At 40.4% G+C, this 144,179-nt stretch overlaps 4 protein-coding genes across 6 annotated transcripts in view; 3 read left to right on the forward strand and 1 right to left on the reverse strand.

Moving 5' to 3' along the window:
• Nucleotides 1–723: 723 nt before the first annotated feature.
• On the forward strand, nucleotides 724–18,891 carry gtf2b (general transcription factor IIB). The gene is made up of 7 exons (XM_012820260.2): nucleotides 724–811; nucleotides 10,239–10,345; nucleotides 10,456–10,589; nucleotides 11,565–11,711; nucleotides 15,126–15,255; nucleotides 16,915–17,196; nucleotides 18,227–18,891. The coding sequence occupies exons 1-7, from the start codon at nucleotides 795–797 to the stop codon at nucleotides 18,358–18,360; spliced, it is 951 nt and encodes a 316-aa protein (XP_012675714.1). The 5' UTR covers nucleotides 724–794; the 3' UTR covers nucleotides 18,361–18,891.
• Nucleotides 18,892–34,373: 15,482 nt separating this feature from the next.
• Nucleotides 34,374–78,185, reverse strand: hfm1 (helicase for meiosis 1). The gene is made up of 28 exons (XM_042703084.1): nucleotides 78,176–78,185; nucleotides 77,637–77,678; nucleotides 77,411–77,481; nucleotides 77,172–77,304; nucleotides 73,127–73,278; nucleotides 71,913–71,990; nucleotides 71,167–71,322; nucleotides 70,878–71,078; nucleotides 66,832–66,920; nucleotides 66,665–66,708; nucleotides 65,963–66,064; nucleotides 65,178–65,323; nucleotides 64,817–64,911; nucleotides 64,583–64,716; nucleotides 64,425–64,472; nucleotides 58,747–58,827; nucleotides 58,570–58,661; nucleotides 55,297–55,403; nucleotides 55,169–55,216; nucleotides 54,764–54,861; nucleotides 52,875–53,009; nucleotides 52,689–52,774; nucleotides 51,575–51,658; nucleotides 51,180–51,337; nucleotides 50,958–51,061; nucleotides 45,721–45,909; nucleotides 37,968–38,045; nucleotides 34,374–34,414 (listed from the first exon to the last, which is right to left on the reverse strand). The coding sequence occupies exons 1-28, from the start codon at nucleotides 78,183–78,185 to the stop codon at nucleotides 34,374–34,376; spliced, it is 2,802 nt and encodes a 933-aa protein (XP_042559018.1).
• Nucleotides 78,186–110,126: 31,941 nt separating this feature from the next.
• Nucleotides 110,127–125,552, forward strand: znf644a (zinc finger protein 644a). Of its 3 annotated transcripts, none has more exons than XM_031559985.2 (7): nucleotides 110,127–110,308; nucleotides 117,821–117,920; nucleotides 117,966–120,609; nucleotides 123,465–123,962; nucleotides 124,083–124,208; nucleotides 124,333–124,435; nucleotides 124,725–125,552. In XM_031559985.2, exons 2-7 carry the CDS (start codon nucleotides 117,840–117,842, stop codon nucleotides 124,915–124,917), a joined length of 3,645 nt encoding a protein of 1,214 aa, XP_031415845.1. In that variant the 5' UTR covers nucleotides 110,127–110,308; nucleotides 117,821–117,839; the 3' UTR covers nucleotides 124,918–125,552. The 3 variants fall into 3 exon arrangements, with proteins under 3 accessions (XP_031415845.1, XP_031415846.1, XP_012675723.2); XM_031559986.2 differs by having other exon boundaries at nucleotides 118,011–120,609; XM_012820269.3 differs by having other exon boundaries at nucleotides 117,821–120,609.
• Nucleotides 125,553–128,323: 2,771 nt separating this feature from the next.
• Nucleotides 128,324–144,179, forward strand: part of fam110b (family with sequence similarity 110 member B) — a 32,979-nt gene continuing 17,123 nt past the window's right edge. The window contains exon 1 of the mRNA XM_042703004.1: nucleotides 128,324–128,766. The gene's annotated coding sequence lies outside the window, so the exon portion shown is untranslated. The remainder of the gene's footprint in view (nucleotides 128,767–144,179) is intronic.

Raw genomic sequence — 144,179 nt, forward strand, 5'->3', positions numbered from 1 at the left:
GACATAAATGTGTATTTTAATGAATATAATCGAATGCAGGGTCTCTCAAGCAGTTATTTAATTGCCATGGGTGTTATCGATTTTCCAAAACCCCATTTATTTCTTTTTAAACCTGGAACGTGCAAAAAGGCTAATATGCGGCAGATGGGTCCCCCCCTTATGTGCCGTGGTTCTGCTTAAGGTTCCTTCCTGATTAACAGGGAGTTTTTCCTTGCCCCTGTTGCCATTGTGCTTGCACAAATATTTTGATACCTCTTGTAAATATTTCGTAATTGTCTGGATTTACATGTTGAGCATCTGATGCTCCAGGGGTCCTGCCTGTTTTGCAGGCTCTGTAAAGCGCCTTGAGACAATTTTATTGTTTTGGGGCTTTATAAATATAATTTTATTGAATTAATCCGCTGCATACAAAATGACGACGGTCACTCCCACACTCTACAGTGTTTGACTGGATTGGTACATGACGGCTCCATATATTAAGAATCTTTAATATTTCTATTAACAAATTATTAACTAATATTTCTATTACAAAATGTAACCATATATTATCATCAATTTCATGTCCTAAAATGTTATATTTCTGAAATATTTGCCATTCGAGTGTTTAATCAGTGGTGTGTTTTATTTATTATTCTCAGTTTCTTTCTTGAAAACGTTGTTTTTCACGGGACTTTTATTTAGAAACTTTTAGCCATATTTGCTAGCCTCATTCTATATCCGGTTTGTACTCACCATTGAGTTAACACTATAGTGTATATCTATGTTAACACTGCTCAAGGGGTGACTGAAGCAGTATGGCGTCGACGAGCCGGTATGTATCAACAGCTAGCGAATTTATGGTTTGAGCGATAAGAAGGGTAGGCCGTATCTTAAAATGTGCTGTCCAATGACATTAACGTGTTGAACACATTGAAGAAAGGACGTATTTAGGCTTTGCGTTCTATTTTTCCGACCTCCCAACGTTACTAGCGATAGTTAGCTAATGTTAGCTGAGAAGCATCGTGGCGTTCTTGGAACAAAGCTATGACAACCTGTTATCTAACGTTAGCTATGCTTGCTAGATGAATAAGTTAACTACGTTGTATATCACTACTTCGTTGCTACTTATTAACCACTGATACATACTGACAATCCCACGATTACGAACTGCAGCACTAACAGTTCGGTGCGTGTCGTTCCGTAACCTTTCATTGTTGTTCGTAGTCAAGTTTAGTACTCGGTTGCTAGCTGGCTAACAACAACAGTTACAAAAAACAGCATTACATGATTTTTACATTATATAGGGCTGAAAATGTCGGTCTCTGCCCAGGTCTCGTTCCGAAATTTCCTTGGGTTTCAAACGGCCACACTGTCACTTTTGCAATGTCGCCACCTTTGTTTGTAATAGACAACTAGTCTGGGCCAGTTGGTAGGACGGTCTACTGTGACAATGCTGATACTACATGTTATACAAGCGCTATCTAAATTGGACAAGTTGAAGGGGGATACAGACCGTTGTTGCCTCAAAATTAGGGCAAGTCATTAGCCCTGTTTGATGCTGCTGTTAAACTCGGCCAGGGGACAATATCGTTGCGGTGTCGTCCCTCCTCACTCTATTTTCGAACTAATATTGCCTGTTTCTATTGTATTCTATTGTGGCTGTTATGCCAATCTTGGATATTTAAGCAGTTTGTTTCGGTGGGATGCTGGCTCGGATTAGAAACCCTAGAAAGCCTAGTTGATAACCGGCCAGACAGTGGCGTGTTGGCCAGTTTATGCTGATCGGGAATCAGCTATGATTCAGTTAAGTTTGGTCAGACACATGCGCACATGTGTGTGTGTGTGAAATAAAACAAAGTTACCTTGTCAGCTCATGCAGATTGTTTCAAAAGTCTCAACAATAAACCTTGACATTTCTTTGTTTGATTTTTTTTATTCAATATACATGTGAAGAATAAAAAACTTGATTCAAGGCAATTGGTGATTGGATAACTCTGAAACAATGATCATCATACTGGAAGTGTGCTGGACTGGACATCTGAAACAAATGTAGATTCTCTCCATCAGTATAAGGTTAGATATCTGTATGTTTGTAGTGTTTATTATTGTTCCTTGCGTTAACAGAAGCAACACTATTTAAGTACTCCTTAAGTACTTAAGTTGTATCACATATGTGAAATTTGAATAGCATATTCTCCATGTGTTGGGACTGGACATTGTTTGATAGAACACTTAGAGAAAGGGAAACTCGCTTTTATGTTTTTTATAAACCTGCTCCATATTTCCCCATCTTTACATAGGACAAAAACAGCTGAATTGATCGGTCCAGTGTTGAGTTTTGCCACTGACATCCTAATCATTTGATCATTTCTGGGCATGGTCAGTAGGGGTGGAATGGGCAAAAATGTGACGATTCGACAGTATTGCGATATTTGGCCCACGATTCAATATTATTGCGATTCTTAACATATTGCGATTTGATTCTGCGATATATTGCGATTCATGTCCCCCATATTATTCAAAGGCATTACAAAAAATTAGGAAAATAAGACTGCTCAACTCACTTCAAATGTCACATTTAATTCTGTGAACAACATTATCTTCTACACATAACAACATTATCTTCTACTGCAAAAACTTGTCCTTGAACATTCAGGACAGAGGACCTTAGTAATTATTCTCTGAATAGGAGACCTCTCGCATGAATGCTGAGCTCCCAGCACATAAGTTAAAATTATTTAAATACAATAGAGTTACATAAAGCAGACTTAATAGAGTAACATAAACCTGAGAATAATCATATAAATGAGAGTAACTTAGAGCTTCAATCAAATTGAGAAAAATAAACAAAGATGTGTACTGCTAGAGTCCAGTCCAGTTGGCTGCAAGGTCATCAACCAAAATGTAAAATTCATTTGGGAATATTGGCATTTTTGTTCAGAAAAAGGAGTTGGTCAGTCCCCCCAGGATTTCGTGGACCTTTTTTGTGATAGTTGCGGCCTAAAATGACTGATTTCGCGGGGGCTTTTCCAACAAGTTGCGGTGAAAGTTGCAGTGTTTTTTAGGTGTTTGTTGCGATGAAATTGCGGGAGCAAGTGAAAGTTGCGATAAAAGTTGCGAATTTCTCTCTTTGTAATTATAATTCAGTTATTTGTTGAAAAATAAAGAATTAAAAAAGAAACATTCTTTAAAAAAAAAAAAACATTGAGAAATGGTCCTCTAAATAACCTTACCAACATGCCAAACTAAAGATTACCAGGACTACAAAAATGTAGCATAACAGGCTGTTCTGCCCTCTGCTTATTTAGGTCAGAAAATGTATATTGCTTGAATTGTTGTTATGGAAACGAACACAGTATAGTATAGGACTTTTACTTTGACATCATTCATTTGTTCGTCTCGTGGGAATGGCAACAGCTGTTAGACAGTTATCTAGAAACATAGCTAGTTATGCTATGTTATGCTAAACACGTAGGGGGAACAGTGCATAGGATTTACTTATCCACAACGAAGTGCACCTGTTGGTATTACAAAAGGACCACAAGTAAGACTGAATAAAATTTTATGAATCTCAGCCTTCACATACAACGAAAAAAAAAAAAAAAACAGCCTATGTCACTGTGAGCTGTTTCGTCACCTGACGTCCGGCCTGCGTTTCTGCCGTTCTCATTCTATGCTTATCAATCTGTTTTGCTATCCTTGTTGATTTATTTTATCTGTACAGGTGTTTAAATTAATATATGAAATTGAACAACATAAAGTCGTCCAATTTCAAGTAATCCATTCTTCTACACTAGCTGCTACCATATCTTCAATCCAAAAGTAATGTTAAATCTCCATAGCAACAGCTCTCGAGGGTTTGGGAAATAATCGGATGTATTGCTTCCTTCATTATTCACTGCAAAATAAATAATGTTCATTACATTTCATAGATCTATTACCAGACTCTATGTAAAAAGGGCTACACCTTGCGGAAAATCATAAAAAGCCAGATCTATTTCTGAATCTTCAGTGCGGACATGGGCTGCGTTCAATTTCCATGTCTGGTGTAGCCATTGTCATTGTTTACAACGGATTAGAACTCTGCTAGTGTCTGCACCGTGTCCACAGGGCAGAATTTCCGCCCTTGGAGTAGCGGAAGGGAGTAAGTTGTGGGAGACGACAATGATTTGTCAAATTTGCGGGAAAGTTGCGGTGATGTGTTAAAATTGCAACGTCGCGCTGAATTCGCGGGGAATCGTTGAATTTGCGTAAATTGGTGCGATCGCAATCGCAACTTCCTGGAGGGTCTGGTTGGTCAACATGCTCAGATGTTAGAGTGCTCCTCTGGGCCGTTACTATATCTCCTGCAGTGGAGAACACCCTTTCAGCAGACACACTAGTGCCGTCAATGCTCAGGTATCTTTTAGCGAGTTTGGCTAGGTAAGGACACATTGTGCTGCATATCAGAAATGGCCAACAGAAAAGCGAATTATTCTGAGACGGCTCCTGTTACCATGGAAACAAGATACTAAAGCTAGCTTCGTTTATTGTTTCCATGGTAACAGGAGCCGTCTCAGAATAATTTGCTTTTCTGTTGGCCATTTCTAATATGCAGCACACGAAGGTACGAGAACGGAGGGCAAAGAAAACGGTGCATGGTCTTGGTCATGCATATTTCAAATTGTGTATACGTACAAACATTTGTATATTTGAGTATATTTCACTGCTATAAAAATATAGAAAGCAGGTGTTTTATGGTTGTTTACATTTGTCTTCTCTGTCACTATTGTGACAAGGAGGTTGGATTTTATAATGAATCCCCTTTGCAAGAGGTGAGATTCATGAGAAGATAATGATCAGAGGAGGATATCAAATCCAGCCATGGGGGGAGGGGGGGTGCATCTGATAAAATACAACAATTTAATAATGATAACAAATGACACACAAAATTGCTGATCTTAAATTAACATTTATTTAACACTGTTATTGTCTGCATTGTCTCTTTTTTCTTAAGTAGATCTGCGCTCTACTTATTATTTTAAATAAAAAAAAATGTCCACAAAAACTAAACTCTGTATAATAAAAAACAAGGTCCGTATTTGGGTTAAAAATAAAACAACTATGTGCAAATGTTTATTGTCTTCCAATTGGTAGACCAAGTCCTCAGATGAAAAAAAATATATATATATATACAATCTCTATTCATGAAGTTTATATTACACAGAAAAATATTACATTTATATCAAAACTGTCCATATTTGTGTGTTTTAATGTTTTTTTTTTTTTTTTTTTTTTCTAAATATGGAAACCGGCATTTTTGTCTGCCACATCACTTCCACCAAGCTGATCTTGCCGTTCCTCAATTTCTGTTCAGTAATAAAACGTTTGCAAACAGCAGAAATCACCAAACCTTCATCCAATCATCCTACTGCCAATGGGTGATGGCAATGCTGCTTTTAGACTGGCCTCTAACCTGAAAACTGCCTGGCTTGGTAGTACCTGCCAGGGGTATGGTGTTTCTGCCTATGCAAATTAGGACATAACCGTTGTCGGTGTCGGCCGCCAATTACCCGCATCGTCGGGTGCTTGCTCCGTAGGTTGCGAAAGTCACGAAGTGACCGTCATTTCCACAAGTGAGTTAACGTGAACATTAGCTTTATTGAATTCAATATTCAAGAATCCCCCTAATATAATGGTTGGGGAAACACTGGCATAGATCTCTCCAATCACGTTTGTAAATTGTCGATACACCATTTTGCAACAGTCCGTGGTTCAGCTCTTTGCACACCACCCAATAACACAACTTGTGATTAGACGAGAGAAACATTTCTGCCAGTGATCTCAAAAACCAAAACCGTAAAGAGCTGTTTGTACAGTTGTTCAAATAAGTACATAAAACTATCGCTTTTATTGCTGCAGGACAGTTTTTAAAGTAAGTCGCTACATACATCCTTTACAGAAATATTTTTAAAAGTAATGAGTGCTTCTGCAATTGTAGGCAACCCCAGATGGTTTTAAACACTGCCAAGTTAGCTTTGTGTATTACAGCACAGACAAACACATATGTGCCGAGGGAGAGAGACAAGCACAAGTGCAGAACCATTTATGTTAGCTAGAAGCCCATAACATTCGTTCCCAGTAAAGCTGATAACGTTTACGCTACCTTTCGGACTGCTGTTATTGTAAGCCCACTTGTCGAATCGCTATCTCTAGCTTATTAGCAAATGCAACCGTTTGTAGCTACCGTTGGGTTTCTTATAACTATCTAATCAGTCGCTTACAATAGCAGATTGTTGACTTGAGGTGAGAGGAGAGGTTCATCTGTCCTGTCTTCATTCTCCGTCTCAGCTGACAGCAGGTGCTTCTGGCTTTTGCCACTTGGGAATAGTTCTGCTAGCTGACTATTAATGTTGCTCTACTGCTGGCAAACTTTGCACTGGCATGCGCATGGATATGAGCGCCGTCTATGAAGAAAATATGTTTATGTTATGTAACAAGGCAAACCACATGCTCACCAACAATACAAGGTTTATGTTTTGGTTTTTTTAAATTATTGTTTTTTTTGGATAATCGGCCGATGGGAGCGCAGGCCACTCAAAATGCCAGATATCGACCACTAGTAGAAACCTTAATACTTGGGAAGTCCGCCTTGGAAGACTTTTTTTTTTTAGCTAGTCTGACATGCCTTGATATTTTTGTATATTTCACCTAACTAAAAACATTGATGAAGAAGTGGCATATAAGATTATATTCTAGAACAATAACAACATGATAGTAACTGGAATGTAGTAATATTGGTTATTTAAAGTGACATTATGCAACAATTTGACACTTTTTGGGGTATGGTTTTATAGGCAACTAGTTTTGGTACCATCCTCAAATTCATTTTGACAGCATATGGTCATGTGAAGGACAGATAAACACCTGGGTCTTTCCCCACTAGCCATCCAGGATATGCCCTATGTAGTTCTGTGTTCTGGGCTGGAACACCTTGCCAAAATGGAAGAAAAGCTTTCATAGCAAGACATTACCGGCTATACTGCCGCGGGTTGCCAGGTTGAGGGCACTGAACCCACACAAATGAGCACAAGACATTAAACGTTGACAATGGCAAACAACGATGAGTCCTACACTATAAGTAGATCAGCTAATGTATAGGTTCCTATTGTTTTCAAATTATAAACCAGCTCATATGAATTAAAATTCTCTGTCAGTGTTGGCTAGATGCATGGCTGGCTATGTAGCCAAAGCTAAGCCTGTTACCCTGCATAACAAGCCCACAAGCCCTAGTGGTCCAAGAGGCAGAGGATCTAGAGGAAGAGCGACAGAGCGACAGCAGGTCCTGCATACCTGTCAAGTTAACATGACTGAAATCTGTGAGGTCAGTAATCGAATTGAATTGTTACATGTGCGAGGCATTTCGTAAACAGGTCTGATTCGCCTCAAGATAAGAAGTTGTTCAGTAATGCTGAATATTGAAACATGGTTGACTATTGTAGCCTAATACTACACAGACAGAGTGAGCCGCACAGTGCAGTCCGTAATGTGCTGAGATCCCTGAAATTCAGTTTATGAGATGTTGAAAACCATGTTAAATGTATGAGTCTCACGGATACATTTCGACTTGACTGATATGGTCCTGGTCCAAGACGCAGAGTGCAACGAGGAAGATCGAGAGGAGGAGCGACAGAGAGAGAGAGAGGAGGTAGTGTCTAATGCTGGCAACATTTGATCAAATTCTGTGGTTGTCACACAATTGAATAAAGCCTTCTAAAACATGGTTTCTAGTCAATAAGATAGATAACTAGCTAGGGATAGGCATGAGTAACCTTACTCTTTGGACGTCAGTATCCCTTCAACGTATAGAGTAATTGTGTTTGTAAACGGAGTCAATTTAAAGTCAAACTTGCTATATTTCTGTGACACTGGTTGTTGCCTGCGGTAGTGATCCCCCTTGGAGCGAGTTCTTCAGGGGTTGCCACTACCGAACGACTTCATGACAACTGAGCAAAGATTGGCTGCAAGATGGCATCACTTGACCTTTTTTTCTGGTCTATCTTTTTTCTTGTCATTTTTGGACGGAATTCTTTCATCTTTTTGATGAAAATATCTCCCTCCTCGTCTGCCATTTTCTTAATCCTGAAACTATGCAGTCCTCCAGTCTAGTCCAACTACATTATGATAATTATGGAAAAATGGGCTTTTATAGGACCATATATGCAAACAACAAACAATCACACAGATCATCTTTGACTCATCAGGGGGGTATTCGTCGTAGCTCGCTAAGCGGTTTAGCGAGCTAATTTACAGGCTAAGATAAAAAAACGCCCCTCTTTTTGGTTCGTGGAAGCAACTTTTGATAAATCACCATAGTTACATATCGATTAGCACTAACCTGCTCCAGGGCAGGCTAACTTAAGTGTAGCTGGATAAGCTTGCCACACCCCCGGAAAAAGGAGGGATCCCATTGACCAAGGACTGATATTAGAGTTAGATTAGCGGAGGGAGAGAGTTCTTTGCGATCGCCAAGATCCATTATTCTTGTATGAGCGCTACCGATTCAGCCGACAAGGAATCATTAATTTACAAGACCTTCTCGAGTCATTTATTGCAAACACCACAGTCGAACATTGACTGTCTTGGGGGCTTTTTTGCGAGTGGTACATTTTTGTAGTGTCAGTGATGCGGAGAACAAAGCACTCATAATTATATGAGTGTTATTAGTACACCATAGCATATCATTATTGTAGAAAATGATTAAGGTGGACTCATGATAAGAATAGAGAGAAATACAGACAATTTATTTTCACTGCTTCAATTTATTGCATTTGTTATTAATACATTTAGTCATTTAACAGACGCTTTTATTCAAAGCGACTTCCAAGGAAATGTAAAACTACATCGAGGAAGTAGGTGAGGGGAATTGAACTAGCAACCATGCAGATTCAAACCGGTAGAGGAAACCTCTGTACCAAAGCCAGTGGACACTTGCCGTCAGGTATTCATACATAGATATCACCCTATAAACATCCCAACACACCTTGCTCTCACAGCGGTGGTGGTGTTGAATTTTGCCATGATTATGGTCTTGTATTCTTCATAAGCGTTCATGTTCATCTCCTACTCGCCAGCGGAGAAAAAAAGAGCCCTTTTCTTTGAGTTTAGAACCATTATACCGTTAGAAAATCATGGTTTTGGTGATCGACCTTTCCTGCCTTTTGAAGTAGGACGTGCACGCGCAAATGCCATGATAACTTTAGCCTGGTTGAAATTAACCACATGATTAGGATGCGGATCAGCCGTTAACGAACCGATATTTGCTGTTCTCAATCAGCTCGCTAATCTTAACGGGCTAAAAGGCCAATTGATTAACTTAGCTTCAATCCATACGACGAACGTACCCCAGTTCATTCCACAACACAATATAATTGTTTATTATATGGCAACGACAATACCAGCGTTCTGATTGGCTAATGCATAGTCATGCCAGCCACGTATTGCCCTCCTCACCGGTCGATACAGATCCGTATTGCCCTCTGATGACATTTTTACTATCCAGATGAAAATGAAAACATCAACAGCCATGAGGAAATTCAGAAGAAGCGAAAATGTGTTATTGAAAGTGATGATGAAGACTAGAAACTATAGTTTGAATCACTTCTGTTGTTACTTTACTGTAAATTAAAGCCATTTTAGCTGAGCCGTGTTGTCCATTTTCTATTGATCATTGTAACTTGAAGTTAGCAAGTAATTGGTTGCTACGCAACACCACATTCTGTCGTGAGAAGATTTGAGAGCTGAACAAAACAACATGTTTTCTATTAACAACTACCATTTTGTTTCATTTACAAAATGAAAGGAGCGAAAAATGCCATATAATAAACAACTTACTAACCTCGACCGTTCGGTCGTGCCGGGAAATATCAAACTTCGGCTTTGGCTCTCGGTTAGTAAGTAGTTAACATTGACTGGAACAAATGACATCTCTCATAGTGATGCTTCCCTAGCACTCTAGAACATTCCCTGGCACTCTAGAACATTCCCTGGCACTCTAGAGGGTTCATTGTTTGAGCAACTTTAGTGGGTACAATTGATTTGACCAATTTCACTCATTACATGTTTTTCATGAAGGCAATACTAGCAAGCAAACTTTGCCTTCACAGTCTTGTATCAAATTAAGTTTTTACCATCCCCTTTGTTTACAGGGCCGTGTGTGTGTGTGAAATTTATGAATCTTACTGTGGTTGTTTATTTGTGTCTTAACCTTATTTCTATAGTGGAGATTCCCTACCCAAGGTGACATGCCCAAACCACCCTGATGCCCTCCTGGTGGAGGATTACAGAGCTGGGGATATGATATGCCCCGAGTGTGGCCTAGTAGTTGGTATGTTCTGAATGTGGCTTCATTCATAGTACAATTCATAGTGCATGAAGGTTCAAATGTGGTGGGAGATGTGATGTATTGACCAGCTGCCTGTTAATCTTCATTTGTAGGTGATCGAGTGATTGACGTTGGTTCTGAGTGGAGGACGTTTACCAATGAGAAAGCTACTAAGGACCCCTCCCGAGTGGGAGATGCCCAGAACCCGCTTCTGAATGGGGGAGACCTTACTACAATGATAAGCAAGGTGAAGGGAATGTGTGGAGAATATTGTGATGGTCATGTTTTCGACTCTGGCTTGTTGTTGAGGATTGTATTTCTCCCTAATCAGATCATTTCAGGGGGGGGGGGGGTTCCAAGTTCGTGGTTTAGTGACAAACATGAGTAAGTTAAGTCCGAACAAGTCGTAAACCTCCCAAAAGAGGTAGGAGAATGCTAGGAGAATGAAGCCATAGGGCTCTTCTATTATAAGGTTTACCCTTTTACGCTTAACTCTCTAACTTATCCAGGTTAGTCACTAAACCACGAACTTGGAACACCCCACAGGAGTGAACAAATCCAAACTTCAGTCCAAACTCCTGCTGAACCACTCGAGTTATGTGAACCCATGAATGTGTCAAGCACAAGTCTCTGTGTAGCATGTTCAATGTGAGAAGTACTGGAGAGTAGACCAAGTTATCACGCTCCAAAACAAGGGGCACATATCAACTAAAGTAGTTCCCTGGGTTTTCAGGTGGCTGTCCGGGAATGGGGGGTGGGTGGACTGCTTTTCCGCGTTCTTAAATCCTGTTCTTAGCTAGGAACGAACACTTTCGTGAATGCCAGAATTGTCCTGGGAAGTTCATAAGTGGAGTAAGAAGAAATTTCTTCTTGACTTTTTCTTAACTGTGTTCGACAATGAGGTTCCATTGACGTTTGATGTTGACGTTTTTAGTGAAGAGATCAGGGAAGTGATTTCAGGGAGGTCAATACGTGTGAAGGATTATGGGAAGTTAGAGGTAGTCATAGTGCATTGTGAAAGGACTACAGGTTCATGGAGGGGAAAAGACAGTCATTCGAAAGGGTCATAATCATCTTGTAAATGTGATTACAAGCTAATATTTGGCCTACTCAGACTAGCGATGCCTCTGTTTGAAACACTAGGTTCCTGTGTATGTCTGTGTATTGTACAACATAGCTTTCCCTTTTACATTGACTGACAAAGCCGTTTATCAATGTGTAGGGAACTGGTGCTGCAAGCTTTGATGAGTTCGGCAACTCAAAGTACCAGAACAGGAGGACCATGAGCAGCTCGGATCGAGCCATGCTCAACGCTTTCAAAGAGATCTCTACTATGGCTGACAGGATCAACCTCCCCAGAAACATTATTGTAAGTGCTTTTACTATTCTTTGATATATGACCGTTAACCAGTGTGTGTTAAAGAACAGTTTTCAACCCATACCCAGGTCATTTGAACTGCACTTGCTGCCCAGCATTCCAGAGCCTCTTCACTGTTGAGACTAAGACTGATGTGTTATGGCTACTATATAATAAAGCTGTGAGCTTAGGGCCTGTGAGGCAGCTGTTTTGCAAACTAGAGATTCTAGTGTTTTGTGTCACACACTTTGGCCTTCTGTTTATCTTTCTGTCCTGTTCTGGGAAGGAGGTGGTGTACACAGATATCAGTTTCTTGACAATTTCTTGCATGGAATAGCCCTCATTTCTGAGAAAGCAATGGAGGGATGTGTTTCTGAAGAAAGCTTTCTGTCTGACCATAATCAGAAACACACGTAGTGAGGCTCCAGATATTTAGATAACCCAAAGAAAGCCAGCTTTAGGAAATTGAACAACAGTTTTTAGTTGCACAAACATGATTGCAAAAGGGTTTTCTAATGATGAATTAACCTTTTTAACATGGTAACTTGTGATAAAATGGACCTTTTACACCTAGGTAGATTGAAAAACCTGTTTCCATCTGTAGTAGTCAATTATGTCAACAATGTCTACACTACATTTCTGATACATTTTATGTTGATAGAAAAATGTGGAACTCTCTTTACTACTCTTTACTGGCTATATCTTATGTTGGCCCGTCAGCGACATGCAAGTGGCCATAGTGGGTGTCATCCATGGCTGCAATCTTAAAAGCCCTATTGCACACAGCATCAGCTAATGCATCTGACAAATGGCTTTGTTTTCTTACAGATATGGTTTAAGTTATGGTTTTAGCATAACTTTGCTTCGTTTGATCACATTTCCTAAAGTGACAGTTGGCTTGCTCATCAAAATGGCCACCAAAGGTCAGTCAAATTTCAGCAGTCAGTATTTGCCGTTGTAAAGGGCCAAACTTCACAGGCTCATTTTTAATGGCACATAGAAGCTATGTACCAAATATGAAACAACTCGTCCACAAGGGGCGCTGAAATAAGCTCATATCTCAGGAACTGAAGTCCTTTTTACTCTGATTGCTTGAAAGCACCCATTCCTGTCAATTTCCACTGCCAAATGTTCCCACCATTTGAAAGTAATGAAAGAAAATGTGAGACATTTTATACATCATGCATAGACAGTTCTGACAGTTATTTTAGAAATGTGGGTGCGTACGTTTAACCATAATTGGAAGAACAAACTGTAATTCAACTATACTATATATAACCTATATAACATTGTAACTTTATAAAACCCTCGGTCAAATGCAAAGTTATAAGGTACAGGTTTTTTTTTTTTTACTTAAAATCTTGCTAGCTTGCGAATTTATCAGTGCTTTAATTGTTGATGTAGTCGGATGTTACCGAACTTCGTTTTAAACAAACTGTGTGATTGGTTAATCAGGAATTAAGTAAGCGTTCTTCATTAAATACCATTCAGTGAAGTATCTGATGTTTTTCATCACACTGCACACTGCCAATGTTTGCTTTGTCACGTTATGTCAATGGAAATTGGGATGGACTTTTACATGCTTCTGAAAGAATATGCTGCTGTTGTGCGAAATTCCCTGATAAACAAGTTCAGGCCTCTGCGATTTCAAGTTGGCTCGTTCAGAGTAAGAGACTTGTGGAAGACGGCTGTCTTCTATTACATTACAGAAATGTACAGTTCCTATCATGTAGAATCAACATATTAACAATGACATAGGGCTGAGGGGAGGGGGTGTCAGGAGGTCAAAGGGGAGGTCTATCTCTGACCAAGGGCTATAGCCAGGTAGGGCCATATAGATGCCTTTGGCTTCAACCATCTTGTCTTGGCTGTAGACAAACACCAACAATCAGGATCTAATACCTCTAGCTCCAAGACACACAAAAGCCAGGAGCCGTGTCTGATGGCTCCCAACATAGACAAAATGGTCTGATGTATAAAATTCACCTAAATCTAACCCTTCTGATGGCAAATTGATAAATGCGATCAATTTAGATTAATTAATCACAAAGCATCTAATGAATTTGATTTTTTTTATGTAAAGTATTACATATTTAATTGTTAAACAGTAAAAAACACATTTTCTGTTCACATCACATGATCTTGTGAATAAGCCTGGTAAATAGTTTTTCACTTAGAATAAAACTTGAAAAAGAGCTTGCCGTGCAAAGAAGATGGACAGGAGTATTCAGACCTTGTTTGGATATACTGGAGCTTACCAACGCACAGTGCATCCAGCGGTTTAAGACTTGACTGTCAAGCTTTTGTCAGCCACTTTTATCAGCCATCATCAAAATAATAGTTCCGTCTGTCTTTGCATCGGAGTCATTCCAGACGGTAGATGCTGGGATGCACACATCATCAATGACAAGGGGTTTGACTATTTGTCTATTATTAAGCGCTCAATAGTAATCTACACCTGATCTAAAACTGGGAAGTACCTTTTCAAAATCATCATCTCAACACCTACAAAATGTCTTTATAAATAGGCCTTGCACATGTTTTTGGTTAATTTACTTGATTGTTGGATTTATGTGATGCATAGAAACAAATGCTTTCATTTGAGGCTAATCGGAATATAGTTCTCCCCTTCCACGGATTTGGATAAGATTCACAGGGTCAGTGTTCCAAAATAGACAAGGATGTGACCCATTTTTCTGTTATTAAAAAGAAGTGAAGTGTTGTGGCTGTGATGAGAGCACTTAGGGGAGAAAAGGGCCCATAATGCGATAGACATATTTGCACTTCTACTCAGTTCAAGTAGACAAAACTTGTGTTAGATCCTCCAAATTGCTCAAAATAAAGGAAATATTCTAAATCCTGAATGGAAGTTTGTTTTCTGGTTTGCTGTGGACTTTCTGGTATGTGTCCTTACTTCTCCCTAAAACAAAGTAATGGCCATATGATTAATGTGTGAATAGAACACTAATGAAGGGCTGGCTGTTTCTGCTATCCTACCAGTGTTGGGACTTTGACCTCTACATTTCTCTTATTTAGGGTACTTTTGAAGTGATTATTTGTTACTAGATTTACTGGGAGGAAAAGGGCTTTAGGTTCCAGATAAATGCTTTTGGTACAAATGGTGCAGAGATTGAACTCAAGATTCCAGTTGGCAAACTTGACCAACTAGACTGATCTGTAGTCATGATTGTGTAAGTATTAGACGGCCCCAAAGCCTTGCCCAGTGAGGAGACCAGCTAAAGCTGACAGTGAGGACACCAGCTAAAGCTGACTGTGTGGCCCCAAAGCCGTACCCAGTGAGGACACCAGCTAAAGCTGACAGTGTGCTTGGACAAGTCAATGATTGTGGATACTGGCAAATGACCATGAACTGTGGAAGGTAGTACTATAAATGAAGGCTAATGAAATATTTTCATCATCTATTAGGACCGGACAAATAATTTGTTCAAGCAAGTTTACGAACAGAAGAGTTTGAAAGGCCGGAGCAATGATGCTATTGCCTCAGCCTGTCTCTACATCGCCTGCAGACAAGAAGGAGTGCCCAGGACCTTCAAAGGTTACTATCAATACACTTGAAATATACTGCATTAGTAATGGTTACATTTGGTGTGTCTCACCTGGTCACAACCACTGCAGTGTTTCCCCTTTTGTATTATTATTATTGTTGTTGATGTTGTTAAAATTGTCATTAATATTACATTTACATGTATTGATTGAAATAGTAAATGGGCTAATTCTTAAGTGAGATTTAAAAACATCTTCTGTACTAGAGCCTGATGGATATAGGTTTTTTTAAGGCCAATACTGTTGAAAATAAATAATAAATATAGGCCCCCCCCCCAAATATCTGACCATCTAAGTGCTGACCAATACCCCCCCCCCCCATTCTGACTAGAAAGTAATTTGCGGCCCACTGATGTGCCTGCATGCATGTGCGTGTTTGTAACCGCTGCTGCCACGCCCCCTCCCCCTGCACAGATATTCTGCCTATAACACTTAAATATGCGAAATTATCAGGGTACATCGCTAGCCGCCGCCACGCCCCCTCCTCCTGCATAGATATTCTGCCTATATGACGATATTTTCACGATATTCAAGAGTAATCTGGACATGTGTTTAAATATCAAAGCGAATTTATAAAAGTAAAAAAATTCAATGGTGAACTGATCAACATAGGCTCATGTCGCGGACCCCCTGTTGAAAACCCCTGTTATAGTGCGTGCAAAGTGAAGCACTATATTGTTACCCCTAGACGACAGCTTATTATTAGTGTGATTTTATTATTATTATTATGGTGTGTGGAACGCACTATCATTATACCTATAACCGAATGAAGTCTGTACGTGAAGTGGATCAAGCTGCATTAAGTGCAAACTTGGCTGAGAAGATCTATTCAAGTTTTGGATTGGATCTTCCTATGTATAACTAAATTAGCTTGGGTTGCCATCTTAACAGTTGGTCTTTTAGTTAAATTGAGGACTGTAATGTCCGCTATATAAAATACCTGTCAATTAATTCTGCCATTTAAATAATTTAGGGTTATTTAAGTTTCCTTAGCGAGCTAGTTTGCTAGCATAGCAACTAGGCAACCATAGCAGCCAGGCAGCACTGCTGCAAAGCCTAAAGTCATAACACCACTTCAATAATAAGACTTTGGAAAGTCTTCGGTTTGATCACAACCATTTGCTGATGTTAAATAACGCCAGGGGCTTTTTATTTGCCCCATAGGTTAGGTCTATAGTATTAAACTATAACATCTTTAGCTTGTTGGCATTAGGTCAACGCTACATTTCGTCATAATACGGTGTGTGAAATTTCAGCGGTGGCGGTGCTGCATACAGGGGAAACACTGCACTGCATATAGGGGAAACACTGCACTTCCTATAGGGGAAACACTGCACTGCCTATAGGGGAAACACTGCATACAGGGGAAACACTGCCTATAGGGGAAACACTGCCTATAGGGGAAACACTGCCTATAGGGGAAACACTGCATACAGGGGAAACACTGCACTGCCTGTATGTTGTTTAGCCCTTAATCTGTAGTATTTCTAGGGTTAGCCCTTATTCTGTAGTATTTGTTTTCGGAAATTCTGACATGACCTTGGTAGATTAATTGTTCAATGTTGTAATACTACAGAATGTAACTACACATAACATTGCAAATTTGTGAATTGAGAATGAATGTTAATTTTAACAGTTTGAATCTCTGCAGAAATATGTGCCGTGTCAAGAATCTCTAAGAAGGAGATTGGGCGCTGTTTCAAGCTTATTCTAAAGGCTTTGGAGACCAGTGTCGACCTCATCACCACAGGGGACTTCATGTCTCGCTTCTGTTCCAACCTCGGCCTTCCCAAGCAAGTGCAAATGGCTGCCACATACATCGCCCGGAAGGCGGTTGAGTTGGACCTGGTGCCGGGCCGGAGCCCCATCTCAGTGGCCGCGGCCGCCATCTATATGGCCTCTCAGGCCTCCGCAGAGAAGAAGACTCAAAAAGGTACAAAAAAAGAATCATTATACTATAAGACTAGAATTAGCTTTGCCTTCAAAATAAGCAAACCAGCTCAAAGAATACTGACTGGACTTTCATTCATTTTAATTGATGGAGGAACAGTGTTCAGGCATAGTTCATATTGTGAAATATACAGTGCATATGCATATTAGAAATGTCTTTGTTTTGGACATGAAATAAAGAGAAATATGTTCATATTTGTTTGAGAATCACAAGTTGTCACAAGTACAAACTCTGCCCTTATTTGCACTGCCATGTCTTTCATGATCACTAGACTTTGGAATGAGTAGGTGCTTTTCCACTGCAGGAGCTCACTGGCCGTTTTAGGGGGCCGGCACCTTTGTGTGGTTTTCCATAGATAGTAGACGCTTATTGGTGAAAACACAACATGAGTGGAAGACAAGTGCCATTTTGTCACATCATTTACCAGAGGTTACGTGGTGAATATAGCAAAATAAATGATAGCTAAGCTTGCATAGTTTAGGTTGCTAACCTGGTTGAGGATAGTCACAGAATTACATTTCTTAATTGCTGTCATAAATGTTTTATTCTTTGTGTATCCATCTTTCAGGTGTGGTAGTGCATTATAAAAGTCCAGTGGTGGATTGGAATTCATTGTAGTCAATGGACTGTAAATATAAGATTAGCCCCTCCAAAATCCAGTATTAGCAACTTTATGTAACTGTCGGCTTCTCTGGTTTATCGGTCTAATAGTGGTGCTGCCTGGAAAAATATATCATGATTTTGTTGTGGTCTAAATTGATGTTGTGATCAAAGGTGAAATATGACGTTATGTAGGTCCATAGGTCCATAGTTCCTGTAGCGCAATGAAACGTCCGTGCCACCTGGTAAATGCCTCAAGTCCTGCGGTAGAAACGCATCTTTTCTGAGACATGCTCTGCTCTGCTCAAAATATTGATCTAGATGATCTAAACTACTGTTTGCTGAGTTTATCAGATCAATATTGCTGGTCATACTCTAACTATATAACACTTGTGTTTTGTTTTTTAAACAGAGATTGGTGATATCGCAGGTGTGGCTGACGTCACTATTCGCCAGTCCTACCGGCTCATCTATCCAAAAGCAGCGGAGCTTTTCCCACCAGATTTCAAATTTGATACTCCTGTGGACAAGCTGCCTCAGCTTTAAAAAAAAAAAAAAAAAAATACATTCTAAAAAATATTATCCATGGATTTTTGGAGTATTTTTTATAACATTACATTTCTAAAAGTAAATAAGTTCTAGGAAAGTATCAGTCTTATGGGCAACCTGTTGCAGGGGGACAGAAATGTATAGGACACACATTCCAAAGTTATAACCCAGAATTGAATACTGTACTTCAAGATCATTAACAGCAATTTGTGTGTCTGTGTGTGTGTATATATACTGTATATATGTTTAAGTGAACTGAATTTGTTAGTTGCGCGTAGGCAGGTTTCATACTGTATACTTTTTTGTTTTCTAGGAGTGGACAAGGTGTATGTTGGCTTATTTTCCTTATGTGATAAAATAATAATTATTATTCTTTTTTTTTTTTTAAGTTTCAGTTTGTACTACAAAGACAAAGAATGCACACTTGTCCTTAGTGGTGAGTGACTAATGAACACTCCTATTTGTGTGTGTTCACCTGATTGAAATCATTAAGCTACTGCTTCTTATTAAAGATATAAAAAAAACTGACCTTGACTTGTACCAACAGACTTGTTGCTATCATGATCATTACCCATTCACTGTGATATGTAAGCATCAGGTCTTGGACCTCTCTGTTGTGATGGGCTTGTTGGTTCTGGGATGAGCCCTGTAGGCCTAGCACAGCACAAATGTGTCAAGCACCAGGTTTGTGTGTCAGTGTAAACTGGGTTATTCTGAACCAGAACAATGGGCCATCAGCACCTGGCATTCGTCATGGTGAGTTGCAAGTAAAATGACTACGGCGGTTCAATCTTTGTGACGACCAAACCGGTATGTGAGATTTTAGTGGACCCAAAGTCCTTATATTATACATGCAGACAATCCCTTGAAGCCTGCACTCGAGGCCTGAATATTGTCTAATATTTGAAGATAATACAAGCCTAAACCCCCCCCCCCAACATTTCTTGTCCAATATAGGCAATTTGATGACATGTAAATGAGTGAATCTAATGCGGTCTGTCCCTGTTCAGTCTTACTAATGGTCAGGTGTGGCTACACTGATTTCATACATGTCTCTCAAGCCCAGTTTATGGTTGTCCGTTTACAGACACGGAGAGCCCTCCGTCGTGGCAAATCCTCTCCGTGGCCTGACGTGCACCCCCCGGTTTTGTAACTATCTGTCTCCGTATGTATGCCAACATTAGATAGCTGGCTCAGATGTATTTTTCAGTTACAATAACAGGGTTTTTTACATTGCAGTGTCTATTTCCCGGTCTATTTCTTAAAAAATCTAAGCAAAAAAAAAAATCAAACAAACAACTTTTATGTACAATTATGACCATCTACGGAGTTTGGTCCGCCGCAATCTTTTTTTTTTTTTTTGCTTTGCAACAACCACAACCATCGGAGAACCATAAATGAAAACAAGTCCGTCGAGGCAACTGCGTGACCAATGAGTAATTGAGTCGTAGAAGTATATTTCGGCCTTCAGTCTTACTAATGGCGAGGTGTGGATAAGCTGTTTGCCTGTTTTAGTTCCATGTCAGTCAGTCTTTGACATTTGTACCAGTGAAGGAGTGTACACCCAAACCTCATTCCCAGCCTTGGTTTAACGGCCATACACAGATAAGACAAATATGGAGAATGAGTTTTTACATTATCCTATATATATAATGTTTTTAGTCTCTTTAATCTCTAGTAAATTGATTAACTTTGACTGGTGCAATTCGTGTTTTTAAATGTGCTATAGCAGTAAATGACTCGACTTGATCAGCATCAATGGACCCCCTGTAAGTCTTCTTGATCCAGGAGAGCACTTTACAACAGGGTTGAGAAGCCATCACTGCCACGGATGCAAGGAGGCAAACCAAACCAAACCTTGACCTTGGATGACTGTGGTGTACACCTTGACCTTGGCAAGGGTCTCATCCACCGCATCTCTTATGTGTGAGGAAGGTTGCCCCGGTCGAAGCCTGTGAAGGTGATCCTGAGGAACGGTGCCTTAGGTGCCCAAGGCAGGCTGGCAGTGAATGGAGAGTTGGCACAGAGACGAGACGGCCATGGCAGGCTGGCAGTGAATGGAGAGTTGGCACAGAGACGAAACGGCAGCCAGGGTTCAGTCAAAGGTACCTCTTGTGGGAGAGTGGTGTCTTTGCCGTGTGGGGGGTTAACAGAATACATGTAACAGTGTAGGTATGTATTTAGAACCCAAAATATGAGTAGGCCTAACTGTTCAGGTACAGCTACGGTTTTAATTTGTGCTAATCAGAACACATTGACCACCCTGAGGGCAGGGGCGTAACTATAGGAGGTGCAGCAGGTGCGGCTGCACCTGGGCCCGTGGGGTGTCGGGGCCCGTAGCCGGGCCCAAAAACATACATACGTTTCTCGAAGGGCCCCACCAGCATTCCTTTATATCCTCGCCTCTCAGATATACTTGTGCTCAATGACAAACTGTATTATACAGCTGATTTTGTCTAATGCTATATATCCTATTGAAAAGGCAAACTTATCTCCGTCATGGTTTTTATAATTTTTTTGGGGTAAATAATTGCAATTTATAACAATCCTACGCTTATCCTACATACCTACATAAACTATCAAAAAACTTAAATGAAATGAATAAGTTCTTACTTTCTTTGGTATTTTTGTGATTAGCAATGATGATTGCTGGGTAATATGTATGTTGTTGTCCAATGTCAAGTCTCTATTTGATCATGTGATACAATACGTTATAGTCGAAGGTCACGACAACCTAGTTCATTGAGCAAAGCACAACTGTACTCGTAACAATGCCTTTTAAGCATAAGAGTGGAAGTAGAAAAAGGCAAGAGAGGCCCGTCATAATATCTTGCACCTGGGCCCGTCGTAACTATGTTACGCCACTGCCTGAGGGATTACTTTTGAAATCGCAATGTGTAGGCTAGTCGCTCTGAAATTCAAATATTCGCACAAGCCAGCGTTTCTCAAACCGACGGCAGTCCGCCATGGAATACAGAACTGGTAAAACAATTGGATTGTACATACCTCAAATTAAGTATTGTTAGTAGTACTATTTTCCATTGCAGAATGTTCAATATGGATTTCTGAAATGTAATATAGATTTCTGAAATGTAACATAGATATCTTTCTCTCCTAGTCTAGTCTATCTTCGGTATGGGACGCTGCTGTAGTCTCTCCACCCGATCTACCTGTAGAAACCCTCAGACCACATGCACCCATCACCACCGTACTGCCGTACACTTACTCTACCCCATACCCTATGCTAGCATTTATATGCAATATATATTATTGCCACCACCGACATGTTTTTCTGTTCCTACTCTCCTTACCCCTGTAACAGTAACCCTATGAGCACAGTGTTTACCCACTAAGCTGTTTTTTTTATGTATCATATACCACCTGATGTCTGTATATATATTATGTACATCTACCAAATGCCTGCTGTTTACAACACTTGTTGTTTCCCTCCCCCATCCCCCCCTTGTTATCTCCTCTCGGCCGACCTCAAGCAGATGCCTTATGTGCCGTGGTTCTGCTTAAGGTTCCTTCCTGACTAACAAGGAGTTTTTCCTTGCCCCTGCTGCCATTGTGCTTGCACTAAGGGGGTCCAGGCTCTGGGCTCTGTAAAGCGCCTTGAGACAATTTTATTGTTCTGGCACTATATAAATTGAATTGAATTGAATTGAATTAAGCCCAGTACACATGAATGACAAAAGTGACGTAATTTGTCCTAGGAACATTTGTCCCAGCGGTGCGGGGGGTAATCTCTACGGGTCTGGCCCCAGGTTAGCTGGTATCTGGTGCCTCTCTTGCAGGAATGTGTTTCCTGAAAACGCTGTCCTTAAATGATCCACAGGCTGTCATTTCGAACGCTCTCTTTATGGTTACCGCGGTGATTGCTTAATGCTTTTAGGGAACAGGTTTGTTGCTTCCTTAACACCTGTGATATGAGAGCTGCCACTCATAGTTGGTGTCATCTTAACTATCCGTTTTATCAAAAACTCTGTGGTGGCCTGGTGCTTATCTTGTGGACATGGGTCCTGGTGCTTATCTTGTGGACATGGGTCCTGATTTCTGAGGTTGACGGATCAAGTCCCCTGAGAACGAATGCAGTGTCTGGAGCTGTGCTTTGATGTGCGCACACCAAGTATATGTGGCTATGTAAACTGACACTTCATTATGACCTGATAAGTCAGGATATATGTCTGAAAGCTGTTTAATTACAAATAAAAATGCTTTAGGAATATTTCTAAATATTACAGCTTTCTGCTTTGGACTGGACTTTTTTGTACCACTTCTCCCTACATGTTGTGTTCATTGTCCCTGCATGTACCGTTCTAAACTCCATCACATATCTCTATGGTCTCATTCTAGACTTCCATGACACAACTCCATGGTCTCTTGTCCAGGGTTGTCATGGGGACATGAACCATGAGCCTTCAGCAGTTCTGCCTCTGGACGACCGGCTCCCCCTATAGATGCAGTCTTAAGCTCTTTTGCCACGCAGAGGAGGAGCCTGAGCACTGAAATGTGTGCTAAGTAGAGTAGATCAGAGACCCTGGTCCTGTTGTAAGGCTCACATGACGATATATGAAGTAGGATGTGTGTGTGTGTGTGTGTTAGAGGATGGATACCCGACCCGAGCCTGTCGGGACCCGACGGGTCGGGCCGGTTTCGGACAAATATTTAGAAATTATATTATTAAACTGTCATCTGGAGAGTTTAAAACGATACTAAACGAAGGGAAATCTACTGTATGGAGATATTTCTGCTTAGTAGTCGATGCAGATTCTAATTAGGCTGTTGGATATGTCCAATGTAAGAAGTGTGAATTAAATATGATTGATGCAATCCTCTTTCTCCACAACAACATGGATTAAACCTCTATGGTTGGACTATGTAGATAGTTTTATAACGAACGTCGGCGTGCAAGAAAAAAAAAAGATCTTCAATGGTAAGACTTGTCTCTTGTGCCTCTTTTGGTGTAGCATATAATGTCAGTTTTATTAAGGCATAGCGTGTGTAATGTGTAGGCTATTTCATTCCGTTTGTTAACCTTTCCTGCTGTCTGTCTCTGACCGTAGTTGGAGATTGCAGGGGAGACTTAGTAAAATGCTCCAGGGCCGAAGTATTACATGTTTTTAACTTTGGGGTTAATTCCCTTTCCTTTCCGTCTGCTGCTGGTTAGTAAATAGTATTCTTTCTGAGGATTTATTCTTCACACACTGGTTGACACTGTTACAACACATACATTTTTGGCTCCTGTCGGTACATCCAAACAATTTATAAGCATCACCGTTCTCTCTCTCTCTCTTAAAGGGGCTGCACCATTTTACAACACGTTCTTGCCATGTGAATCATTTAATTTAAATATGCTTATTGGCCTTCTTGTGCACGCTTGTGTGTTTAACAGCGCTTGTTTGTGTGAACGAGCATTTATCTGTTGATGCCGAAGTTTAATAAAGCCAGGCTATTCATAAAAAACGCACGGAAATGTGGCATTAGTATGAACAGTTGAGAAATTGATTCCGTCGGGCTCGGTTCGGGTTCAGGAAAAAAATATTTTAATGGCTTTAGGACTCTGTCGGACGCGGGTCGGGCTCGGACAGAAAAATTCGGCCCGATCCATGCTCTAGTGTGTGTGTGTGTGTGATCTAAAACCCTCCCCCGACCTCAGCCTATGAGGTCTGCTACTGGGATGATCACAGTTAGGTGTTAAAAAGGAATAATCTGTTCACTCTCCATTGCTCATGACACCATAATAGTCTACAAATAGGTGAAGAGCCTTGGCAGACCTCCCAGGATTTTGCGATGTTGCAAGAATATAATATAAGAAATAGCCCATGCTCATTCACACTATATCACACAGTTAAGATGTATGTTTTCAGTGCAATTATAAATATCTATGCAGGCTTATGGTAGTTTCACCCTCCAAACGTATAGAACATACCGTGGAGTCAAATTTACATCGTATCAAACACTTATATTTGATTCACATTCGGTACTTTTCAAAAGCAACAACTCATTTTTTTTTTATCATAGGCTGAAATCCACATGCAAAAAGAGAAACAATCATCATCATTTCATCCTTACATAGTTAATGGACTACGTTATTCAGTCATTATCAGACAACTAATGCTTAATCTCTGTGGTGATATCTATGTTGTATTATCTATTTCTCTCTGTTACTTTTTTCTTGAAGAAACCTAAACAACTCAGGAGGGTTCACAGTAAAAGTAATCAAAATGGCATGAAACAACCATTTAAGTGTTCGTCTTAAAAGAGTCCATCAAATATACCAAGAAAATCTTCTGATTCTGTGCAGTCATCTTCACCCAGGAGGCTGAAATTTTAAAGTAAAACTGTTTTAAAGTCAGTGGTTTTTGTTTCCTTGATTCCCCAAGAAATGTTAAACTGTAAATATTTGAGTTTCTTAAAAAGCATTTACCTGAGGTCCATGCTACCTTTTTCAGTCATCTTCTTTGTAAAGAAATTATCTGGTCCAGAGCAGATATTGTTTGCCAGATTCTGTCAGAAAAGTCATATTTTATTGATGGTCTACTACTAATATTAGGTTGACATGTGTTCTTCATTATATGGTACATTTCACACAGAATAACATACTCTCTTTCTCAGTGGCAGCTGGTGCTTTTAAACTAAAAATAAGCTGAGCATACACTAAAATGAAGCCTAGCTAGTTTGAGTTAGCTCGCTACCACTGCATTCTCATCATGTCAACTACGCAGCCAGCTAGTCACTAAACACTACCCCACCTAACAGTTAACCTGCAAAACAAATGTAGCTTATATTACCAAATTCAGAACTCTGCATTAAAAATGTTATCAAAGGTTTTTTAAGCTGCACAGTAAATGATGAGAAAACACACACAATTGACTATCACATGCATATCACGTACGTATTACGGTTAACTAAACTGTCTTACTACCTCTAGACACTTTTGAACGGCTATTCTGAAGCAGCGGAGGCAATCATTTAATGTAGAACAGAAACACTGACCACTCCCTACCAAACTGTTCAGTCTAGAAAAGACCACTACAGTAGTCCAGTCTACTGGTAATAAAATCATGAATGAGCTTCTTAGCATCTTATTGAGTTAAAAACAGGTGCACTCTGTCAGTATCTCTTAGGTGGAGGAAAGCTGTTTTAGTCACCCCACGTATGTGGGAATTGAAGCTTAGGAAGTAATAGGAAGTCTTCGTTCAACTTTAGAACCTTTTTGCTCATGCATTGAGTGACTGTGGCCAATCAGGGAGTCAGGGAGCACAAAGCAATAGTGTCATTCGGCTCGAATATATAATTGTGTATGATCAGCATAGCTATGAAAGTTAACATGATGTTCTATATTTGTGTGACGAACAACGAAAAGTGGACACCAGGACTGCCAAATGGGGAAAAGGAGGGGATTGGAGATTGTTGGCCGGTGCAACTTCCAGAAGTTCCAAAATGCATTGTTGTGGTTGCTGTGAGACCAGACATGGTTTTGTATTCTGAGTGTGAGCGCATTGTTTATTTTATTGAGTTAACAATTCCCTTTGAAGATGCGATTGAGGAAGCGTTTGATAGGAAGAAGCTAAAGTATGTGGAACTGCTAGCAGAAAACCTGTGGAGAAACCTGTGTTTAGCTTTGTAGATAAACACTGTTGGATGTGAGCAAGTGTAAGCCACTGTTGGATTTCGGTTTTCGGGGATGGTCACTCAAAGGAGCTTTAAAGGAGTTGTCTGAGTTTGAGGTTGAGGCGTTGTACCGTGGGCAAGCTGACAAACAGTGTGGAGGGAGGGCCCCATGGTGGAGATGTTCTGGGGCTTTCTCTCAGGCAATCTGCCCCAGTGGTGTGAGTTCCACCCCCGGATGAGATGGTGACTGTGCTGGTGTTTCGGGAGCGTTTAGGCAGGAGGCTTCAGTGTTTCGGGAGCGTTTAGGCGGGAGGCTTCAGTGTTTCGGGAGCGTTTAGGCGGGAGGCTTCAGTGTTTCGGGAGCGTTTAGGCGGGAGGCTTCAGTGTTTTGGGAGCGTTTAGGCGGGAGGCTTCAGTGTTTTTGGGAGCGTTTAGGCGGGAGGCTTCAGTGTTTTGGGGTGCTACATGGAGTCTAAACATATTTCATCCAGTGAAGGTTTTCAATCCGGCTCATTTTTATCCAGTATAAATCTTGCATTTATCTTTGAGTGTATATATGCCACATGTTTGCCAATATGTTTTCTACTGACTGATGTACGGTATATACAACAGAAGTGAGTACACCCCTATCACTTATGTCAAAAATTGATAATTGCATTATTTCTAAGTGCACAAGTATTTCCTTGAAGCCCTCAAAGTAGAAACTGCAAAAAAAAGTCTATTTGTATATCTGAATCATGCCTCCACATGGAGAAGAATTGCCAGAGGAATTAAAAAATATGATTGAGGCTTCACAAAGATGGAGAAGGATCCAGAAAGATCAGTGTCCAACTAAGAAAGTCAACTTTCAGTTGCAGTAGTAATCAGGAGGTATGGCTAAAACCATAGTACCACTAATCCCAACCGCAGTGGCCGTCCTCCTCCAATGACGCCTCAGACAGTGCGCTACTTACTAGCTACTACCAACTAACTGAACAAACAGACAGGTACAGTAAGTGCAATGCTGTGCAATACTATCTATCTATCTATCTATCTATCTATCTATCTATCTATCTAGGTAGGAGTTAGGACATGGGGCAGCATGAGTGCAAAGGGACATGACATGTATTTATATATGGCACCATGAAAGCCTGTGTACCAAAACACTGGCTGACAAGAGGCTTGGCAGAAGAGGAATATTCCAACATGATAATGATCCAAGCACACTGCCAAAATCACGTAAGGGTGAAAACTATGACCTGGCCAAGGTCTGGATGCTGTCTGATTTGAATCCAATTGAACACCTTTGGGGTATTTAAAGAGAAAGGTAGAGCAACACAACCTCTCCAGCAATATCAGACAAAAATGGTCTCCGAAGAATGGCAGAACATCTCTCATATGTTGGACATATGAAGAATTGAAAAAATAAGATTTGAATCTCAGTAATAAAAGTTGTATTGACTAAGAGCAAATACCCTGCTGTTCAACTTACAGTAATTGCATTACCTCTAAGATAATAAAATGTTGAATCGTTTGACATTTAAGTGACGTTGCATAGGGATGTTCCTACTAATACTGTATACATGTATGAATCCACCCGCTTGCTTCTGATTCTCTCTTCTCCTCCTCCCTTCCCTTCAGCCCTGTTCTTTTTCTCTCTGCCCGCAGTCTGGAGCTTAATTTGCATGCGAGCGGTAAACGTGAGGTAAGCGGTAAACGTGAGGTAAGCGGTAAACGTGGGGTAAGCGGTGTTAGATTTCATCGAAATCGATAGTTATCATAGATATTTACAAATGGTCAACCTACGGAGACATCAAAGCTGTCTCTTAATCCCTGGGTGTCTTAAAGCCAGACCCATTAGGTCTGGTTCCTGCCATTTGTCTGAAACCAGCCAGAGCCATCAAGCTTGCCTCCTGACCTTTTGTATGAAGCCAGCTAGTTGATTGCTGAGCCATGTGTGGGACAGACATATTTATTAAATTAGGGTGAGAGTCCTAACCAGATTAATTAGCAGTCATCCCTTCAGTTCTGATACCTACCCCCAGACATACCTTTCCCCTCCCATATCTAATGTTATTGTTTACATGTTAATTGTATTGTATAAGAGACGTGAGCCTCTGCAATTACTTTGAAAGATTCCTCTCGTGTACCGTGGTATGCGAGTTGGATTGTTCAGTTTGCGCTGGAATAAAACCTATTTCTTGCTGAACACTTTCCCGAGTTCCTGACTATCTGCAAAACCTAACCTTGGACCAAAGACGAAACGACGAGCTTCTTCAGCGGTAAGCCTGAGGTAAGAGGTAAGCGTGAGGTAAGCGTGAGGTAAGAGGTAAGCGTGAGGTAAGCGGTAAACGTGAGGTAAGCGTGAGGTAAGCGTGAGGTAAGCGTGAGGTAAGCGGTAAGCGTGAGGTAAGCGTGAGGTAAGAGGTAAGCGTGAGGTAAGCGGTAAACGTGAGGTAAGCGTGAGGTAAGCGTGAGGTAAACGTGAGGTAAGCGGTAAGCGTGAGGTAAGCGGTAGGTAAGCGTGAGGTAAACGTGAGGTAAGCGTGAGGTAAGCGGTAGGTAAACGTGAGGTAAGCGGTAGGTAAGCGGTAGGTAAACGTGAGGTAAGCGGTAGGTAAGCGGTAGGTAAGCGTGAGGTAAGCGGTAAACGTGGGGTAAGCGGTCCTCAGCAAACATCACATAGCTGACACCTTTAACTGCAGTTTTGATGTCTGGGCTATATGTCACAGACATGACAGAAATATGAATATTTTAGCAACTGCATGTTATGAATGGGGAAAGTGGAGGCTACATGTATAGTAACTCAATGTAGGCTATAATTACTTTATGTTGATAAGCTAACAGAACATTAGGTGAAGGGCAGTAGTTTTCCATTGCATTCTCTCTCTCTTTCGCCCCCGTTCTGAACCAGGGTAATAAAAGTCACGTGACTGATGTCTGGCTCCAGTTGGTCAACTTTCTGGTCAACTTTCTGGATGATACCATACTGATTGTGTATTGACAGCCATTATCAAAGGCAAGATAGGGCTGGCAGTAGCAGCGCTGCAGCAGAAACGTCTGCAGTATGAATACACACACGCAACACAGCTGCAGCAGCTACGCAATGCGGCAGTCATGCACACGCAACGCAGAAAGTGCATCAGGCCTAAGTGCTATAAGGGGTCCACTCTGTGTCACTCTGTTCATCAGGTCTAAGTGCTATAAGGGGTTCACTCTGTGCATCAGGTCTAAGTGCTATAAGGGGTCCACTCTGTGTCACTCTGTGCATCAGGTCTAAGTGCTATAAGGGGTTCACTCTGTGTCACTCTGTTCATCAGGTCTAAGTGCTATAAGGGGTTCACTCTGTGGACACCTTGAGATAATTGCTATTGGTGCTATATCCAATAAATAAAATTGAATTGACCTAAATTCTACACAATGCCAGAGCCAGGAAGCAGGCGAGTAGGATATAGTGGGGGACCCACCATACCCTGCTCTCTACCTCTTCAGAAAACCTCCATCAGAGTGCCAGTTCTACCGCATCATAAGAAATCAGCTATTCTTCATACAAATTTAGAAACCAAAAAAAGTTACTCACCGATGGCCATGTTTTGAATGTAGCAGCACTAGGGATGGAACAGAAATAAATGCACACATTCATCTTTGGGCACACAGTTGAGCACACTGCTGTACAGCATGTGGAATCATACATTTGACATTTCATATAACTTGGCTTACCATGGGGGAGCATTGGAGTCTCCTTGGGGCATTTCTTTTGCAGGACACACTGATGTTTGAGGACCTAGAAAACAAACCATGCTTACTATAGTTTTCCATTTTCACATTCATTCTTATTTTGATAATATGTTTGTATTCAATCTGAATTTCTGTAAATTTTTAGTTAATTTCACCAGTGGTTTCATTAGTTTCAGTTTAGTTTTTATTTCTATTTTGTTTTTGTTTATTATAGTTTCAGATTTAGTTTGAGTCATTTTAGTTGAGGACAAAACTTAATCAAGGATTAGTGCAGTGTGTAATCTTATCATTGAAGATAACAACATTTCAAGACTTAATTTACCGAAACATATGTAATACATTTGTTTCAGACTGAAAGCCTGTTAAAGATGCAGTCCCGTGATTTGGTTTTGGGGAGGGTTGTTGATATTTATGCTCAACAGTCAATCAAATCAAATCGCCTTCAGTGCTCCTCCTTTACACTTTATTACCTGCACTGTACATCTCCACAAGCGTGTCACCTCTGTATTGGACTCCTAGTTTATTATTAGTTTATTACTCATGAAAAGGCTTTAGCTTACATACATGGTTATTGGTCACCAAATGTACATTTACAAACAAAAGGCATTACATTCTGCTCCCCAAGCAGACTGGTATTTTTATAACTCCATGGTACTAATCACAAGGTGAACGCTAACAATTCCCATAGGAGAAAAACACCTCCAAAACAAGATAGACGCACCTCGATGCTTCACTGTATGAATTACAAGATAGACGCACCTCGATGCTTGACTGTATGAATTACAAGAGACGCACCTCGATGCTTGACTGTATGAATTACAAGATAGACGCACCTCTATGCTTGACTGTATGAATTACAAGATAGACGCACCTCTATGCTTGACTGTATGAATTACAAGATAGACGCACCTCTATGCTTGACTGTATGAATTACAAGATAGACGCACCTCTATGCTTGACTGTATGAATTACAAGATAGACGCACCTCTATGCTTGACTGTATGAATTACAAGATAGACGCACCTCGATGCTTCACTGTATGAATTACAAGATAACTAGTGAAATGACCACTATGCGTCTTCAAGAGGCATGAGGTGTATGAAGACTTACTGCTGTACAATAAGTGGTCCACACGGAAATTACTCCAGTCCTCCACTCCCAAGGCAAAATTTACAGAAAGAGGGTCTGAGGAATGGTGACTTCTGTTGTCAATAGATTTGGAAATGGCACTTTCAGAAGGATTGCTTGTCTCCCAAAGGCTGCTCAAAGCACTGTGGTCTTCTTGTTGTGTACAATCTGAAACATCTAAAAAAAAACACAACAATTCGAGAAATAGGTATTGGCATATATACACTGTAACTACACATAACTCATCACAACAAAACACATTACATTCCCAATATTAATAAAACTGGGCTACAGACAGCGCATGTTGTACTGTGAAGGAGTGCCTTTACGGATCCCGGGTACACCATGTGACGTGTGTTGCGACGGTCGCCAGCCAGTTGGGCACTGCTGTGTATCCTGCCACCCTTGCTATCCTAACTCAAATCTGCATGCACCACGTCAGCCAACCATAACTAAACATAACTCATCCAAACTAAACAAATACAATTCCCATACACCTGGTCAGGCAGCCTCTCTCCCTCTCCTTCTATATCAGTGGTCACCAAACTTTTTGGGCCAAAGATCACAACCTCTGCCTTGGTGACAGGCAAGATCTACCTGTTGAGGCGTTGAGAGAAAAAGGCTGTCCGGACTCCAGACTGTACTTACAACTTAACTTTTTATTTAGCCTAATTTAATGAAATTAAACACTTTGGTCCAGCTTTCAAATTGATGTGACCAAGAACACACTAAATCACTTAATTTCAGTGCAACATAAAAAGGAAAATATTTGTTAACCGCACACAATATGAACAAGAAAAAATACATTTGCAATGAGCAGGCTGGATATGAACTGCTTTATTTATCAACACTGACAATCTTTGTTTTCAGATCATTTGACAGTTGTTTTGAGGCCCCCATGTTGCCACTCTTCAGAGGAGAATCAAGGAGAAGCACATCTTGCAATTGGCTACCTTAGATAGTTTTTCTAATGATTGAATGCACCTTTCTATGGAATTGAAGGCTTAACAAGCTAATCAGACTAATTATGTGTTGCAATTATTCAGTATTGAGTACTTACAGGTATTCAAATCATGAAAATGATTAGTGCCTAAATATTTGCACAGCCTATTTTTCACATTTGATTTCATTTCACACAATTAAATACTGCTACACTAAATATCTTTGTCTGGAAAACACCCCAGTACTCAAGTGTTAACTAGAAAATGAATAATATACCACTGTGATCTTTGTTATCATGCAGCCTCAGAGGGGTGCCAAAACTTTTAATACGACAGTATGCGTGCATATTAATATTTCGAAAACCAACGCGGTAATTGGAATGAAGTGGGAGTGGCCGATAACTAACATAAGCGCAAACGTACTCATGTAACGTGTCACCTTTAAGATTAATATTAATATTTAGAAACACGTTGCAGTGTTAAACGAGTCGTAGAAGTTAAAATAGACAAATATCTGTCTGGAAAAACGTTCGTTTGGGTAAGCTAATACATAAAGTTAATCTATAAATAGACTTAGGATATCGTTTTTTTTTAACAAACTGGCCGATAACCAACATAACAACGACATCCAAGAGAGCTCGAGCGAGTTGAGCCTAGTTGCGAGCTGTCAGAATGTTGGAAATCTCTCTACATTGGGCAGACATTCTGCATCTTTACACAATCCGACTGAACATGTTGAACTCTTCCGACAGTACCCGACAATGACCAACCAACACCAACTGCTGGCGCACGCTGACCCAACTGTTGGTGTTTGTTGGCGTTTGTTGGAGAATGTTGCCGTTTGTCGGGGCAGTGTGCAAGCTGCTTTAGAAGGGGCATTTAGTGGGAAGGGCTACATTTGTGAGAAAGTCGTTGGTGATTACGTTCACAATAACTCTACGGACATCCTCGGATTTAAATAGCTGGCGTTCATGAATCAGGCGGAGATCTTTTCTGACGTTGGTCTTCCGAAGTCCGTAAGAAAACATTTCAGAAGACACTTCAGAAAATGTTAAAATTATATCTTTTTTTTTTTGTATTTAAAAAATATATAATTTTGGAGATCGACAGGGAAGGTCTTAATTAATAATTAAATCACAATTAGTTTGAATTACAGATAAGCAGAGTTCAAAATCAATCTAAGCAAAATATTAGAATTAGAACTAGAATATATTAGATTTAAAATATATAAATGAGGAATTCAAACACAGGTCCACACAGGCCTCGCATTTACACACACAGTGAAACTACCATAAGATTTTTTTTTACAATGCATTTTAAAAGCCACAAATTCCAAGAAATCACACATACCTTGGTGGAGTTCAAGATGAGAGAGATTTTTTGCTGAAAGGAAACCCTCTGAATAGTCAACAGTCTGGGATCTAATTTCAGGACATCCATATTTCTGGTCAAATCTTGGAAATAAACAATCAATTGCAAATTGATTAATTGGCTAAAACCCTACACTTCAGTATTAAGTCCCATTTACGACTAGCTGCCATTTCTAGGCATATGGTTAGCTGTACTAATTAAAAAAATTCAACAGTGGAAATCTACGACCTTTACTTTATATCAGTGCGTGACCAATCACAACCATAGCCACCAGGAGGTCATTTTACCTTGCGGCAGCAAGCAAAGGGAACTGTTGTTCTCTCTCCGTTTCAGTCCTGTGGTGCATTCTCATCTTAGACCAGTGGGTCAACAAAACAGACAGTGAGCAAATAAAAAAAAAAAACGTTAATTAATAAATGTTCACTCCCATGTCAGAAGAACTAAATTTGTTTAAACTTCATGTCATCAATTAGTTCAAATGGTATCTAATAGCACTGATATCATATGAAATTCCCAGGAAAAGCAAGTAAAGCAAAATGTTCACTGTACTACAATTTACCAAAAGCACAAAAGCACTTGATAACGGTCTGTTTACCTTTCATATAGACCTCCTTTCTACATCTCACAGTTCTAGTTATGAGACCTAACGATAGTAGTGAAACATGTTTTTGTCATTGTTTGAATTATTATTATTACAGAGAAATGTGTAAAAATATATACATTGTTGAAGATGGATGTGGTGAGATTTAGTGTCCCCCAATAAACAACACCATTCATGCTATTCTGTCCATTTGAACCATTCTGTGTCACTACAGCATTCTGTGGACGATCCCCAGAATTGTCATGTGGCTATGACACCATTCGATCCATTTGGACCATTTGGTTGCTACGACATTGTGTGAATATTCGTTCAATCAACATGAAAATTGGTATGCGGGTTCATGACATCACGAGAAAGGAGTATACAAAACCTTGAAGGACACGGTGACAGCAAAAGGTGTCACTACAAGAGGGACATTTAAGTTGAATTATTATCATATACCTCACTTAATCTTTCTGCCTTTTGAGATGCCTACTTTTTAACTATACCGTTTCTGACATTGTGATGAAATGAGTGAGATATACACCATCAGTTACTGTATGTAGGCTAAGGGCATGTAGGCCACACACTCTCCGCTTTCTTTTAGATGGGGAATTTCGGATCTCAATACGTCCACAATGCGTCTTAAAGTGCGTTCACAGCTGGACTGAGAGCTGTCCAATTGTGATCGGAGCACCTAAGACACATGTTAATACCAGGTGTGCACAGGGGTCCATATCCGAGAGGTAACACTTGTGAACGCCCATACATTAAACAAGGAGAATGGCAATACAATGCCGGCTGTTTGTTTCAGACAACTTGTGAAGGGGCTCTTGAGGCAAACTGACCCTACTCCACCTCACAGGCAACTCAGCACCTTCTCTGTTCCTGTGCTTCTCGCTGGAAGACATTTCTGCCCTGCAAAGTCTTTTCCTCTCAGAAATGCGGTCCAGATTGATGGTAATTAGTTTTATACTATAATTGAAGATTCAGTCTTAGGTTTGATCAGTCAGGATTCAGGTTTATTCTTGAAGAATGGCGGCCGACCACTGTGAGACAGAGACTGAGGATCCATCCTCCCTCACAGAACTTCACCTCAGTATATCTGATTATCCCTTGAGGGACAGTCTGTTAAATACACTGACATTAAGGGGTGTTACCGTCTATTCAAATAGGCCATGGAGACAAGGCCCTTTGGTGGGGGAAGGGGGTGACCACTTGTCACACCTCCTTACCCAGGACAATCTCTCTCTAACCAGAAATAACTACATTCTAACTTTAGTTCCAAAATAAAAGTAACAATTATAACTGGGTATAATATCATTGAATTATTGACTATGGCATATTCTTATGACCTATGCCGGTCCCTTCAAGATGATGCTCAGAGAAGGGTGAAGGAGGCACTGTGCCCCACTCACTGCTTTTAGCTAGATCACACACAGCTTGTGTACAAAAACTGTTTCACAGGCCTTCATAGATTAAAACATCTAAATTCAAAAAATCTTATCAGAAGGGGGAGCCTGGAAAATAATATTATCAAATGGGGATCCCTCTCTGGTTTCATTTGTGGCAGTTTAGTCTTGATACACAAGAGTTTGAGAACTGCCGTGCTAAATAATATTTGAACATGCCAATTACAGTGCTGTTTTTTTTCACCTTGAACTAAAAATAAAACTGACATAAAACAAATAGTGAAAGCTGGTTTACACAATGAAACAAATGGCACTAACACAATAGACAGGGTCTAGAGGAGTTTACCTTTGATATTAACAGATGAAGCGCTAACGTTAGCCGTGCAGCTGTTGCTTGGTTGAGATTCATTAACGTTATCGTCACTCTACGGAGCATCAATACGTGACATTCCTGCAAAGTTATTGCATGCTGTGTGGACTAATGTCTCTGCATAATGGTACTATTTCCCCCCTTTCACGAAAGAAGACGTTTTGCAAGCATTGCAAGTGGCCCTGTGGTCATCTTTTCGCGTGAAATATAACCACCTACCTAGACGCCATGTTGGTTGCAGTCTAAAAACCAGGCTGCGTGCGTGTGATGCCATTGCGCGTGCACAAACGGCACTAGCATCGATAGCGGAATCGTTAAGGACTTTGGCTAACGGAATCGATTCACTGGGAACCGGTTCTCAACAAAAAACGGTTCTCGATTCCCATCCCTAGATACATACAATTAAAAATGTCCATTGTTAATAGTTCTTTCTATCGGTTTAATCAGTTCCAATCAGTTTGTACGTTGTAACTTGTACATATGTTTTGGTTCTATTTTTCATTTTGACAAATTTAACTGATCTATTGATCTACTGACCTACAAATATAGAGGTTTCATTGTATACAAAACATGATATGATATTTATTGTTCATTCACAAATGTAGAAGTTTTGTTGTTTATCTTCACAAATCTATACAGGACTTTGAACTGATTTTGTCGGGTTTGTATCTTATACGTCTGGACTACGTGACCAAAAGTTGATTTCATGCGTATTGTCCAGTTTTACTTTAAAGGTCTGTTTGACCTGTAGGAGACAACAATATATTTAAATTCAATATTCTGCACCAAAGTCACATCACATCAGTTCTGCCATCAGTGAATGCATCAGCTTTGCTACCAGTCCGTCAGTATAATGTCATAGTACTGGAAATACTGCAATGGGATTGATTGTACATACCGTAATTTCCGGACTATTGAGCGCACCTGAATATAAGCCGCACCCACTGAATTTTTTAGAAATAATTATTTTGAACATAAATAAGCCGCACATGTCTATAAGCCGCAGGTGCCTACCGGTACATTGAAACAATTTAACTTTACACAGGCTAAAATTAATATGAAAAGTAATACAATAGTGATGCATATTATTAGTTTTGCCAGTTACGATAAGTGCACTGTTGCTTTAAGAGAGCACAGTTGCAAGAGTCAATCAGAAATAAGGTAGTTCTTCCTGTTCAGGTAGAACGTTAGATTGAAGACAGCGAGATAGAAGAAAGACGCTAGTTTGAAACCAGTGAGCTAAAGTTGTTGTAAACTTTTATTTTATTTTCTAAAGTGTTTTGAGTATTATTATTTATTTTTGGGCTTTTTAGCCTTTATTTTGGATAGGACAGTGAAGTGTTTTGGACAGGAAGTGAGGAGGAGTGAAGAGGTAGGGAGAGGATCGGGAAACGACAGCAGGCCGGAATCGAACCTGTGTCCCCATTGTAGCCCGTAAATGGCTCGTGCCACAGTGCCCCTGATTGTACATATTTTAAATATGTACTATATTATTAGTTTTATGAGTGTTATTTGTAAGGATTCATTTGTATCTAAAAATAGTACTCTATAACTGCTCTTTGAAATACGCAATGGTTTTGTGTGCACTAAAGAAAGCCAGGGATACTTCATTATTTGACAGTAGCTATCAAAAATACAAGAAAAAAGAGTTTGACCATTTCCAGAAGAATATTTTCAATTCAGAATCTAGTATAGTCATATTTGTTGGCAGCGAGGGGGTTCAGTATTTTAGAAGTCTGTAGCAGTTAGAGAGTTAATGTAACTCTTTAAAATACTGCTCCATTCATATTCCTAACACTATTCCTACATTTGATACAGAGACACAGGAGAGTCCACTCATAGAGGTTTTAGCTGGTCATCAGCTGTTGTTTTTGAGTGATTGTGATTTGTGTTTCGGTGTTCCTTGTACCTGGTTGTACCTTTTTTAATTTAGTTTGTTGAATAATAACAATCAAAGGCCTACTTTTGTAGCCTACTTTCATAAAATTGTTTTAAATATAATAAACAGAATTCTTTTATAAATAAATGTACCCCCTTCCCTTCAGGTCCCCTGCGTATTTAAAGCCTTGGTTTCCTTCACTTCTTGAACATAAGTCATAGCAAAATGATTGAGAAGGTTTGCCTCAACTTTTAATAGATATCAATGTTCAAAGATTTTACCCAGTGATTACAAAAGACCAGTTATAATGTTATAGCAGACAATTATAAGATGCAGGTGGCCCGGTAACTATTGGAAGTTTTACGGGATTACAAAAAATGCTCTGAATCACCATACCTTTAAACGTTTCACAGGAGTTTCCATGAGTGTCTCATTTCTGTTTTCAAGTTCTCTGAGGTAGGATGAAAAGTGAAATCCTGATTTTGTTGTCCTTTTTAGGACACCCACTTTGCCTAAATGAGAAGAAGAGTTAAATGAATACACTCATGCAAATTCAAATGTAATGGAGCGGCACATTCACTGAACTCACAGCAGTCGTGGCCGCACTGCTCCTTGTTCTTACAGAAGTGGTTGCATCGTCGCTTTTCTGTTTTCAGCTTTGAGGAATCTGTATCAGAGGACCAACAAAATATAAAAGGTAGATCATGGAAATGTGGTTGATTTGAGTTTTGACTTGAAGGTTAGTTTATAATATCAACACTCATAGCAAACTTATAGCTCAACTAGTTTTGACAATCACCACCACCAAAGCATTGCTTTACATCATAAAGTCACATGCAAGGGATATTCCCACGGGTGGTGTCCGGCCGTAGCCACGAGGCCAAGTGGCGCAGGCAACAACACCCGTGGGAATATCCCTTACCTACCCCACTCGCACGAGTACTATATTGCTTTTATAAAACAATTTTATAGTCAACCAATTAACATTTAAACACGAAGTTATTGATTAAAAACATTTTTATTTCGCCATTGTTTCTCCGCAACAAAAAAATGGTTCCATTGTCAACGTCTTTTGGAATTATAAGAACTTTGAATTAACGGTTATCGCTTAATTGTATCAACGTGCTATAAAATGTTTCATCGCGGAGTGATTTATTATTAGCTGTGAAAAGTCCGAGTTGGGATGTCCTGGGGTATTCCAACTCATGGAACGTCTCTCGTCCAATCAGAAACAGCTAAATAATTCGATAGAACCCAATTGTTTTATAAAGCATAATATGCTAACGTACTGTAGCTTGCTAACCTTTTTAACAAGTTGGAACAGTCAAAGGCTATCTAGCAAGCTACTATTGAATATATCAATAAACAACCAGTATCTCAATAAGCTAAGTTAAAGATCTGACATTTAGGCCATTAGGGGTCTGTAACATTATATTTAAGGGCCAGATGCACATTACGATGCGACGCATCAGTGTCCACGCAGTGCTCCACTGCTTGTCAAGGCGCTGTTTTAGTATCTCTTTAGTATCTCTATAATATATAGCATCATGTCACGCACAATTTGTAGACACCTTGAAGAATATGTCAGATTGCCAGTTTAAGATATTTTTTCATTCAGGAAAAAACTGCAAATGTTACCCGGATTTTGGAAGAAAATTCGAGACGCCTCACAAAGCAAATAGCTAATTCCGCTGTTTATGGAGCCATAAAACTGAAGCTAACAATGGCAAGTTGACAACAACTACCTTAGCCCGTCAGAAAGTAATGTTATTCATTGATAATCCTCTCACTCCTTGCTGTTGTATTAACGTTTCGTCACTTTATCCAGCGTCAATCAGTTGATCACCTTAGCTGACAGCTCAGTTTTACATCCTGTGCCATACAAATACATGTACTTTAGGCATATTGCAACAGTTTTGCTGGAGGCACTCTACCGATGAACAGTTTGGAAAAGTTATTGCGGTGTTTTGTTTTTTTTACTCAGTAACGGATGTGATTTCCAATGTAGCAAAGTACAATACTTCAGTCAAAATCTAATAAAAGTAAAATTACAGATTAAAAAAACTACTGAAATAATAACAAAGTACACAAATAAACTACTCAATTACAGTAACGTGAGTAAATGTAATTCATTACTTTACACCTCTGCTTGTATCTAATTAAATAGAAACAAGCAATTCAGTATTTTATAGCCCTGATATCATATCATTGTTATGAAGGTAATTAATTGATTTCTGGATAATTACTGGTAATTTATTGTATCTTACCATTTTATTATTACATTTAAAAACTCATTACTAAATCTCATCATTACAACTATTAACTACAAGATATTACAATGAGAGGTGGTTTAAAATGTCTGCAACACAGACATAAGAGATTCTCTAAAATATGTGTGTAAAAAAGAAAAGAAAAGAAAAACATGGGGTAACAGTCCTTGAATACCTAGAATGACTGAGAAAAGTATTCAAGGATCATAGTGAACTTCTAGAACAAGCCCCATGGGCTGATGATGGAACTGCCCACAGCGGTATAGATTAAAAGGTTCAAAGATGACGAGACTTGTGGGGAAATGGGGCTAGCTGAAGAAGGAAACCAAATTGTAAACATACATTTTTAAAATGTTTTTGCATTACTGGCTACTCCAAACAGCACAACGCTTACATTAATGGTGGCAAGAAAATCAAGGATCTTTTTGTTTTATTTTTGTTTTATGTGACTCTGGCGCCTGCAGAGCAGTAATCAGAGAACAAGATATGCCCAGTACAGTGAGGTTGTCAGAAGAAAGAGACATCTAAAAGCAGTCATACACATAACCCAATACTACTTTTGAAGATTCTGAAACAGGGCAGATATTTAAAATACAGATTATTGTTTCAAAATATTAGGAAGAGATGTGATGGGAGGGTTGGGCATTAGAGTTGTTCCAACAATATATGGGTTTAAGAATAAATCAAACAATGGTGTGTCAAAGAAGTGGTGTCCCAAAATAGATTTAGAGAGAGATTTAAGCCCGTCACACTTACTACATTAACCTAGACTGATGCATTGGACTAAGACAGGATGGGTGGGGGCTGAGTGCTGGCTCAAAATACTATATTTTCACAAGCCATGAGCTCAAACTTAGCTACAGTTTGAGTTGAACATCTTGTGCTTTTTCTACAGATAAGGAAACCTGTAAACAACATACCCTGGTGTTGTTAAGATTTTTTGCAGAAACAAGACCACAAAGTAAGCAGCTGTGGTCCACTAAAGTAAAACTATCTTAAAAAACACCTCAGCCACAGACAAAGAAATAAATTATGACTAACTTCTGTAGATAATGGATTCCTAACTACGCGTTAGAAACACAAAAGATGCAGAGTTTACTTTTTTCTCAGCCCGTGTCAGCTGGAGATATTATCAAAAGGCCTGAAGAGAGAAAGCAGGCTGTTAAAACAACTGTTGGTCAGTTCTGCAGTAAGACCAGTGGCATACTATTCCACACAGCTAGATCCAGTAGCCCAAGCAATGTCTGAATGTTTACAAGTAGTAGTGGCTGCAGCTTCTATTGTACTACACAGCCCACTTACACTGAAAGTTCCACATGCAGTATCTGTTTTGTTGCTATAACATAAACATTCTTACATGTCACCAGCCAGACAATTATCTTGCATGACTGTTTTGCTCTCGCAGCCTCATATCAGTATTGAGCGCTGCGTGACATTTAACCCAGCTACACTTTTACCTGCGGCAGAGGATGGTAATCCACATGATTATGTAGCAAAGACAGATAAAACAGGCAGCCAGAGCTGACCTACGAGATATGCTTTTTCCAGAAGTTGATTTAACTATGTTTGTTGATGGTTCAAGCAAAAAGAACCTTGATGGCAGTAACGCAACTGCTTACGCTGTCGTCACAGCAAATAAACCTTGAAAGCACAGCCACTACTTCCACACTATTCCGCACAGGCAGCGGTACTAATTGCACTGATTTCACTGCGCACACACACAAAGACCCGGTTTCATTGGGAAACCGCAAAGCAGACAAGGCCACTAACCAGGCCGCACTGCAACAACCATCTGACACGTACACAACTGAAGAATTAAATCTCACAATATCAAAAGATATGCTGCAGTATTGAGCCATGGGAAAAACATGCCTCAAAAATGGGGATAGTAAGCATATATTTTGTACTCAACCATTCACCACAAAGGCAGATCAATTAAGTTGAACACCTAGGGGGCGCCACTGTTAAAGGTAGGGATAGCTTGTGCAGTTAGAGCATGATGTTATCTCTCAGGAAGGACTCAGGAAGTTCATGATGTCAAAGATGGGATTTTTATTATCCACTAATAAGGCCCATAAGGCGGTAAAATAACATAAATAATTATACAAAAGAAAACGCTTATCAATACAAAAATAAATGGATATGATAGTCAAAAAAACAATTAGTCACATAAGCCATAGAAAATACAAAGGGGACCACTGGTCATGGTAAATTGTGAGAGCTATAAGACGTTACGTCTACACAATAGCAGCCCTCCCGAAATACTAAAGCTTAAATAATGCCTCTACACGCCCCTACAATTGGCCATACAGGGGGTGTCTTAGGCAGGAAACACACATTAGGCTTAAACAGCCACAGACGACATTCCAAAAAGCTGGAAAAAAACAGGGTAGCATTACCCACACAACTTGCTATTTGAAGGCATAGCCAACACCTAATTAAACAGCCTAAAAATTATTAAAACAAAAGCTGGTTCCCTTCCGGGTAACCCGGAAGTTAAACCGGTTTTTAAATCGCCTCTTAGGCGCATGACATTCTTTAAACAAACAAACAAAAGACGCGACACTGAACAACGGTAAGACAAACGATACGCAATAAGAAATTGATGTGACCTTTTAAACTAAATAGACGGAACATTTAACACAATACATGGTATGGTGTGGTTATTTAAACGATGAGTACAAATGTATTTAAACTGTAGAGGTGTAATGGTTGTAGAAAGCAATTGCAAAGGGAATCACGGAAGTTTGGATGATGAATGATCGGGTTACCCAACATAAAAACGGTATATGGACCAGATATCAGACAACACATAAAGGAAAACATTTGCACCTGTTTACATGTCCGTAAATGGAGGTAGTGTATTACTGCCGTGACGGTACAGCCACACAAAGGGTTGTCCTCCACAGTGGTCAAAATAAAGATAATCCACAAATCTCATTAAATATATCAGTCTCATAAAATATATTAAACTATCAATTTGGAACTCTGATTAATAATTAAATGAATAACTACAACCAAAGTTACCTTATTAATAGCAAGGTTGAAGGTCATTGGAGTTCTGTGTTGTGAAAAAGGACGAGCCTATGTGCAGCGCGAAGTTCGAGTGCTCCCTTCGCGTGTGTGGCTATGTGAAGGCCAATGTATATGTAATCGTGTGTGATTACGATGCCGTGTTAGAAGAGGGAAATGGTTAGTGATGCATGCAAGACCCTATGTGTCTGAGAGGCAATCCTTACGATAACCCTTAGATGGTGTGACGAAGCCAACTACCAAATAACCATGAAAATATATATCAACAGTTATGTTCGATGAACAAAACAGATCAAATACATGAACAATGGCAAAAGTAAACAGTCCTATGCTTAGCCAGGTTGTGAATAGCTAGGATAGCTAAATGCCCAGTTATGTCAGAGTTACCAGTCCTTTGGATAAGGAGTCGTGTTGGCAAATCCGATGTTGATGATGCAGAGAAAAGAAGAAGATGTCCGTAGAAAGTCGTAGCTGAGATGTCGCCTTGGTTAAACTGCAGTTTAGGTCGGAGGATTCGATTGCTCGTTCGTTTGCAGTTTGTCTTCTGTTGTCGTGCTTTGTTCCCGTTGCAGATAGCTAGCAGGTCTCTTGTTAGCTGCTTGCGCTAAACTTACTTAATCTCAGTTAGCAGTTCGTTGGCTAATCTTAGGCGCTTGTTGGCTATAAGACAAAAGTGAGAGCGTTGTCTGTTCTCTTTCGTGCGAGAGAACAAAGAGAGTAGGTCTACACCCTTGGAGGTGGACGAACGAGAGAGGTGCTCCAGGTGATGCCGGAGGTGAGAGATTTGTATGCCGGACGTCGCCGAACGAACGCAACATCTGTAGATACGTGGCTTTTGTTCAAACTCAAGGGGCGTGGTTAAAGTGCCATCTAGTTGCAGTTTTACGATAGGGCTGGCTTTACGTAGGTTTCCTGATTAAACCATACGCAATTCTCTGTTTAAAGTCAAACACAATAGATGAATTCCAGGTGTACCTACAACCTCGACTCTAAAAACCAAAGACCATGTCCAAACTCTTGCTGTTCTAATAGACTCAGAACTCACTTTCACCAAACAGCCTGCTATCGTCCTAAAATATAGCCAGAATCAAGGGTTTGGTGTCCCAATAAGACAACAAGAAGCTCATTCATGCTTTTATTTTTAATAGAGTGGACCATTGCAATGGTCTCTTAACTGGTCTTCCCAAAAAGACAGCTGCAGCTCATTCAAAATACTGTTGCTAGAGTTGTATCCAGGAGCAAGACAACAGTAGCCTGACGATGCCATACTCATAATTCTAGTCAGAATATGAGTCTGATATCGCTCCATTGGGCTGTGATTATGGGGCGTGTTTCAACCGAACCAGGAGAAAAAATGCCTCTTCGCTCAATTGGTTACCTACAACCAATCAGAACAAAGTAGTATGTGACCAGGGCCAGCTGATAAATTTAACTTTTACCGGATCCCGTAGGAAGGAAGGCAAAAACATCTTTTCGATTGACAAATGCCTTGATCGCGTTTCTTTGTTCCTCTTTCAAAATGAATGCACTGTCAATGTCTAAATGGACTCGAATCTATACATTTCAGCTCTCCAGTGGCAGCCATGTTTGTTGTAAACGAATTCAAACCAAGCGTCTTTTTGTGACGTGGTTGGTTACGTTACTGTTGATCATCTGTCCATCATCGTATAAAGCCCGCCTTGACAATTTGATTGGTACGGCAATGTCTGTCCGCAGATAATTTCTCCTCAATGGAATAATGCCAGACCGAACTTCCCAACCAAAAAATGTGTGGGCGGGGCTAAGTTCGGTCTGGTATCCAGGCTAAGACAACAGAGCACAATACTCCAGTTCTACAATCTTTACGTGTGTGTGTGTGTGTGTGTGTGTGTGTGTGTGTGTGTGTGCTGCTAGAGTTGTATCCAGGAGCAAGACAACAGAGCACATTACTCCAGTTCTAAAATCTTTACATGTGTGTGTGTGTGTGTGTGTGTGTGCGTGTGTGCGTGTGTGTGTGTGTGTGTACATGCTGCTAGAGTTGTATCCAGGAGCAAGAGCACAGAGCACATTACTCCAGTTCTAAAATCTTTACACTGGCTTCCAGTTAGTTACAGAATAGATTTGAAAGTGCTGCTACTAGTCTATAAATCACTGAATGGCTTCGGCCCAGAATGCATCTCTGATATGTTTAAAGAACCCAAACCAAACATGGTTAGCTGTTTTTCTGCATACAACTGGAACAAAATGTAGCAATTTCTAAATCCAGGGAAAAACATTTATCTTTGCATGTGACTATTAGGGCCAATGATTTACCGTTTCAAAAAAATGCATTTTCCGTTTCACATTTCGTGAATTCCATTTTTTTTCCGTTTCAGCTCATTTTGTTCACCCTGAGGTAGATTGATAGCCTAAAATGAGTGAATAATATGTGCCCTTCTTAGATTGTTGTTTGCCAGCCATCAACAGAACAGAAGACTAAACATTTTTTTTAAAAATGCGATTAGGAAGACTAGCGCGTGAATGTGACTGAATGTGGCTTTAGCGGAGGGTCAACCGTTAAAAAGGGGGGCATGGCCGGAGCAGAGTTCAGCGCAGACGTGACATTTTCTCAGTGGTTTTGTTCTTTAATTAATGTTTGTTCATCGTTGTTGTGTTTATTTGAAAGAAATATAGCCTTGCAGCCCAAAATATAGGGGAATTTGGGCGATTTGTATGCACATAATGATGTTTCCGTTTCAAAGTTGCAATTCCGTTTCAAAGGGTTCATTCCGCGAATTCCGTCTGTTTTCCGTTATCGCGGAAAATCATTGGCCCTAGACTATGAGCACTAAAACTTTCTTTAAATTTCTTTTAATTACTACTTTATGTACTTTATGCTACTTCCTTTAAATGATATTCTAAAACACCTATATCCAAAATCAGCGCCTCTGCGGAATTTCTAATTTATCACCAAAGCTTAAGACAACCCGGCCATGCCGGGGGACCTGAATGTGTTATCATGCAAACATTACACAGCACAAATATTTTCAGAACACCAGTAAGATAAAATATGAGTTTTACCTTTATGTAAAGCATCTGTGCAGTTGAAATGTGTTGTGTGAGTTGTGACCTGTGCTCTATGCTCTTGACTGAAGCCTCGTGTCCCTAAGGCTGAACTGTCCGTAGTCATGCTCTCTGGGCCACAATGTTCAACTCCAAATGGTTTTGCAGAGAAAATTGCACTGAATTCCTGGTGAATATCTAGTCCCACTTCAAAAAAAAATCACAGCACACGCCATACATAATATGTTATTTACAGTAAGGCAATTGATACGACAATAAACAAAAATATACAATGCAACAAGAAAGCATTTGCAAGCAAATACAACAATCTCTGATACAGCACACAGACCTGCCAGTATTAACTATAAACTCTCCCTAAGCACTCCCACCACTGACAATTCTGAATATATTGAATAATAGTGAACTCAACATGTTATCAGTACTTACCAACAGTGATTAGATTACTAAGAATTACATCAAACTGTACAGGTTACTTGAGCATTCCGGGTATTTTTTGGTTCACGCCACTTTTTTGGGGAAAACAAACTAGAAGTTTATCATTTATTATTTATTTATTTCAAAGGATTGGTAGCAGTTACACTGTAAACTTAAAGCAACATTACCTAGCAATTTGCACATTTTTGAAGTAGTTTTGTTATCATCTTCAAATGAATTTTGATGATAAATGGTCATGTTAAGGACAGATTAAACACCTGTCGTTCCCACTAGCCGATGAGGCAATGCACTATGTAGTTCTGTGATCCAGGATGGCACATCCCACACAAATGTAAGATGAAAAGATTTCACAGGACATTACACAACTATATTGCCAAAAGACTCCAGTTCCAATCAATGACAAAACCATGACAAAAATTGGTCATTAACAAAAACTGTAAGAAACCCTTACAGACATTAGCTTCAACCCTCAAAAGCATTAGCTTTTTAAAAAAATATGCTAAAATCATAACTTATGGAAAACTGAAGCCCAACAGATGGGTATATTGGCCTAGTAAATTGTTCATTACTTAGTAATACGATAATGTCTCTGAAATAGATCATGGATACGGGCTGTAGGGTGGTTTGCCACACCAGAGATGGTTTTGGCCTAAAGGGCCTCCCTGCATTGGTTGTGTATTTGGCTAGCCAATTATACTTAAGACTAGATGTACTCAGACGTGAATCAATTCACATTGCCAGTAACTGCAAATATCTTTGGTCTTCTCAATACTCATATCACAGGACTTTGAAGCGGACTATTCCATTATTGCTTGCTAATTGCCATCTGACAATTCTGGGGGGATTGCTGAACAATGGAAACAAAAGACAAAAGACAAAGTCGTCATAACAGAATCTGCTTTCACAGAAAAAAATTGTATCTCATTAATTTTGACAACACTAATTTATAAACAGGATATACTGTATCTACTGTATTGAGACAGTCAACCCCACCCCATAAAACAATATCTGTTACAGATACGCAAACAAGAGTAATCCATGATATCCCGCCCCGGAGAGAAGATGGACCTTCTTCAGAAGGATTTATGATGCAGGGTGGTGAAAGCCTGAAGCACCTGGAAGCCACTCTGCCGAAAATCATCCTTACAACCACCATCGGTACATGGAACGTAAGGACCATGTTCGAAGCTGGAAAGACCGCACAAGTTGCCACCGAGATGAAGAAGTACAACCTTGCCATACTCGGAATCAGTGAATCAAGATGGACGGGTTCTGGACAGAAGAGGCTTGCCACAGGAGAGCTGCTGCTCTACTCGGGCCATGAGGAGGACAACGCACACCGCACCCAGGGAGTCGCTTTGATGCTGTCCAAGGCTGCTCAGAGAGCACTCATGGGATGGGAGGCACATGGCCCGAGAGCAATAGCAGCGACATTCAAAACAAAGAGGGAAAGAATAAACATGAACATCATTCAGTGCTATGCCCCAACCAACGACAGTGACGAAGAGAGCAAGGACGAATTCTATAGCAGAATACAGACCATCATCCAGAGATACTCAGGAAGAGACATTACCATCTTAATGGGAGACCTCAATGCAAAAAATGGAAGTAGCAACAGAGGCTATGAGAGGATAATGGGGCAGCATGGTCTAGGAGAGATGAACGAAAATGGAGAGAGATTCGCAGAACTATGTGCAAATAACAACCTTGTCATCGGAGGAAGTGTCTTCCCCCACAGGCGAGTACACAAAGCGACATGGGTATCACCGGACCTCTCCACTGAGAACCAAATAGACCATGTATGTGTCACAAAGAAGTTTAGGAGGTCCCTCCTAGATGTACGAGCCAGAAGAGGAGCTGACGTGGCATCAGACCACCATCTTCTCATTGCCAAAGTCCAATTGAAGTTGAGGAGAAACTGGAAAGGTGAGAAGAACCAGAGAAAGAAATTCAACACAGCACTATTAAGAGATCCAGCAGCAGCAGAGAAATTTAAGATCACACTAAAGAACAAGTTTCAGGCCCTGCAAGAGCTAGATGAAAAAGGTGAGGAAAGAAACATAGATGGGATGTGGAAGGTAGTAAAGGAAGCCGTAATGTAACAACCTGCAATGTAGCACTGGGACCACAGAAAGATAACCACAAGGCTTGGATATCAGCAGAGTCAATGAAGAAGGTGGAGGAGAGGAGAGAAAAGAAGGCAGCTCTAAACAGCAGTCGTACAAGAGCAGAGAAAGTGAAGGCACAAACAGAGTACAGGGAAGCGAATAAGAACGTGAAAAAAAGCTTGAAGACAGACAAGAGGAACTACATAGAGGCCCTTGCATTAGAAGCAGAAGAAGCAGCTAGACATGGGAATCTGAAAGACCTGTTTGACACCACCAAAAAGCTGGCAGGAAAGATCAGTAAACCTCAAAGACCGGTAAAGGACAAAGAGGGAAAGCCAATAATCGGGGAGGAAGGACAGAAGAAAAGATGGATGGAACATTCGGAGGAAATACTTAACAGACCAGCCCCACAAGACCCACCACACATCCAACAAGCAGACAGGGATCTGCCAATAGACCTCAGTGCACCAAGGGAGGAGATCAGGAGAGCCATTAAAAAGCTTAGAAACGGCAAGGCCGCAGGACCAGATAGCATCCCGGCCGAGGCACTGAAGACGGACGCAGAGACCATGGGAGAGATGCTCCACCCTCTCTTCAAGAAGATGTGGGAAGAGGAAAACATCCCTTGCGAATGGAAGGAGGGCTATCTTGTTAAGATGCCAAAGAAAGGGGACCTGAGCAACTGTGGAAACTATAGGGGGACCATGCTACTATCCATCCCAGGAAAGGTCTTCTACAGGATCTTACTGGACAGGATGAAGGATGTGATTGACCCCCAGCTTAGAGACCAGCAGGCTGGCTTCCGCAAAGACAGATCGTGTATAGACCAGATTGCCACACTGCGCATCATCCTGGAACAGTCACTAGAGTGGAATCCCCAAGGGAAAAGAAAGAGAGGTCGGCCGCGAAACACCTGCCGCAGAGACTGGGAGGCAGATGCCAAGAAAATGGGCTACACTTGGGAACAGCTTGAGATGTTGGCTCAGGACTGAGATGCTTGGAGAACTCTTGTTGGCGGCCTAAGCCCCAGAAGGGGTAGTAGGCGATGATGATGATGATGATGATGACTGTATTGAGAATGAAACAGTATCTAATTATGCATTAGGTCTGTTTTCTTATTCTTATTCTGAGTAAGGCTGCTACTGATAAGAACTGACCTCGACCTCTTTAACCTCGACGGTCCCTGCCTGAGCTCCAGCTTGGAGATATTTACATCTATCTAATAGAAAATCCGTCCCCCTACACATGTCAAAAACTGAAAGCCTACAAAAGCACAGATAGTTATTTAATTTTCAGAAGTGGAATGGGTTCACAACGCTGTCGTCTGAAAGGTGAAAACAAAAAACATCTTCATAATCAGAGCAAAGATGAGTGCCATTTAATAGCTAGCTACCAGCTAGCGAGCTTCCTGCCGTTAGCTAGCAGCCTTTAGCCTACCCAACGCTGTTCTTTATCATTTGACACAATTTCCTGGTTTAAACAAGTACGAACACCTGGTCTGGCGAATGACAACTGAAATTATCTTCCCATTTATTGTCTACTGGCATTGTAGCATTACCAGTTGGATGACAAAATACAGTAGCCTAGCCTACTTGCTTAGGTACTTGTCGCAATCTCAGAGCAGAAACCGGGTAATCCAATTTGAATCGTGTTGATGCTTTGTTTCTTGACTTTATTACTTGATCTATTCACGTTTTAGGTAGTTATTCTGATAAATGAGGCGACCAGAACAGGGTGACTGCTGTTATTGCCAGGTCCAAAAGTAAGGCTACTTAACTGTGTGTCTGAGAAAAGTTGACCCAGAAGACGTCTACAATCAGCTGGCAGCAACGTGGGCGGGCTTTAAATGTGATAAAAACACAATCCGGTCTTGTTTCCTCGCCGATTTGAACAGCCAACCGAGCAACAACTGTCTAGCATTTTACTACCTAAGTCAGACAATGTTAAAGCGGAGACATTAAATGATCTTGAATGAAAGGTGGTCAGTTCCTGTATAAATTCCAGTGTTAGACAGCTGTGGAATGTTTTTCTTGACCGCCAGCTGGCATTCTGATGTCACGTGAAAACTATGAATACACACTGTGTGCTAGTGTATGTACCTGTAATATATAAATGAGTTTTCTGCTTCATAGCTCTGCTTACCCTTGTAATCCTGTTATGTTAACACACACTACATTGCACATCCACTTTTGCACTCCTTCCCTGCTTTTTGTATTGTAGTACTTATTGTGTTTGTGTAGTACTTACTGTGTTTGTATGTTTTTATGTTTACTGTATGCACCTATACATCAGAACAAATTCCAGGTAGGTGTAAACCTACTTGGCAATAAATACTATTCTGATTCTGATTCTGATAATAGTAACAAGAAGGATATGAAGAATAAGAATGTATACCGATATTCAAAACATTGCTAGGCCTATGTGAAAAAAGAGCATCAAGATCAAAAGCAGGCTTATTCCTTATAAAACCAACCAGTGAATGGCAACAGAGGGTGACAGAATGCCAGAGAGAAATTATGAATCTAACTGTGCGTTACCTTATCGCTTGCTGTGACATTAAACATGATGGTAGGTCTTATGAATTGATCCCAAAATGTTAATCCTCTGAGCAAAATATACCCTAGCTGGCAGGTCTGCAACACATGATATTCTTGGGTTTCCAAATGCAATCAACTTTTAGGATCAACTGACCATATTCTGAGCTTATTAAATGTATGCTGATTTCCTCCCCTTTGGAAGCTCTTGCAATGTAAATTTTCTTTGACCAAGTCCCTGATTTCAAAAACGCTGTATTGCTGGAAAAAAACACACACAAAAAACAACAATGATTTCTTAGTATACAGTTTGTGCAGTATAGTTTGCATATTTGGCAACTGCCAAAATCCCCCAAATATTTTTCAAACACCATCTTACGAGAGTTTTTGGAAGAACACCACATTATTGTCACAATCTCCAATGATGACTGTCACATAATGGTGGTCCAGAGGCATTTTTTTTGCATTCAGCTGATCAAAATTGTTCATGTTCACAGTAACTGAAATTTCTCCCACTGAGGTGCTGTACACTGGAAGCTGAAAACAAACAAAACACAAAAAATGGATGGATTTGGATTACAATTGGTCAATTCCCAATAATATAACTGTTCCACACAAATCTGAAAACATACATTAGACTCGTCAGTGTCCCCGTTACTAGGTAACCAGACAATATCAGCGCTCAGTGAGTCATCAAATTGGGACAAATGAAAATGTCTATTGTAATAGCCCTTTGGAGCACATTTGAGACCCAAGTGGTCTTGTGGTACAAACCTGTTCCAGGCGAAGCTCGTACTCTGGTAGTGCAAGTATACTTTCTCTGATTTGGTTTCCAAAAGGCGGATGTCTGTTCACAATCTTAAAACATTACCAGCACAACAGCAGCAGAATGTAAACATTTTTGACAGAGGTTGCATGAAGCATTAAATTGACAATGATGACAACAATGTGAAAACAAACTTTCAGTGTGATTTATCTATTGAGTCAGTGATGTCACATTATACGTTCATTGCTATAAGCTATGACCATATCATATATATTATAATATACACATATATATGGTATATTATAATATATAATATACATATGCGTTGTCTAAAGAACACATTCATTTTGATGAATTCATTAGAGAAACATAATGCATAAAAAGCAGCAGATTAATCACACTCTATGATGCCCCTTGACCCCATATGTAAACTGCTCAGCTTCGGCCATATTGAATGGATTTGAAATAGTGTCCAGTCTGCGTTGCGGTAACAGTTTGTATTTCTCCCATTGTGTGCTTTTAATGTGGCTCTAGCATAATGTTTTCAGCTGTATTGGTAGTTGATTGTTAGGTCTACAGCCTCATCTTGGAATTATTTGTATACATCACCACATTTTCGAGGTTCGAGATGGAGAATTCCAGAACTTAAGAAACGCTTGTGCCTCTACCTGAAGGTAATTTCTAAACATAACTGTAAGAACAAACTGGTCTATACTGTTCTATATGAAAAAAACATTGCATTTAACTGAGGCAAAGCAAAGTTATGAGGTGTGGGATTTTTGGTGATGCAATTTCACAAGCTAGCATGATTTCATCAGTTCCTTAGCTGTTGGTGTAGTCTGATGTTACCCAAGTAAGTTAACTTGCTAGTTTTAGACAACATATCAGTCAAGTCCATTGAAATATCTTGTTTGCCATCATTGTGTGGTGAACATCACACTGGTCATGCTTTTTTTGTTTACTTTATCAAAGGCTAATCTGACAGCAGTTTAAATGCTTCTCACAGTAAATTCATCAAAGCATTTAACTGATTGGATTTTTTTGTATCACTTGACAGCCCTAAGAGAAACACATTCACTGGTATTGAGATTATTGAATGTAAATTGTTAAAGATGTCCTTACCAGTTCCAGCTCTCTGGCATTAGTCTGCTCAATCTTTTTGAATGTTGTCAGTCCTGCATTCACCATGGCTGTTGCCAGGGACAACCCTGCAATTTGTGTTCATTGTGCAATAAAAAAAAAACTATGCTGAAACAATGTGTATACATTTTAAGTATATGAAGTAGCTCATCTGAGTAAACAGCATACCAATTTTATCCAACTGCCTGGAGACATAAGGAGAGTCTTCCCACAGCTTTGCCCGAAAGCACTTTGCCAGTGTCAATGCGTTGAGCAGGGCAGAACAATTATTCTGGGGAAGGTGGCTCAAAAACTCTGCAAGACCTGGATGTAAACATGATTTCTTTTGTAATTCTGGTTCACACTGAAACTAGCTCTCCACTGAGATACATGCTGCATATGAATGGAACTCATAACACCACAGGTGAACACTGCAAGTCTAGCTAGTTAGTAGATATGCAGAACATGCAGGCATGGCGGGCTATAAAAGGCAAAATTCTGCATATATATATCTTCCTCTTGATTTCATGCATTTTGTGTATGGTGGGTCTGGTGCTCTCTTTACAGGTTTTCTTACAGGTGTACCATTGGTGAAAAGGGAGAGCTTGCAAGGAATGTGGATTACTGTCGCCAGAAGATTCTGTGTATTTTTCTGGTAATTATGCATCACTGTGCAAGTAGGTCTTTGTGAATGCAGTGGAAGCAAACGTGTATTTCAACTAGAATGCAAGCAACTGCTGGGACACCTCAGGAAGATGACAGTCTGGCGATGTATCAGACAAGTTGAGCTTGTTTATGTGGTGCTTTTAAATGGATCTCACAGGAGGCTCTGGGATGCTGGCCTTCTAGGCGGGGTTTCAAAGAAAAAGCCAGGAAGCCAGGTTCATACCATGAGCAAACTGGTGCAAACACGGGCGGATCAGCGTAATGCTTGGGTGTGTCCATACAATCATGTGGGGGTGCCATTTCAGGGAAAAAGCACAGACAACCCCATCTGATATAATGTGAACCTCACTCATGTTCCTGTGTCCTTAAAAAGCACAGACAACCCCATCTGATATAATGTGAACCTCACTCATGTTCCTGTGTCCTTAAAAAGCACAGACAACCCCATCTGATATAATGTGAACCTCACTCATGTTCCTGTGTCCTTAAAAAGCACAGACAACCCCATCTGATATAACCTCACTCATGTTCCTGTGTCCTTAAAAAGCACAGACAACCCCATCTGATAGAACCTCAGACATGTTCCTGTGTCCTTAACCATCAACTATTTTTCACATTGCCATTTCACTGATATCTTGATGGCTCTCACACCGTTCAGAAGACACCAGTTTGAGACACCAGGGGAAACACCCGTTTAATACTAACTGCGAAACTGTGAATTACAGATCAAGGCCATCCGAGGTTTAAATGTGTGATGATGTTCTTGAAAATGTATAGAACCTCTGCTTCAAGACATGCCGTTGTTTTCCTCAGCACCAGATCGGGTACAGAGGAAAGCATTGCAGGACACACATATACACTCAAAGGCCCAGAGGCCATTCTAACACACAGGGGATCTAATCTCTTATTTGCTCTCCTTTACAAAAGGAGAGTTTGGCCCCATCCTGTATTATCTCAGGGCCTAAATAGGCATGTCTGGCCACAAAAATGTAAAATGTTGACTGTGGAAATAAATCATGTCCTAGCTCCAAGACTTTCATGCACGGATGCTGGACTTGCCCCTCTGCTCTGACAAGGATTGAGGATTCTCAGTGATTTGTACCACTGGCTGTACTGCGTATGCGTTAGTAAGCTAGAGTGTCAGTGATTTGTACCACTGGCTGTACTGCGTATGCGTTAGCAAGCTAGAGTGTCAGTGATTTGTACCACTGCGCCGTACTGCGTATGCGTTCGCAAGCTAGAGTGTCTTACAATGTGTCCTCGTCACACGCCACCCTTTGGTATTATTACTCCCATACGTATGCAATATGTATCTCTGTGGAGAGATCATTGTTTATTAAATGAAATATGTCAATTCCTTTTGAAATTCTTTCCGCTTATTTACAAAGAAGTGAGATGAATAGAAAAATTACATTTGCTCACTCGGACACCATTTTTGAATATTTTGCTCATATCTTGGGAAAGTCCAAACTCCTGGACAGGAATGCAACCTAGTTGGGCCTGGATCAGGCTGCAGCAAAAACAGTAAGACACTCAAACTGTAATCTCAAGAAAACCCTCCTAATAAATACAGCTTTGTAATCTCAAGAAAACCCTCGGTTTTGCTGGAGCACTGGTAAAACCCACATAATAAATACAGTTTAGTTGGACCAGTGATAAAACCCACATAATAAATACAGTTTAGTTGGACCAGTGGTAAAACCCACATAATAAATACAGTTTAGTTGGACCAGTGATAAAACCCTCATAATAAATACAGTTTTGCTGGTGTAGTCCTTTCCTCATTCTTTTCCTCACTCATCAAAAGTGCAACCTACCAGTTTACTTTCATTTCATTGTTTTTTATCTTTCCCTCCATAGGAAACCTTAATAAGAGAGAATAAAGCCGATTAACTTTGAGTTTTTAATTCACATACTGCAAAATGTCACAACATATTTTTCTAACCTGATGGTAGTCCTGTTCTTATCCTTATTCAATGTGTTCAGGATTCGTTTCTCATTCACTCTCAGCTGTACATCACTGAACTCCTTACTCTTAGATACCATGGTAACCTTATACATGAATAGATATACCAAATTAGACATGCATTTCCTCACAAAACAGTGTAAACGAGTTTGTAGGGTTGCAAAGGAGTTGTAAAGTTCCTGGTACACCCTTACTGACACTTTAGATGTATTTGATAGCACAGGCTTTGGAGAAAAAAAACTGCTGTCAAACTCTTTCTGTTGATTCCTACAGCACTCCACTGGCAGCTTGGAAGACCCGTAACCTTCAATGGAGCTCAGAGACACTAGGTGGAACATTGTGCCTCGGTCGTCCGATTTTATGATCTCATTTTATAATGGGATGGTGTTCTTTTCTTTGAAGGCATCATTTTTAATTTACCAAAAAGATTACATTTGGTTTTACAATTTGGTCTGTTTATAGGACGTTATAACACAGGGGTTCTCAAACTTTTGCAAGTTGGGCCGCCCCCCCCCACCCCCTGCCGCCGCCATCAACTGCACCACCAAGGTTAGGCTATTGGTATTGTTAGGCCCATACAGACAATTATTATTACTATAACTACTATTTATTATTATTATCATTATTGTTATTATTATTATTATTAGTAGTAGTAGTAGGCCTATTAGTAGGCTTTTATTATTAGCAGCTATGTGAACCTGCATGCTTTCTTATTATTATAATCATCATTATAATTATTGATAATTATTATTATCATAATAATAATTAGTGTTATTATTGCTATCATTAGGCTACTATTATCATTACAGGCCTCTTATGATCTTTTTCACAAATCTTGCAGGTCTGTCAATGTGAGACATGAGCCTGCTTTTCCTTGCAAAGGTCCTCAATTCTTGGTGTAATGTTTTATAAACAGAGGTCATCCTTGATCTGTGCGCGGTTGTGATATTTAATATTCTCATATTTGTTATTATTATAATTATTTAAATCCGAGGATGTCTGTAGAATTGATGTGAACGCAATCACTAACGATTTCTCACAAATTCAGCCCTTAAGAACAATCTGGCCGATTTACGACTGCTATTTAGCGTTCCTAAATTCTGGTCTAAGTAAAGAACGAATCCCAGATGAGAAAACTTTCATGAATGCCAGAATTGTCCCGGAAACTTCGTAAGTGGAGTTAAGAAATGTCTTCTTAACTTGTTCTTAATTGTGTTCGAGAATGAAGCCCACTGTTTATAAAGCAATGAATATATGAATGATCGAGGAAACGAGAGAGATCGCACAAACTCTGCAGGGTGTCGTCTCAGTGAGGGTGAGCGCTTACCATGCCTGCGGTTACTTTTATACACGGAAGCGTAGGTGCAACTCGCGTTCAAATGATAACTCTCCGTTTTAATTGGTGGATCAGAAACTAAACTGTATATTTGATTTGTTTGTTTCAGTCCAGCCCCTTGCATTTCGCCACTGAGGAAGCTTTCACTAACCAGTGACAGGTCGGCGAAGTTTTTTTTTTTTCTCCATCTGTGACATCGCGCCCCCCCGGGAGAGTGTCCGCGCCCCCCACTTTGAGAACCACTGTTCTAACAGAATGATTTTCAGGTGTGTTTTGGCAAAGTCCAGCTGGGCTTTTTTTGTGTTTTGTGTTCTCTCTCAGCTGTGGGTCTCCAACCATAAAAGCCCTTTAGTTGAGTTCATGACAAATGTTAGTTTTTAATTTATCGTTTTTTTCCCCTTTTACAAGGCATATTATAATACTGATTAAAAATGTATTTAGTACATGTTTGTATTAATACACTGTATTAATCTTGTCATTCATTGCCTGTACAGTATTTTCATGCTCTTTTGTATGCTTGCATCAATTTCCACTTCTTTTAAAGACGTTTCAAAAGTCAAAGGTCTTCTTGACAATGAAGATATTATGTGGACTAACACGGGCCAAATCTGACCTGCAAGACAGTGTTGTGCGGCCCCTTGATTGTTTTAGACTTGCGATGGGATTCGGCTCGCATATCAGTTTTGCGTTGCTTTTTTTTTTTACGCTCCCTTCTTAAGAATACTTAACTAACGTTAGCTTTAAAACCTAACTAAACCGGAGCAGGAACAAACATGGGGAGCGAATAGTCTGGACTTTGATGAACGAACAAGGACAGACACGGGTTGAGTCCATACAAGACCAGACCAGACAATAAGTGAAGGAGACTAAATACTATGGTGAGGGAGTGACAGGTGTGCGTGATTAGACAATCAAGGGACTGGGAAGGTGACTGAGGCACGTGAGTTGAATTAGGAGGGGGCGTGGCTGGAGCAGGGTTCAGCGCTGGCGTGACACCTGCACTTTCAAAAATAACTTTAAAAAAATTACTGAGGAAACTTGCAGATAGGACTATTCAGAGTTAACTGTTCAGAAACGGACAGAAATATCAGAGCCGGTAAACTGGCCACCTCGCCACTGCATTACATGGGGTGAACAGTTTTATTCCTCGTACTAAAGCCTTAGCGAGGTGCTTGTTTGATGATCAGAATCAGAATCAGAATCAGAATGGGATTTATTGCCAAGTAGGTTTAAGTACTACACATAACATAAAATCACAAATAAGTACTACACATAAGAAAAGTACTACACATAAGAACCAAAAAACACAATATATACGATACAAATATATAAACAATGAATATAAAAAAAAAGGAGTGCAATGTGGATGAGCAATGTGCAATGTAATGTGTGTTAATGTAACACAGACTTAGGGTGTGGGGGTGGGAGACAAAGTGCTCAATTGTCTCATTAGAGTGGGCGGGGAAGAATGTTTACAGTTCTCCAATATTGGCCCGAATGAGTAAACTGGTTTTTGGCTTCCCTCTGGAACATTAGGGTCAAACATAGGTGTTTGTATCCCCCCCACCCATTTTCTTCTGTGAAGCGCACTGTGTTGCCTCTTGGTGTGAAATGTGCTATATAAATAAAGTTTGATTTGATTTGAGTTGTCTGAATGCCAAAAAATGGAATAGCATCAAGGGCATAAATGTGTCACTTCACCTTAACCTTCGATTTAGAATGCCATTTGATATTGATGTAACACAATGAATAATCCTAGCTAACAGGAGCTAGCTGGCTAGCATCTTACCTTTGAGTAGTCAGTTGTGAATGAATTGCAGGTCACATGTTTTTGCAATCATGTAAATTATGTTACTTGTTGTTGCTTTGTGTGTGTTCTGCGATTTACAGTAGTAATGGTACACTGTAAGACTTACCAAATCAGACAGAGTCTCCATGCCGGACATACTTGTGAAATGCCTAATGGTGTCAAACGCCACACAGTATCTTGTCATCAGTTTTCCCGTTTCTGTGTATCAATAATTCCAACAAGGTCAAAAGGTGGCATAGCTTTTATGAACCAGGGAACATTTACCAAGAACATCAATCTATACCTGTTGGTCTGATGTTGATATCCTCGTCCATGGTGATAAGACCAACATCAGACAGTGCCTTCAAATTTTTCAAGCACAGATCTAAAAGTATTCAAGGAATAAAACATTTCAGTCAATGATTTGGGGGATCACTCGTAACCATAGTGCTGGTACACATGGAAACATAAAAAGCTTTTGACAAATGTTATACGAAAAGAGAGTTTTGTGAGTCCAGATCATGCAGTAAAGGTACTCGTGGATCTATATAGAACAGGAAAACTATCCCTAACACAAGAGAAGAAGACTACTATTTTACAAACATCTCCACACTAGGTGTAGCATACACTTCACACTATGCAAATGTACATTTTGTACAGAGATTACACTCTTTAACCATCCATACGCATTATACTGCATGAATAGGCATATAATAGGTGGTCTAGTGAACAGGCGTAGAGTTCATACTAATACACACAGCAAACTAACACTGACCACAGAAATGCAAATTGTTGTATAATTTTGTTGCGCATAACTCGTTATAATGCCATGAACAAATAGGTTAGGTTTAGAACTAGGTGTGCAACAATACTACTTTTTAACTGAGTACTCAAGTTTGAGAATTCACTGAAACTGAATATATACACCTATAACCTACTTTTAAATTAATTTACATTCTGCAGCCTTCCAAAACCGGTTGTAATCACAACCATTAACATGTTTATAAATGTTAATTGAATTTCAGGATAAGTAAATGCTATTTGAAGTGCACATTTCATGCCATACAAGGGGAGGTCGCTTAAAGCAATGCGCTCAGCTAGAGCCTCCATTAGGGATGAGAATTGATAAGATTTTAACGATTCCGATTCCATTCCGATTCCTGCTTATCGATTTGATTATCGATTATTTTTGGGCAAGGAAAAATAACATAAACAAAGAGTACAAATGGGTTTATTTACAATAATTTTCTTTTATATAATATTCTCTGAATAGATGATGCAGAGCATACAGATTTACATGTTTTAAATAACCAAAAACAAACCTAAGAATAGGTCAACAAACTCTCAAAGTGGGGTCCAGAGACCCAAAGCCTAGGGATCCTTTTCCTTGATGGGCTGCCAGGGGGTCCCAACAAAGAAAACAAATATTTGTTTAGACTATAATTCCAACCATAAGTAACAGAATGTATGACTGATTTGGTAATGGGTTTCATACAATTTTTTTTAATAAAACATCTAAACTCAAAAATCTCATCAGATGGGGGAGCCTGGAAAACAACCCTCCCTGGTCTAATTTGTGGCAGTTTAGGGGTCCTTGATATACAAGAGTTTGAGAACCGCTGTGCTTTAAAGTGTATTCACCTTGAACTAAAAATAAAACTGACATGAACAAATAATTAAAGCTGGTTTACACAATGAAACAAATGGCACCAACACAATAGACGGTTAGAGTTTACCTACGATATTAACAGATGAAGCGCTAACGTTAGCCGCGCTGCTGTTGCTTGGTTGAGATTCATTAACGTTATCGTCACTCCGTAGCGCTAAAAAACGTGACATTCCTGCAAAGTTATTGCATCCTGTATGACGAAATAGACGTTTTGCAAGCATTGCATGTGGTCATCTTTTCGGGTGAAATATAATCACACTTTTGAACGCCTCTGCCTAGACGCCATGTTGGCCGCAGTCTAAACAAAACAAAGCTGCATGCGCGTAACGTCATCGCGCATGCGCAAACGGCACCTACATCGATAGCGGAATCGTAAACGACTTTGGCTAACGATTCCAAGGAATCAGTCCACTGGGAACCGGTTCTTAACAAGAACCGGTTCTGGATTCCCATCCCTAGCCTCAATGGTCCTCAGTGTTCTTAAGCGATCATCATCTTCTTTTTCCATGTATGTGTAAGATTCATGATCAAGCAGCTGCTGGGACCACCAAAAGTTGGCCAGCATAATATCCAAAATGGTAATCTTATCATGGTAACAAAGGAAAGGTCCCCACACTAGATTTGCTCAGACACCTGGGGTTGGGAAGCAAACTAAGGTGTGAGTGACTGCAAATAATCATAGTATAGGAATGGGGGTAGGCAATTGAGAACCATCTCAGTCAGCAGGTCAGAGAAACCTGATTATCATACAGAACAACCTGTTTACATTACAAGGCTAGCTTATTTACATATGTGACCATTACTTTAGAACCTTTACTGCTAATTAAGTTTTAAGTCCCCAATGCAAACAAAGGGAATGTTGAATTACGTGAATTAAACAGAAACACATAGGAATAACAATGCTTGAACTTTCACACTGCAATTTTCCATGGTTGTATATATGAAATTATTGCCAACTAACACTCCCAAGTATCAGGTCTGTAAGGCACCTTTGAGGTAGATAAACATGCCTTTATATTTCCCCCCATCTAAAAACACTGATCACAAAGTGCTACATAACAAACAGCTAAAGGTAAAAGATCTGTTATTTAGCAGTGTCTGGAAAACGAACCCAAGTCGACAATTTAGAGGGCGACAAAACTAACCACTGTACCACCAACACCACAATATGCTAGTACTCAGCACAAACTCGGCCACAACCTGAGAGCATTAGGGGTCAAAACAGAGAAGCTGCTGGATCACTATTGTTTTTGTTGACATATTATTATATTATTATTCTCCATAATTGTACAGCAAAAAAACGTAAGGCCCAGAAACACCAAAATTGGGATTGAGATTTAATCCTGCAGGTAGAGATTATTCTTTCCACTCTGTAGTTCACAATGTGTTGATTATTTCCTAAGATTAGACCCCAATATAACCTATTGCTAGCAAGACACCTGTGTATCATCGAGAATGATGGGACAATCTATAGGATCAGATCTGATTCTGACATATTACTGACTTCATATAATGATATTAACAGCTGCTTTAAACTATTTTATTAATCACTTCACTCTAGTAAAGCAAACAAAGATCCAGTGACAGTGAAGAAGATTCTAAATGATTGCAATTTTCCAGCATTAAGCCAAGACAAACAAGAATTTCTTGAGGCAGATAAACACTTGAAAAATTGCCAAAACAATGCTATTATCGCACTGGTGTAATAATGTGGTCCGAAGATTGGATTTGAGATTCCAGACAGAAATGTATCTAATTCGACAATGGGTTCAATTGTACATAGGCACCGTAATTGGAGGACAAAATGACACTGTATATTTCCAGATGTTTCTCCAGTTTGTGAGAAATGCAATGCTGCTGATGCATCTCTAGCCTATAGCTATGCACTCTGTGGCAACTCACAAGGTTATGAAGTTCCTCAGTACTTAGATTCCTATTGTACATACTACCCTTCTGTTAAAGATCTTGGCGTAACTGTTGACCAAGATAAAAACAGATTACAAAAAAAAACATATTTTACCACTTTCACAATATTTCCATAATTACAAAAGTCCTTTCCCTTTAAGATGCAGGAAAACTTCACAACTAGACTACTACAAAGCTCTCCGGTCCAGATGTAAGAACAACTTACTAGAGAGCCTTGAACTGACTTTTGCAAGCCATCTAACTGTTCTGAAGTACTTGGAGAAGAGGTTAAGGCCACATCTGAGATTTGGCGGTATTCCTACATCAATGCAACCCAGAACCCAGAAGGTTGCAAGGAAGCAAAGCGAAAGTGATGATTTTGGTCAATCTGTTATGAGTGCATGTGTGTGTGTTTTGCTTATGTTGTAACAGTAACAACAATAACGATTAGCTCAGAAACCAGAGATTATTGCACAGATGAAACTTTCATCATGAAAGATTGGATGTTCTGCAGTGAGGATTACAAGACAAAAACGTGAGGAGAGCTGTTTACAGTCTACTGCAATCGCAGTGTTGTAATGCTAGTTTAAGTTTTAAGGTTACGGTTACAGACAGGGCTCGAAATTGGCACCCGCCAAGCGCTGGCGACTAAATTGTGTCCGATGCTCTGCCACTTGGCGAGGGAAATTGCGGAGTACAGCTCCTGACTACCGCGCCCGTCATGGTTAAAAAAAGCTTGCAACGCCAACACGAACAGTGGGAGAGGGGGAGGAGGGTGGGGGGTGCGGTTACATAAAGTTCTAAGAATTTTTATACAACTATTAGCCTGGGTACCAGACAAACTTAGCCCCGCCCACAACATTTGCGGTCTGGAAGTTCGGTCTGGCACTGCTCCGTTGGTTGAGAAATTATCCAAAATCAAAAATTGTTCGGACCAATCAAATTGTCAGGGCGGGCTTTTTACGATGATGGACAGATGATCAACAGTAATATAGTCAACCACGTCACCAAAGAGCGCTTGGGTTGAATTCGTTTTCAACAAACATGGCTGCCGCTGGAGAGCTGAGATGTGTAGATAGAGATGTTTTAGAAGACATCGACAGCGCATTCATTTTGAAAAAGGAACAGAGAAACGTGATCAAGGCATTTGTCGATCGAAAAGATGTTTTTGCCGTCCTTCCTACGGGATTCGGTAAAAGTTTAATTTATCAGCTGGCCCCGATAATGACTACGTTGCTCTGATTGGTTGTAGGTCTATCCAATTGAACGAAGAGGCATTTTTTTTCCTGGTTCGCTTGAAACACGCCCCATAATCACAGCCCAATGGAGCAGTATCAGACTCATATTCTGACTAGAATTCTGAGTATGACATCGTCAGGCTACACAACTATAACAATTTGCGCGCGAATACAAAGTTCTGATATTTTGCCCGTGAATACAAAGTTTAGAAAGTTCTAATATTTTGAGCGCGAATCAAAAGTTGAAACAGACTTAGTTGACCACACGCAAGTTAATGCAGATAAACGAAAGCTAAACTTCTTGAAATAATGTGGCGATTCATTGCCGGTGCATCACCTTCAGCTAAGGCTCTGCCTCCCCTGACCCCACGTCCGTGGTTCTTCGGTGTTGTGGTAGTCGTCAGGGTACGGCTACTGGCTACTTTTCTAGCTCTGTTGAGTTGATTAGGCCTACTTCAGATAGACTTTTCAAAGCTGGTCAAGTGTGTAGCCTAGGCCTTCTGCTACATCGCAGTGCAGGCCAGCAATGGGATTGTAGCCTACTAAACTAACATTCTGTGACAATTTGTTCAGAATAGGTTGATGGCTATAATCTGCTTTTGAATATGTATGCTATATTGTTAGTTGCACAATATTTATCTATCATATAGGTGTCATTTTAAAGCTTAATTTAGATTTCTTTTGTAGGCCTAATGCAACGCTTCTTATGAGGTTAAATTCATTCATCTGAAGTATATTTTTAATAGCCAACTCTTGAATGTGCTTTGATAAATTGTGGTCATGAAAAGTTAGTTAAATAATGTTTCTCTATAGTTTAGAAGGTTGTTTATGTCAAACAATGTCAGAGTAGGTCTGAAATGCCAGGTAAAAAATATGATTGGCTGGTAATTTTTTTCATCTACCAGCCATTTTGGTAAACATTTATCATGATGATGTTTTTCAGCTATATAAACAGCCCTCAACAGAAGCTTTGGCAAATGGAATTGGTTTCTAGTAGGCATTACCCAGTTTACTGAGCATCCATGTACCTCCAATTAATTTAGACGTGCATGTGCTGACCCTGATGAGCCAGTCATCTAAAACAACCTTTTAGCTAGATCTCAGTGTGCTGGTCGTGACACACTGAGACATAGTGTAGTTGAGTTAGAGAGAGATTGTAGCATGTCTTGCCTTGCAATCTGGCTTCAATTCCACCTTTATCCAGCTCAAAGGAGAGCCCTGTAACAAAAATAAAACTATTGTTTAAAAACTATGAAAAACACCAGTGCCGAATCTGTCTGATGCATTTAGTATTAACAACGTTTTTATTGTGCAGTGAATTTGTTTACCATAGTATGTAGGATTTTTCATGGTGCGGATATACAGGAATGTGGAGCGGATCCAATCCAGTGCCATGTTTACGTCAGAGATTGTGTGAAGAACTATCTCGGCGTTCAGATGTTCCAGCAAGTTTAAGTGCAAGCTGTGTGGAAAGGAAAGAAATATTCATATGAATGTACAAATATAAATAGTATTCACAGGGGCATGCTAAAAAAGATGCTTAGATGCTTGGTTCAACATACCCACTCTCGATAGTCTCCGCTCCACTTAAAATGTTGGTGTATTTGTCTTTTGTTTGTAATTTTGTCATAATCACTGCAGTTGCTGAGGTGTCAAACTAAGAAAAAACAGCAGTCTCCTTGATATTGTAACAATACGGGTATTACTTATTGACTCAATAAACAACAGTCTCCTTGATATTGTAACAATACGGGTATTACTTATTGACTCAATAAACAGCAGTCTCCTTGATATTGTATCAATACGGGTATTACTTATTGACTCAATAAACAGCCCAGCACCAGTTAATCAATCATGTCATTCTAGTAATAGTGGTTAGAAATGTGTATGTGGGTACAAGATGTGTCAGAGGTTGTCTCATACCTGTGGTCTGCCTGCTCTACCAATCATCTGAAGAATATCTGTCTCGCTGTACTCCTCGCATGCGCCCCCTACGTAGTGGGCCGTGGATTTGATCACCACTAGATGAGCTGGAAGGTTCATTCCCATTGCTAAAGTGCTTGTAGTGACTAAGTTCACAACCAGAGAAAAAGATAGTGATTTGTTGTGAAGGCCTTTCGCCATTTACATAAGTATCACTGTAGATCGCACAAATGATTAGTACCACAGAGTTCAGAATTTTTAAATGTCACAAAGCTATATTAAGATGGCTATTTATGGTGCCTTCCCTATCACTCACATGCAGTACATTTCCCTCATCACATTCTCTACCCTTTTCAGAATATTCCCATGCTGTGGGACTATAAAGCAGTGGGATGTCCTCCCAAAACTTTCTCTCTATTATCATGCACCGTCATTTTGAGGCTAGACCATACTTTTAATATGGCAATAAGGATGGGCCGGAAGTGAGAAGGAGCGCAATTTGGAGAATATTTGTTGCTGTTGTTGTTGTTTTGTTGCTAACACGGGCTACTGAACTAATTTGACCACATGTCCTCAGTAATGTTGCTAGAATTAGTAACACCAACCACATAAAGCTGTTTTTTTTAGCTGAAACACTGAATCGACAGTGTGTGAGGAACAATTAACTAAATTTGAGAAAAAAAACTGTACTGGATTAGAATTACGGACAGCACCTTTAGCCTGTGACCAGCGTTTTGCTTCAAGCTACAGTGATATAGATAATTACAGCGTAAAATAACACTCACAAAGTACAGGCAGATCTCCCTTAGCAAAAGCATTTTCAATCACTTTCCTGTCCGATATATCAATGCCTGCATGATGATATGCAACACCATACAAAACTAAATCTAGGAAAGACAGAACATGTACGTTTGATTAGGGCAACCTGTCAATGGTGTACATCATACAGCAGACACTATATTTCTCCCGAACCACTATAATAATAATAATGATTTATTTTATTTGTAATGCACTCTTCATTCAAAAGAATCTCAGAGTGCCAACATATTAAAAACTAGCTATAATAATAAAATAAAATAAAAATGAATTAACATAAGCATAATAGAAACTTTTTAACATTTTAACATACGATTTAACACAAGGCCAGAAATGCGGATATATTTAATGTGGATGTATTTCGGTGCAGTCAACAAGTCTGCAACACTGAAACCTTTAAGGTGCTGGAGAAGGGTGGTCATTCTAAACAAGATTCTTGACTGGTTGATTTTGTGATGTTAGCCAGTATGATGAAATATAGAATACATTTCAAGTCTTGCATGACTATATATAGAATACATTTCAAGTCTTGCATGACTATATATAGAATACATTTCAAGTCTTGCAAACAAAATGTTGCTACATCCAATACAATTATTTTCAACAGAGTCTAGTGATGTGCTACCTGAAAAACGTTCTCAAACTAAAGAAAGTAAATTCACAACACTAACCTCTTAGTTTTGAGTCCATTAAAGAATCTGCATATTTCCTCAGTCTGAAATACAGCCAGGATGATGAGGATCATTTTCATTTATAAAAATAAAAATAGAAAAAATATATATAAATATGAAACGGTAGTGTGATGACATTATTGACGTTACATTAAAAGATAATTAACCTTTCTTTATGATCAATGCTCATCATGAATCTGGCATCCCTTGCAAGTACGTCTGCTGACTGTTGAACTCCTTTTCTTGTAGAACAAAACTATTATAAAAAAAATATACTTGTAAACATTCTAAAGAACACATTTTTGTGTTTGTCTTTTGCACACTGAAATTAATTACCATACTAACACAGTCTGGTCTCTTAACGTAGCGGTACAATATGTACCATTCAATGAAAGCAGTACAGCTAGCAAGCAATAGCGTTTGTCTCAAGCAAGTTTACCTTATCTTAATTATCATTCTCCATGTATTTTTTATGATCCTAGAAAAGATTCTTATTATTCATGCAACCATTTTTCTAACATAAAAAATTGATGCATAATAATAAAAACACAAACATTCTCCACACCTACCTTAAAGACTAAACTGTCAACACATTCATAATAAGGTCTGATTTAACGATGCCCATCCCCCAAAGAAAACAAACAGGACAGAGAGAGAGAGACAGACATAAGAGTCAGAATGTCACAAAGGTTCAGAAAGAATGCTCTCTGTTTCTGAAATAAACCAAAGACTGAAGAAACTGCAGGTGTAGCCCACCTCACTCACTCACACATAGACTGAAGAAACTGCAGGTGTAGCCCACCTCACGCACTCTGCAGGTGTAGCCCACCTCACACACTCACACAAAGGACCCTAGTTTGGCTGGTTTGGAAATATAGCAGTTTGCTGGATTGAAGTATAACAATTAGTGCTGTCAGATTAACGCGTTATTAACGGCGTTAACGCAAACCCATTTTAATTTTTTTTAGATTATTGATTTTTGGCCTCGCAAACTGTGTAGTAGGCTAACGTTACGGTTTGAGTGAATGGTGAGCGCGATACGGCGAAATGGATGATAAAAAGCTTCTGAATGGAAAGTTTACTTTTAAAAGTTGTGTTGTGCAAAAGAAGCGAGCTTCACTGTTGTCTGAAAATGTCAACAGGCAGCTGGCTGAAATCAAAGAAGTAGTAGGCTTACCTTTTATTGGTAACCTAACTGTTACGGTTCATTGTTTCTGAAATAAGAGGCCTGACTGCTATGTTCCCAGCAAACTTGAAAAAAAAAAAAAAATAAGCCATGATTTAACTGCACTATAGGCTGAGTCCTTGTTTACCTGAAATGTGCACTTTATCATTTTATTTTGTACCGCTCTGTTTGGCAATATTGGTTTTCAATAAAATAAAACATTTGCTTAAAGCAAGCCAATCCACTTTTCCATGTTGATAAGGGCATTAAAATAAAAATAAAATGATGGAAAAAATAAATAAACGAAGGGACATTTAGAATAGATACAAATTTGCGATTAATCGCGATTCATTTTGAGTTAACTATGACAAAAATGCGATTAATCGCGATTCAATATTTTAATCGTTTGACAGCACTAATAACAATCCTTTTATTAAACCAAAGAATTCATGGTCGTCATACCACTAAAAATCCAGGTTTTTCTTTTGTTCAATTATTGGCTTGCTTCCCTTAAAACACACTTGCTGTAGGCTACTACTTCTGTGGGAGAACTGGCAGATTTGTATAATAACTGCTTTCAGAAAGTTGAGCAAGAATTACACAATAACTGATATTTTGTTAAGAATTTTCAATGTGAATTTACTTGTGAATGTATCACAGGCACAAACACTGATACTTCTATTGTTGGGAAATGCATGTCATTTCTGATTTATAGCTCTCCACCATTCAGCTAACAGCCCATCTCATATGTTGGTCGTATGTTGACCCTGACTCAATGACCCAATAACTACTGGCCCATCTCCAACCTGCCCTTCCTGTCTAAAGTACTGGAAGAGAGTTGTTGCCACTCAGATAAAATCCTACCTTGACTCCAATGACCTCTATGAGCCTTTTCAGTCTGGTTTTCGCTCAGAACACTGAGACTGCTCTGATCAAAGTCACACATTACCTACTGTTATCCTCAGACTCTGGTTCCATCAGCATCCTCATCCTTCTTGACCTCAGCTTTGCCTTTGATACCATTAACCATTCCACACTCATCACACGCCTCAAATCCACCCTTGGTATTACTGGCACTGCCCTCTCCTGGTTTCAGTCCTACCTCACTGACAGACATCAATTCATTTCAATTAACAACTGTAAATCAACCGTAGTTCCTGTCACCCATGGCGTCCCCCAGGGTTCTGTGCTCGGCCCCCTTCTCTTCATCCTCTACATGCTCCCACTTGGACAGATCCTCTGCCGCCATGGCCTCCAGTTTCACTGTTATGCCGATGATACTCAGCTCTACATCTCCTCCAAGACCATTACTGCAGCCACCCACTCTACCCTCACCACTTGCCTAATTTACATTAAAACATGGATGCAAAGCAACTTTCTAAAACTCAACTGCGATAAATCTGAAATGTTAATTATTGGCCCAGACTCCCCTACCCGCCCCACTCAGGATTTCGCACTCAATATCGATGGCTCCATTGTCACCCCCTCCACCCAAATCCGTAACCTGGGAGTCACCTTTGACCCCACCCTCTCATTCCTGCCCCATGTCAACCACATCACCAAAACAGCCTTTTTCCACCTCCGTAACATTGCCCGCCTCCGACCCTCACTGTCACCCACTGCTGCAGAAACACTCCTCCATGCATTTATATATACTGCAACAGTATCCTCTATGGTACCACCAACAAAGTCCTTAATAAACTGCAGTACGTACAGAGCTCTGCCACCCGCCTACTTACTAATACCCGCTCAAGTCACCACATCACCCCAGTCCTCCACTGGCTCCCGGTTAAACATAGGATACATTTAAAGACTACCTACAAGGCCCTCAACAACCTGGCTTCCCCCTACCTCTCCGACCTCCTCCACCAACATCCTCCCGATGCCTCAGGTCTGCAGATGCCAACCTCCTGCAAATACCGAGTACCAAGTGCTGAACCTGGGTTGAGCGGGCGTTTCCGGTCTCCGCCCCCTCCCTGTGGAACTCATTACCATACCATACCCACACTGTCAGCATTTAAAAGGGCCTTCAAAACCCACCTCTTCAGACATGCCTTCCTCAGATGTCGTTATGGCCAATGCAGTATAATAATAATATTAAGTGATAATAAGGATAAGGATAATAATATATCACAAAATCGCTCATGGAGTTTGAACTGAATATTTAGACATTAAGCATTATGACTTGCATACCAAAACTTCCATACAGAACTGATACTTCTAAACTCATGACCTTTACCAGACACATCTAAAGTAACCACACAAACACAGACTTCACACACATACAGAATTTAGAGTGACGTAGGCATGCTCAAACATCAAAAGTCTTGAAATATGAAAAGAGGACATTACTGTAGTACGCGACACACAAAAGAGATGTAGTAGTGTTCATCAAATGATCAAATAAAGTTTAAACTTCACCAGATTATTTGCGCATTGAGTATAATCCCATCTGCATATGAAAAGTGTGTATGTTACGGAGCAACCATCTGGAAACAAGAAAACAGCCAAAAAACACCCGCCATCGCCACTCGCGACTATATTGTATTATTTTTGTGCTACAAATATTACAACAGGGTGACCCCATGTCCCATTTTTCCTTGGACGGTCCCATTTTTCAACTTTTTTTTAGTGTCCTGACTTATTTGTAAAAAATCTTGTTTCGTCCCATATTTCCTCATTCCTTAAATTTTAATAATGGTCATAGCCTACATAGCCAACTCAAGAATAGTAGGTTATGTAAACAATCAAAGGGTGCCATTGAAACGGCTTATTAGAACTGACACTTACATTTTTTTAAAATAATTTCCATAAACTACACAATCACATTAACCTGAACAAGACAGGCTAATCTTTTCGTGAGCTCGAGAGCAAGACGGTAAACTGCAGAGGTATTAGCTGTGGTTGTGGAATTGGTAAATGTCGAGCAATAGTTTGCGAGTGTCTTAAGGAGCCTGTCCTTTTTTCACACAGCGGAATCTGGTCACCCTGGCTTCGTACTATGGTGAGAAGAAATAGGATGAGCACAGGACAATCCAAACAACTCACCACAAGTGATGGTTTCTGGTCTGAATAGGTCCGAATGATGTTGGCCATTTTGTAGTTAAGGGACAGATCAAACTTGAAATCATTTTGACCGTTGGAACACGGAAAACCCAACACCACTTTCCTGAGTTTAACTGGCCTGTAGCTCTCATCCATTTCGAGGGAAGTTGCAGGCCCCACACTGTCAGATAACCAGCATGCAATCTACAATGCAGATACAGTATTCAGTGCAGTAATGTAGGCTATAGAAAGATTACAACATTTATAAAATGTGTGCGTAAAGGTGACTTACATCTGAAATATTTGGGATGGTTGCAGAAACAGCCACAAATCTTGTGTTCATGTTTGGCCTTTGATCTTCAAACACACGGCAAGTGTTCATGGCTTTCATTCTACTGATGACTGCCTCCAATGTAGCTCCACGTTGAGTGTCCTTTACCACGTGTACCTATGCATCACACAGACATACTGATTGCCAGCCTTCCCACACAATAACCTACCTTACTAATATGTACCATTACAAGCATCAAACTCAATCGAATGATATAGTAACCCTACGAGTAAAAGGGAGTTTGTCCTTGCCATCACCACCTCTGAGATAATGGCTATTGTCAATGGTGCTAAATGGTAATAAATCAATGCAATTTTACTGAATAATTATGTTCATATGTCAATGTATATCGAACCTATGAGTCTTTCTTTGGCCAACAGAGGGAAGAAGAAGAAGAAAGCGAGATGGCATAGCAGGACATTTTGGAGGTCAAATGTCTATAGCAGCATAACTACAGGATGCCAAAAACTAAAACTGACGGGCCAGAGTCATACAGAAGGAACAGCAAATGCTTTTGTACCAGAATCTCTTCAATGCGTAGCATATGTCCATGCTCTATTTGTAATTATAGGGCACTTTAAATAGTTTTAAGTCTAGACTAGACTTACAACTAGACAACTACAATGTCATTGTTTTAAGTGTTAAAACACCAAGCAACCAAGCATGAAAGGATCAAAGATTTTCATTGTAAGGAAAGGAACTTCTACCTCATCAATAAGAAACAGCTGTATCAGCTGTAAAAGGCAGCTGTCCTTCCACCTCCTTGTCATGCTGTCCCATTTTTCCTTTAGAGATGATAGGCAAGTTACTTAGTAGACAGATGAGCAATTCACAGATGAGCCAAAGCATTATGACCACCTGCTGCGGGCACCAATACTTTAGCAGCAAATCCTTTAACAGCCCATTCACACATACACACGTTGACGTTCGGGGGGGGGGGGGGGGTTAATAGCCAGGGTTAATAGCCAGGTTCACAGGTCAACAACCAATCACGCCACTATGAATTGCTGACTGCTGTTTAACTTCGCTGACAAGCTGTCTACTTTGTGGGTAGTTAGCTTGTTAACGTGCTTAGATAATTGGCAAGCAGACTCCTTGCAAATCACCTGAGGCATATTTTTTGTTAAAATAACAGGGTTTTTAGATTGTACAGTGGCTATTTCTGAGTAAATATGTTTACATTTTTTTTTTTTAATCTAAGCAAACAATAAGCCAAAGAAATGACATATAAGTACAAACTTGACCAGTTTGAGCTCGATTGGATATCTGCATACACGCGATTTTATGTTGAGCACCTGCACTGGAATATTTGCATTAACGCAATTTGATTGGCGGGTGGCCTGCGCTGCTGCTTGAAAAGTTTAACTTTTCTGAACTTTCTACCGCAAGCAATGCAAGCAAGGCAAGCAAGGCAACGGAACCATTATCAGGTTTGGGCACCAAAAGTGAATGAGAAGCCACCAACGTGAAGGTGTAAATAGGCCGTAAGGCCTGTAAGTTGCAAGGTAGAGCCTTCATGGATCGGACATATTGTTTCCCCACATGCCACAGAAATTATTAAATTATTAAATTATTTATAACTTCGTCAATGACTTTAATATATTTTCTATTCATTTTGCAACTAATTTGATGGATAAAATATGTATTTTACTGGAAAAATTCTGGGTGATCCAAAACTTTCGAACGGGAGTGCTTGGCATAAAAATGTAACTTTACACGAACAGATCATCTCTTAATCACTTTCAACATAGCATTGTATTATGTGCTACCAGAATCTGTTCACTACTATAGCCGTTGCTTAACTGTCACTGAACAAGTTTTTCATGGTTTTATGTTCAATAATAAATGCATACAAGCAAGCATATGACAAGTTCTGTAACATTTTACTTGAGGGATCAAAGATTGTACTTGTAATACATACCGGTGTTGTCATGATGAGATGAGAATTTTGAATCTCGAAGATGTCGTCAATCTCTGTGTCTCCAGTTAACTCCTTGCAGTTCAGTCCTAAACGTCCAAACTTTTCGTTCCAGTTTTCATATTGCTGACTACAAAGGGCTTTCATAGGTGCCACTAATAAGGGCAAAATGAATGAGATGATGAATTATTTTCTGACACACCAAACATTTCACTTTAATGGTGACAGAGAAAATCGGAAAAAGATTTCGTCCTGAATCTTCATTAAATGCTTTGCAACCCTATCATACAAACATGATAATAACATTCAAATAAACCTTCAAGTCTTTTCAATTAATGCACTGGAGCATTTTCTTTTCTTTTCTGGTGTCTTGTGGATGTCTGTGTGGAGTTTTGGAATGACCAGGGTGAAGCCAAAGGTATTTAATTGTGTTGGTCCGTGGCCACATGCCGCCCTTTGACACACAATCACAATCCACAATCTGAATTATGATCTTCCATCCCAATTTTGAAATGTACAGAAATGGCGACAATATCCAGACTAAGGTTCAGGTGCAGGTTACTTTATTTGTGGCCGTAGGTAGATTCGGTTTGCAGTAGATGAGTTCCTCATAAATATTTTACAAACAACACTGGAACACATAAAAAAAGTACTTAGGGTTCCAATCCTTTATAAAACATTAAAACTAACTACTAACTCTAAAAATAGAATAAAATAAATCAAATAGATTAATAAAGTAAAATACAATAAATACAATCATCTGTGCAATGTTGCTATGACTTGCTGGCTCCTGGAATAAAGCAATTTTTCATCCTGTTTTTTGTTCTACACTTTGGGACTGTAAACCTTCGCCCAGAGGAGAGAAGCTGAAACTCAATGTACAAAGAGTGGGAGTCATAACTTAAAGTTGAGCTGTTGTCCGCTGTACTTGGCTGGTGTACAGGGATCTACAGGGATAGATTCAGTTGTGACTCACTAATCAGCTTACTAGACCATTTATCAATTTGATTCAGAGTTTCTGCTTTTTAAGGATAGGTTTCCAAACCATGACACAATAGAAAAGGGTAAATTTGATTTAATAAAAGCAAGGTAGAACAAGGTCATCATGGTTTTGTCAGTGTGGAAATAGCATAGTTTTCTCAGACAGAACAAACGCTGGTGCCAATTTCTGCACACAGCTTCACAATTTGCCTCGAAGTTCAGTTTTGAATCGATAATTGTTCCAAGATATTTGTTAGTTTGCACACATTCCACTGTCTGATGCTTGATGACTTCCTGTGTGTGGGCGTGTTTTCTATCAATTTTCAGGTCTTTATCTTAGATACATTTAATTGAAGATGAGACTCCTCCCACCACTTGACCACTCGATGGCTCGTCTGATTGTCCTGGAGCTGACTAAAAATGGCAGAGCCATCTGCATACTTTAGGATGGTCCTATTTTCCCACCTACTCTGACACATATTTATGCAGAAAACACACATCCTTGTGGGAAGTCAGTTGAGGAGCAGACAGGCTTCCATTTACCCTCACTCTGTGTGTCCCATTTGTTAAAAAGTCAAGAATCCAGCTTACAAGACTGTTACCCAGGTCAAACTATTCTAAAAGCCTTCTGGTAAAAATACGATGCTAATAGCAGAGGAAAAATCAATAAATAGAATGTTTCCCTTCAGATGTTTAACAAGTAAGTCAAGCAAAGTTGACAGCTCAATTGATGTCACATGCAAGGAGTACAGTGCCCTCCAGAATTATTGGCACCCTTAGTGAATATGAGCTAAATCGGTTATGTCTTTGCTGTTTATCCACTTGGTCTTTCACTCAAAATATTACGCAAAATCTTATCTTGTCATTGAAGTAAAATTATTGAAAGAAAAAAAAAAAGGTTGACATGAAATAAATATTTTTCTCCAAAACATGTGTGCCACAATTATTGGCACCCCTAGAAAATCTTATTATTAAAATCTAAGTATATTTCCAGTAATTTTTTATGTCCACCTGTTTGATTAGGAACTCTTAAGTGGTCAACCATGACTTCCTGTTTCACTGGAGTATAAATATGAGGTGACACAGGCCAAATTCCCTTAGTCTATCATCAATATGGGAAAGACCCAGGAACACAGTGATGATGTGCGACGAAAAGTTGGTGAGCTGCACAAATCAGGAAATGGATATGAGAAAATCTCTAAACAGTTGATAATACCCATTTCCATTATCATGGCAATAGTTAAGAAGTTTAAAGCAACAGGAGAGGTTAAAAATCAGCCTGGAAGAGGACGTGTGTGTACATCGACCCCACGCACGTGAGGGGGATGGTTCGACTGGCAATCACAGCTGGAGAATTGCAGAGGTTAGTTGAGTCTACTACGAAGACTTCAAAGAAGAAACAGCCCGAGGGCCCTCCGAGAGGCGGGATGGAAGAAGGGCCCACCAGGACGGATACACCGGTAACGAACGCAAGGACAACGACCAACGATATGAGGACTCTTAAGAAGTGCGGGTGCGGATGGGAGAAGGTAACAGCACTCAGGGGGCTGCACATCCACATGGGGAAGATGAAGTGTGCAGGCAGGAGCCAGAAGCAAACTTGCGCTGCTCAGGCAGGTCAGACAAGTCGGATCCAAGGCCGGGTCAAAAACCACAGTGCCATCGGGCCCAAGAGAAGGAGACGAGGGATGTGGATGACCCCCAGGAGGTGACCCCTGAACCACCCCCGAGTAACCCAAGGACTGAGTCAGGCCAAAAGTCTGAACGAGCCGAGACGGAAGAACAAGATCAAATGGCCAAAGGCCAGCGATACGGTGCAGTGGAAGAGGCTGGATGAGTCTCTCAGTGATCTGCTGCAGAAGGCACTGCGTGGCACAGTGGAGGCCAAGCTAAACCTGTTTGGAGAGATTCTCTCTAGGTTAGTTGAGCCTTGGGGCCAGAAAGTCTCCAAAACTACCATCAGAAGCAGACGCCACCTACATCACCACAAGTTGTTTGGAAGGGTTACCAGAAAAAAGCCTCTGCTGTCAATCAACAACACACGAAAGCGCCTACAGTTTGCCAAATGTTACTGGGACTTTCAATGGGACCGGGTTATATGGTCAGATGTGACCAATATAGAGCTTTTTGGCAACAAACATTAAAGGTGGGTTCGACATAGACAGAAAGATAGCCATACAGAAAAGCACCTCATACCCACAGTGAAGTATGGTGGCGGATCTTTGATGTTGTGAGGCTGATTTTCTTCCAAAGGCCCCGGACATCTTGTAAGGATACATGGTATCATGGACTCCATCAATTACCAGCAGATATTAAATGAAAATCTAACAGCATCTGCCAGGAAGCTTAAAATGGGCCGTGGTTGGACCTTCCAGCAGGACAATGATCTGAAGCACATCTCAAAATCTACACAAAAATGGTTCACCGACTGCAGAATAAATTTTTTGCCATGGCCATCAAAGTCCCCCGACCGAAATCTGTGGGATGAGCTGAAGAGGAGAGTCCACAAGCGTCGACCTTGGAATCTGAAGGATCTGGAGAGAAACTGTATGGAGGAATGGTCTTAGATCCCGTGCCATGAGTTCACGCAACCTCAGAGCTGTTATCTTGGCAAAGGGAGGCTGCACAAAATATTAAATTAAGGGGTGCCAATAATTGTGGCACACATATTTTTGAGAAAATTATAACAATTTAATATTTCTTTCAATTATGTTACTTCAATTAAAGGTTAGATTTTTGTGAATATTTTGAATGAAAGATCATGAGGGTAAACAATTAAGACATTTTTTCGCATCTCGTTTTGCTCATTTTTACTTTAGGGTGCCAATAATTCTGTAGGGCACTGTAGATAGAGAATAATACACAATGAAGAATAATGAACATCCGTTTGGATTAGCAGCAGCAGGAGCACTAAATAACACTCAAACTCTAATAGGCAATCATTCTGTTGGTTTGTCAAAGATCAATCATGATATAAAAAAGTTAGACCATCTGTTTGGTAAAAAACCTTATATTAAAATTGTATGATTATAAATGTGCATATTGTGGAAATTATGAAGATACCCACTGTAGACTGCCTTGACATTCTGCCAGGGTTCAGTAGACTCCATGAGTAATCGGATGATAGCCAACTCAAAGAGCACAGTTTTCCCCGACCCCGTGGGGGCAGAGGCAACTAAATTTCTATTGGTATACAAAATCTGAAAAAAAAAGAGGATTATTTAAAGATATGCTATGCACAATGCTAATGTGCTTATTCATTTAAAGGTATGATCTAATCAAACATTAAAAGTAAAAGGGTCTCACATCATCTAAAGCCTTTGACTGCACATGATTGAAATAGGGAAACTGACTGAAAATACATCTGAATCTTGCAGCTATGTTCAATTAGTTAAGGCCTTTTAAGTTTGATACATTTATACTGCCGTTTTTTTTAAGATGAAAACTTTCTAAATGTTTTGTCATCAACAATTCACATAGGTCCATGAAAGAAAGCAATGCAAAATGCCATTCAATTCTTGCGAAAGGATACGTATTTCTGTCACTGAGCGAAGCCTTCCGGGCCCAGATGTGCCTTGAATTCATGGGGGAACAAATGTATTTAATCCTACAACATCATTTCAAAGCTTCAATTTGCAGTAATTGTAATTTGTAAATGTAATTCTACACCTTATGATTTATCATTTAATTTCAAAGGCACTGTAGTCAAACACCAACAATAAACAATATTGCACAAATTATTGCTACTGTCTTGAATCAGTTTTTTCTATCATTTACCTTTTTCTGTCCTTGAGATAAACTTAACCCCATTATCCTTAAATGACAGTGAGTCTAGGCCTTTTAGTTACATCGTCACTCAGGAGGTTTAACTAACCCAGACCATCGAAAAAAATCAGGATTCCTTAATCAGGAAATCAGACATGAAAATCTAAATGAAATAAAAAGTGGGGTACATTTGACATCAAAAGCTGCACGTGTGAAAAAAGCAATGGAAGATACAAGAGATTCTAACATACTGGAGTAACATGGCTATATCCAGATGGCTGTTTTGGTTTGTGCCTGGATCATTACCAGTAAGCATATTGCATCACTTCCTGTTTGGCTGAGTTTGCTGTTGAGAAACTAGTTCAGGAGACCTAGATTATTTTTTCATGTATTGATTTAATGACAGTTATTTCAGCCAAAGATGTTTAGGAGAAATAGAAATAGAGACACAAATTACATGAGGCACTTTATCGTGATAATTTACCCTAACTGACTGAATTAGTTTTTTAGCTATCCCTGAGCTCTCTCTAGCTCTGTAGGAGAAACGTGGTAGCGTAAATCCCTCTTTTAGCTCATTGTTGTCTAGGAAAAACTGAGGTTTTCTTTTCTCATGGGCAGCCTCCTTTAGCAGTTATGAAAACTGTAACACATGTAGATTAATGGCTAGCTTGGAGGTGAGGGTTACTGAACTAGAATCCTGCATCTGCACTGCAGACCATATTAATGTATTAGCTTCAGATAGCAAAGCCCGTGTAGTGGGTGTGAATGCACTAGCTGGCAGTAACACCTTCCCAACAGGGACAGGCCACAGGGGACCTAGCCGCCACAAGATCAGCATCTTGTTCCTATTCTTGGGACATTTTTTCCATTTCATTATACTTTTGTGTGTAATAACCCATGTGCAAAATTGGCAGATATAGGTTCCCCTGTGATTCACCTTTGGTGAGCAAAATGAGCAAAATCACTATCAATATGATCAAGTATGCTCTCTGACAGGAACTGTACCACACTGTACCACATGTGGTCATCTCCTAACTCTGTGGTCAGCATGATGGGGGGCAAAAGCACAAGTTCAATAGGGGAAAGAAGGATCGGTCTCGGTTGAAAAACACAAATCCTTGTCACAAAATAATTTTGTGTAGTTTGCTTCATGACGGTTTGTACAAACGGAAATAAAATGCTATTTAGTACCCTTAACGTTATGCTTTACACCTATAGTTGTTTGTTCACAGATAACTTAAATATGCAGGAGCTTATGTTATCCAAATGTTGTTGCCCTGCTTGGCAGAGAAATTAATACGAACTAGGACGTAGGTATAAGGGGGCAGAAATAGGGAAGTGTTCAAAAGTATTTTTGTGCTGCAGTGTCTGCGTCACTAAACTGCCAAATTGTACTTTCATATTTGGCATACGAAATTACTGATTACATTCGGGTATTACTACCCAGATTTAGGTGCTTTGAAGACATACAGACTACATAGCCGCTTTTTCAGATCACTCTGAGGAGGTACACCACGACGTACACTCTTCCAACCAAACCCCTGCACAGCTGGTTAGACATCGTATCACTTTGCTAATAATTACTTCACGACTAGACTATTGCTATGTAGCAACAACTGCTGCTCGCACACTTACTAAAACAAAAAAAATCTGAACGTATCTCACCTGTCCTTGCCTCTCTGCACTGACAAAATGTGTAATGAAAAAAACAAATGTATGGCTGAAACAACAAACAAACTACTTCGACAGATGCTGTTTCAAAAGGTCACTTTCTTTCTTCTTGAATGGACCCAGGCTGTTGCTGGCTGTTGCTGGAACAGACAGCAATAAGTAGGTCATTCCACCACCGAGCTACTGTGGCGCAACGCACAGAACCTTCACCATGCTCCGCCCTAAAATTCTGTTTCTACTCTGCATCTACTTTTATATGCTCCTGTACTGTGGTGTGGCTGAAAGTGGTGCTAAAACAACACAATGGGCCTCATTCTCGAACGCAGTTAAGAAGAATTTAAGAAGGGATTTCCTCTGAACTGGATTTAGGAAAACATTTGGCATTCATGAAAGTTTTCTCATCTGGGATTTGTTCTGAACTTCAGAAGACTTTCCGAACTCGAAATAGCAGTCGTAACTCGGACAGAGTTTTCTCAAATGTGATTCCTTAAAAGGAAGTTCCTATGCAAAGGCTGCAGCCAGGTATTAACCGCAGGTCACAGGGATTTTTTTTTTTTACAAAATTGAAGTATAAACCGTGGTTAATAGCCAGGAACTTACAGTATTTCAGGTTTTGCTATATGATTTGCATAAAATGGCACAGTGTGCCCTTGGGCGGACTGTCAGAAATGCTTGTCAGGATGTATTCTAATAGCACCAGCTAAGAGCCTAAATGTAAATGCAAAAAGCTGTGGTAACCTATGGTCAAACTCAAATGAAAATTATGTGTGACCCAAATGAAATGAGCTTTCTTACAGTTAGAGGTCAAGTACTCAGCCTCTTTTTGAATGCACTGAGTAGATGGTATCTCAGAAACCACAGGAGGGGCAGGCAGCTCAAATCCTCCTTTTGTCTGGCATTTTGGTTTCCTTAAGAAAAAGAAAAGAAGTACAAATATTCAGATAATGTCCCGGCCAAACTTCAATCTAAAGGAATTTCTGAAACAGAGTGGTACGTCATATTTAAATAAGTTCACATCACACACGCTAACACTACTAACTGTTAACATGGTTCCTTAAGTTAGAGATAGCATGAGGCCTGATATGGTTTACACCTCACACAAGTAACAGAGGTTCAGCCTCTGTAGCATTCCATTCAAAACAGTTGGGGAATCATGAGACTCTTAATCTCAGGGTCGTGGGTTCGAGCCCCACGTTGGGCGCAGATATTTTTTGCGAGACATTAACACAACACCTGTCACTTTATCATTATGGAAGACTGAGTGTAAATGAAAATGTGTTATTTATCCCATGTTGTTTGAACTCCTAGCATCAATGGCTTGCGATTAGAGTTGCAAAGGGGCGGAACATTTTCGGTAAATTTCCGGAAACTTTCTATGGGAAGTTGAGCTTGGGAATTTTGGACATTTTTACAATTTTTTTCGCAAAAGTTAGCCTATAACAGGGAACTTAAATGTAGTTGAAAACAAGACTAGGCAAGCCTAGGTCAGCTGGACCCTGGATGCAGCTGGTTGGGAACATTGTCTGCCAGAAACGTAAACCTCTGATTTTCTGTTGTTTTTGAACTTCTTTGTGATTACCTAGCATTGATTACTTGTTACATGGAGCCATGTTCATTTTAATACCAAGTTTATTTGTATACAGTAGGCTAACTTTTTACAGCAGTGAGAGTAGGATGTATGTATGTCCACACAAAAGTAGACCATTACCTCGATTACTCGGTTGTTGGGGTCTATCAAAAAAGCACGAGTTGGGCGACTTATCGAAAATAAAAGTAATTACTGCAAATTAAAGGCTGAGCAATGTAAGGGTGCATCTGAAGAGAGAGGTGCTGTCATGGCTACACTAGCTCTAGCCTGTAAGGATGCATCTGAAGAGAGAGGTGCGGTCATGGCTACACTAGCTCTAGCCTGTAAGGATGCATCTGAAGAGGTGCTGTCATGGCTACACTAGCTCTAGCCTGTAAGGGTGCATCTGAAGAGGTGCTGTCATGGCTACACTAGCTTTAGCCTGTAAGGATGCTTCTGAAGAGGTGCTGTCATGGCTACACTAGCTCTAGCCTGTAAGGATGCATCTGAAGAGAGAGGTGCTGTCATGGCTACACTAGCTCTAGCCTGTAAGGATGCATCTGAAGAGGTGCTGTCATGGCTACACTAGCTCTAGCCTGTAAGGATGCATCTGAAGAGGTGCTGTCATGGCTACACTAGCCTGTAAGGATGCATCTGAAGAGGTGCTGTCATGGCAACACTAGCTCTAGCCTGTAAGGGTGCATCTGAAGAGAGAGGTGCTGTCATGGCTACACTAGCTCTAGCCTGTAAGGGTGCATCTGAAGAGAGAGGTGTTGTCATGGCTACACTAGCCTGTAAGGGTGCATCTGAAGAGAGAGGTGCTGTCATGGCTACACTAGCCTGTAAGGATGCATCTGAAGAGGTGCTGTCATGGCTACACTAGCTCTAGCCTGTAAGGGTGCATCTGAAGAGAGAGGTGTTGTCATGGCTACACTAGCCTGTAAGGGTGCATCTGAAGAGAGAGGTGCTGTCATGGCTACACTAGCTCTAGCCTGTAAGGATGCATCTGAAGAGAGAGGTGCTGTCATGGCTACACTAGCTCTAGCCTGTAAGGATGCATCTGAAGAGAGAGGTGCTGTCATGGCTACACTAGCTCTAGCCTGTAAGGATGCTTCTGAAGAGAGAGGTGCTGTCATGGCTACACTAGCTCTAGCCTGTAAGGATGCATCTGAAGAGGTGCTGTCATGGCTACACTAGCTCTAGCCTGTAAGGATGCTTCTGAAGAGAGAGGTGCTGTCATGGCTACACTCAGAGACCACTTGGAACAGCTGCACCTGTACTTCACAAACAGTGCGAACCGCTCTGCTTCTCTGAAAGCCGCTGCAGAGGTTCTTGGTGTGTAATGTTGCACGGTGTACCGGTACTAGAAAGGTACCGCGGTACCCTTAGGTTTAAAACGATACGATTTTGCATATTTTTAGTACCGATACTTCATTAAAAATGCACGCAATCAGAGCGCACTCACTGTTCCGCTCCCTGTCAGGCTGCATGCACGCATTGACTGCCAGGGCGGGGCTACCCAGCATGCAACAGGCAGCCGTCGTTCACAGCGAGCGATCACATGAGAGACATGGCCTCATATTCAGGAGCTGATGCCGACCGTCCTCGGCTTGTAGATAGAAAAGATGCAAGAAGTGTTATTTGGAAGTACTTCGGGTACGAAGCTGACACCGAAGGAAAACCAATGGACACAAACAGACCCGTCTGTAGAACTTGCTACAAATCGACTCAGGCAAAGGGAGGGAACACGTCGAACATGGCCAAGCATCTATCACACCGACACCCCGAACTTTTCAAAGAGTTCAAAGAACGACAGGTTAGCAAATGTGATTATAAACATGAACACCCCCAAGCTCACCCATATACAGCCTAACACGAGTAGCCTTAGCCTAGTTTAGCTACGGTGACCAGAAGTCCTCTTTTACCAGGACGCATTTAGGCCTTGAAAAGAGGAAATGTCCGGGTAAAAGAGGACGTCTGCCTTGTCTTGTGTTGCAGTTGCTTGATGTTTGACTGTGTTAGGAAAGTTGTTGACTTGCTAGTTGGTCATAAACAGCCGCTAGCAAGACATCTCGTTAGCGATGTTAGCAAGCTTGTTCTAACACGCTTGGACATTGATGCTAGTATTAAGTTTTTTTGTTTTTTTTTCCTGATGCTAAGTGCTCTCGTGTCGGCTTCTTTCCAATGTTATTGTCTTTCCTAACACAGTCAAACATCAAGCAAGTGTCAATTTGGCTGCAAGAACGTAGTCCAGTTCATTGTCAAAATTAAACTCTAGAAAGAAAATGCTATACATGCAAAACAACCTACAATTTCACTTATGTGGGCCTATATGATCATAGGGTCAGAATGCACACAAAAGTGTACAAAGTAATACACACTTGATGCAATAGGCTACATGCTGGTGGAGCCTGAGGGTGGATCTTGAGCTAATTCTTTTATTTTTAGTTAAGGAAAAAATATTATTCCATGAATTAAGATAAAATATGAATGTGAGAATATCAAACTCTATATGCAAGTAAATGAAGCAGTGTTTATCCCACAGACAGTCAAACAGATGCCAGCAGAGTCAGCAGCAACACAGAGACAGAGTTCCCTTCCAGCATTGTTTGAAAGCCAGAGGAAATATGAGAGAGGCTCAAAAGAAGCAAATAAATTAAACAGAGCAGTGGCTGAGTTCATCTGTACTGATCAGGTGCCAATATATACAGTAGAAAAAACTGGATTTAGGAATCTTGTGCTAGCGTTGGACAGAAAGTACGATATGCCAGGGCGGAATTATTTCATGAACACTGAAATTCCACCGATATACAATGAGACCAATCAGGTTATTAAGGCACAACTCCAATGCCAGCCTTGTTTTGCGCTCACCACTGATCTCTGGACAAGCAGGGCAGTTGACGCATACATGGCACTCACAATTCAGTACATAACACCAACTTGGGAACTGCAATCCTGGTGTTTAGGATGTACTCCTTTGTACTCAGACCATACAGCGGATTCTATCCGTGAAGCGCTGGAGGAGATGGTATGTGAGAAATGGGGATTGAACATGTCCAATATGGCTGGTATAACCACTGACAATGCCTCCAACAACAAAAAGGCATTTGAACATTTCACTTGGATACCCTGTTTTGGACACAATCTACATTTGGCAGTGGGCAAGGCTTTAGGCCTGGAGAACATTAAAACAAGCTTGTCCAGGTCAAATAAGAGGCAAAGGAGCCTGAAAGAGAAACAGACGCTCTTAAATGTTCCTGTTCAAAAGCTCATTCACGAGGAATTCCACCTTTGAGATGGTGGATAGATTCTGTCAACAGCAACAAGCTGTCTGTGCTGTTTTGGCAGAAAACAGAAAGAAGTGGCATCTGATGCCAAAAGATTCGGATGTGGCAAATATAGAGACTGTTCGAGAGGTTCTTGACCGGATAAGTGACCTAACGGATGCACTCAGTGGAGAAAAGGTACCCACACTGTCTTCTGTGCTGCCTCTGAAATGGAAGCTATTTTCCTGTCTGGAGAAGAGGGATGGAGAACGCGTCATTACAGGTGCCATGAAAGACCAAATACGATCAGACTTGGCCAGCAGATATGAAGACACACAGCTGAACATTGTACTAAATACAGCCACATATCTGGATCCTAGGTTCAAAGACACTTTTGTTGCGATGGAGGAAGAAGTGAAGGAACATCTTTTTCAAAAACGTCATGAGGCCTCAGTTCAGCCAGTGGAGCAGGTCCAAACAGGTGAGCAGCAGCGGCAAGAGGAAGGTCAAGGAGGGACAAAAAGAAGGAAAACTGATCTAAAAAGTCTACTGTCCATCTTTCCTTTGCTGGGTAAAAGAAGTCCTCGCTTTTCTACCCCTAGAAAAACTGAGATACTCTAGTAAATCCTCCAATACAATTTGCAGATAATCTATCCTTCTCTTGATCCTCAATTGCACACATGACAGCTGGACTGGTGGGGCGCTGCGTGCAGCACAATTACATTACTTATGAACAGTCATTCACTAACAAAACTTAGCCTATACAGGCTGTCTTTTAGAATGTTACATTTTGTCTCAAAGGTGGCATTATTTATTTATTGTTTTTTTTTGTTTCCTCTTCCTTTGATGTTGTGTATGTATTATATGTACCTTTGGTGGGTGGGATCAGGGTTATTGTTTGTAGAATTGTACTGTGAAAACTCTGAAAAATAAAGTTATATAAAAAAAAAAGATATGTCTAAAAAGTCTGCTGTCAACCATCAACTTTGAAAAGAAGGGGTCAGAAGAGGCTAGTGACGGTGACCCCTTGCAACCAGCTGACCAACTAAAAAGTGAATTCTTGCAGCACAAACACAAGCTGTGCATCAGAAAGAGTGTTCAGCACATCAGGCATTATCTGCAGTCCTAGGCATTCCAGGCTGAGTGAAGAGCATGTTGACATGCTTGTTTTTTTGGCAAAGAACCTTCAACTGGCAAAAGAACTGTCCAGAAAATAAGACAATGCACATTATGGTCATGACTATTATAATATTTTTTGTTACAGCATGTTCAGTTGCTAACAAGGCCATCACAAAATACATTCCAGTAAATGTATTGAGTTAGTGTGTAAATAGTTTGTAAAGTATGTAAATAGTTCAGTTGTAATAAGTGCATAAATAAGTGCAATAGTTGAAAGTTGCAACAAGTGTGAATATTAAAAATGTTTTTCATCTTTTTCATTGTTGTTTTTAAATAAAGGGGAGAAATTGCCCTTTAATTATGTGTCCATCTTTAATGTAGCCAACCCACATAGGTTTAGGTTTTTTTCCACCTCAAACACACATCTGTAAAATTATGTATTTCATACTTATGGAAATAACTATGTAGTCATGTAGTCAGATACAGACAATAGACCTACATAGTCGTGTATAATCAATGCTATGATGTCACCATGTAGTTTTCATTAATATCTTGCTGTAGGCTAATATCAATATGAATGCCATTTGTTAAGTGTTCAAAAAGCTGGGCATGAACAAGCTGGTAAAAAAGGGAACCTTACAGATGTTTTATTACTATCATAGATAAATATTCCAGTATCGTAATTGTGGTATCGTATCGTATTTGTGGTATTGTATCGTATTTGAGGTATCGTATCGTAAGTATCGAGTATCGTGATATTTTGGCAGGTATAGTATCGAAGTCATAATTTTGGTATCGTGACAACCCTATTGGTGTGTGTGTGAGCTGAAAGTGAAGGTAAATAAGTAATGCCTCAAATAAATTGACATATGTGAATACTTTACTTGAATCTACATTCATTTTTTGAAACCAGCTGTTTTTTCTGTCATTGACTAGCGATGGCTCTCCCAAACATGAAGCAGTAAAAAACCTCCTAAGAAACATAACTGCTGTACTGGGTGCCTTAGCAGATGAAGAAGAGACCTGCACATTTCCTGCTGCTAAGGGACTGTATTCATTCCTTGCCACCTATCGCTTCATTGCCCTTAACCTGCAAGCTGATGTGCTCCCTCGCCTGGCACGCCTCTCTAAACTCTTCATGCCTTGCCACCTAAAGGAGGATGTCATGTTCCTGGCCATCAAAGAGCAGGTCACTTAAATAACTCGTTATATAAAACTATGTTTTATCTTCATGTCTATTTTGCACAAACATAGGGTACCACAATTAATCTTTGAGTCAATGAGTCAATATGCTTATTTTCCCAGGTCCCGGTCACCCTGGCCTTAATAGAGCATTAAAGATTCTGGTGGTCATCAACCTGGCTCACACTTGAGTAACTTGACCCAAAATTTGGATGACCCTTCAGGACTTGGGGCATTCTGCATCTCTTCTGAACAGGAGAGAGGGAGCAGAGGGGATGATGCAGGAGACAGACAGCAGTACTGGCAAAGATTTCAATAACAGGTATGATTATGTGGCTTTTGGCTGACTTTATAAATGTAACTTCAATTTAGTTGTTGCACAGTATTATTTATACTAATAGTTTACTGACATTTTTCATGTGTTTGATCAGGTGATGGATCCATATTTGGATGGCCTCATTGCCCATCTCGAGAGACGTTTCTGTGAGGTTGGAGTCGTCGCTGCATTTGGGATACTCGGTCCACAAGCAGCTACACTCCCTGACGACACTGCACACACAAAACTGAGGATACTGGTAGATAAGTTTTGTTCCCGTGTCGATTTAGAGGAATGGGCCTCTTTCAAGGAGGAAGTGGACTCTGGTCCACTCAAGGTCACTTAAAAATGTGACAATTTCACACGACATTATCATGAACACTATACTGTGTTACTGATCATTTTGAACCTTTTCAGAACAAGACACAGCTGGCCATACAGTCTGAACTGTCCTCAAAATATGAGGAGTTTGGTGTCCTGTACCCAACTATGAGCCTGCTGGCTTCCATTGCCCTGACGGTCCCGGTCAGCAGTGTAAACTGTGAGAGGGACTTCTCAACCATACTTTTCACAATGGGATTTGCTGCTTTAAGCTATCACTATTTTAAGATATCAGCTATCACTTTTAAAGCCTAACAGTTGATGTATTTGCAGGTCCAGACAAACATCCGCAAAAGGCTGCAAGGAGACCATCTTGCAGCCTGCATGCGGATCTTGATAAATGGGCCAGACGTTTCTGACTTCCCATATCAAGAGGCTCTGGAAATGTTCTTCCGGAAGCCCAGAAAGATACACTGCAGTGACAAAAGCTGCACACTTTGTGGATAATTGTCATAAAAAGAAATGTTCCTATGTTTAGTTCAATGTACAGTTCAAATAATTGTAAACAGTTGTTATATTGACTGCTAGGGGTGGGGGGAAAAATCGATTGTTCGATTTCTCTCGATTTTCTCTAGAACGATTCTTTTTTTTTTTACATCCATTTTATGTTGAGATGCAAGCTGCATCGATTATTGCATTGTTCATAGAAAGTCATAATTGTGACAAGGAAAAGCTTTTTCTCTAATACAAAAATAGAGAAGGTAATTCATCTGTTGATTTTCTTTAATTACCAAACGCAAAGTAGGAAGTGATTAGCAACCTCTTGAGTAGCAAACTCAAATGTTTTAAAAATCGAGATGCATCGATAATCGTTTTATCGGTTTAGAATTGATAATCGATAATCGCTTTAGAATCGAATCGTTGACCTCTGAATTGGAATCGAATCGTGAGGTGCCAAGAGATTCCCGCCCCTATTGACTGCTGTTATAAAAAGAAACACATGAACACATGAACACCATGTTTGTGTCAGTGTGCCGTGCAGTGTATGCAACTGGCTCACCTCTGATGCTCACAACCTCTGATGCTCACAACCAATGTCTATTGGAAGAGATTTCTGAATGTTCTTCGCCCAGCATACACGCTTTATCTACTCATTTACTGGATGGACAGTTCAACATTCAACAGAGTGAAATAGGGATGTCACGAGAACCGATACTTACGATACCTTTCGATGCTAAAATAACAAAACACCGACGAGGCCCATTTTTTAAGCACCGTAAGCGCCGATGCCAGCTGTTAGCATCGGTGCAGCGCCTCTTCTGGAACTGATGGGGGCTGTATTCAGGAGTGTTCAAGTCGACGTTTACATTCAGAAAACCAAGATGGCAACTGCGGCTGCAGCGATCGCCCCACCTCGACTTGTTGTCAAGAAAGGCACAAAAAGTCGTGTTTGGAAATACTTTGCGTTTGAGGCAGATGACCGTGGCTATGTAAATACTCCGCAGAAGCCATTATGCAAAATATGCTACCGTGGTCTTCAGACCAAGAGAGGTAATACTTCCAATTTAGCTAAGCACCTGAAAGACCATCAACCGGATTTGTTTAAAGAATTCAAGGTGAGTTCTGATTCATATTAACAACATCCAAAGAATGCACTTTTTCTGTTTTTTTAATCTGTCATACTGAAATACACGTTACATGCTGCTTGAGATGGTGGACACGTGTGTTACAATGGCTTATGTTATGTACGTAGTTTAGGTTAGCTATGCTGTAGTTTTAACGTTAGCCTATAGCCTATCTTGGTTAGAAGGAGAGAAAGAGTAGTATAGTAGTAGTAGTCCTTTTATTGTTACAGCACAAGTACACAAGTACACAAGTACCAGCAACATAGCCTGTTGCATAGTAAACTAGCGAAAATGGCAATCCACCCGTCCATACATATACACATACTGACAAGGGGGTAGACAGGACGGGAAGACAAGGTTGAGGGAAGAATTGCAGCATAACATGAGGAAAGGGAGGAGAGGAAAAAAAGGCGACCCCCAGACTATGCTCCTAAAGGAGTACAGTGTGGGAGCAGGAAAAAAAACACCTCAGCACATACAGTAAGCACATACATTTTACAACATGACAGAACTCAATACTTGCAACGGGGAGGGGGGATGGAGGTAAGCCAGCGCAATCAGCAATCTGGTCCAACAGCCATATTCGGCTCTGGTCACAGACCCGCCTGTCACACTGGGGGTACGAAGCAGGCGAAGGCGTGGGATGGGGGTCATGGGGTGGTGAATGCATATCTGTAATGTGTACGTGTGTATGTATGCATGTAGAAAGTTCGTGTATGAGTAGGCCTGGATTGTCACCTTCCCCTAGGCCTAATCAGACAGATTCTCAGTCCGCAAGATTGTCGTTGCCATGGAGACATCCTTGAAAAGGTCCTGGACAGAGACAACAATCCACAGGTGTCTGTGGAAAGGGGGAAGGGAATGCAAGAGAGTCTCACTGCAGCGATCTTCAGGGGAGTTGTTGTTCCAGCAACGGCCTTGGCAGAGGCAGTGCTGGTTGAGGGGGCCGAAAGCAGATAAGATTGGGGTTGTTTGGTCTTGGGAGTAGGCGCCAATTTGCTCGTCTACTCCTATTCCGTCCGGTCTCCGAATTGATCCAATTTCCTTTGCAAAGCCGTGAACTTCTCCGTGTTGTTATCCATATCGCGGTTAATAGCCGCCAGGATGTTATCCATATCGCGGTGTATAGCCACAGTCTGAGTGCCAACAGCTCTGCCCAGCGCTTCAATCATGTCGGGCAGCCTTAGTGGGCTTTTGACAGCTGTCACCGTTTCATACATTTTCCGATAAACCAGGGTTCTGCCTAATCCAATCAGCAGAAAGCCTGTAATCATGGTTCCGAATAGGTAGATGTCTTCAATGTCCTCCACGGAAAGGGCCGCCAGTCACACGACTCGCCACTTCTCCCACGCGTCCATCGAGTAGCCAGCTGCGAACGTCCCGGCAGGACAGTCAGGTTCCCCCGAACCCAAGCTTCTCGTCGAGAAGATGGTGTCAATTTCGTTGAGAGACCAGTTGATCAAATCCATGGTTTTTAGTTCGAAGAGCTGTGCGGAGAGAGTCTCTCAAGTATAGAACAAGACAAGATAAGACGATAGGAGCCAAGCAGGGAAGGTCAGGGGGAGGAGAGGGAGAGAAAATGCGACCGCCTTCAAAGAGAGCCAAGAAGTGTGTATCTTGCAAGTATCATGTCAAAACTAGCAAAATTCACTGAATGTCCTAGTTTAATATAGTTACAAATGAATATGCAATTGGTTTGACAAAACACGATTACCCATTTATTTTATTTTTTTACGATGCCATACGGTGCAAACCCATGACACCGTTACGAGCGACGCGATATTCTAAATCCCATGCATTTCAACGGGAGCCAATCCATTGTGTTTTGGGTGACGCGACCGATAAAAGTTGGAAAAGGTTGAATCCTATGCAAATGAGGAGCGAACTAGCTCACTAGTCCAGTCTGTTATGCTATTTCCACACGCTACAACACGCCCACTCAAAGCGATGGAAGCGTATCGCGTCGCTGTCATGGGTTTGCACCGATAGACTCAATGTAGCCTAAAAGACGATTTGCGAGTGACAGAATTTGATTTATTTTGTATTTAATACGTCCTTTAAGAAGCTTTAGTCTATAGGGGTAAAGATTTTTTTTTATTGTGATTAATCTAGATGAATTCACTTCGAAACATGAGATTCATTCGTTTTTTTTTTCTTTTTATCGTTTGATTTTTATGTTAATGTTTTAAAAATGAACTACCTGCCACCACCTGTCTGACTTCAAATGGCTGCATCTACTACTATTAATATTTAGGTGTGTGCGTGCGTGGGCTGGAGCCAATGTGCAGGGCAGGGCAGGGCAGGCAGGTGCTTTATAGGTGCCTGTGCTCTTTCTTTAGTCAATTAACTATATTAACTAAAATGTCAATTTTCCTTTTCCGGTTTCAACCAGAGGATGAGGTCCAGGAGACAACTCAGCCAACTCCAAGTCAGCAATCACAGCCAACCATAACCGAGGCTCTAGGGAAGCAAACTAACTATGAGAGAAATTCAAATGAGGCCAGGAGATTGGATAGAAGTGTAGCAGAGTTCATATGTATCTGTCTACATCGTTGGAAAAAACAGGATTTCAGCAAATGCTCCATAAATTCAATCCCAGATATCAACTTCCAAGTAGAAATTATTTCATGTACACAGAAATACCAAAAATCTACAGTGAAACAAGGGACCTGATCACACAATATCTCAAAGAAAAGCCATTCTATGCATGCACAACTGACCTGTGGACAAGCAGAGCTGCAGACACGCTCATGTCCATTACTGTACAATACATAACACAGTCATGGGAGATGCACTCCTGGTGTTTAGGCCTGAACTCAGACCACACAGGTGACAGTTTGACGGAGGCATTTGACGAAGTAGTTACTGAGGAGTGGAAGTTGGACATTGCAAAACTAGCAGGCATCACAACAGACAATGCATCCAACAACCAAAAGGCTTTTAAAGATGACTACACATGGATCCCTTGTTATGGCCACAACTTGCACCTGGCCGTTAACAAAGCCATCAACATCGACAGGGTATCTGCAGCCCTGTCAAGGCTACGCAGAACCATATCTGCCTTCACCAGGTCATCAAAGCTGTCGCGACAACTCAAAACAAAACAAAAACAACTTGGACTCCCAGAACACAGTTTGATACATGATGCACCCACCCGTTGGAATTCCTCATATGACATGGTGGAGAGATTTGTGGAGCAGCAGCAAGCTCTGTGTGCAGTCCTGGCATCTGATGCCAAAAGACAATGACATCACAATCCTAGAAACACTGAAAGAAGTCCTTGAGCCACTGAGTCCTTTTACAGATGCACTCAGTGGTGAGAAGCACACTACTCTCTCCTTACCGCTGTTATGGAAGATGCTCTCTTGTCTCAGGGATAAGGAGGATGACACTCTACTTACTGGAGAGATGAAGAGCTTAGTAAGGGAAAGCATCAACCAACGTTATGAGAATAGGGAGGTGCAGCTTCTGCTAAACACTGCCACCTACCTAGATCCAAGATTTAAGGCCAGTTTTGTTGCTCTGGAGGATGACGTGAAGCAAAGTCCCCTGGAGCAAGTGGGGAATACTGATGATGGAGCTGGAACATCTGAAACCCCCATGGCAACAGGAGCAGAGGCCTCGAGCCAAAGCAGGCCATCTAAAAAGTCAAAGACTGATTTGAAGCATCTGCTTTCAGCCATTCAAGGAGAGAAGAAGGGCAGTGATGACACATCATCTCAAGCAGGGCCCTCCACACAAGAGAAGTTAAATGAGTGAGTTCCTGGTATATAGCAAAATGCCAGAACTGAGCGCAGACGAAGATCCCCTCATCTGGTGGAAAATTAATGGAGGCACAATACCTCAACTTGCAGAATTTGCAAGGAGGTATCTCTGCATTGCAGCTTCAAGCTGTGCTTCCGAAAGGGTCTTCAGTGTCTCAGGAATCATTGTCAGTTCCCGACTTACCCAAGACAATGTTGACATGTTAGTTTTCCTCAGTAAAAACCTTGAACAAGCCAAGAAAAGGTGTGAAATGCTGTGAAAAATTATGCAATTTTGCCAAAACTCATGTTCATCTTGTTAGCTGAATGGCTGCACTGTTATATCCACTGTTTTGTTTTGCACTGTTGTTGTTTTTGCAGAGTACCTTTTGAACGATGCCTGGAAGTCTGGAATGTGTCTGGGGACACTAGTTGTTGCACTGTAACCATTAATTGCACTTTATTATGTTGTGCTATGCTCTATTGCACATGTTTTGTATGTCTTATGACATTTAGCTATTTTTCAAATATTTTAATAAAGAAGTTCCTGTTTCAAGTTCAAGTACATGGAATCTTAGAAAATCCTTTTATTTACCATGGTATCGAAATTGGCATTTGAGAATCGTGTTATTTTACTGGTATTGGCACCAACTACTGAATTTTTGGTATCGTGACACCCCTAGAGTGCAAGCAAAGGTGAAGCAAACCATTGAAAAAGCAGACTGCATTGCAGTCATCTCTGATGGTGGTCGAATGGGACAAGGAATATCAACTACATCGTCTCCACGGTCCCTACATTGCTGATGAGCTGAAAGCAGTCATCAATGACCTTGGACCGGAGAAAATGTCTCGCACATGTAACTGACAATGCTGCGAACATGAAAGCTGCTTGAGACCTACCCTCACATAACACCGATTTGCTGCGCTGCCCATGCTCTTAATCTTCTTAAAATTTGTATTAGAAATGTTTGCATGCATGTCTGCTTATGACAAAACAAAAAGTTTTGTCATATATGACAAGGTAAATACAGTTAGCATAAATTAGCCTAAAATGTCCAGTTTTTTCCCGTTAATTCCAATAGAAAGTTTCCAACTTTGAATATTAATACATCATTAGGAGAGAAGGGCTGAAAGGTAAGTAAGTTCTCACTTGTATACGTAGCGCATTCAGTCAGCGTCGTTGACTGGAATGTTTTAGTCATTAATAGGTCGTTTTCACCACCAAATACACGATGGTCAGTAGGTGGAAGTGGTGTGCTCTGTACTGTTGAGGTTTCTGTTCTGTTCAGAGAATCCTGCAAAGTAATTACTTTAGGGATATTCGATTGGAACAGATAAATGTGTTCTCCCTTGCGCTTGCTTATCCCGGGCATATTTTGCAGGTGAGCTGGTGTAAATTCTGGTACTCTGTTGCTAGCTTTACTGACATTAGTTTCCATTTCAACCAACTATGTAACTAGGGCCAATGATTTTCCGTTTAAAAAAAATGAGTTTTCCGTATGACATTTGAGTAAATAATATGTGCCACAAGTGACCCAAACCTTCTAAGATTGTTGTTTGCCAGCCATCAACAGAACAGAAGACTAAAAAAACATTATTTGCAGGTGATTGGGGAGATGCGCAAATTAATGTGACTGTAGCGTCAACTACAGGGGGGCGTGGCCAGAGCGGAGTTCAACACAGACGTGACATGTTTTTTTTTTGTGTTCATTTTGTTCAATGTTTGTTCGTCCTTGCAATCGTTGTTGTGCTTATTTGAAATAAATACAGTCTTGCAGGACAAAATACAGGGGAATTTGGGGGCGATTTTGATGCACAAAATGGTGTTTCCGTTTGAAAGTTGCAATTCCGTTTCAAAGGGTACATTCCACGAATTCCGTCCGTTTTCCGTTATCGCGGAAAATCATTGGCAATATGTAACTGAACGACTAAACTTTTGTAGTCATTCAGTTACATAGTTGGTTGAAATGGAAATGTATGAACATGGCTGGCAGTCGTCTGGCACACCAATTACGACAGGCAGCCTCCTCCCATTAAATTCCTAAAATTCTAACAGGAATAGGAGTAACATCAGATCCTCTGAAAACAAATGATATAGCCTTTTATTCTCATCTGACCATGAATAAGCTCTTCACAGTTTTTATATATTAAGGCTTGCACAACTGGAAATTATTGATACTGAAATACATGCTGACTACTTCATTTTTCACTGCATATATGTCTTATGATAAAATATTATTACTGTTATTGACTAATATTCGATCATTTTTTGTTCATCACCCCTTAAGTCTATTATTTGTAACTCCTCTGCTAGTGACCCTTCACCCGTACTCTCACTCTCACTCCAGGACAGCTACTTGATCTGCACCAGCCTATTCAAATCCTATCATTCAGCTTTATTTCCCCTCTAGACCACTCGGTTGTCTTTTCCCTCTCTCCAACCTAAGAGATTACAGTCGAGGCCGCTCTCATTCATGGTACATCAGTGGTCAAATGACATACCTAGTGCTGTCGATTCCATTGACAGCCTTGGTTCAGGAAAACAAGATGTTTCAAGAAAACATCTATTAAACAGTATTTGTCCTACTAGTTAATTTGTTTCAGCCATTCCTTTTCAATATAATCATAATTCTGCTATTTCAATTATTTTTATTGTTGTTTATGTTATAGTAGTGATTGTTTTTAACTACAATATATTGAATATTGATAGATGCATTTTGTTGCATTATACATAAATTCTCATGTTTTGTAAGGCACTTTGAACTAGTGTTGTCACGATACCAAAATTATGACTTCGATACAATACCTGCCATAAATATCATGATACCTGATACTTACGATATACCACAAATACGATACAATACTGGCATATTTATCTATAATAGTAATAAATAAAAAATTGGTAGGCTTCCCTTTTTTACCAGCTTGTTCCTGCCCAGCTTTTTGAACACTTAACAAATGGCATTCATGGAATAATTATTTTTCCTTAACTAAAACTAAAAAGAAGCACAATATCCACCTTCAGGCTCCACCAGCATGTATCCTATTGCATCAATTGCGTTTCATTTGGTGCACTTTTGTGTTTTCATGATCATATAGGCCACATTAGTGAAATTGTAGGTTATTTTGCATGTATAGCGTTTTCTCTCTACAGTTCAATTTTGAATGAATTGGGCTACGTTCTTGCAGCCAAATTTGAAAGCGAGATCAACGTCTTAAACGAGGCTAAATGCAATAGGGCCATCCGATATCTCTTTGGCTAACCTATCTTTAAAAAAGGGCTTCTGCAACGATAAACACGACCCGTACTGATGGAAGATTAAATGCATAATTTTCAGATTATGGCAGTTAACATTACTAGTGTGGAAAATGCAGTTTCATTACGTTAACCACACTGCATTATGATCCTACGCGTCGTCAAAATTCTGTGATGGGGAAAATCGCTTGTCGCTAAACTAGGCTAAGGCTACTTGTGTTAGGCTGTATATGGGTGAGCTTGGGGGTGTTCATGTTTGCAATCACATTTGCTAACCTGTCGTTCTTTGAACTCTTTGAAAAGTTTGGGGTGTCTGTCTGAGAGGTGCTTTGCCATATTGGACGTGTTGTCTCCCTTTGTCTGAGTGAGTCGCTTTGAAACATTTTTTGCAGACGGGTCTCTGTGTGTCGGTGGGCTTTCCTTGACTGTCTGCGATGTATCCGAAATAATTCCAGATTTTAACAATCAACAAGCCGAGGGCGGTCGCCAAGACCTCCTGAACTTGGGGCCATGTCTCCCCTGCGATCACTGGCTGTCTGTGAGTGAGGCAGCCCTGCCCAGGCAGTCAATGTGTGCAGGCAGCCTGACAGCGAGCGGAACTATGAGTGCGCTCTGATTGCGCGCTGTTTTAATGAAGTATCGATACAAAAAATATGCAAAATCGCATCGTTTTTAACGTGAGGGTACCGCAGTACCTTTCTAGTATCGATACACCGTGCAACATTATGCTTAACTATATTTGTTGTTGCAATAGAACTCAATAGTGCTGTTCTAACCCTCACATGTCGTATCGTTAGACATGGTATCGAGACTAAGGTCTCTCTCTGTGCTGATAATCTTTCAATTTACTACTCCATCTCTATCTTGCCCATTTTCATTCATTAACCAGCCCTCGAAATGTGAATGTTGGTCAAAAAAAAATTCCATTAAATTAAATAGTTTGTTATATATATTTGCATATCAAAAATAGGAGCATGCATGTGTCTCTCAATAATGATAATGATGTGAAAAAGTGTTTCCAAACATTTGACAGGCACTGTGCATCTTCAAGTTTTACGTTATATTATGGGTTTGAACCTAAGCCAAAAGCAAAGACAAAGTTAATTTAATCATTCTTTGGTATTTAACTCACCCTTCATGAATAACAGGTCCTTCAAAAAACAGGTCAAATGATGGGAGAGTGAAGTCTTCAGGGTTCATCATCTATGTCCTTGTGAATAAATTCTCACACAATCTGCTGAGATGACAGATTAGGAGTGAAAGGTTAGGTCGAGGATTATCACACCGTAAAACATGGGAGGTCAGAATGATAGCAAAGAGGCTAAAACCCATGAGTGCTGTTGCTAGTCTCTTCAGGCCACTGGTACATATCATCGTTGTCCACTTTTTGAGGATTTTGATATATTTAAATTATGAAATATATCAAATAATATCTGCCCGTTTTTATTTTTGTCCAAATGTATTCACTTGTGTTAACGCTATGTATGGCAAGTTCATTTGCATAGAGTTAAACTAGAACAATTCATATTTTTATATTCTTTTTTATATACTTTTATACACCCCAAAGAGTAACACTAGAATAGGTGGAAGCTATTCACTGCAACTTTAAGGCTGAATATCGATACATGATATATCGTTATTTTCTACGAAGTGGGCTATATGTGCAGTTGTAAGTCAAAGTCACAAGACTTGTGAGATCCTACCTTGGCCCAAAAACTAAAGATGGCCCGATCGATCGGCTAGCAATCGGAATCGGCCGATATTCAGTAAAAATATGAGCTCCAGGAATCCCGATAATGCTTTCTAGTCGCCGATCACGACAACCGATCAATGACACTTACAAAAACTTGTAATATTGTAATGAACCATTGTCCGACAAAATGTAGCTGTTTCGCGAGCTCATTAACCCGCGAAACGGCTATATTTTCAAACGGTTGTTACTTGTTGGTCTAAACGGTTGTTACTTGTTAGTCTAAACGGTTGTTACTTGTTAGTCTAAAATATGTTGGCGGTGTGGAAATACTACAAAGTGTGTGAGACAGATGTCACACATGCCATCTGCAATCTGTGCCAGAAAAAGATCCCTCGTGGGGGCGTTAAGGTAAAAAGCTTTTACACAACAAATTTAATAAGGCACTTGAAGTCGCATCACATAGCGGGCTAAGGCGAATTTGAAAAGCTGACCATGGAGAAAGACACTAAGAAAAAGGCAGAAACGCCCTCTAACACAAACCACCAAAGAGAGCAGCCACGCGTATAACCGTGATAGCAAGAATGCGAAGGACATCAGTGAAAAGTTATGGAGTTTGAAGGGCTGGACGACCAGCAATTCAGTGTGGTCGAAGACGTGGGATTTCGGAGGCTACTGTCTCACAATGAGCCCCGCTACACTCTCCCAGCTCGCAAATATTTTTCAGATGTAGCCCTACCCGAGCTCTACCAGGCAGTGTATTCATACATTGATGGCCTTCTGAAACAAAACATTAGCTCCATTAGCTTTACAAGTGATCTCTGGAGCTCAGACGTCAGCCCCATGTCAAGGCTGAGTTTGACAGCTAAGTGGATTGATTGGGCAACCATCATAGACCCAAGATAAAAGGACATATTGTATTCTGAAGAGCTCAAGGCACAAGTGCGTGGACAGTTTTGGGATCTGCTGGATGTAGGCCCACAGACAGGCCCCGACCAAGGATCCGAAGCCGAAGCCAACGAGACAGGTGAGCCAGCTGAGGAGGAGGTGTTGTCAATGTTTGCCGAAATCATGGAGGAAGAGACCCCGCAGCAGGCCCGTGGCGAAAGCGCGGTACAGTCACAGATGAATCTTATAGCGTCATTTTAGTGTCAAAACTCACACACGTGAGGAAGCGTCTATTCAAGCCACTTTCAGGTTTTGGCGAGGTTCTGCGCACTCAATTTTAGCAGCTGCGAGAGAAAATTCAACAACTGCGAGCGCAGAGACTGACATACGCTCTCGCGAAAACTGAATCTGCTCGCTCGAATTTATCATACGCTCTTGCGAAAACTTTATCTGCTCGCTCGAGTTATGACTTTTGACACTGTGTGGCCGTGAGTTTTGACACTGTGTGGGCGGGAACCAAAGCAGGACGGGCTCTTCTCTGATTGGTCCTGTTTTGACAGCCGTTTACCAAACTCCGTTAAGTAGCTACATATGTCTCTGTATGGTGAACACTGATATTTAATGACGAACCGAAGTAACGGTACCCATTAAACCTGTTTTGATTAAATACTAGTGGTGATTGTGGCATTATTGTGGGTCAAATGCCACAATCACCACTAGTATTTAATCAAAACAGGTTTAATGGGTACCGTTACTTCGGTTGGTCATTGAATATCAGTCTTCACCATACAAAGACATATAACGGAGCTTGGTAAACGGTTGTCGTGAATGAGACTCTCCTGCTGTCAAATCAGGACCAATCGGAAAAGAGCCTGTCCTGCTTTGGTTCCCGCCCACACGGTGTCAAAAGTCATAACTCGAGCGAGCAAATAAAGTTTTCGCGAGAGCGTATGATAAATTCGAGCGAGCAGATTCAGTTTTCGTGAGAGCGTATGTCAGTCTCTGCGCTCGCAGTTGTTGAATTTCCTCTCGCAGCTGCTAAAATTGAGTGCACATACTAAATTCACGCTCGCGAAAACCTGAAAGTTGCTCGAATACACGCTTCCTCGCGTGTGTGAGTTTTGACTCTAAAATGACGCCATAGAATCTCTACCTCTCAGAGCCACCAATCTCTCGGAGTGCACAGCCACTGGCGTAGTGGAAATCCAACAAGAATCGTTTTCCTGCCCTCGTCACTGTAGCAAGAGTTTATCTCTCTGCACCCTGCACTATTGTGGAGAGTGAGCACTTGTTCAGCACTGCATCCAACATCATTAATGAACGCAGGAACAGACTCTCATCTGAAAAGGCAGAGATGCTACTCTTTATTAAAAAGAACCTGCCAACGATGCTTAAGAAGCCATAGGCATTTAGCCTAAGCATAGCCTACTTTTTGCCCTGCGTGGTATTATTTATTTTCATCGAATATTCTTTTAGCCGATTAAATCAGGTATTTTTCCCTCCCAGCCTGTTAATTATTAGGCTGTGTTAATTCATTATTTAACATTCATATAATTTATGTATTTTGTCTGCAATAATGCAAAGCAATGTTCGAAGACATAATATGTCATAGGCTATTATGAGGCAATATTATAACCTTTTATACAATAAATAAATAATATGTTTCTTCTTTAGATGTTAATTAACTCTTAGGGGACCCAGGCCTGTTAGACTCTTTTAGGTAGTCTGACATGCCTTGATATTTTTGTATATTTCACCTAACTAAAAACATTGGACCTCCTTCTCAAACATTTTCTTACGTGTCTTCTTAAATATGTTCTTACGAACTTCGTAAGACCCACCTAAGAAAAGACACAGAATCCACAGGCAATGCAAAAGCAACTTGAGACTGATCAAAATCATGTCAAAGCGGAAACCGACATCGGTCCACTAAAGGCAGACCTAACTTCACCGGTGCAGAGGTGGAGGTACTGTTGCAGAATGTAGATGTGTCCATTCTATTCCACTATCACTATATCCACGTGATTGAGTTAAGTGCTTATTTATTTATTCACTGCCATTTGCAATCACCAACGATTTCTCACAAATTCAGCCCTTAAGAACATAGGCGCACTCCAATCTGGTCGATTTACGACTGCTATTTAGTGTTCTTAAATTCTGTTATTAGCTAAGAATGAATCTCAGATAAGAAAACTTTCAAGAATGCCAGAATTGTCCCGGGAACTTCGTAAGTGGACTTAAGAAGACATTTTTCTAAACTTTTTCTTAACTGCGTTCGAGAATGAGGTTCATTGAGGCAAACGTAGCATGTATGATTCGTAGAACACACAACTCTGAGCATGATATGTATTTTACTGTATAATAGTCTTAGCGACATGAAGTAATTTATATTAGAGATGCTCCGATCTGATCGGCGCCGATCCATATCGGCCGATATTGCCATTATCGGTTTTGATCGGCGTTCTCAAAACGGCCGATCAAATTTGGCCGATCAGATGACATAAAATCTGCGAGAACTACTATCAGAGACGTTTCAATAAAACGTTAGAGATAGGCATTTCAGGCCGCCAATGGTAAGAAATTATTATTATTATTATTTTTTTTTGAAAAGCTTGTGATTGGCTGTCTCTCCATGTTATTAAATTTCATTGGCCCCCGTCTTCGGTGGCGGGTGGGTGAAACCACTGAGACAAAATGGCTTCGACGGTCTGGCAATTTTACAAGGTGTCGGAAAAAGATAATAAATTTGCAGTTTGCAACGTCTGCTCAAAAGTAGTTCCCCGTGGAGGAACGCGTCAAAGGGGTTTCAACACCACGAACCTCATACGGCATTTGAAAGCTTGTCACATCAAGGAATTTGAGGAGTTTTCGAAGTTGGCGAGCGTTAAGGCAGATAAATACAAAGAGCGTGCAACCTCTTCCCAAACGCCACTCACTCAGCTGACCGTAACAGAGACATTGAAACGACAGCAACCATACAGCAATGACAACAAGAGACGAAAGGAATTAAATGCAAAGGTAATGGAATTCATATGTCTTGATCAGCAGCCGCTGTCTGTTGTGGAAGACGCCGGGTTCAAACGCCTTGTATCCTGCTTGGATCCACGCTATACGCTGCCGGGCCGAAAATACCTAACTGATGTTTGTCTGCCGGAATTATACCGAAATGTCTACACGCACATCGAGAGCCTTATGAAGGACAACATCAGGGCAGTTAGCTTCACGAGTGACATTTGGAGTTCGAGTGTCTGTCCTGTGTCTATGCTGAGCCTAACTGCGCAGTTTATTAATGAACACTTCGAGCTGACCAAAGTGGTGCTTCACTCACAAGAGTTTCCCGGATCGCACACCGCGGAGGCACTTGCTGCAGCTTTCACAGACATGTTCCAAGCATGGGGAATCCCACAAGAAAAGGTGCACGTTATTCTGCGGGATAACGCCAGGAACATGGAGAAGGCCATGAGGGACGCGCGTTTACCTAGCCTACCGTGCATGGCGCACACCCTCCAGCTCGCTGTGCATGAGGGAGTTTTGGCACAGCGAGCCATCATTGATGTCATCGGAAGTGGAAGACGCATCGTCGGTCATTTTAAGCATTCACAGCTTGCTTACTCCCGACTGTTCAGTATTCAGAAACAAATGAATCCGAACCAGCCTCCAAAGAGGCTACAACAGGACATACCCACCCGGTGGAATAGCACTGTTGCCATGCTAAAAAGTTTACTGGAACAGAAACGTGCCCTATGTGCTTATGTAGCTGACTTTGAATTGCCTTCCACGTTGACCGTCCATGAGTGGAAATTGGTGGAGAATATGATTTCAGTGCTTGACCCTTTTGACGAGCTTACAAAAACGATAAGTTCATCAACTGCAGCAGCTGCAGATGTCATACCATCCGTCAGAGCTTTAACTCGTCTTCTTGAGAAAACAACAGAGACTGACCACGGTGTGAAGACAGCGAAAGCCACGCTCCTGGAAGCTGTCAAGAGGAGATTCAGCGACATTGAATCTGAGCGCCTGTACACTATCGCTACACTCCTTGATCCACGGTGAGAACTCCACATTTCTGTGTGTGTGTGTGGTATATATGTGTGTGTGCGCGGTGTGTGTGTGTGAGAGAGAGAGAAAGACATGATTTAATATGGTTATTTAGCTATGGCCTAAACATGATAGATAAAAGGGGCTATGCTGAAGTTAAAGGTAAAATATAATACTGTTGTGTTATTCTGTAGTGTAGGATGGTTTGCATTGCCTCCAAACTCACCTGAATTTGATTTTAAAAGCAGTTCATCTCAACTATAAAGAATGGAAATTGGGGCTATGCTATGGGGCCAAGCCCATGCCTAATTTATTGAAGAGTTAAGCATGATGACCTACAACATGTATTAAATACATTAATTAATTAATGTTGCCTTTTGTTTCTCTCATAAAAAAAGATATAAGGACCGATATTTCCCCGTCGGACTCAAGCCACAGGTGCGCAGGCTGCTTTCTGATGTCCTGGCTGCTGCAGCGGAGCAAGAGGAGGAGAATGCGGTAGTGAGTGAGCCCCCACAGAAGGTACCACGAGCTGGCTCCTTGCATGCTATGCATGCTGAACTGTTGGCTGAAGATGAGCAACATGAGGGCGGCGGTGGTAACATCAGCTCAGCAGCATCACAGATCAATCTCTACCTATCAGAGCCAGTTATCCCAAACAGTCACGGACAGCCACTTGCTTTTTGGAAGGCCAATAAAGGCCGCTTTCCTGCTCTCGCACAAGCAGCACGAGTCTTCCTCTCCGCACCTTGTACAAGTGTAGATAGCAAGCGACTTTTCAGCACAGCAGGACATATTTTAGATGAGAAGAGGAACAGGTTGACTCCTAAAAATGCTGAGATGCTTATATTTATCAAGGCAAATCTGCCAGTGATGCTGCTTAATCAGAAGTAAGGTTTGAATACTCTAGTATGCCCCCTCTCCGAGTGAGTTGAGTGAGTGAGACACTATACAGATAGATATACATGTTTTGTTTAATTGCTGACTTCCTGTGCACCTTTAATCTTTATTCTGTCTGTTATCTCCTCCTATAAGCTCCAAGTTCTATTGAGAGCCTCTAGAGAGTGGAATGTTGCACATGTTATTCTATTGTTGTGTTTTTCATTTAAAGATTTATATTTTTATTATTGTTTTAATATTTATTATTATTTACACATTTTATAGTAAGCGAGAGAGCTTTTCTACATTGGAATGTTGCATGTTCCCTGCAATAAAACGGATGGTTGTCAATTCATGATACTCTCTCGTCTCGTAATTTAAATACTTAAAATACAAAACCAATGTTGTTAAGAATAATTCATTTCATAAATAATGCTACACAATAAATAGAATGCTTAAATCGACACCGTGATCGGTGATCGGTATTATCGGATCGGCAGATACTGATTTCAGTGATCGGTGATCGGTGATCGGCACCAAAAAACCTGATCGGAGCATCTCTAATTTATATCATTCAAAATCGCTGTGTAGACTAAACTCAGCACTCCGAGCATAATATGACATGCATTTTACTCCCTATAAGTTATATATAAGAGATAGTTTTTACCCACATGCCATCAGGATGCTGAACTGTCCTTGAAATATCTTTTGCACTACAATTTTTTTCTCTTTTTTTCTACCCTTTTTCTCCATTCTCCAGTATTTAATTTATTTATTCTCTAAGTTGAACGGACATTGAGCACAAAGAATTTCATTACTGATAAATGCTGTTTATGAGTATATGATAATAAACTTGAACTTGAAGTTAATCAACAGCATTCATTACAAGAGCTACGTTCAGCAACGGATGACGTCACCCCATTCAACGGTACGTGTGAGCACGGTGATCGTATCGGCAGTTATTGCTCATAGACTATCAGTGATCGGTATCGGTGGCAAAAAACAGTACCGGGGCATCCCTACCAAAAACCGTGATACATACCGAACCGTGGGCCCACTGTACTGTTGAATCCCTTGTGTGTGTGTGTGTGTGTGTGCGTGTGTGTGTGTGTGCAAGCGAAAGAGAACGACAGATACAGAGAGAGCTTTTTGGTATCAGGCCATTCTTGTAGGTACTTCTCTATAGTGTTGTTGCTGTAACTAGGTATCTCAGGTGTGATGCTGTTGTTGCTGCAATATGAATTATTGATGGATATAATACATATTTGAGACCATCCACCCAGCCATCACTGGTGATACATATAAATGTATAATATACATAATATTGGATTCACCTTGATATTACCATAACTTTACATAACATGACGTTAGTGTGGTGAAAGTGTTTGTCATTCGTCATACTTCTGATGAGTGGCTTATGTCACTTTTGGAGAGGCCTACAAGATAATAGGCTTATTTAGTTATATATAGGCCAGTCTATAATTTATTATTTTGTATTCAGTGGAATGTTATTTAATACTTCAATGATTAAAAAAGCATTATAAATTTTTATATTTTGGCATAATCCCTTATTTGAATATAATACATATGCCTAGTAGCTATAATGAATATCATGTGAAGTTACTCACTGCTTGAGAAGACATTATTTTGATGGCTACTTTTACTTCTACTTGAGTCATTATTATTATAAAGTAACAACACTTAAAGACGTTAAGTCGGATAACATTCAATCAAAATGTCTTTAAGAGTCTCTGAACAAAAAAATCCAACCATCATCATCAAATCATTTTATCCAAGTTGGGGCTTGTATTTTCTCAATTTTCGGCGTGTCATGAACACAGCATAAGATACGCCGGTGTCTCTCCAAATCAAGGCACCTAACGTTAGATAGCTATCTAGTAACATTAATGTAAGAACACCATAAACCAACGAACTGAAATGGTTATACAACGTCAATGTATTTGTTTCAGTGCTTATGTAAAAGCGTTTCAATTAACGGTAACGAACGTTAACATTATGTTACCTCACTAACATTAGCGCGCAAACAACATTCAGTAGGTTAACGTTAATTTTATAGTTAGTGGCTAGCGTTAGCTATTGGTTGCCATATGGTCACAGGTAAAGGATTTCCACAAAACCTCAATTTTGTCTTAACTCACCATGACACTGCACACTTTTCATTAACAGGTTCTGATTGCTGAGCTAACGTTACCCTTCACAAGTACTTGGCTAAATAGCTAAATTGGCGCTATCAAAACATTACTAACATTAGCATGAGCTAGCGAGCTAATTTAGCAGCTGTCTGCTATGGTTGTTAATATTAACATTTAAAAATGCTGTCTGGTACAGCTGTCGTTCGTTGGATATACTCAGTTGATTTAATTGAAAAAATAAAGAAACTATTAAAACTAAATATTAATTACCCACATGACAGAGAACCCTAGCATGCATACCTTCTGCAGCTTGATTTCAGGTTTTAAGATCAGATGGTCCCGGATCACCTGCCAGGATGCAGATGATACAGCTTCTCGAGACCAGACCCCACACTGTTACACATGTGGCGCGAAAATCTTTCATAAGATACAACCAGAGTCCGTCGACCAGAAGATTTCACGATTGCTCGATCAACAGCCCATTGCCCTTTTGGCAGTTTAGTCATGGTCACCATTTTCTCGCCAATTGGGCTATTTTACCCAGGAAAGAAAACAATGCGTGGGGTTGCGGTAAACTGGTAAACTGAACAAATATACTGTATGTCGACATTGTTCTATGTAGCTTGTAGAATGAATAGTAACAAACGTTAGGAATGAGTAGAATAAGCAAGCTGCAGTTAATAACTCTTGTTGTAACAGTATTAGCTCTTTTGTACTGGCTGATACAGAAATGCTGAGCAAAGTAGTGTCACAATTGAAATTGTCTACATGACCTCTCGATCCTATTCCCACCATGTTTTTCAAGACTATCTTTAACTCTGTGTCTGAGGACATTCTAGCCATTGTAAACTGTTCCCTGCTTATACTGTAGGTATTTTCCATTCAGAACTGCCCTGGTGAGACTCCTGAAGACAAGTAATTTAGACTTTTCAGTCCTTAACAACTTTAGACCAATTTCCAACCTTCCCTTTCTAAGTAAAATTGTCTTTAAACAGTTAAATTATTTCCTATATGCTAATTGTACCTTTGACATTTTCCTATCTGGCTTTCATTCCCATCACAGCAGAGAAACAGCGTTCATCAAGGTTGTAAATTACCTTAGAATTAATGCTGACTCTGAAAAGCTCTCTGCACTGAAATAAAGGGAATTGGCAGTCTGTTCAAACTATACTAATGTAATATATACTACATGATTTGTTAAAGTTTCTCCTCTAAACATGTTTAAATCTAGTGGTATTATGTGTAATCGAGTGACGTGCGGTGAGGTTCGTGGCTGGTGAGGCACTGACTCTTTCAGAGTCAGATTTACAACTATATATAAACCCAATAGAGTATCTTAAATCACCATTCATTTGGCAGCTTGCACATTGACTACTGGTTGTTTTTCATAGCAGCATTCTTTACACACACCTAGGTAAGCTACGTGTACATGTACAGTTGGCAGCTGCTAGCTTGTGATGAACTCGTGTTAATATGTGTGAATTATGCACTCGTGAATATTAACTCTTTCATACGAAGTTGCACAGGCACCCTGAGGGTTTCTACCTTTTCCCATTATAATTTTAAGAGTTAAATCGAGGAGACTATAACATCAGATAACTAGCTATCATTTCATGCAAATTGAACTTCCATTTAAATCGTTTAAGGTTATTAAGTGTCCTTAGCTAGCTATTTAGCTAGCATAGTAACTACATAACCATAGCAACCAGGAAACACAACTTTAGCTGCAATTTAATTTTAATTTCTCAAAATCAGCTCACCAATAAGAGGCAGTCTTGGGTTCAAAGTGATCAAAACCACTTGTCAATCAATCAATCAAACTTTATTTGTACGCCGCATTTCATACCAGGAGGTAGCACAATGCGCCTCACAGAAGGAAAAGGTTGCACCTTAGCAATGTTTCTTCAGTGATAAAAAGATGTTTTAATTATATTTTTGATATGGGTTTCAAAATTGAGATCCGAGTCAAATATGACGCCTAGGTTTCTGGCCTGGTGCTTAGTGTTAAGTGCTAGTATTTTTAAACGTGCAGATAGTTTCTCTCTTTCGGCTTTTTCACCAATGACTAATACCTCTGTTTTATCTTGGTTGAGCTGGAGAAAGTTTTGTGACATCCATACATTTATATCAGAAATGCAATTTACCAAGCAATCAATAGAGCTGTAGTTTTTGGGTGTTACAGAAATATAGAGCTGGGTGTCATCTGCATAGCTATGATATATATAAATCTTTATTTCAAACACCAAGTTCCATATAAAATAACAGACATACAACTATAAAAAAGAGAGAAAAACAAGAAGATACAACATACATAATACAGTTCATTAAAAAGTATGAAGACTTTTGTGCCAATGTCGTCTTAATGTCGAGGTAAATCGATAGCAGCTCTTAAGAGGTTTGACCAGAGCCTCTGCTATACAGTTCTCAGATTTGTCCAGTCGACACATGAAACCATACATCAATTGTCTCAGGAGCACCTCACAGGTTGGTACGTGCTTAGACACAAACAACTGACTAGCACTATGCCACCTAGGCACATGAAGCATCATGAAGCAATCTAAAAGCATCATTGTAAGCTACTTTCAGTCTCTGTATACTCCTTTTCCTGTACTTAGACCACAACTGAGCAGTGTACAATGGTGTTATGTAGGTTCTAAACAGGGAACATTTAACTGAGTCTGAGCACATCGAAAACTTCCTTAATAACATATTGGCCTGAGAATATATTTTACAGCGCTGTCGATATATATCGTTGTCATCTGACCAATCATCAGATAGTTGATGTTGTGCCTCCTAATGACACTACCAAGGGGTAACATGTATAGACTGAAAAGTAAGGGGCCTAAAATGGATCCTTGAGGGACCCCACAGGTCATACAAATGTTTTTTGAGCTGTGGTCTCCGAGGGCAACAAAGTATTCCCGGCCAGTTAGATAGGTGGACCAGCGAGGCCAACCCAATTTATCAATAAGGTTATCATGATCAACAGTGTCAAAGGCTGCGCTCAGATCCAGAAGGGGCAAGACAGACTTTTTTGGAGTCATCATTAATCCTGAGGTCATTTACAACCTTGACTAATGCCGTTTCTGTGCTAAGATTGGAGCGAAAACCAGATTGGAAAGTGTCAAGGGCACAGTTAGCATCTAGGAAATTATTTAACTGTTTAAAGACAATTTTTTCCAGGATTTTGCTTAGAAAGGAAAGGTTGGAGAAGGGTCTAAAATTGTTTAGAACTGAAGAGTCTAAATTGCTTTTCTTCAGAAGGGGTCTTACCAACGTTCGCATTGCCACTGTCAGAAACAATAGCAGGGCAGTGCACACGGAGTGATAATCCGTAATCAGCATCTTGGCAAATTGAGAGACTGCAGACTGCTGAGCAATCTCTGCTCTAAAGCAGGCCCTGAATGATAGGAGTTGTGCACCAAACGTTATTCCTATGTCCCTGTTGTAGTGGTCAGACAGATGTTTTGCCTGGTCATATAGCTCATCATTGCCTGCGAGCTAATGACCACTACAACAGGGACATAGCAATAACGTTTCCTGCACAACTCATATCCTTCAAACTGCCGAGCCCTTACAGGTTGTAATAATTTCGGAGTCAGGTCGTCACCGAGCGCCTGTTTTATTGTGTATGTGTTTGTCTGTTTACGTCTGTTTACGTTACCGCAAGTTCATGTTTCTGATCGCTTTCTCGTTGACCTGTAATTTCCCAATACAATAGCCAAAGTAACTAATTCGACCGTAAAATCCAACACATTGTTGTTAATATATATACGCCAATGGTGTGTATGCGTGCCTCATGACTAGTAACTAGCATGCACCAGGGCCCGCCATAACTACCTTACGCCACTGACTAGGGCCCGTCATAATAGCCTGCACCTGGGCCCGTCGTAACTACGTTACGCCACTGGGCACACCACTGGCTAGGCCTTCAGGTAACTCCACTGCAGGGGGGTCACTGTCCCTCTCAAAGCGAGCGTAAAAGCCATTCATTCAGCTCGTCTCACTACCCATCCATCCAACCAAAAGTGTCCTCTTTTTCACAAACTCAAATCTGGTCACCCTAACATAAAACAGCGTTGCTGTGGTCTCTCATCCCCAGTTAATATGGTCCCCAGTAGATCTGTATCACGACAAGGCTCCTCCAGAGGTAATACTTGACAAACATCAAACACCAGTCTTTCATTCGATCTGTGAAAAACAGACTTCTTGGCTGGGGTTCTGTCACAACAGAAGGCAGCACATCTTCTTTTAATCCTGTTCAGGCCACTGGTTGTTGTGTGCAAATCCCTGCTTCAGAAGAGCATGCTACAAACATCAGTGTCATTCATTCCTCTTGATGGCTTGAATCCATACTCATACCATCCTCATCACGGAGAAGCGAGTGAAAGCTTAACTAGGGCTGTTTTTGTTTGGTGTACCAATAACAACACCTTTTGCTTATTGGCTGTGCCATTGTCGATTGGTAGTAATGGGGAAGATAGCTAACCGGAAGTAAAGATACTGGATATTGGCTTAGACCGGAAAGACGCCATCTTTACGTGAGAAAGGGGTCTGTCTCTGGTCCCGATCGGGCAGCGATAGCTACAACCAAATAAGCGCCCCTCCCAGAAATTATCACAGGCAAATATGGCGGCGTTGGGTCGGATGGAAGATGCTGTAAGGCCATATCCTTGCGAAATGATCTAGCAAAGTCGTTAACGTTCGCATTTTCGCTGTTGAAAGGTAAGTCTTATCTTGTTAGTACAATGTTTTGAATTGCTGAACTAACTTATCATTATCGTTCTGGAACGAGGACATGTTCGCTCGTGTGGCTCATCACAATGGACAGTTAACGTTAGCTAGGGTAGCTGAAGCTGAAGCCAGGTATTCTTGTGTGTAAACCATAAACGGTGACGTTAGCCAACTTCACTGTGATGTGTACCATTGGAATTTATATGTCAGTAAATATATATATATAGCCTTGCAAACCCTTGCGTGTGGTAAGTTCATTGTGTCAACAAGCCATATAGAGCGTGTGTAGATCTCGCCAAGTAGAAATTGCCGTATTCGACAGGTCGCTTTTGTGCTGCACGGGTTTTATTCAACTGTGGCTACAGCGCTTTCTCTACAACACCGGTGTAGCACCGTGCACGGAGGAAAACTAGCGGGTCTCGTGATCAATCCAAATGGGCGGTGCGAACCAATCTACATTAAAGGTCAAATCGGCTGAAAACTTTGAGATGTATACATTTAAATGAAAGCTACAGTCTGTGAAGGGTTGTTGATGTGAGCTCAACAGGCAGACAAATTGCACTACCCACCTGAAACTATTTGTTGTAATCAATAATGTGTGGTCGAAAATTAAACGAAAATAACCATACAACATATGCATAAAATGTTCTGCGTATTTGTAAGTATACTCTGCTATATAACTGTGATTGTGGCATGTGTATGATGAAGTCCTCTGTATGCCCCCCCCCCCCCCCCCCCAAAAGGGTGCTTTTGCTTTTACAACGGAAACACATTGCATTCACAAAGGAAAAAAAAAAACAATTGGACACCTTATCTCATAATGATGATTTGCTATCTTGTAATCACAAGAAAACATTTATTAATTACTTCTGTATCTCATAATTATGAGATCAGAGATGACACAGGAATTGACAGGTAGCCTCCACATCCATTGCTTGGTGGAATCTGATCGCCTAGTCAAGGTACGGTAGCACCTAGCATACGGGTTGGCTTGATGGGTTGACTACACATCTCTTCCTGGCCGAGCCCTCCTGTTAAAGGTGCAGTCATCGATTCTAGACATGCAAACATGCTGAGCTCCACAACATAAACGCATTGTTAAGAAAGAAAGATGGCCAAGAAGCAGCCAAAGAACAAACAATTCAAAAGGAAGTGCAATGATCAGGCAAGGGCGAAGAAGAGACATGTTAACATTGGTGAGGCTTCCCAACGGTGGGGACACCTCAAAGATTTGGAAGGCATGAAGACTGGTTGATTGTTTTTGCTTGACTAATGGGCAATATTATTTCAATTACATTTTATTTATATAGCGCGAAAACAATAGAATTGTCTCAAGGCGTTAATATTAGTTTTGCTTTGTTTCATATAACCAATAGGTCACTCTTGTTTTGTCCCGTTTGCTAATGTTTGTGAAGGCTAATTCCCACTGGTTAGCTTGCAAGCAGGTACCTGTATCACATTTGTGTGTCAGGTAACCTGAAAGTACTTGCCCACAGACATTCATACGAAATGCTGTTGTTGCGATGTTAGTTATAGTAGCAGGAGAATTGGGGGTATAACTGTCTGGAGCGGATGTGCTGGCTCGGGGAAAAAAAGTCTTCTCTCTGCGTGTTAGCTTCGCAACAGCAACTCTAACGGCAGTTTGCTAACCCACAACCTATCTAACATAAGTTGCATACCTTGATACGTCATTGTTCGCTCTATTACAAAGTATTTGTCTGTACAGCATTTGCGAGGGGTTTTATAGCCACAAAGACCTAACAACACAAGTTTGCCAGCACAGTGAATTATTTTGATTGATGCATAATTCGAAATGCTATGCAGGTTAATGTTACCTTCCTTGTTATCTTAGCTGATACAAACCGTCATCTCTTTGGGAACTGTAGTTTTGTGAATGTAAGCAACTAACTCTCGCTAGCTTTTACTCTAGTTTTGGATGCTGTGTTTGTGTGCTTGCATGTTGTTTGTTTGACGTATTCTAATAATGTTTGTTTGGCTTCAACTATGAGAGAGACATGCCACAAGGCTGGAACATCTAGATCAGGGGTGTCAAACTGAGATACACAGAGGGCCGAAATTAAATACTGGGTCCAAGTCGAGGGCCGGACATATTCAATATTTATTGGGGGGAAAAAAGATATTATATTTTTTCATATGTAAACATGAACTTAAGTTTAACATAGGCCTATTGAATCTGGGACAAGCAGCCTAAGTCTTAGGCCTATTAGTTATTGCCTATAAACAGAGATCAAATTTCAAAATAAAATAAACATCAGTGGCATTCAATTATTATGCCTCTCTTTCTGCCGCCAGATTAATTTCCAATGAAATTCATTTTTTCCGCAGGCCGCCAACTGCCAAAAACAAATTTCCTTCAATGGAAATCCAAACATCTAACTATTAACAGTCCATGCCTTTCAAATCTAGGATACATTATGCTCAGTACTGCACTCTGCTATGCTCTGATGCACATTAGCCTGAGCCAGATACTTGCTATTATTTTAGATACAAGTTCATCAATGTTTGGGGTCAGGCTCCGAGCTGAGGACATTCTCAGGATTGAGTGAAGGTGTTCATCAGTAAGTTGACTCCTGTGTGATGATTTGTTCATCTTCATCAAAGAGAAAAGTTGTTCACAGCGGTATGTGCTGCCAAACATAGAGAGCATTTGAGCAGCTTGGGTACGCAGCTGGGGCATTGTGTCTGGATGAAACATGGAAACTGTGCAGTGCCCAGAGTCATACTTTGTCTTGAGTGTGTCGCTACATTGGAGTTCGATCAGCTCCATTTGGAGGTGGGCTGGTGCGCTTTCCACATCAATGGCAAATGCATTACTGAGCAGTTCAAACCTACTCTAAGTATGCTGAGTTTTTCAGCAAATTGTGCACTTGGGAACACGGAGACCTGCTCTTTCATAGTTTGGCAGCATAGGAAATGGCCCAGGTTTTCGTGCAGCGTCTGCGTTTCCCACAGGCGTAGCTAGGTTAGAAATGCCTTCACTGCAGCGTGCATATCAGTGATCACATGGCCCCATCCTGAAGCTGCAGGTTGAGCGCATTGAGATGGCTTGAGATGTCCTCATGCAACTCGAAACATCTGTTTAGCACTCTCCCCCGGCTTAACCAACTCTTATGAAGTTAACTGCGTGTGTTTCGGTGCTCATTACGTGATCCATTTTGTAGACCGATGGCAAGGTCACATACACGATCAGCAACGGTGTTTCTGCTCAGGCTCATATTTAAAAATGCTTGCCTTTTTTTCAGGGCACACAATGTTGCAAACTTTTATCATGCAGTTCTTGACATTCTCCCTCGGTAAAGGGTCGGGCTGCTTTAGCGATCTCCGCTACTTCAATAAAGCTTGGCTTCACAGCAGCCTCACTTTGTGATTTGGCTTTTACGAACATAGTCTGCTGTGACACCAGTCTTCTTTTCAACTCCTCTACCTTCTGGAGCTTCTGTTTCATGTCCAGGTGTTTGTTCTTGTCTTGGTGTTTCGTTTCATAGTGCCGTCTTAAATTATATTCTTTCATTACAGCCACATCGGTTTGCCCTTTACATTGGTGAACGTATATTCTGCATCCCACCTCTCTTGAAAACCCCTGTTTTCAAAGTCCACCTTTTGTTTGGCCATTTTTTGGGGGGGAGAGAGACAGGCCGCAAGCTAAACTTTGACTTCTGGTGATGAGGCTGCAGACAGTGGGGCAAAGGCTTGCGCGCCTAAATTGACCTAGGCTACCAACGCAGTTGCAGTGCATTGTGGGACTTGCAGTATTAGCGGTGCTTGTGTCATCCGCCAACTGATCTGATCATCTGATCTGTCATCCGTCAACGTGTTTGGTATGAAATGTTGCCAAATTTATTGACCATCGTGTTGCAGCCTTGAAATAAACACTTCACTTGAACTTATTGGCTTTATGCAATAGCATAACATGACATACACTCTGTACAAGTACTCTGAACATAATTTACACGTGTTATTATATGTTTAACCTATACATATAATGATAACATGTAAGAACCCTACTAAATATACAAGATAAATATACAATACAGCATTGCTAAACCTATAATAACCTATACATATAATACTAACATATATACATATAAAATATAATACACATATAATAACCTGCCTCAGCTGTTACCTCCCTTTCATTGATTCATAAGGCATCATATAGATGTGAAGGAAGACATGTATCTTATGTGTTTTATTATACACAATATGCTTTTTACTGACTAAACTCTAGGGGTGGGAATTGGCAAAAATGTGACGATTCGATAGTATTGCGATATTTGGGCCACGATTCAATATTATTTGCGATTCTTAACATATTGCGATACAGGAAGTATTGCGATTTGATTCTGCGATATATTGCGATTCATGTCCCCCATATTATTCAAAGGCATTACAAAAAATGAGGAAAATAAGACTGCTCAACTCACTTCAAATGTCACATTTAATTCTGTGAACAACATTATCTTCTACACATTAACTACACAAAAACTTTGTCCTTGAACATTCAGGACAGAGGACCTTAGTAATTATTCTCTGAATAGGAGACCTCTCACATGAATGCTGAGCTCCCAGCACATAAGTTAAAATTATTTAAATACAATAGAATAACATAAAGCAGACATAATAGAGTAACATAAACCTGAGAATAATCTTCTAATTAAAAGTAACTTAGAGCTTTAATACAAATTGAGAAAAATAAACAAAGATGTGTACTGCTAGAGTCCAGTCCAGTTGGTTGCAAGGTCATCAACCAAAATGTAAAATTAATTTGGGAATATTGGCATTTTTGTTCAGAAAAAGGAGTTGGTCAACATGCTCCTCTGGGCCGTTACTATATCTCCTGCAGTGGAGAACACCCTTTCAGCAGGTAGTGCCGTCGATGCTCAGGTATGTTTTAGCCAGTTTGGCTAGGTAAGGACACATTGTCTCATGAGCTTTCCACCAGTTGAGGGGGTTTTCTTCTAGTGGCAGTGGAGAAGCCTCCTGGTATCTCTTCACTTCCTCTTCAGCTTGGGAAAATGCTGACTTTTGTGGGGCTGTGGTAGAAAATGTTTCTCACAGTTAATCAGCTAGCCCAGATCTTCTTTAAGGTTGTGGCTCTTCAAGCACCTCAAGATCCTGCCCATCCATTTCTACTCCAGAGGCACTGCTGGTCTCTTCTTGCCTAATAGTGGGCTGTAGAGAAACATTAGATAAATGAACATCTCAAATAGCTGTGGAATGCTCAATGCAATTGCTGATTTTGCATTAAAACAGATATAAGAAAACAATGCTAATCACTAACCAGTATAGAGATTAATCACCAGATGAACATAGGCTTGGTTTAAAAAAAATCAGATAAATAATATAGCATTTGTAAAATACTTTCTGACATTTTAAAATAATAACTATTTAAACAATGTAATAAACCAGTTCAATTAAGCCTACCTGAAGGCTGGCAGCCTCCACAACCAGTCTGGAATAAGTGTCACTGATGTCATCTGTGGTCAGGAAAGGCAGTGTATGTATGTATTTCATTGTAACGGTCACCATTGGCCGCAATGTTTCCATGAATGTAAAGAGTTTTAAATGGTGTTCAGACTAGTCTAATTTAGACCCTTGTCTATAAAGTGAGTAGACAGTAAATATATTTGTTAGGTGAAAATTCACTCTAGTTATCTCCGAAGTTGTAGATCAGGATATTTATTCAGTAACAATTGCAATCGGGCTTACTCGTAGCACACGGATGAAAGTGAAGCAATTTCACAAGCCTCGCACAGGGTTTATATACTTAAGATTTATCTAACTCTGACGCCATACATTTTTCAAATATCAGCCAGAATAGCCACGCTCGACACAAAAAAGTCCAACTGTGCTTTCTGTAATGCAAGGATGTCATTTTTACACAGGGTCGAACAAGCACAGTTCGACCCTTCTTATCTCCTCTGAACTCACCCAAACATAGACAAAATGTTCCTTCCTGCATATAGCTCTTACACATATGCAGACTAAGTGGTGTCAGCACCTTATAATCTAAGTTGCAGAAACACAGAAAAGCCATGTTCCTGCTTACATAAGCACATGATTCATACAATGTAATTATTAATACAAGGCACTTCATTAATATATTCTTAAGTCATGAACAGTGTTTCGAGATCAATGCAATCAATCTTTATTACTATTTTGAGAAATGTTCATGTTTTTGGATAGTATTACCTCAATCAACAAAAACAGAAAGTGGAGGTTCTGATTGGTGTTAAACAGTGGAGGTTCTGATTGGTGTTAAACAGTGGAGGTTCTGATTGGTGTTAAACAGTGGTTCTGATTGGTGTTAAACAGTGGAGGTTCTGATTGGTGTTAAACAGTGGAGGTTCTGATTGGTGTTAAACAGTGGTTCTGATTAGTGTTAAACAGTGCATATTTAGGGGATGTTCTGATTAGTGTTAAACAGTGGTTCTGATTGGTTTTAAACAGTGGTTCTGATTGGTGTTAAACAGTGCATATTTAGGGGATGTTCTGATTAGTGTTAAACAGTGGTTCTGATTAGTGTTAAACAGTGGTTCTGATTGGTGTTAAACAGTGGTTCTGATTGGTGTTAAACAGTGCATATTTAGGGGATGTTCTGATTGGTGTTAAACAGTGCATATTTAGGGGATGTTCTGATTAGTGTTAAACAGTGGTTCTGATTGGTGTTAAACAGTGAGTATTTAGTGGAGGTTCTGATTGGTGTTAAACAGTGGTTCTGATTGGTGTTAAACAGTGCATATTTAGCGAGCCAGCTAACAGTAGGAGTCCTGCCACATCTGTGAACATACTGTATGTATCTTTTGATACAGTTTTCCTGTGTACAGATTGTACATTTTCTGCAGCAGAACAGCTCAGATTGTATATCACTCTGATGTGCACTCAATCGCTAGTGGAAACTGAACTTTCATTTTCCGTGCTGGATGGCACGGACATTAAAGTGAGGTTATAACGTTAACTTTTTGGTAAAATAAAGCAAAAAAAGTTGTTAACTTGCACCTGCAACATGTCTAACTGTTGGCTAGTGAAGCTAACATGGTTTGTCCGCCAACTATAGAGCTGCATAACTGACATGGTAAGTTAGCACCAGACCTTTCTAAGTGAACGCATTTCAAGACAGAAGATTATTACCCTACTTGCTAGGATGTCTTTGATTGTGAAATACATTTGGTTTCCTTCAAGGCACATTCAGTGGTTCTAATGTAGGCAATAAGGTTGAGTGCTAGAATAATATCACTGAAAAAACGATAGTCAAGCCGGAAAGTCTGCACACCCCTTTCACATTCTCCATGTTTTATTACGTTAGACATATTCTACATTAGATTAAGTTCATTTTTTGTTTCAAAATTCGACACAAATTAGGCCATAATGACAAAGTGAGAACATTAGACATTTGTGCTTTATATGTGTATATATATGTGTATATATATAATGTATATAGTTTAATTTAACATTCATTAATGTCTCTTTATCATCCTCCAGAAACAAGTTAAAGGTCCACATGTGGGGGACGGAGCTGAAGGAGGAGGGCCAACACAATGCTTTGAAGTCTGACGTCACAACCAGCACTCGGGATCCACACATAAACAACGCATCTTCTCTCACAACCAGCACTCGGGATCCACACATAAACAACGCATCTTCTCTCACAACCAGCACTCGGGATCCACACATAAACAACGCATCTTCTCTCAAAACCAACATGCTGCTTTCCGTTCAGTGTAAAAAAGGTCACATGCCAAGAACTATCAACTCGGTCTACCCTGAGACAGATGAACTACTGAAAGACAATCATTTGAATGGTTCCTCATCAGGTCAAATGTCTGACAAGCCTCTCCTTGGTAAATCTAAAAATGTGCTGGGGCTTATTGGTAAAGGCATGCTTGCAAGGCAGGGTGACGTTAAGCCAAATATTGACTGGGGATGTGATCTGACCTCTGGATCCGCGACTTCTGGACTTGTGTTGTCAGCACAGGGGAATGACAACAGAGGGATCTGGAGCGTTGAATCCTCAAGTTTTTTAGATAATGATGGTCCTAATGTGGGGGGTAAACTGACATCAGGCGCATCACCCGCCCAACATAGACGAAGAAAACGCAAAATGGAAATGGTTGTAATGTCTGATCCCTCTGAGGACGTTTACACAATCGTAAGTCTTGATTCCCAGACAAGTGATGAAAGGTCCAAAGGAGAGCAAATGAATGGATCATCCCAACCCAAAATCCCAAATGTAAGACTGTTGGATCATTTTGGCAGTTTGTCCAAACCTGACACTAAGCCAGAAAAGAGTTGTTCTGCATTACCCCCAAACGCTACAGATGAGCGGAGGCAGAGAAACAGGGACATGGTATTCAGACCAGCAATATCTGACCAAAACAATGGAAATGAAACCGTGGCAGATTTTGATTCGGAACATTCCGGCAGCACTTCGGATAATTATGATGATGATGCAAATGACTTTAACTGGGACCCTCAGCGGGAGTTCATCAAGTTCCTGTGGGAGGATCTTGATCAGGACCAAAAGAAGAATGCAGAAGTCTCTGCCAACATCGTTAAGAAACAGATGGCATCTGTTGAAATGGGGACCGACTACTCAAATGATCTTTGTATGAACTTGATTAAAAAAACACAGAATGGTCAAAGTGATCATACAGATCAAATTTCCATCAGGCCTCAGGGCAAAGATGTGGAAACCTCACAGGTGGTTAGAAGTAGACAATATTACAAAGAACATGTTGAAGGTATTCAGAAGTTTATTTATGGCGAACCAGAAGGGACCGAAGAGACCAGCATAGGGCGTGAGCTCACCGTTCGTAAAGAACAGCTGTTAGAATCTGGAAGATCTAACGCGGAACCTTTATTTTTCCCGTGCACAAACTGTAACATCATATGTCAAGAGAGAAATCAACTGCACCGCCACATGAGGCAGCATGGAGAAGCAGCCGGCCAGGCGCAGACACTACCTCTGATATGCAAGGAGTGTGGATGGGCTTTTCACAATCCGTCTGCCCTCCTCCAGCACAGGTCGATCCACATCGAGAGACGACGCAGATTAATTGAGGAAATGAAGGAACTAAATGATTTGAAAGATGTAGGGAGGAGTACCAGGCTGCAACATGCTCTGTGCCTTTATGAAACTAACAACCCAAATACCCGTGCTCCGCATACCAAGACTTCTGAAAAAGGCAAGCGTTACTGCTCTTGTGTAAAGTGTGACTTAAAGGCAGTGACTGAATTTGAGCACAAAAGTCGCTTTTTGACGACACATAATGTGCACAAAACTCAAACTCTGAATGAAGAGCCAGATGCGTTACATGCAATTTGCCCCAAAGGTGTGGAGGCTGAGTCAAATACTGTGTATTTAAATACTGTGTGTTTGACAGGCGCACAAAACCAACAGGCTGTATCAAATGAACAAGCAAGCCATGACTACAGATCATATACTCAAGAAGGGGGAACTGGCAGTGTTGCAGGTTGTTCTGATGGCAATGAAAGCCGTAATAAAACTACCCTCCGTAAAAAATGTGAAAACTCTGAAAAGGAAAGTGAACATGACTCTCCCCAAACGTCTAAAGAAATGTTCCAACCAACGCTAATGGACATTATGGTCAGTTCATCTCAAAGGCAAGAAGACATTAAGGAGATCATAAACACCAATGAAAAACATGTGAACATTAAGCAGCCCGTAATAAATAACTGTCCCTCAAAAGGTACGATGAGCTCTCTGCTGCATGGCATGAAAGTTCAAGATGGACCCTTACCTGCCCACCAGCACAGCCTACAAAAGGAAGAGTTGAACAATCTATCTGTCAGGGATTCGCACAATTCTGTAACTGAAAATTTGAAGTCCAACTGCAATGTTGGTGAAGTCTTACCAGATTTGTATCCCAGTAATAACCAAGTGAGACTTAAGGATATCTCTTCTTTATTTGAGGAAGACTGTGACAGAAAAGTTGTGATGAATCCTCAAAAGATTTTAGATGAAGGAAACATAGAAGGAGGTGATGTTTGTGTACTTAGATCAGAGGTGCTTCTGAAAACAAAACCTCCATCAGAATCAGATTTGGGGAGAAAGTCTCGTTCTTATTGTCCAGCACTGTTTGAAACGGCAGTCAGTTTCTCCACTCATACAAGGACACACACACAAAGGGTTGGGGTGAGTGTCAATGCACAGCAGGTCATTTCATCTCCACAAGTAACATCTCGGGATAAGTATCCTCATACCCAAGGAAAGATGACTTCAGTTCCTAGAGGAGCTAAAGAAGCTTCAGGTAAAACCGATTTTGATTCACTATCTATATCTGGTCCTGTTTCAGTGTGTGGCTTTTCCCCCTGTGGCTCTGTCCCAACATTTACAAGAAGATGATGTGCTCACTTTTTTGTTATTTCAATTTCTAGCCCAGTTTTATGTGGGTGTTTTCAAACGAAATATATCAATTTTGTACAAATATAATTAAGTTAATTGTGTCATTTTGTGGTTATAATAACATTAAGTAAAGAATTTTGGAAAACATGTTTTGTGTAGTCTGAAAAGGTGTTCTTCATGAACTGGAAACAATTTAAGGTTTGCACAATTCCTAAATGGAATGGAGGTAAATAGTTTTCAAGTGTTGTCTTTCATCAGCAGGGCATAGCCACATTTGAGCTAGGTCTGTGTTGTCTTTAGCTGACGTCTTGTGCAGCACAGTAATCACTGACCTATATGGCTTATCAAGGTCAGAGTCAAGGAGAAGATTGATGGATGTGCTGCATTCTGCAGGATATAAAATTATCACCACCTAACAGAAGTTGACATCATTACCATAGTGATCTACTGTGAATGACTGAGTAGCAAGATCATCTCAATTGTCAATTTGTTCAAGATAGGTACGCATTAATACAAAATTCAACATTTATCCATCAAGTTCCACCTAATTTACTTCTATTTTTAGATATGATTTTGTACAAACCTTAGTATCATTTTAATGTAGTGTTACATTTTTTGCTTTTTGTTTTTTTGGGTGGAGACTAAACTTAATGAAACTACTTTACAGATTACATTAGCTTTAAAGAACCTGAACCTTTTGTATTATAGAATGTACTTTACGTTACTGTAAATAATACTCCAGTAGCAGGCTCAAGTTGAGTATGCATTATGAGCGGCGCAAGTTTTTTCAAGAAATTCAAGATTTGAAGCTTTTTGCGCACCACGGGAATATCCCCCAAAAAATATTCTTGAATATCTCGAAAGGTAAAGGTTTTAGAGCTTAGAAACCCTCGTAGTGCATACATATAAACATGCGTATTCCGGTCATTTTGAGACCAAATTCAAGTGTCTACGACTGAGATACGGAGCACGCGTGCTAAAAGGGCGTGGCAAAATCTCGATGTTCGCTCAGGTGACGGTAAACGACAGCACCCTAGTTTTGTTCCTCATGGTCAAATTAGCCAGACACCGTTGAGAAAAGTCGTGCCGCTCATAATGCATACTCAACTTGAGCCTGCTACTCCAGTATAAGAAATGATTATCTTCATACATTGTAGCCTTAATCTACTTTAGTCTACATTATTAACTCATTCACAGCAGTTTCTGAGAATTCCAACAGCAAATTCAGTCACTTTTTGCCACAATATTCACAACAAAACCTCATAAGATCCTGGAGGGACTGAAGTAACATTCAAGTTACCCAATGGTACTTTTAAGTTCGCCCCCAACTTGTATTGAAATGAAACGGGCAAGGCTATGGTCCGATGGTCCAGTTGACAATAAGCTAGTTTGTAGCCAGCTAGTTTGTAGCCAGCTAACTCAATGTTAACAAAACATCCCCATCCCCGATGGCGCTTGTGTAGCGGCCGTGGAGATCTCGTGCAGGAGATAGTTTGGTGATACTATAGCCTGCATGGAGAATACCACAAAAAAATCCTAGTATCTGTATACATGGCGAAATAAAGTTGAATTGAATTGAATTGAATTGAATCCCCATCTCAGACTCCTTTTACCCCTATTTTGGACTGAAACTAAAAATGTGCACAATGCAACTCCACAACAAAAATGACTCCATAGGCTATGCAGGTAGGCGCAATTATGCCTCACAGACATTGAAGGGAAAAAATCCTATATCATGCATCGTGGCCAACAAAATATGAGATATATAATATAATATAAGTAAGATTTAGTTTTGGCTTTTATAGCATAGAACTCACTCAATTTAGACCTCTGATTATGGTGTTCTATCATTTACTGTTCTTAAATGGCCTAATCTAGTGGCAATGAAGATAGGGCTAAAGTGAAGAACATTTCTATCTACAAATGGGATCATTGCTGTGAAATATTTTTTTCTTTGTGGTTGGTATGGTACAATGCTGCAAAATAACAGCTATGATTTAGCAACCACAAAGCGCCACCCCTAATATATACTTTGTCTAGTAATGGAACACCTTAGCTATGACCTCATGTGAACCCTTGCCTCTCTTTCTCTTCACACCTATGCTGTTTCTCTCTCTTCACACCTATGCTGTTTCTCTCTCTCTTCACACCTATGCTGTTTCTCTTTCTCCTCACACCTATGCTGTTTCTCTCTCCTCACACCTATGCTGTTTCTCTCTCTCTTCACACCTATGCTGTTTCTCTCTCTCCTCACACCTATGCTGTTTCTCTCTCTTCACACCTATGCTGTTTCTCTCTCTCTTCACACCTATGCTGTTTCTCTCTCTTCACACCTATGCTGTTTCTCTCTCCTCACACCTATGCTGTTTCTCTCTCCTCACACCTATGCTGTTTCTCTCTCTCCTCACACCTATGCTGTTTCTCTCTCTTCACACCTATGCTGTTTCTCTCTCTCTCTTCACACCTATGCTGTTTCTCTCTCCTCACACCTATGCTGTTTCTCTCTCCTCACACCTATGCTGTTGTTCCTTGTTAACCTGCCAGTACTTTCTTCTCAATTCATTTCAATAATGTGACGGCTGCAGAATTTGACCTTTTTTTAGAATTTGATTTCAATAGGCGATTACAACTTCTCAATTTTTCCACAAAGTTCTAACAACATGCTGCATTGCAGGCATGGCACTTCCTTCTGGATGTGCCATATTAACCTTTGACCTTTTCATTCCATAGTTGTTAATGCATTCTGATCTCTGATTGCAGAACAGAAGGAGCGAGTGCACACCGATTCACAGGCTGAATCAAACTGCCCGTTATGTGGGGTAAGGTTCGAGACGAAGACTGGACTGTCCAATCACGTGCGGGGACATCTTAAGAGACTGGGAAAAGCCTACTCCACAGCCACTCTTCGATCTCCACTGGACATCTTGAAGCAGCTGATGAGCAATAGAGAAGAGTTTCATAAGACACTTCGGGCTTTTCATAAGCGACAGATTGCCTCTAAGACTTCTAGTAGGAAAGATCCATTTTTCATATCCGTTGCATCCATTACAGACAATGCTCAGAGTTCTTGTGAAGGGTTGCCTGAGGAGGGAGCCAAAAACAAATGGTTTGAGTCTACAGATTCAGAAAGATATTCCCCTTCAAGTGATTTGATTGGAATGCTGAAAAAGCGGAAGTCGCATGAAGTGAAGAATCCCAGTCAAACTACAAGGAAAGCTGCTCTCCCTTTTCCATTGCCACAGACTGACTCGCTCTCAGGTGACTTGCTTTGTTTTCTGATCTTGCCTAACCACAAACATTACATCCCATGATGATGATGATGATGAGGGATTGTGATATGGCATCAGGGATTATTGTTTCAATATGCTTTCTTTGCAGAAAAAAGTAATTTCAACAGAAAGGTGTGTGTACACTGTAATGCCACATTTCACAGTGGTGTCAGTCTGTCCAATCATCTCCGGGCGTATGCAAGACGGGAGAGAGCTGCCCTGCTTGATGGCACAAGTAAGTTATTCTTTGGAAAGGGATGTAATATACAAGTTATGCGATATTGACCAAAAAAAAATCTATTTAAAAGACTATTTATTTAAAACAATTTCAAACTATTATCTTGTTAATGCCTTTATAGCATATGACTGCAAACAAAAGAAACAGAGGTCTAGGTCTGGGCTCAAGAAAAAAACCTTTCCCCTACCCTACACTACTGAGGAAATGTATCGACTCACATGCAGGTACTACATGATCACACTTGTTTTTTTGTTTTTTTTCCTGTTTGCTTCACAATTGACCCTTTGCTAAGTCCCCCCCCCCCCCTTGGTAAAAATCATTGTGTGGGTAGGTGACTGCAGTATACTTTGCTAGCAGAGTGCCAAAAGCTTGACAGACTCCCACACCTAGTTATGGTTGCTTACGTAGGATTGTACAGTGTTCTAGGGAGGGGCTTAGCAAAGGTTCAATTACAGAGGCTGTGAAGTCATCTTTGTTTAATTCAACGTTTTAATGTCCTGTTTGCTTTTGTAGATTCTGTGATTTAGTGTTCCAGGGCCCTTTATCTGTTCAAGAGGACTGGATCAAGCACTTACAGAGACACATCATTAACACCAGTGTTGCACATACCGGAGCATGCATGGTTGAGGTAACATCCTTACCCATCGACCCCATCGGTGAAACGAGGACAGAAGCCTCACTATTTTTGACTCAAGTATGCACTTGAAGATGAGACATCAAAAACTTAAGATCAATAGAAACATAGAAATATTTCAATTGTCTGTTTTTAAAAAGGCGCTTAAATGTATTTGGTGGCGTGGAGCACATTTCCCCAACCCATGGTATGGTATACCCCACTATAATATGGAATTTATTTTGTCATTTGTTTCATATTTATTTAGATAAATATTAGATAAATACTGTGTTCCCATATTTGTCAAACTTACAGCTGAAGCAAAATGCCCTATTTTAACTGCATCAAATAATACATAATGAGAGTGTTTCTCCCACTGAAGTAACTGAAGACCTCATGGGATGAGACCTTTGTAAATGTAATTGCACAAAGTCAATTCATATCTGACCTGTAAAATAAGATAATACCTTTTGATTTACCCTATAATTACCAATGGAGATTGTTAATATAATTACCTTCCAGAGGCCTCAGTGATGTGTTTTTAATTCATATTCTTGCTGTGACACAGGAACATCCAAACATCATGTTTTCCGTCACTTTTTAGTAGCAATGAATTTAAATAGTTTTATCTGTTATGGCCTACATGTTTTAAAATGATTGCCGTAAAGTGATGTCAACTGGTACAGCATATAATCTTTGTGTAATAAATATTACATCATTTGATTTGATCATGTCTATCTTGGTCATTGTTTCTTTAAAGCAACAGTACGAAGTTTTTGGCTAAAAACAGGCTTGCCTTGGCTGCCTAACCCGTACACCAAAAAGAGCAGACTTGGCACTAATAAAAGCAAACGAACTTGCTAACTGGCAATGTATTTTATATATTGACAGTTTATATGTTTTATATATAATAATGTTGGAAATATATTTAAAAGCTGTTCATTCATTCATTTTCACAGGGTTATCTCTAGATCACAAAACTACATAGTTAATATTTGGGTGGCTAGTGGGTACATGACTATGCTATCAAAATGAATGTAAGGGTTATACATTTACATTTATTCATTTAGCATATGCTTTTATCCAAAACAACTTGCTCTACAGTTCAGATATGCATTTCTGTGTGTGTGTGTGTGTGTGTGTGTGTGTGTGTGTGTGTGTGTGTGTGTGTGTGTGTGTGTGTGTGTGTGTGTGTGTGTTCAATACCTTTTCCCTGTGTCATTTCACATTTATTATACACAATGCCAAGATTTTAGAAAATATCTTCTAGGTCAAGCAAAGGCAAAAGAAAGTTTGAAAGTAGGAAGAGGAAGAACGTTAAGTCCACATTCTGGAGGGCGATAGAGTCCTCAACATGCTTGAAGTTGGTCAGAAAGGTTTGCGTAGCTCTTGGACGGGACCATATTGGGGACTCTCCGTGTCAGAGACTAGTTAATAGAGTCCTCAACATGCCTAAAGTTGGTCAGAAAGGTTTGCGTAGCTCTTGGACGGGCCCATATAGGGTACTCTCCGTGTCAGAGACTAGTTAATAGAGTAGCAGCACTTGCTGACAGCTCTGGTGTTCAACTGAAGCAGAGGACCAGTGTGGCACAGCAAGTCATTCAGAGCAAGATACCCTCGCTGTTGCTGAGGCTGCGTGCGTTGAAGTCCCTGACCAGGGCTACATGGCTACCATGACTCAGTCTAGGAAAAATGTCAAAAAATCAATTGTACACAATGGGTCTGCAGCCAGAGAAATCAACTGACGGGATATGTATTAGAAATGCCATTTAAGTAGTCCAGGCTCCTCTTTGCATTTAAGGTTCAGGAGGAGACGGAGATGTTTTTAGATAATTGTATGAGCAAAGCCACACAACTGCATGCACATTTTTGGAGAGTTTCTGGGGTCCATGGTGAGGAGGACTAATCATCATTTCCATTGGCAGGTTTTTAAAACAAAGACAAAAATGCTTTGCAGTTTGTTTTGTCTGTTTCCATAGTTCTGCTGAATTGAACAATCAAGCCTCAATGAACACAATGCCACAATAAATGACTTAAGCATGCAGAAATCAGAGGGAGCCCGGGCTTACTCCCAGACTGCAGCAGACGAGAGAGAAGCCATATTAAACACATCGCCCAAGGTTTATATAGATAGAAGTTTAGTGTTCTCTGGCGACAAAACAAGTTGTCAGCAGGGATAACCACGTGCTGGGTCTCTGACATCCAAGGCTCCCTGTCTTGAAAGGATGTCAGTTTTGCACAAGGTCGAAAAAAAGCACAGTTCGACCCTTCTTATCACCTCTGGTCCAAACATGCTCTTACACATATGCAGACTAAATGGCACCTAATAATCTAAGTTACACACAAACACAGAAAAGCCATGTTCCTGCTTATAGGTATATATATATTAATACAAGGCACTCATTAATTAGTATGACTTCTGGGTATACCGATCGTCTACACTTCTACCTATCGTCTACCAACAGTGACCATTGACCAATGTAGCAATGTAAAGTCTCACCTAGGGCCCCAACACTGTCAGAGCTGGCCCTGCCTTTGAGGTATTGGTTTGTCTGTTCTGGACTACTGTAGAAACATGAAGGTGCATCACGGCAGACTCAGTGGAAGAGGACCTGCTTTAGCCACGAAAGGCTCATTCTAAGCTAATGAAAACACAATGATTCATAGTTACTGAATTTAACATTAAGTTACATAATTATACATTTAATGACAACAGAATTATGAATACTGTTTACCATTTCTACGAATAGAACTAGACCAAATACCACTAAAAACTTCATTCTGTGATTCAGTCAAACTGGATTTATTCATCGAATTTAGTATCTCAATGTTCTCCACTGGCTTTCTGCTACCAGGTAAACTACAAGGGAAACAAGGGAAACTACAAGAGTTTGTATAAACATACTGTACGTCCTATCAGACTAAAATAAATATGCCCAGGTATTCTGCATTTCACTTTACATTTTATAATTGATCCTTTGAGAACTTCCACAATGAGTTATTGCTTTCTAGCAGTGAAGTTTGTTTCACTTTATTGATCTATGACAAAAACAAATGGCCTATAAGCCAACAAGCATATAAAACAATAGCATGGTAGACATATAACACACTTGACTCACTACAGATGGACACACTATGATCAACTATCCCATGGTCAGCAGTATTAGACTTTCAGACACAATTAATGTTTAAGGAGCAGATACAGTAGGTTATTGGAAGAAAGAAAGAAAATCTGTGTTCATATGATTTTGGTTGAACTCTTCCTTTTAGACCTAGCCTACCCATTCAACAACTCTTGAAGCCTTTGGTAATCCTTTAGTAATTTGGCATCATCTTTGAAGTAGTTTTCGGATTTGAAGGACCCGTTCTAGCACTGCAGAAATTGCCCAAAGCTTTCTTCACGTGGAAAATAATTTCTTGAACTTTCAGCTGTTTCAATATCACATGATAACCCTCAAAAGGATGGATTTAACCTCTTTACACAGTGTTCTCTTCAGTTGAAAAGTATATCCAAAATAACAACGGAATCACTTTTCATCTACCAAAACACAAACCCGTCCATGGAAAATGTACATGTCGCCTTTAAAAATTGGACCAAAATAAAATGTACGAAGGGGAAGACGGCTTTATATAACAAGGAATGTACCATGTATTCCATCAAACTATCGATATGTGCAATTCGAAAGCATAACGTCCGCGGCAATAGAGGAACTGGTCATAGATTATATTTCAAAACATACTTGAGACGGTTTAAACATTTTTCTAGTGCACCCATCCCCACCCCATTTCAGAAGAAGAATTTTCGACGATTTGGGAGTGAAGGTGCACTGCAGATTGAATTAGCTAGTTGGTGCTGTCCTCCACGAGCTTGATAGCTGTGACAACTCTCGTCTAACGGAAAGATACCGCAACATCCATTGTCCTCAGGCGCTGATTATCCAGGTAAGGCGTATACTGGTGAAATATATGTCTTTTATGAAAATGGTCTTGCTGTGCTATGTTAAAATGAAGCTTTCAGTAAAATACCTCTCGCCTATTGTTCAGCTGCAGTCGCACCGATTAGCCGAAAAGGCAGTTAACGTTATGTGATGCATAATCTTTTGGAAAGGCTAATGTTCGTTAACATTATCATAACATTTGCTAGCTTTATGAACGTATTCGAAGTTTAGTGTTACTGTAAGTGTTTTCCATCTAATGTGAGCTCAACGTTGGATATGCATTTTTATACCTTCATGAACAAAGCGTATTTTCTCTTTTTTTTATTTGTTCACTGACAAGTGATGGACCAAATGAAAGGTAACGTTAGCATATGATAGCTGCAAGCCAACGACAGCTAACAATAGCTAGCCGCAATGTTTGCTTACATTGCTGACATATCTGCTAGTATGACCTAATGTTAACCTAGTAACGTTAGGTTGTGCGTCGATAGCTAGCGAACTTCATAATTTCACATATCATGACGAATACCAGCAGAAGGTAGCGGAATCTGTGTTCGAGTGGGCAAACGTTGACGTGAGTATACCCCAGTTAACTCCATCACCTGAGGTGTAATTAAGGCTGATGCCTGAACGTCGTCATCTAGATTCGAGGGCAGTGCCAAGTGGCCTCGCTACTCTTCGTTGTTATGCATGTCATGGTTTAGGAGTCTAATTGCATCAGAGAAGAAATGCCAGCTAACGTTCGTTCATCACACTGTTGCATCAACAACATCAAAAATGTTGCTAGAGTTTAAGCAAGCATGGCATTCAATCAAGAGAGCTGGTTAAGTAGTTATCTAACGCATTGAATAAAGAAAAGGGGACCTAATCATTCTTGATTTGGCTGATATGCTTGTATTGCCTCGGGTTATTGTTGTATAACTGGCACATTCCTTAGCCTTAGCTTGAAACCATAATGTTTTTTAAACAGGTACAAATATTATAAAGTGAACAAAGAAATCTAGATACATTAATAAACTTCCAGCTTACATATGAGCAGACTCTGCAAACCTCTTAATGGTCACATCTGTACAAGCTACCAGCTAGATCAACTTTCATGTGTAATCTTTATGATGTAGTCTCGGCAGGACTTCCATGATTTAATCACAGAGACCCTAGTCTGTAGAGCTGAGCCCTCTGCAAATGGGTCAAAGGAGTATGGTGGCATTTGCAGGCAGACTGAAGAACAAAAACACTTTGGTCACTGTTCCACAGGATTTAAAAAGCAAAATAAAATGTAAGTGTAGAACATTGCCTTCATTTATCTCCTGTCATTCATTTTAGACTTTAGAATAGTTTTAGGGTTGCAGTTGTACTATCGACCAGTATGAGTATTACGGGTTAAGTATGAAATCCTTGGCAGGCTTAACCTACTTTGGCTGGACTATAGCATATAGGCTGTATGCTAAGTTAAAAGTTGCAGCATTGCCTAGCTGGTCTTCACTGCTTGTTTCAGCCATGTCATCTACCGCTAGCCAACATCGTGGGCTGAAAATGGTTTTAACTTTGTGTGACAGACACATGTTTAACTTTATTATTGCTAAAGGCATTTTAATGTTTTATATTATTTGGGGCATTTGTGTGAAGATTATGCTTCGTGCTAAAATCAACAGCATTGCCAAAAGTTCCTCTTGGTGGTCACAGGAAGGGGTCGTTGATGGATGGCACAGGGTCTGAACCACACGCACCAGGGATGTGACCCAGAGTGGTGGGCTCTGGTGCTCACGTAATACAGTTAGCCAGATTACACATGCCAAAGAATGTGTGAAGTTCATATCTTTTTTTTTTACAGTATGAAGACAAGAGATAGCCTATGTTTTGTGGAATGTATTTTCAGTTGTTCATGTTGGGTTCATCATCATTTTGACGTTTTTTAACCTTGGCAATTTTGCTCAGGGTTCAAGATGTCATAAAATATTCTGTCAAAAAGATTAGTGAGTAATGTGATGCCAAACCCAATACTCCTCTAAATTTACAGAATTAAGTGTGTTCTGTTTAAAAACATGGAATTTAGGCCTATGTTGCATGGAATCTGAGATGTTTAGATAAAATGGCAAACAGAGAAACCTACCGTTACCTTCTTGCTTGCACTAGTGAAAGTGACATATCGGTGCTATCTGCGATTAGCCAAAGTTATCAAAACAAAGCAGAAGTTTGCTTTATTGTTGATCGGCGGTTTAAAGCATACACTGTGTTTCATTTTGGATACTAGTCTTAAATGTACTACACAGTGTACACTATGCGACAGGGTGGTGTTGCCACAAATTGAATACGGCCATTGTGCACTCACTTAAAGGAAATAATCACAACATCATCTGCCCGACCTCAGTTGAGAAGAGGTTGGTGGTCCCTCCCCTTCCACTGTGGAGCCAAGATGGTGACCACTGAGGGTGGGAGGTGTCCAGGGAAGTGGGAAAACTCTGATGTTCGTACACAGTCCTGGCTCTGTAAATGGAAAACAAACAAAGTGGCTCAGACAGAGGCATTAACAATCCCAGCCAATCAATACTGAGTGTCAGGAGCACAGAAGGGAGAGGTGGAATTTGATTGACTGTTGAGAATACTCATAACATTTCACGAAACCATATCATGGACTGCATCTTTAAGGTGCTCTGTATGCCACCTTTCTATCATGTTGTGCGACAGGGTAGTTCAATAATTCATTTCAGTATTTATTGCCAAGTAGGTTTACACCTACCTGGAATTTTCTCTGGTGTATAGGTGCATACAGTAAACATAAAACATACAAACACAATAAGTACTACACATAAGAAAAGTACTACACATAAGAACAAAAAAAACACAATATATACGATACAAAAATATAAAAAATGTATATGAAAAAAGTAAAGTGGAAAGTAAAATGCAAAACAGGAGTGCAATGTGAATGTGCAATGTAATGTGTGTTAATGTAACACAGACTTGAGGTGTGGGGGCGGGATAAGAGTCCAAGTCAGGTGGGGGTCCCGGGCCTTGTTAATAAGGCCAACTGCAGCCGGGAAGAAGCTGGTTTTGTGGCGTGAGGTTTTGGTCCTGATGGACCGCAGCCTCCTGCCGTGTAGGGAAGTACCTCGAAGAGTTTGTGACCCGGGTGGGAGGGATCGTCCACAATCTTACCTGCCCGCCTCAGGGTCCTAGAGGCGAACAGGTCCTGTAGAGATGGCAGATTGCAGCCAATCACCTTCTCAGCAGAACGGATGATACGCTGCAGTCTGCCTTTGTCATTGGCAGTGGCAGCAGCGTACCAGATAGTGATGGAGGAGGTGAGGATGGACTTGATGATGCAGGTGTCAAGTGCAAGTGCACCATCATTGTCTTTGGCAGGTTGAACTTCTTCAGCTGCCACAGGAAGTACATCCTCTGTTGAGCTCTTTTGGTGAGGGAGCGGATGTTCAGCTCCCACTTGAGGTCCTGGGAGATGATGGTGCCCAGGAAGCGGAAGGACTCCGCAGTATCGACTGGGGGGTCTCTCAGGGTGATGGGGGTGGGTGGGGCTGGGTTCCTTCTAAAGTCTACAACCATCTTCACTGTTTTCAGAGCATTGAGCTCCACCACACCAGGTCACCAGATGGTCAATCTCCCATCTATACGCGGACTCATCCCCACCAGAGATGAGCCCAATGAGGGTGGTGTTGTCCGCGAACTTGAGGAGTTTGGTGACTGGAGGTGCAGCTGTTGGTATACAGGGAGAAGAGTAGAGGGGAAAGAACGCAGCCTTAAGGGGAACCGGTGCGTATGTCTCTGATTCCAGGACCATACTTCCCCAACCTCACGTGTTGCCTCCTGTCAGACAGGAAGTCTGTGATCCACCTGCAGGTGGAGTCAGGCACACTCAGCTGGGAGAGCTTGTCCTGTAGCAGAGCCGAGATTTGGTCATGAATCGCACAAACGATGCTTACTTGAAACTCTGTACACTAATGAGGGCCACAAGACGGTATCATATCGTCGGATCTGTAGACACTATCACGATATTGCGATTCTTTACATTTTATAATACAGCGAAGTATTGCGATTCAATTTAGTTCTCCTGTGTATTACGTGTCGTGTACTGCAGAGTAGATGTACACAAATGACATTTTAGTGCTGTCAATCGATTTAAAAAAAATATATTATTTGCTGTGATGAATCACAATGGATTGCTTTTTCTTCTTAAGACTGAAGCTTGTAATAATGGATATTTAAATGTAAAATCATGGAATTAATGTAGAATCAACACAAAGCAAATATTTCAATTCAAATACTAGACTATTGTTTAAACTTTGCCAAATACTTGCCTATTGCTTTTAAACTTTGAACACAGATTCTCTGTTGTGAACTACAGATTTCCGATAAAATACAGATTTCCATCAGAATTGACTGTCCCCATAGCATATTTGTTATATGTGTAGCACATAAGGTTTGAAGGGACTTTTATTTTGAAACGGGGATTTGGATGAAGATCGAGAAACAGAGAAGAAGAGACATACTTTTGAGGAGGGAGATACTCTTTGGGAGGGAGCTAGCAACTAGGTCAGCCAGTCGGTAGTTAGAACGTGGTGTGCAGCACATAGGGCTAGTTGGAAGATGACGTGAGAGTCAACTAAGAGTTTAAGCCCTTGGATTCCTGTCTGGAAGTTCACATAATGTAAACTAACGTACATAAGCAATGTTACCTGGTTGATTTAAAGGTAAAAAAAAAACACTTTAGGTCAGACAGGTAACAAGTGATCTTACTTTAATATATCATATTCTGTCATAATTAAGTGAATTTTCATTGACCCAAGCTTTTAAACCCCATGGGAACCTGCCTGGGAATCATCACATAATGTTATGAATATGTAATACTCATGTTAAGAATGTAATATTCTTTTATGGTAACTTATGACATACTGGGAAAATGTACGTAATTACTAAAACTCCTCTACATAATGCTCTTTGGTGTCTGCAACCTTACAAATATTTTAGTTAATCTACAGAATAATATAATATATAAATATAATGAGAGAGAGAGAGAGAGAGAGAGAGAGAGAGAGAGAGATCAAAACTAAAGCCTCCTCACGCATAGTTCCTGGTAAATTACTGGAGTAACCTTTTAGGCACCGCTTGTGATTTTTCACTTCATACATGCAGCTACATTCTGGATTTCTGTACTTGTCCCTGCAATGTTACTGTTTTCATTCCCAACGTACAGGCCATGCAGGCATTTTCCCTGAAATGTGACTAGGTCTTGAGGTGGGAAATTGGGGGTACGGATTTCCCTGAATATTGATCCCTGCTCCCATTCATACGTGACAGTATAAAGGAAATGTTCAGGAAAAGTTCAGGGATAGGCTGCATTGTTTATTACCAAATCTCACCAAACTTATTTTTTTGAAGAAAGGGCATGTATAATCTGTTTGAAACGGTCCTCACATGTACTTCCCTCAAAGTGTTCACAAAAAAGTCAACTCAAGCCTGTTAATAAGTTACTGCAAATTGAAAATGAAGTTCTGAAGTAGTCAGCTATGCACACACAGTGAAAAGGTAAGCTTTGGTAAAAGAATCACCCTACAGGCACAATAGCGTCATTGCAGTCGGCTGCGCTGCATTTCCGGTGGAATGGAACCATTGAATAAGGAGCTAACTTCAGCCTCGCCAGCCTACAGGAGGACTGCAGCCTTTTAAAAGGTGAGTCGAGATGTAACTTTATTTACGCTGGATACAAAAATTAGAACGTTGCTGTTAATAGCAGTTAGCTAGAGCAAGAACTCATAATGCCTAAAGTAATTGGTTTGTTAGCTGAAACAAATCATTGTGTGTTTTGTACACAATTATTCGTATACATCGCGTTGGCCTTTAGTTTAGTTAGTATTTCGTTTTTTTAAGTGATTGCTTTGTCATCTGTTGAGGATTAACAGAACCAGGCTTCATTTTAGTTTTTAAGGTAGCCTACCTTGTGTCTATTCTATTGTATGTGTAACGGGTGTTTGCTCGATCTCTTTCTCTCTCTGCATTGTGTTGTGTAGAAATTGACAGATGCCACAGCCGGACTGAGTCTTGTCTACTTTTATGGCACTCTCTGACATTGAAAATAAAATAAAATAAAATAGTCAGGCAGACTGAGAAAGTACAGCGTACCGCTCTCCTCTGTCGCAGGACAGTAACAAAACAATTAGTAAAAAATGAAAACAAAGGCACAACTAAATTAGAGCGGCCATGAACCGCCAGGAATATACATCAAGAAAACACAAATGAAGATTGAACACATACAAATGTGCTTACCGCACATCGAAAAGAAAACTTAACAAACAAGCCACATCCAGCTCCTGCCAAATAAACATGTAAACCACTGTAAAATAATATACATATTTTACAGTGCACTAAGCACTCATGCTAGTTACTCTCAGCTAACTAGCATCCATCCACGCCTGCTGCATCAGTAGCCCAATGCAGCTTAAGAAACTGATACAAAAATAAACCAAAAAGAAATACATAAGAATACGCAATTATGTAATTTGTACGGTTCGCACATCAGTGCCACAGAAACTACAATATTAACCAGTTTTAAAACGTTTTTACTCCGCAAACTACGGAAATGGAGTGTGCGAGTTGTCATTTTGCAGAATCGCATTTTTGCAAGGTCCGGTTTGTTAAAAAATATTTGTTGAAAAAGAATGAATGGGCCTTGGAAAATCAAATGCCCCTGGTAGTTAAAAAGCTGCTTGAAACACCCTGAATCATATTTTGTTCAAATAAATGCATGTGTATGTGATGTTTTTGTATAAACTTTAGACCCTTTATATCCCCTAAAATATGTCCCTCTGGTAACAGCAAAAAACGGACTACAAAGCAAGTCACCTACCTTATGCATCACTAATTTCACAAGGTGAGCAGAAGCTAACAATAGCTAGCTTTACCGATTGGGGATCGCAAGTGTTCTCACAACAATAACGCCATTTAACTTCAGTAAACACATAAATTACCTAAGCGTTTGAAAGCCCTTATCTGTTTCATAAATAAAGCGTATGTCTTAGGCACGAGAGCTGTAACCTTAAGTTTAATAAGAAACTGCACGATGTGGGTTGTCTGTAATCATGGATACCATTGTAGAGTCCCACATGCTGCTTGAAGCATCGACACGATGTAGTCTGTTTTTTTCCTGCTTAAGCATATTGGTAGGGACATCGTTTATTTTTTAGTTACAAAAAATTCAAAAACGTACAAAAGGCCGACTGTTACCTACATTTGAACTCACCATCACAGTTTGCCTAGGTGTTCTATTTGCATTGTGTTGCTCACACCTTATTTTCGCAGATTTTTCAGTTTGGTACGCGTAAAACTTCGGAGACAAAACAGATATTGTTTGATGAAAAACAGCTGTATCTTTTAAGAGTAAGCAGTAATTTGCTTAAAGTAGACTATGTACTAGGAACATCTTGTTGGATACCTGGTGTTGTTTTTTGTACATCTGCTGAAAGATTTGCAAAGGTGTTAAAGTTAAGGCACTGAGAGGTAGATGGGCAGTGCCTGACATTGATTAGGAAGCACTGGTCATCTTAAAGTAGATGATACTGACAAAAGAAGGGCAACAAAATACGACATTGTGCCTGATATTGACATGGGGGGAAAGATGCAGCGGCTGCCCAAGAAAAATGATCTCTCTTTCGTTGGTCATTTTAAGTCTGATTGTGCTAAAACGGAAAGGCATTGAAAGGGCAGAGACAGGCTTTTCCAAGAGGAACATGAAAGGCTGAGACCAGTAGGCAGTTGATTGTTGGAAAGAACCAGATCTGTGCGTTAGGTGAGTGTGTATAAGATCCCTAAAAACAGAGAAAGCCCAAAACCAAACGGAGATGGCAAAGTTGAAAGCCATGCCAATGACCCAGGTAGCCAGATCAGGGCATGGGGTGAGCGTTGTGTTCATCAGACGTAGCCAGAGGGAACTTTGGATCCTTTCAGAGATATGCCATGCGTGAGCTGCTGTAGTCCGTAACAGTGGGCCCCCATAGCAACCAAAATGAATAGGAAGATGTTGATGACTCGGTAAATGAAGACAAGCATTCCCTCTGTCAGTGGATTCAGGCCACAGCTAACGCTAGCACAGATTGGGTAAGCATATCTGGGTGTAGACCGAAGGCAAATTAAGCTGCGGATGACTTCACCCAAAGACTTGTTCATCTGTGTGTCATTCGATAGTGGTTCAGGAGGTAGAGGAGTCATTCAGCGATCTGAAGGTTGCTTGTTCGATCCTGACTCATTCTCACCAAGTGTCGAAGTGTTCTTGAGCGAGACGATGAACCCCTAACCGCTCCTGATGTGCAGGTTGGCACCTTAGATAGTAGCCTCCGCCATCGCTGTGTGAATGGGAAGATGTCATTCAAACAGCAGATCTACTTCACACTACTTAAAATGCGTGCATTTTTTGAGCATGAGAGAGAGAGAGAGAAAGAGAGAGAGAGCGCACCGGTTATAGGGCTTGTTATTGTTCGCATCTGGTGGCAGTTAATTCACTAGTTAATTCAAGACAAGGCAAGACTTTCTTTTTCAAAAACACAAAGGATGAAAGCAACGAGGCGCAGGCAAGGCTAGAGGCGGAGGAGGAGAGGTATGGGCAAGGTAAAAGGGAATGAAATGATGATGAGAGCTGTTCAGACTCAACTTTCATATCTCCTTGTTCAAAATTGATCTACAGACAGAACCGTTTATATCTAACCTATCTAAACCTCGGTTTAACAAACAAAGGCTGAGATTTTCTGATAACTTAAACAGTATGATGTTTCTGCTAAAAACCTGGTAAATGTTTTCTGTGGGTAACCTATAGCCATGTCCAGGCTCTGTGTCAGTGGGACCTATAGCATATAGACAAGGAGTGTGTTAGAATGGATGGGGGAATGTTCATGTGAGTCTGACAGATGACCTGTGCATGCCATGGGCTGTCTTTAGGCTTACTGTTTCTGTATCAAACTGTGTGAAAATGGTGCCTTAAGCTGCCAGAATGTAAAAAAAATTCCTGAGGCAGGATGCATGCTGAGCCAGATAAAGGAGGAGGCTGTACCGATTTCACTGGAACAGTTCAGATAGCAGCCCAACAGGTTGTGGAAACACAGATACCCAATTGACAGGGGATATATCTTGGTAACTGGTCAATGGGTGACAACCCATAAAACACTAAGCTTAGTATCAGGAGCTAACTGTGAGGAATTAGACCAAGTATTGTTGGTCTCTGATTGCACAGTTGATGTACAGGGGAAGCCAAGGTTAGTTCATGTAAGCCATTGCATAGCATCCAATCAGCTCTTTCAGAGCGCAAAGAAAAAAAATATGACTAGTTAAACTTGTCCTTGTGTTAATCTTATCATGATTGTTAGGAATGATGTAATGGCAACCTGAAGATGAACTATTTATTAATAGTAAGTCTAAACCCTAATGATTAGATAGCTGTACGGTTTTGCTTGATGTTGATATGTGAATGCTGTTTTCGGTGTGCTGTGATACAGCTACTGTCTTTTTTTTTTTTTTTTTTGTCTTTTTCAGGACCACCATTGCCCAGTCAGAAAACGTCCAACGGACTGTGCAGATGGATCCAAAGCAGCGGTGTCACGCGCCTGAGAGATGCTTGGACCACGCCTCGCTGGCCAAGATCATGTCTTCCTGGCCAAGATCATGCCTTCATCACCTGGACTGCACCCACCATGGAACCTCAGATGACCGCAGCATCACCATCACAATGGACTCTTCGAGCCGTCCCTTCACAACATTCGTGTACCTCTTGAATCATCACCACTCGTAACACACACACACACACAACAGCGGATGGACTCCCCATTTGTTTGGTGATAGACTGTTGAGTAAAAATTCACTGAAGCCATGTCTGAATGGATAGCCAGTGATGCATAGTCGCCACTCAGAGCATGCAGAAGGCAAGTGTCACTGTACAAGCACAGGGCAGTACAAAATGAGAGGTTATTAAAAGGGTTTATGCTTGTACTTGTGAGCTCAGGAATTTGGCACTTTGGAAACATTTTGATGTTTACATTTTTAACCACTAGAATATTTTTTGCAATTGTTCTGATTGTTTTATTATACCAGGATTTGACTTGACTGTCTTTATTCTTCTTTATTATGATCACTATGTTGGTGGGCTACGATCAGACGGGGGACTGAAACATATGGGTGGTTTTCATGTATTGCTTTAATAGTTGCAACTATTTGTGAATCATCCTGTAAACTTATTATCTAGTGACAACCCACCTGAAGATTAAATATCAAGTGTCCACACTCCTTCCCCCACAATAACGTGACCCATTTACATTAAGTGCACTGGGGCCAAAAGCCTTGGATTGACATGACGTGCTGGTGACAACAGCCTCGGAATATGGAGTGAGACTGCCTGTCTGTTCTTCCTACCAAAAATGATTGTTTTATTTCACACCTTGTATCCCCCAAACTGACCCTAGGTTTTGAGACTTGGATGGATAATCTTTTATTTCATTATGTGTGTTTTATTCTGCAGCCCTATAAGTAGTTCCAGTTTCTGTCAGTTAGTGCTGTGTGATGTAGAATGCGGTGACTATTGTTTGCGGAGACATTTACTGTCTTGTGAAGTTCTGCTGAATAAAGTAGTCTACTGACATTTTTTCATTTCAGAATAAACAGATTCTCTCACCAGTCATAATAACAAATGCCTTGCCTGCTCCTTCACCACATCCAGCTCACTTGAGTTGAATCAAGAAACACAGTGTTGGCATTTCCATCCTGAGTTCGCCACAGAAATACGACAATCTTTCAATATTTAGTGGACCCTTAGTGGCGATACGAGTGAAACCTCCTCTAACTCCGTGGCTATGCCTGATGCTTGGGTAGTGAAGGGTGTTGCCATTCTCTTTTAGCTCCGCTATCCAGAGAGTGAGTCAGGGGAAGTTCGATGTCATCACCCTGAGGGCTGCTCTGTGTTCCGCTTCTTTGGCACGCACGTCAGTGCAGCCATTTGCCAGACTGCGTTAATCTGTCTAATGAGTTACCAGTTAGATTGAAGGGGATTAAGAGTTTTCTCTTGCATCTTTCTGGCATTCCATAAACCGTGAAAAGTGAATTTTCTCACATTACATGTCATTATGATGTAGCGACGACTGCACAAATGTAAGCATGAAAGTACATGTTCATATTGTTGTCTTATGGTATCACATCAGCATTTAATAAAGTGAGATTTTGAATCCCCGCTCAGGCCTGATGATTTGTTCACATCCATTCCAGATTAGTAACTACTTCCAGCTCCTCCAGAGAAGCATAAACCATATTAAGGTCAGCTATCACTTCAGACTGGCTGCTGATCATACCTCTCGCAGTGCTCAGTATTATGTTGCTTACTAAAAGCTGACTTGCAATATGCATGGTCCATTACATCTCTTATAGTATAAGCATTCTTTTTTTGGGGGGACACAAAAGACCTGCAAGTTGTGCAGTCTGTTTTTTGCAGTCAGCCCCGGTAGGTGTAGTCTGTTTGCTAACCAAAGGGTCTGATACGGGGTTGACCTGTGGTTTTAAGCAGTTGCTCAGACTGAATTAGTCTAATGGAACTTAACAGAGGTTTCACCCCCGCGTCCTGCTTTCTTGGTCTACTTACCCCAGTGTGTGTGTGTGTGTGTGTGTGTGTGTGTGTTGGAGCAAGCAGGGCTGTGGGACTCCAGTCCTGGTGCCTTAGTTAGTACGTGGGGCTGGCATTGCAATGAAGCGTGTCAAGCAATGTGTACTGTGATCTTGTGTTTCCTCATACGACAGCTCTGGAAATGTGTTGTCACTTTGTGGAAGTCAAAAGAGCCCTCTTCACGTAAGTCTCACAGGTTTTAATGCTAGAAGAGCATTGAACTCGTCTCCTTAGCGCCACAGCTTTATTACATAATTGCACCATACTTAGTATTGGCCTAATGTTTATGGTTTAGAACTCCTTTGGTTGACTCAGAATTGTTTCCGTTGATTAACCTAGTGATATTCTCCTGAGCTATGCTAAACTTTTCTGGGCACATGTATTGTTGAATATTGTGAATGGAAAAAGTCCATTCTACCTTTTTCTGTTTATGGATCAAACCCACTCACACTCTCCAATTCCTAAGCAACTCTGTTGAGGCCTCACTGCTGAAAAACCAAACAAGAATGTTGAGGATTTTCTGTAAGTAGCAGGACTAACCTTGCAAGCCTGTTTCTGAGGATGAGCTGTATCCGACACTCTAAGACTATGTGATTAGTGTGATAGTTCCACGCTAACGACAAAGAGGAAGGTGCAAACCCTATGATGCAAAATTGGTCAAGTGAGAAAGGGACAAAAATAAGACGCAAGACTACCTGGTGTCAGCCTGATAAGTGGGTATTTTGAAAGTTCTTGTCAAGAGCAGAAACATTGTTCAGTCTAAAGATGGAATCATTGCAGTGATGGCAGTCACAGGGAGATGCAGTTTCAGCTGTCTAGAACACCAGGATCAGGAGTGTCTTTAATGGATAAGCCTGGCATGAAGAGCTTAAAAGAGACAGGGTAAAGAAAAACATTTATCTAACGTTTATTTAACGTTTATATAGGCTATGTATTTGAAGGTAAGGAAATGACACTTTTAGTTTGTTTTGAATTGGTTTGAAAGAATTGGAAGGTAAGGTATTCGTATGCTGGGCTACAGTGTTGTGCTAGGTAGGCTAGTGATTGGAGTAATTCTTAATAATGGTTGTCGTCATTAATATTGTCATGTTAAGTTGTGATTTTGCTCTTTTTTTATTATGAGGGATAAGGTCTATCACACAGTACTGCTGGCCTAGTCATCCGTTTTCTAATGTGTGAGCTGCATCTGTTGTAAATGTGCATTTTTGTGTGTGTGTGTGTGTGTGGGGGGGGGTGTGTGTGTGTGTGTGTGTGTGGCAGGTGTGTGTGTGTGTGTGTGTGTGTGTGTGTGTGTGTGTGTGTGTGGCAGGTGTGTGTGTGGGGGGGTGATGCACATCAGATATCTCAGATGCAATGGGTGCTTATCTTCCACAATACTGGTGGTAGCTGGATCTCGCTGTGCTTAGGTGTGTTGCCTTGGAAATTAAACAGGTGCAAACAGCCAAGGGAGAGGACTGAGAGACAGTGGGACTGTTTTCCAGCACTCCTGAAAGGTCAAGGCTTCTTGTGGAGGTTGGAGCCCTGCGGCGAGCCATGTGCCTTAGTAATCAGCTACAGGCTGAGTCGTCAGATGGAGGCAGTTGGCTGCAAAAGAATGGATGTGGGATGGACTTGAACTTTTATGCCGGCTAACCTATTGTTAGCTTATTCTAGTGTTGATAAAATGCTTTATAAAGCATTTATATGTTCATTTATTGTCATTGAGATATTTGACATTATCAGAAGAAATCCTTGTTAACAAAAATGTCACCCTTTGGTATTGATATTTGATATTGGCTTCTTTTCATGACCTCGGTCACGTAGTCCTCAACTACATTCTGGCAGCTGGGACAGAACACGAGTTATGACGACAGAAAAGGAAAGAAATACTGAGAGGGAATTGGAATATGATTTTGGTTATTTAACATGCAGCCACTATTATGTCTGGTTGATGTTAGTCGATAACTCAAGAATTCACCGATTTAAATGAAGTGATGGATTTTTGGTGTCCAATTAGCCTAACCATAGTGAAAATGCGACTTTACAGCATTTATTTCTGGTCGTTGGCAACAATTATACCCGAAAATGTATGTTGTGCCCAGTTGATTTCTATACAAGAGTTAACCTAATGGATGCTTCCGGCTCCAGGCTTGCTTATGGCCTCTCCATCAGCGAGCAGAGCAGCACAAGGTGAGGCACTGTGGGTGGGTGTGGGACTGCCAGGAAGCTCACTTATAAATAGCCTTGCCAACTGAGTTGCACTGAGGGATGCTGGCATTGCTCAGAGACTTCTTTATAAAACAGAGCCGTTCCCATCCGAATTGAAGCTCTACTAGAAGAAAAATAGTAATTTTAAGGTAGCGTTTCCCAATAACTTTTGTAAAAAGTCAAAGCCAAAAGAAGGTTATAGAATATTTTCCTTATTCCTTATTACAGAAGTTCTCTGCCTAATTGTGTCAAGCAACCAGCGGTCGGTTCTACTGCCTTCCCCTTTCTCCTCTTCTCTGCAGCATGATGCAGAGATCTATGTGAGACTAATATGATGTTTTACTGTTACTAATATGCTGCCATGTTTTACTGTTACTAATATGATGCCATGTTTTACTGTTACTAATAAGATGCCATGTTTTACTGTTACTAATATGATGCCATGTTTTACTGTTACTAATATGATGTCATGTTTTACTGTTACTAATGTGATGTCATGTTTTACTGTTACTAATATGATGCCATGTTTTACTGTTACTAATATGATGTCATGTTTTACTGTTACTAATGTGATGTTTTACTGTTACTAATATGATGTCATGTTTTACTGTTACTAATATGATGTCATGTTTTACTGTTACTAATATGATGTCATGTTTTACTGTTACTAATATGATGTCATGTTTTACTGTTACTAATATGATGCCATGTTTTACTGTTACTAATATGATGTCATGTTTTACTGTTACTAATGTGATGTTTTACTGTTACTAATATGATGTCATGTTTTACTGTTACTAATATGATGCCATGTTTTACTGTTGGTTACACATATCATCTCCCCTTAGTTCACACGATTCTCTTTAGAAAGACCCACCTAAGCCCAGTGGTACAACTCATTCAGATGTCACCAAATCAAGTCGTCTTGCCATAACTCAGTGTCTGTTAGGAATTTTAAGAGCTGGCTGATTCCTGCATTTGGTCAGCTTTTGGGGGAAAGCAGTGTGAATCTAATTAATACATCTCTAAAGTGACTTTTGTGATCATGTCGAGGGAACATATTTTGTAGTATGTGACTGCTATGGTGTAAAAAAAAAATATGCAGACACATGGAAGCCATGGACCTTCTGCCACTAGCTCCCTGTGTCGCTTGACTCACTTCAGTCAGAATCGAGTGTTCAGCAGCGCTCATGTGTGTACGGCGTCTCAGACGGTACTGCTACCAAAATGATCTTTTGTGTAGACAAATATCGATTGATTTAGTGATTGCTCATTAGTTTTGCAATTTAAATAAATTTTTGGATTGAAGTACAAATTATAGGATGACCAAATAATTTTAGCCCACTAAATTATATTCATACTGAAAATGTCTTCTTAAATTCCAATGTGGTGTACAATGAAATTAATGTTACATTGAATGAATTGAATTCATGTTTAATTTTGGCGTGTAATAAATATGCCTGTTCGGTAACTTTTTTTCATCTACCAGACACAAAAAGTAAATTTGGCCCAGACGCTTTCCACCTGGAGCTGTAGTCATGTGTCGTTCAGGACTGTGTCTTTCAGTGTCTTTACGAACAAATCTTTGA

This window comes from Clupea harengus, chromosome 22 (assembly GCF_900700415.2).
Source record: "Clupea harengus chromosome 22, Ch_v2.0.2, whole genome shotgun sequence".
NCBI classification, from domain to species: Eukaryota; Metazoa; Chordata; class Actinopteri; order Clupeiformes; family Clupeidae; genus Clupea; species Clupea harengus.

What these genes read in the sequence shown, in the direction of transcription:
- gtf2b (XM_012820260.2), top strand. An exon ending in ACCTCCCCAGAAACATTATT is followed by an intron (nt 11,712 to 15,125) that starts GTAAGTGCTTTT and finishes ATCATCTATTAG; the next exon opens with GACCGGACAAATAATTTGTT. An exon ending in AGAGAAGAAGACTCAAAAAG is followed by an intron (nt 17,197 to 18,226) that starts GTACAAAAAAAG and finishes TTTTTTAAACAG; the next exon opens with AGATTGGTGATATCGCAGGT.
- hfm1 (XM_042703084.1), bottom strand. An exon ending in ACCAGAAACCATCACTTGTG is followed by an intron (nt 66,921 to 70,877) that starts GTGAGTTGTTTG and finishes TTTTTATAATAG; the next exon opens with TTTTGTTCTACAAGAAAAGG. An exon ending in TATCAACATCAGACCAACAG is followed by an intron (nt 58,662 to 58,746) that starts GTATAGATTGAT and finishes ATTGATACACAG; the next exon opens with AAACGGGAAAACTGATGACA.
- znf644a (XM_012820269.3), top strand. Translation starts at nt 117,840, where the DNA reads ATGTGGGGGACGGAGCTGAAGGAGGAGGGCCAACACAATGCTTTGAAG. An exon ending in AGGAGCTAAAGAAGCTTCAG is followed by an intron (nt 120,610 to 123,464) that starts GTAAAACCGATT and finishes CTCTGATTGCAG; the next exon opens with AACAGAAGGAGCGAGTGCAC. An exon ending in ACAGACTGACTCGCTCTCAG is followed by an intron (nt 123,963 to 124,082) that starts GTGACTTGCTTT and finishes CTTTCTTTGCAG; the next exon opens with AAAAAAGTAATTTCAACAGA.